Below are 144,179 nucleotides of genomic sequence, written 5' to 3'. Positions count from 1 at the left end.
CAGCACAGGTTCATAAACTACATCCCCATAATCAATGACACACACATATCCATACTGACACACATCCACCCATAAAAATGTGGTTAATGGCATTTACCGTCCTGACAGGAAAAGTTGTGCCGAGCAACATTACCGTCCTGACAGGAAAAGGTATGCCGAACAACATTACCGTCCTGACAGGAAAAGTTGTGCCGAGCAACATTACCGTCCTGACAGGAAAAGTTATGCTGAACAACATTACCGTCCTGACAGGAAAAGTTGTGCCGAGCAGCAATCATGCACATGGAAACCTGGTAATTGCTTTTGGGGTCAAAGACCGGTAATGGCCAATCAGATCCACAGGAGGGTTTGTGCTGAGCAGCAATCATGTACATAAAAACCTGATAATTGCTTTTGGGGTCAAAGGCTGTTTACGGCCAATCAGATCCACAGGAGGGGTATTTAAACCCAATTCTTCTTTTGATCATTGCCCTGTTGTGGTTTCATCCTGATGGTAATCCGAGAGTGTGTTCCTGATCTTGATTTTCTGGTATTTGACTTTGGCTTCATTTTGACCTCCCTGAATTCTGGTATCCTTGACTTTTGACTTTCCCTCATCGTTGTGTCTGATTCTGTGTTCCTGACCTCAGCAAGTATTTTGACTTGTCTTGGATACGTTAAGTCCGGCCATTCTAAGGTCCAGTTATATGTTATCCTTAGTCCTAGGTGTGACACAGTTCCGCGTGCTGGATCAACTTGTAATCCTCACACCCCCTACTGTTAATTAATGGCTGCAACCCCACGCATGTTTTCTAGAAGCCCGTGAACCTGTGTGGTTCAGCACGACTCCATACATACACAGTAGCGGCAAGTTTATTCGACCCTAGCCTGCGACAACTATACGCACCACAGCCACTATAGAATTAGGTTGTTCCCGCACCTATGTTTCCCATAATGCTAAGCCAGCTTTATGAGCTATTCACAAACAATGGGGTGCCATGTTTAGTCAATATTACCATGCCCCTTTCTTCCTGGGAGGAGTAGGTGGGGCACTGTGGAGAGGTAGCATGCTCAGGTATAATGAAGATGTCTACACTTCTACACATGCATCTCCCTGGGTCTAGCCAGTAGGTGTACGTTGTGTTATCTGCTTCAGTCACTACTGCACTCACTCTCACCACTGCTTGTGCTGTTTTGGCTGTAGAGGGACAGAGCTCCCTCTAAAGGTAATGTGAGCTCTTGAAGGCTTTGCTGTCCCTGGCCGTATGGATGAAAACCTCTCTAGCAACATTCATGTGTCTGCAGGCTCACAATGACTTTGCTGCAAGCCTCATACCTGGTTGGCTGGCTGGCTGGCTGGCTGGCTGTAGAAAGGCTCCAAAATATTGACTGGCATGTTTATGTTGTCTGGTCCTGCTCTTGCCCAGATTTGCCATGAGTGGCATAGTGAAACATGGATGGAGGGAGGAGGATTTGTTCTGTTTGACATCTAGCGCTTTATCTACAATTGAAATTTGCATAAAACTTAATTTAATTTTCAATTCCAAAAATCTAGTATACTCGATTTTGATTTATAGGAGCATACCTTTGAAATAATTTATACACAATTTTAGTAAATAAAGGTTTAACTATGGTTAATCCCATCAATACCAGAATTGAGTATAAATGTTTTTATTTTCATGTATTTTGTAATATAAAATTTAGTCCATAAAGTCTTACCCACCCTCATTTATACTCTAGTTATAATTACCAGCCTAATGTAGAGGAACAAACTTCTCTACCATAAGACACTAGTCACTGATATAATGAATACAAAGTTGCTGAAAATGTAAGCTCACAATCAAATAGACACAGGAAGTTTTACTGGGTGATAGCATTCTTACAGTCAGGGGGGCGGGGGAAATAAGTGAATGGTCTATACCATTCAACATCAGCATTACATTAGCCGAGACTGATAAAGAGTGCTATAGCAGTTTTAAATACCTTTAGTATAGAAATATATGATTTTACTGTATTTATTGTGTGTGGGCATTGTTACAACATTCAGGTGTTATTTTTAGTAAGCACTGCATGGAATGCCTTTAGGGACCTTACAAAGTATTTGACCAATTTTTATTTACATATATTTTGTCACACCTAATTTTTGTTTTTATGCTATTTGATATCCTGTGTGAAATATTGCAAAATTTAAAGACACTGTATACTGTATATTGATTTCAGATTATTATGGGGGATTATTAAGCAACGATATATTCTATTAGGGACGCTTATAGAGGGAGCTAGGTAACTTTATTAGGGGAGTACTGGGAGATTTTCGGAGGCATAGGGTATAGAACTATTGTTTACTTTTTTCATCAAACCTTCTTTTTAAATACATTTTTTTAGTTAGCGACCATGAAGTCAAACTACTACTAAAACAGATACAAAAAGGTTGATGAATGTTTCCTTCTTTCATTTATGTGTAACTAACAGATTATAATCTGTAATAGTCCACATATATATTTTTCGGACATATTGTTACACAGAGAAACAGTCTTTTATACCCAATAGACACATTGCCTCTATTCCCTGCATTTTCTTACTTGACCTTGTATATTGATGGTGCAAGCTACTGGGGAGTTTCTTTATATTTTCCTTGCTTAACCATCATGGTCACATTATTTGCTATATGCAGTGGATACTGGACTTGTCCAAGAATCTGACGTATTGCACTCCAAACCACTTCTATCCCTCTAGCCAACTCCTGACTAGTACAGTACATATCTTCTCCTCCTTTATATATGTGGAGCCTCTTTTTGGCTCTTTTTAATGGGCTTATGATGTATCTTTATGTCCTGACGTATCTTTAATAAAATTGTACTTTATTGTCATTTTTTTCTTTTATTCTTAAAAGTGACCCATTTGTGTCTGGACTTTATTTCCATTGGACATTTCTGGGTATTTTTGTCTACAATATTTGAGGGTTACCCCCTCTCAGGGTCCCCTTACACACCAATAGTTCTCTCCCCAGGGGACCTCTCTGTTTTTTTCTAAAGCTTGTAATTAACCAAATATTTTTATAAAAGATGAACGAATAAGTAAAAAACTGAATTTGTTTAACTGTATATCTATGCAGATAATTGCCTAGTTATTATATGTTTCTATTCTATCTATGCACGTCTTGCTTCAAATAAATGTTTCGCTAATATTTTTTAAATCAAAAAATTGCTTGTTAATGAAGGCGTTATTGGCTGCTTTTTTAAAGACATGCATGGAAATTATCCAACGTGTGTTCCTATTGTTGATAGTGAAGGAGTTAAATGAAATACAAGAATTACATTGACAAACATTTACCTATTCTGTCTGATCTCTTTGAGTGGACACCCACCATGATTATAAACACTAGTCTCATCTATCTTGTAACATGCAATGTGCTGTTTCTGTGACTTCCAGAAAAGGTCAGTGCTGTGGCCAGGTTACTACTAAGACACAGGGCTGCCACCAGAAATTTTGGGGCCCCTGACACAGCCACGGTCTGGGCCCCCCGGGGCCCACCCCCAAGTCAGTCCACATGACCCGCCCCAAGTCCGCCCACATGACCCGCCCCCAAATCCACCCACAGGGCCCATCTTAAGTCCACCCACAAGGGTGAAGTGTGTGTGTACTGACTTTGTTTGTGTGTGTATAGTGGCTATAGAATGTGTGTAGTGGATACAAAGTGCGTGAGTAAAGTGGATATGCTGTTTATAGTGGATTCAGATTGTATGTTTGTGTAGTGGACAGAGTGTGTGTGTATAGTGAATGCAGAGTGTGTGTTTGTGTAGTGGAAGTAGTGTGTGTATAGTGAATGCAGTGTGTGTTTGTGTAGTAGATGCTGTGTGTGTAGTGGATTATGTGTGTAGTGAATGCAGTGTGTGTTTGTGTAGTGGATGCTGTGTGTGTGTGTAGTGGATGATGTGTGTAGTGGATGCTGTGTGTGTGTGTGTGTGTGTGTGTGTGTGTAGTGGATGATGTGTGTAGTGGATGCAGTTTGTGAGTTTATGTAGTGGATGATGTGTGTGGTTGTGTAGTGGATGATGTGTATAGTTGTGTAGTGGATGTGTAGTGGATGCAGTTAGTGTGGTTGTGTAGTGGATGATGTGTGTGGTTGTGTAGTGGATGCAGTGTGTGTGTTTATGTGGTGGATGATGTGTATGGTTGTGTAGTGGATGCAGTTTGTGTGTTTATGTGGTGGATGATGTGTGTGGTTGTGTAGTGGATGCAGTGTGTGTATTTGTGCAGTGGATGATGTGTATGGTTGTGTAGTGGATGATGTGTATGGTTGTGTAGTGGATGATGTGTATGGTTGTGTAGTGGATGCAGTTTGTGTGTTTATGTAGTGGATGATGTGTATGGTTGTGTAGTGGATGCAGTTTGTGTGTTTATGTAGTGGATGATGTGTATGGTTGTGTAGTGGATGCAGTTTGTGTGTTTATGTGGTGGATGATGTGTATGGTTGTGTAGTGGATGCAGTTTGTCTGTTTGGTGTGTGTGTGTGTGTGTGTGTGTGTGTGTGTGTGTGTGTGTGGTGGATGTGTGACAAATGCTGCTGGGATTTTTTTTTTTTTTAGTGTAGAATTTGTAGACGCCCGCCACTCTGTAGAAAGCAGGCAGTAGAGAGACAGGCTCAGAAACTGGCCAAACCATCAGAGGGGGCTGCATCCTGGCGCTGAGTTACAGCAGCTGCAGCAGTTACAGCTACAGCAACGTTACGGTATTACCTACTTGAAGACCCCCACGACAGCGGTGTTCAGAGACTTTCAAATCAACCACTAATGCCTTATATATAATGGCACAGTTGTGTTTTACTCATGTTTATGTTACCCATATACAACACTGCAAAATTCTGTCTTACTCATGAAAATTCAATAAAATACAAATAAAAAAAAATTTGCAATTCCCTTTTCAATTGCTGCACATTTCTGTTTTAGTGATTACAAATACATTTCAATGCTAAGTAGTCAAATCATTTTTGACCATTTGATTATTTACCTGGGGTTGACCAATTATCTCTCCCCACCTCCATTTCTAATGCCCCAGATAAGCCTTACCATGATTAGCTTATCGCTCTGAGCCCATGAGCTAAGCTCTGCATTGTCAGGAGAGCTAATGTAAGTTTCTGCTTAGGAACTTCCTCTTCCATGGCATTAGTAGTGGAAGCAGGGAGCAGCATTCAGTACCCCCCAAATAAGAAGTCAAAACATTCAATAGGGCAGATGTCAGGGCACTCCTGGCATCAAAACCACTACAGCAAGCTTTGGTGGTTAAGGTGCTTGGAGTGCTCCTTTAAAAATATTTAGTCAAGGGGGCGGAGCCAGCACCCGAGCAAGCAGGACGCACCTTGCAGTAGCTCCGCTACGAAAATCCGCATACCGCTGAATTTAGGAGAAAAACGCCATAAATAACAAGCTAAACAACGCTCTCGGTGTGCCCAACATCATGGGCAAAAAGGCCAAGAAATATAAAGCCGACCCCAGCTCCGGTACCAGAGACATAGGGACTTTTCTATGCAGGACCTCGCGGCCGCGGCCCGGCCTAAGCAAGATGGCGCCGGCAGAGGCCTCCACCTCGCCATCATCGGATGATGAAAGCCAGACAGCAGCTTACCTACCTCCACCGAAGGTACCAGCCAAGCCCCCGTCGCCCTTGGAACTCGGGGACTCTGCCCCAGCCACGAAAGCGGATATAAAGGCGCTGATTAAAGAAATACAGGCGATGTTCCACGCCGATATGGCGCTCGTCAGAGAGGAAGTCTCGACACTCACAAGCCGCGTGGCTACAGTGGAAGAGACCCTCAGGGGTGCCGGGGTGGCCCAAACTGCCACAGACGCATCCCTGGGGTCGCTGCAAAAACAATGTAAAGCCCTGACTACACAGCTAGCTCATATGGAAGATAGGGCGAAGGCACGGAATGTGCGGATCCGAGGGGTCCCTGAATCAGTTCCCAACTCTGAGTTGCCTCATTACTGCCGACGGATGCTAGCAACAATACTAATGCCTAAACAAGTGAAGCAGATGGGAGTGGACTCTGTCTTTCGGCTCCCCAAAGCCATTAAAGCACCTCTAGAAGCCCCAAGGGATGTACTTGTTAAATTTAACCGGGACTCTGACCGGGGGGCCCTCATGGGCGCTACCAAGGACTCTCCCACGGTCCCCTTTGAAGGAGCACAGCTGATCTTTTACAGGGACATTTCCAGGCACACTCTGGCATGGAGGAGATCCCTTGGACAGATCACTCAGCAGCTGCGGGAGAAAACCATCCCATACAAATGGGGGCAACACCGACTGATGGCGGAGAAAGACGGCAGGATGCACATCCTAACCCACAAGTCGGAGGCGCCAGCGTTCCTCCGAGCACTAGGCTTACCAGCGGAGGCGGCCCCGGTGCACACCCGCCCTTCATGGACTGTCGCAAACATTAACCCATTTGTGCCTAGGGGGTCGAGAACGGGCGCGCCAGAATCTCCTACATGAACTGTGTAACTACTGTTGTTTACATTGCCATTCGGGGTCTGGTTTTATTTTATTTTATTTTATAACTTGTTTTGTTTAGAAGTTCACTTAAATCTTCATGCGGTTTGACTATAATGACCTCCAGAATACTGCTCCTTACACCTGGCTCTGCAAGCAGCAAGCCAGCCACCATGACCAGCTACTTACTCCTACCCTCCCCCCCTCCCTTAGAACACGTGCCCATCCCTTAGTATGCAGGCGAGGGAATCCAGGGCACGTATAACAGCCAACCCAGCCGACACGACTTCCCATAGACTAACCTCCACGGTAGACTAGGACCTTATCTACCAGTTGACAAATTGTATTACCCCACACCCACGCGCCCTAGACAACACTAACCCCCGACAAAGCCTTACCCGACTACAAAGAGGGTGTACACGCTAAATACCGGCAACCTCCAGTCACTGACTGACCTATCCGGCTGTATTGTTGAGAGGAATTCCTATCTGAAAATTCTCATTATAAAATTTGGGTATATTATATGCAAGTGACGCTGTTTTTACTGCAAACTGTAACCTATCTTGAAAGCCTTTATGGCACACATTGTAACATGATATGTTTCTGATTACCCGCAAAAATAAAGATTTATAAAAAAAAAAAAATATTTAGTCAAGGGCTATTTTATCCATGCAAAGCACTGGCTTTTACCTTTTTAATTCACATACATGCACTAACTTTCTACTTTCTTTGAACTTGCCAGGCATGTTCACTTTAATTGTTTTAATTTTATTCATATGTTTATTTTTTTCTTTTTGTTTATCTCCAGTACAAAATGATGTACATTTAGATTTCATAGATGTAGGTGTAGTACTACCCAGAAACCCATTACAAATATAAACTCCTGTTCATTCACTAATAATAAGTTCTATAGATCTATATTTAGTTATTTAAACTACGATTTTAAACAGTATATCCAGTTTGCACCTTGCTTGACACCTCCAATCCGGTTAAAACTTGCAATCACCTATGGACTTATATATTTACATTTAATTATTGGGTTTGGTAAAAACAGAAAAAATGTTATGCAATTCTTCTTTATCAATCATGAACATATCCAGTTTTCTGCTAACATTAAAAAGGTAATTATAGCTTTAAAAAAAAAAAAAAAATGTATTCCCCCCTCCCTGCCTCTTACCTGTAGCCAGGGAGGGGGGGCACTGGATTCCCTGGTGGTCCGGTGGCTCCACTTGTTGGGGCAGCAAGGAGGAGCCCAGCAGACTCCCTCCACGTTCTCCCTCCTGCCAGCCACTGCTCTATGCGAGCCCAGCATGCATTGCGTGCCGCGGAGCGTTGTCATAACAACCCGCGGCAACGCTTTACTGCTGTGGCTCGCGAGAGTGCTGGAGGGGAGGTAAGTATATCCTGGGCCCTGCTTGGAAGCCAGCAGGGCCCGCAGAGGCATATATACATAGCGGTACTCACTATGTATATATGCAGATTGAAGGGCTGGGGGCCCGGGCATGCAGAGGATTACCAGTGCAGTCCGGGCCCCCCAGGACCGCCGGGCCCGTGACAACCGTCATGGTTGTCACCCCCTGATGGCGGCCCTGCTAAGACATGGCCATATACATACTCACTCTCTACTCTCTGTGAATGCATGCTGGAAATTTGCAAACACTGTAGGTGTGCCATTACCATGATCAAGTTTAAACTTAAACTTAATCTTAATCTTAATCTGAACCAGTTTCTTCAGACTGTCAAAATAAGTCATTAATGTGTGAATTTTCAGGAAATTCTAAGTAAATTTAAAGTCTAAATAATAATTCTATTCTAAATAATTTTAACTATCAGGACACAATATTTGATATTCAATAATGTTTTCAATGTGACCACTTTGCAGTGTTATTTACTACAGTCATAGGCGTGCGCAGCCTATTGTATAAGGGTGTGCACCCTAAAGCACAAACACACACGCCGCTTGTATGTATTTATGTATGTATGTATGTGTATATATATATATATACATACATACACACACACATATACTGCTGTGTGTGTGTGTGTGTGTGTGTGTGTGTGTGAGGGTGCTGTGTGTAGGTGATGTGTGTGTGTGTGTGAAGGCGCTGTGTGTGTGTAAGGGCGCTGTGTGTATGAGGATGCTGTGTATGTGTGTAAGGGTGATGTTAGTGTGTGTGTAAGGGTGATGTTAGTGTGTGTGTATGTGTGTGTAAGGGTGCTGTGTGTGTGTAAGGGTGCTGTATGTGTGTGGGCCGTTTAGTTAATATCCCCCCTCCCTTCTTACCTTTTGTAGGGAGGGGGGACCGTGCTGCTCCCATCTCTGGTGGTCCAGTGGTGAGTGAACTCACAGCTGCAGGGCTAGAGTTCACTAATGGGAGATCTTAGCATTGCAGCGGCAACACTCCGACCTCGCGAGAGGAAACTGGGGGAGCTGCTGGCAAGAGCTCCCCGGGTCCTCTACTGCCTCCCTCCAGGCTGCTGTGGGTCGGTGAGGGAGACTTTGATCTCCCCACAGGCCCATGGAGGCTTAGAGCAGATCCTGAGATCTCCCCTGCCGGTCTCGATCCATAGGCGTGCCGCAGGGATTAGGGTGTGCCCAGGCACACCAGGCACATCCCGTGCGCATGCCTATGACTACAGTGAGAATTGACAGGCAGGAAATCAAAATCAATTTAAACTTTATTAGCCAAACTAGAAGCATAGCTGACTTGGAGATTTCTTTCCACTTCTATTTTAGCCTTAAATTTGAAATCTACTTTGAATTCCCCACAATTCTTGCTTTAGTGATAACCCACTTTGAATTCCTGATAAGTTACACTTTAATGAATATACATTACAAAAGTATGCACACCAATGCTATTCACATAGCAAAACTTTATTATTTCTCTTACAATTTTTTATTTGATTTGATTTTTCTCTCTATTTCAGACGTGTACCTGCCTTATGTAAGGTTGGTTATTGTTAACGGAATTCTGTAGGAAGGAAAGTATAAATTAAAAGAAGAAGAAAATAGAAGAAAGAAAGAGAAATCACTACAGAGAGCATAAAAGGCCTGATATCTTTTCCATTTGAGTTATCCATGTGTCCCAGTCTTCTATTTGCTTGTACCTGTCTCCGAAATTCACCAGAATACCCCTTTCCATTCTTGCTTGCCATATAACTTGTTTTATCAGTTCATTGGTACGTGGAATTATCCCTGTTTCCCGGTTACGTGCTAAAAGTAATTTAGCTGCCGTGATGATGTGTAATATTAACATTCATGTTCTTTTTGTCATATGTGGCCAGTTTATGTTTAGGAAGACCACTTCAGGCTTAAGAGGTAATTTTATTTCCGTTACTTGGTATATTATCCTTATTACTTCTTCCCAAAATGTATTTATGGGTGTGCACTTCCGCCATATGTGGATCAAATTACCTTCATTAATGTTACATTTCCAGCATCTATCTGATACCTCTGGGAAGATTTTCTTTAAGCGTTTTGGTGTTAGGTACCATCTATTGTATCATTTAAATTGGGTTTCTGTAAGGTTTCAACAGTGAATATATTTATTTAGTTTGTTTAACCCCTCAAGATCGCAGGGCGTTCTATGCCGTCCCTATTTAGATGGCTCTAAACGCCGCAGGGCGGCATAGAACGCCCTGCGATCTTATGTACTTACCCGGTCGCCGGTGATCCCACACCGGCGATCGTGGTATGGGGACTCACACATACACATACACTGTCTAAGTGTATTTTAATATTAATATATATCACTATATATATATATATTTTTATCAAAATACACGTACAATGATATTGATTAAATATATATATCATTTTCATTATACACGTCCCAGGTCCCAGCACTCAATGCTCTCTGTCTTTTAATGCTCCGGTGCTGTCTCCAACTAAATTGTATATGATACCAGTAGAGAGTACTCAGGAGTCTTTTAAGGTAAATTTAATCTGTTGCTTTATTTTCATTATATATATATTTATATATAATAAAAAATAAATAAATATGTAAATACGTAAAAAAATAAAACGAAAAAATTATTAAAAAATAAATGAAAAACATATATCCATGTGTAATTTCATTCTAACTATATTTTAAAATTAATATATATATATTGATATCAAAAAACATGTAGAACAAAATAATATATATATATATATATCTCTATATACATAAGTATAAATGTATATATCACTATATATATCTATATATAAATAAAAATAATTTTTAAAAATTATATACATATATATATATATATATATATATATATATATACACACGTATATATATAATAATTCTCCGCATATATTTATGTAATAATTTTACATAATTAGGTTATTTTATTAATTACAATTTGTGGGACCTGCCTGACAACCCAGGCCGAAAGTTCAGGGAATTTAGTCTGCTAGCACTATATTTACCCCTGTAACTTTGCAAGACAACATACAACCTGTACATGGGGGGTACTGTTTTACTCAGAAGACTTCGCTGAACACAAATGTTAGTGTTTTGAAACAGTAAAATGTATATATTTTGTTGTGATACGTTTTACTGTTTTGAAACACTAATATTTGTGTTCAGCAAAGTCTCCCGAGTATAACAGTACCCCTCATGTACAGGTTTTATGGTGTTGTCACAAGTTACAGAGTCAAATATAAGGCTTGCGTTTCAGTTTTTTCACATTAAAATTTGCCAGGGTTGGTTATGTTGCCTTTGAGACCGTACGGTAGCCCAGGAATCAAAATTACCCCCTTGATGGCATACCATTTGCAATAGTAGACAACCCAGGGTATTGCAAATGGGGTATGTTCAGTCTTTTTTCGTAGCCACTTAGTCACAAACACTGGCCAAAATTGGTGTTCAAATTAGTTTTTTGCATTTTCAAACATTAACACTAACTTTGGCCAGTGTTTGTGACCAAGTGGTTACTAAAAAAGACTGGACATACCCCATTTGCAATACCTTGGGTTGTCTACTTTTGCTAATGGTATGCCATCATGGGGGTAATTCTTATTCCTGGGCTACCATATGGTCTCAAAGGCAACGTAACCAATCTGGCGAATTTCAATGTGAAAAAATTAAAAATGTAACACGCTATATTTGACCCTGTAACTTCCCAAAACACCATAAAACCTGTACATAGGGGGTACAAAACACCATAAAACCTGTACACCTATGTACAGGTTTTATGGTGGTTTGTCATGTCTCCATCTGTATACAACTTTAGCACATTTTGCTAGTAAACTTTTATAATTCTTTAGTTCAAATAGATGTATAAGATTTATGTTATTCTCCCCCTTGTTTTTATAGAGATGTTCAGCTAAGAAACTCTTAATTCGCAGATAATTGAACGTTTCACTTAGGGGAATGTTAAATTCCTCTATAATTTGGTTAAAGGGTTTGAGATTGTGTTCCATTATTATAGAAACATAGAAACATAGAAACATAGAATGTGACGGCAGATAAGAACCATTCGGCCCATCTAGTCTGCCCAGTTTTCTAAATACTTTCATTAGTCCCTGGCCTTATCTTATAGTTAGGATAGCCTTATGCCTATCCCACGCATGCTTAAACTCCTTTACTGTGTTAACCTCTACCACTTCAGCTGGAAGGCTATTCCATGCATCCACTACCCTCTCAGTAAAGTAATACTTCCTGATATTATTTTTAAACCTTTGTCCCTCTAATTTAAGACTATGTCCTCTTGTTGTGGTAGTTTTTCTTCTTTTAAATATAGTCTCCTCCTTTACTGTGTTGATTCCCTTTATGTATTTAAATGTTTCTATCATATCCCCCCTGTCTCGTCTTTCCTCCATGCTATACATGTTAAGATCCTTTAACCTTTCCTGGTAAGTTTTATCCTGCAATCCATGAACCAGTTTAGTAGCCCTTCTTTGAACTCTCTCTAAGGTATCAATATCCTTCTGAAGATAGGGTCTCCAGTACTGTGTACAGTACTCCAAGTGAGGTCTCACCAGTGTTCTGTACAATGGCATGAGCACTTCCCTCTTTCTACTGCTAATACCTCTCCCTATACAACCAAGCATTCTGCTAGCATTTCCTGCTGCTCTATTATTGTCTGCCTACCTTTATGTTTTTAAATTCCCCTATCCCCCCAGATGTCCAAATGTCTGCTTTTATATTTTCTAACATATCTGAAATACTTGAGAATGGTAATGACTCTATTATTTTATTTCTAAGACCTTTGTTGTTTGTAAACTTATCCCACCATCTTGTTAACTCTTTGAGTATCTGGGATTTAGTTTGTTCCTTTCTAATAGATTTTTTATTTACCTCTAAATTCCAAAATAATGAGGGTAAATTTCCAACCCCAGTTTTAGCTTTTTCCATTTTGTACCATATTTCTTGAGTGGCCACATTGCTTTGTGTGAGCATTATATGAATAAGTCTACTGGCCTGATAAACATTGCAAAATGTCTGGGCATCCCAAGGCTCAATCCTGCCTTGATCTGGCCAAAACTTTCATTTTAACTCTTGGTTTCCGGCCCCCCCTTCCCTCCCCATATGAATTTTAAAAAGAGGAGTGTAGTAAAGACAGCCAGTCTTCTGAGAAGTTAATAGGAACCATTTTCCACAAGTATAGACATTTTGGCAAGATATATGCTTTTAGGATGTTGATCCTACCCGACCATAAAAAAAGTCCATGCCTTTCTAATCCCTTAAGGTTTTATTAGATTGTTTTAGTAGGAGTAGGAAACTGTCTCCTATTAAATATTTTACGTTTGAGGTTATAGTGATACCCAAATATTTTAGTCTATCGTTATTTTCGGGGAACCCAATGTCTTGTACAAGAAATTTAATTATCCTTTTGTTCATATTTTTAGCTATAAATGTTGATTTCTCCAGGTTTATTTTGTATCCTGAGACTTTAGAATGTAGTTGTTTATATCCTCCAATAGTTCTGGGACCGAGATGTTTGGTTCTTCTAATGTTAGTAATGTATCATCTGCATTAATGTTTAGTTTAGTTTGTCCGAGGGAGTTTGTGAATTCTTGGATTTTTTTGTTTTGTCTTATTAATATCACTAGGGGTTCTAACACCATTATATACAGTAAAGGGGAAAGAGGACACCCTTGTCTAGTCCCAATTTTAATATTAAAGTTTTGTGATGTAAATCCTGAACCTGTTACTTTAGCTGATGGAGAGCTGTAGAGAGCGGAGACAGCTTGTAAAACTGATCCAGTAATTCCGAACTGTTTTAGGGTGGTGAACATGAAACCCCATCCAACCCTGTCAAACGCTTTCCCTGCACCTATTGACAGAAACATTAGAGGGGTTCCATTGTTCTTTGTTTCTTCTAATGTGTTTATTATTTTTCTGAGGTTATTAATTGGGGACCTCGCTGGAATCAACCCAACTTGGTCATTATTGATTAATTGTGGTATTACTATTTTTAATCTATCAGCAAGAATGTAAGATAGTATTTTAATATCTGTATAGATTAGTGAAATAGGCCTGTAATTTCCAAAATGTTCTAGATCTTTGTCTGCATTTGGGATGGGAACAAAATTTGCTCTATACAGCTCTCCAGGACAATCTCCTGTTTCCATTATATAGTTAAAAATAATAGTAAGTACCCCTTTTAGTTGATCTTTCATTAGTATGTAGAATTTATTTGTGAAGCCATCTGGGCCTGGAGCAGTCTTTATTTTTAGTTTATCTATAAATTTACTAACCTCTACTTCTGTTATGGGCTGGTTTATCAGCCTTAATTGGTCGGGTAGGATTTTTGGCATGGACAGATTTTCAAAAAATGTCTTAATCTCTTTTTCCTTACCGAATATTTTTTCTGGTAAACTGTATAGATTCTGGTAAAATCTTTTGAATTGTTTATGGTTTATTGGCTTTTAACAACCATTTAGCTTGTAATGATTCTAGTTGTTTAGTTGCTTTATTCATTAATTGATTATTAATCTGTTTTTCTATTTCTGTAATCTTACTTGCTGTTTGTGTGGAAGGTGTTGTTTTATTTTGCCTTTTCTATTCACTTAGTGTTATATATAGTTTAAAGAGAGGCAGTAGTCCTCTTTTTTCTTTTCTTTTTTTTTTTTAATTCTTTATTTTTAGCGTGCCATTTTCATCAACATGCCTGGGTTGCCACAACAGCAATCGCCGGCTCAACCTTTATATCGTTTATCCAACATGGCAAAAGGATTATCTGCACAATTTTTATATTTTGTAACAAAAACATTGGTAGTCCTTTTTTATTTTCAATAGCTACCATTTTTATTAAATGGCCTATAACTAGACTTTTATAAGCGCACCAGACCATGATGTCCGATGGGCCTTTGCTTTCATTTTCTAAAAAAAAAAGAGATTTGTTATCTTTTTAATTTCTTCCACATTATTTTTTTTTGTGTAATATAAAATATTTTATTTGCCATTCTTTACGAAATGTATTGAAAATTATCTTTGTATTCCAACATAATGGGGCTATGGTCTGACTATGCTATATCCTGTATCTCTGTTTTTTTAACAAGATATAGCATGGTCACATTTCCCAAAACAAGATCTATTCTCGAGTATGAATTAAATGTTCTTGAATAACATGTGTAATCTAAATCATTTTGCAAGCTATTCTCCCCTGTTTTCCTATATTTTCTATAATTCTGGCTCTTTCTGTCTTTTAGCAAGTCAACTACACAATCAAAGTCCCCCATTAATAGTACCAAACCTGGTTTGATCTGCTCTATTTTTTTAAACACTTTTGTTATAAATTTTATTGTAGCTTTCTTTGGTGGTAGATATTGGCTAATGTGAATAGCTTGTTATTTATTTCACATATTAAAGGACCACTCTAGTGCCAGGAAAGCATACTCGTTTTCCTGGCACTAGAGTGCCCTGAGGGTGCCCCCACCCTCAGGGACCCACTCCCGCCCGGCTCTGGAAAGGGGAAAAGGGTTAAAACTTACCTTTTTCCAGCGCTGGGCGGGGAGCTCTCCTCCTCCTCTCCGCCTCCGTTCCTCCCCGTCGGCTGAATGCGCACGCGCGGCAAGAGCTGCGCGCGCATTCAGCCGGTCACATAGGAAAGCATTCATAATGCTTTCCTATGGATGCTTGCGTGCTCTCACTGTGATTTTCACAGTGAGAATCACGCAAGCGCCTCTAGCGGCTGTCAGTGAGACAGCCACTAGAGGAAATAGGGGAAGGCTTAACTAATTGATAAACATAGCAGTTTCTCTGAAACTGCTATGTTTATAAAAAAATTAGTTAACCCTAGCTGGACCTGGCACCCAGACCACTTCATTTAGCTGAAGTGGTCTGGGTGCCTAGAGTGGTCCTTTAAAATAATATATCGGCCTTCTGGATCTAATTCTTGATGTTTAACGATTAAGGAAACAAAGACAAATGCGACACCTCTTTTTTATCTTTTTCTAAAGCTGCAATTATAATAGTGGGGTACGTTGAAGAATTTATTGTATTCTCCTTGGATCTTGTCCAATGGGTTTCAGATTTGTACCTGATTTTTATATTTAAAAAATCTACAATTATAGACCTTTTACATGGTGTATTAATCCTCCGGGCATTTATTGAGATCAGCTTAATTTATATTTTCTTGTCAGTTTTTGGGACTCACTCTCTCTAAGTGTTTTTTATATATGTGAAAAACCAAGAACCCTTCTCTTTAAGTATTTACACAAAAATAAGACGGGTTAAACCAAAACAATGGCATCAACCTAAAACAAAACTTTTGTATGGCGGAAAACCGCCATACCATATCTTGAGTAATAAAATCTGTATCTTCTTGAGTAAGAAAATCCATTACTCAGATATAGGTCCTACTTATCCTATGGGAAAGGCGTACTGAGGGTAGTCGATCTAAGATGAGCCTACCTATAGGCACTACTAGTAGAAGGAGAGAGGAGGAGAGAAAAAAAACAAAAAATGGGTATAACAAATGAAAAAGGAAATCTTATTAATCTAATCCCTTCACACTTTCATCATCATTTTTCATAAATTATTATATAAATGTTATTGTCTCACTATGTCCCTAATTTTCATTGTGCAATACTTGTGTTATTCCTAAACTTATCACTCTTTCCCTTACCCTTAACTTACTTTACTCCCTATCTAGGTGTGTGCCTTTCTATGTTTTTATAACTTCCTTTAACTTTAATATAACTTTTTCAGTGTCTCTTAATGCATTTTCTTCTTGTTACTGTGATCCTAATAAGGATAATTTTCCTTCAGTTTGTGCATTGATTATCTTGGTAAGTGCGTACTTGATCAGATTTTAATATACCGTAATCTACAATTCTTTATTTTTTGTTTCATTGTTTGCCCTAAGTTCTTTAAAAAAATACTATTTTATATTACCCCATTAGTCCCCTTATCCCCTAATGCTGTTACAAAAAAAATAAATTTTTAATGAAAAATATTAAAATACAAATACAAATAAAAAATAAGTTATCTTTCCTAATTAGAAAGTTGCATACCGCCAATACTTATTTGTCGTCCCCAACTGCACTGATGGCTCTCATTTGCTCTCTGTAACCTCCTCCTTTGGCCTTACGCAATAGTCCAATTTAGCAACCCATACTGCGGGAAACACTCTTGATATCGCCTTCCCCAATCTCTGTACCACCTCTAATCTCTCCAATATTCCTTTTCCTCTATCTGACCACCATCTGCTGAATTTTGACATCAGCATACTTAAGACCCAATTGACACCACCGTCTGAATATCAATCTCACAGTAACCTCCAATGTCTTGACCTAGAGCATTTTTCCACCAAGGTTCAGTCTTTGGTCCCCTACTGTTCTCCATCTATACTGCCTATCTTGGTAAACTCATTAGCTCCTTTGGCTTCCAATATCATGTCTATGCGAATGAAACGCAAATCTATCTGTCCTCTCCTGATCTTTCCCCGTCCCTCTTGACTAGTGTCTCTGACTGCCTCTCTGCTATTTCTAACTGGATGACTGCCCACTTCCTTAAACTCAACTTGACCAGAACTGAAATTCTGGTCTTTCCTCCCTCAAGTGTTGCTACTCCTGTGTCTGTCTCCCTCCAAGTCAACGGTGCTACCATCAGCTCCACCACGCAGGCTCGCTGCCTAGGTGTTCTCTCTGACTCCGACCTCTCCTTCACGTCTCATGTTCAGTCTATTGCCAAATCCTGCCGCTTCCATTTCAAAAACATTGCGTGCAACCGACCCTACTTAACGCCAGATGCGACTAAGGTGCTGGTCCATTCCACTGTCCTTTCTCGCCTTGACTACTGTAATCTGCTTCTCAGTGGTCTTACGTGTTCCCAACTTGTACCATTACAGTCCATAATGAATGCAGCAGCGAGGCTCATCTTCCTGTCCGCCCGCACCACCCACGCCTCACGTTTCTGTCAGTCCCTACATTGGCTTCCTGTAAGATATATACTCCCTCAGACGCGCTCCATGAGGACGCAGCAAACCCGCGCAACATCATTTCGCTCCACCCTGTGATTATTTAACTTACAATTTAAATACATAGTTACCACAAAGACCAAAGACAAAAACACAGTAGTGACAATGCAAACAGATAGCCTACAAGAGCCAGACACGTCAATAAACTGTAACACAAAATAACACACACCAATGGTGATAAGGTAGTAAATTACCCTTTCCACTTATTAATTGTAGACAAAAGACTCCTTCCTCTCTGTCTTTACTGACACATATAAACCACAAAATCTACGACATAAATATCATATATACATGGGCGTAGGAACCCAAAAAAATCTGGGGGGATGGCATTTTTACTCGCCGGGTATATTCTTATTCCGTAAACTAGGAGTTGTTTATCCCATTGTACAGCGCTACGGAATTTGCAGTCGCTATATAAATGATTAAATAATAACATTAAAGGGTCACTACAGGGAAGGGGTTTTACTTACGCGGATACAGCGCCGGGATCCTCCTGATTAGAACCACCCCTACCCCTCCCATGAATATTAGAACCACCCCTACCCCTTCCATGCATAAAAGAACCCCACCTACCCCTTCCACGCATATTAACCCCCTACCCCTTCCATGCATATTAGTACCCCCCTAACCCCTTCCATGCATATTAGTACCCCCTAACCCCTTCCATGCATATTAGAACCCACCCTACCCCTTCCATTCATATTAGTACTCCCCTAACCCCTTCCAATAATTTTTCTACCTCCTCCAATCCATATTAGTGGCCCCCCTAAACCCTTCCAATTATTTTTCTACCTACCCCTCTCTTCTATCCTTATTAGTAGCCCCCCTAACCCTTTCCAATAATTTTTCTGACATGTTAACTAACGCCAGTGCTGGAGTGCCGCCGTGTTTACATTGAAAGGCCTGCAGGGACAGGCTATAGACACCAGAACCACTACATTAAGCTGCAGTGGTTCTGGGGACTATAGTGTTTCTTTAATGTGAGGTAAATTAGATATTAGTGCAATGAATAATATGCTAGATTGCCTACTTACAACCAGATGAGGATGATGATGGGCTCTAGCTGCAGTCTGGCTCCACTGGTCTGGTGTAGAACAGGCTCTCTGGAGGCTGTTTGTAACTTTGGTCACAAAAATCAATGTTCTGGGAGAACGGGAAGCAGCTCCATTTTTTGGGGGCCCTTTACACAGCTCAAGGTCTGGGTCCCGGGTCCACCTTCATGTTCCACCAATGAGTTTGTTCGCAGGGGGTGGAGTGTGTAGGGGATGTCCTGATATGTGTGTAAGGAATGCATTGTGTGAATCTGTGTTTGTATGTGTAAGGGCTGCAAGGTGTGTTTCTGTGTATGTACGGGATGCTGTGTGTGCGTCTGTAAGGGGTGCATTGAGTGTGTGTACGGGGTGCATTGAGTGTGTGTAAGGAATGCATTGTGTGTTTCTGTGTGTGCAAGGGTTGCATGATTGTGTGATTGTGTGTGTGTGTGTGTGTGTATGTGATGGATGTCAATCTCTCTCCCTCCCTTGTCACTCTCTTTCTCCCCCTCCCTCCCTCCCTTGTCACTCTCTTTCTCCCCCTCCCTCCCTTGTCACTCTTTCTCTCCCTCCCTCCCTCCCTTGTCAACCTTTCACTTTCTCCCCCTCCATTGTCACTCTTTCTCCCCCTCCCTCCCTTGTCACTCTTTCTCCCCCTCCCTCACTTGTCACTTTCTTTCTCCCCCTCCTTCCCTCCCTTGTCACTCTCTTTCTCACCCTCCTCCCTCCCTTGTCACTCTCTTTCTCCCCCTCCGTCCACCCCTTGTCACTCTCTTTCTCCCCTCCCTCCCTTGTCACTCTTTCTCCCCCTCCCTCCCTCCCTTGTCACTCTCTTTCTCCCCCTCCCTCCCTTGTCACTCTCTTTCTCCCCCTCCCTCCCTTGTCACTCTCTTTCTCCTCCTCCCTCCCTCTCTTGTCACTCTCTTTCTCCCCCTCACTCCCTCCCTTGTCACTCTCTTTCTCCCCCTCCCTCCCTCCCTCCCTTGTCACTCTCTTTCTCCCCCTCCCTCCCTTGTCACTCTCTTTTTTCTCCCCCTCCCTCCCTCCCTTGTCACTCTCTTTTTTCTCCCCCTCCCTTCCTTGTCACACTCTTTTTTCATCCCCTCTCTCCCTTGTCATTCTCTTTTTTCATCCCCTCTCTCCCTTGTCATTCTCTTTTTTCTCCCCCTCCCTCCCTCCCTTGTCACTCTCTTTTTTCTCCCCCTCCCTTCCTTGTCACTCTCTTTTTTCATCCCCTCTCTCCCTTGTCATTCTCTTTTTTCTCCCCCTCCTTCCCTTGTCATTTTCTTCCTCCCCCCTCCCCTACCTCTATTGTAGCGTGGCCGAGCCCTGTATGATCCGCGGGTACAGGACCCGGCCGGACTAAAAGGAAGTGCACACTGAGTGTGCACTTCCTGTTAGTCCGGTCGGGTACAGGAGACAGATGCTCCCTGTACCCGCGGACCATACAGGGCTCGGCCACGCTACAGTGAGGGAGTGACAGAAGGGGACGCACCAGCCCGGGACCATACAGGGCTCGGCCACGCTACAGTGAGGGAGTGACAGAAGGGGACACACCAGCCCTCATGGACGCACCAGCCCGGGCAAAGCTGCCTGAGGCTCTCTGCAGAGCACTCGGGCGGCTGCAGCATGAGGGGGGCCGGCGGAGCTGGGGGGGATTTCACCATAACCTTTCCCCCCACATGATTTGCTGGGGGGGATGCATCCCCCCCACCGCCCCGGTTCCTACGCCCATGCATATACAGTGTAATAACTCCATATATATATAAAAAAAAAAGGTGGACTATTGCACTCACAAACATAGGTATTAAGCAGGCAGGAAAAAATAACCTCTGTATCCTGGGTCAGTCAGTGTTCCGAATCCCCATATTTCTCAGTGGTACATAGATGGAAAATAAAGTGACTAATATAGTGAAAAACTGTGTTGTAATAAAAACAGTAACTTTAATAATATTGCATTCACAAATTTTTTAAAAAGTATAAGTCACATCAAGATATACTTGTAAACGGGTCCACGGCAACACGGGAACTTCTCCTGAATGATGTTCCTGGTGGTGAGTCATTTAAGAGGTCCCAGCATGCAGTAAAGTTACTGTTTTTATTATAACACAGTTTTGCACTATATTTGTCACTTTATTTTCCCTCTATGTACCACTGAGAAATATGGTGATTCGGAACACTGACTGACCCAGGATACAGAGGTTATTTTTTCCTGCCTGCTTAATACCTATGTTTGTGAGTGCAATAGTCCACCTTTTTTTTATATATATATATATGGAGTTTTAAAACTTTACTACACTGTATGTGATATTTATGTTCTAGATTTTGTGGCTTATACATGTCAATAAACCCCGAATATTTCCACACACAAGTGCCTTTCTCAAGGGACAATAGCTGTTGGCTGTCTGTAAGCATTGTTACTACTGTACATTTTTCATCTTTCTAGTAACTATGTGTTAAAACCTCAGTAAAGTAATAAAGTTTTTGCTACATGAATAGCATTGTTGTGCATCTTTTTGTAATCTATGTGCATTGTGTATTGGTACTGGGGGGAGTATCTCTTTAAGATTTCACCCTATAAAGATATTACACTACGGCACTCACCTGGTGCCCCTACATCCCCAAGTAGACACCACATTAGTTTTACACCCTCAGACATCTTTGCCAATATTTTTGATGCCCACTCATGTTTTGGAGGCATGGCTACCAAGGCAAGGCCCAGGTCTATAAATACTTGAGCTTTACATTTGTTCAGTGCAATACTGTGGTTTCCAATGTGGTTATCCGAGAGCGGTATTTTTCTTTACTCTGATTCCTGATTATTGATTTTGGCTTGTCACGACTACTCTGTTTTCTGTATCCCTGACCTTGGCTTGTTTATCGATTTAGTGTATCTTCATTGCCCTTGGCCTGTTATTTGACATTTCTATCACTTGTTCTTTGCAACCTGGCCACTCCAAGGTCCAGTAATAAATAGTGCTATCTACTGTATTTCCATCCTGCACTTGTGCAACCTCATTCTGAGTTTTGGATTACCAATCCTGACATACCCTTCAATTATATTTGCGTTTACTTAGTAAATTAATTTTGGAAACATTGGTGAATAACCTTTTCTGTGTGCCTTGTCAATTTAAAACTTGATGTCCTATTACCCATCTCCTTTAACAAGCTTAGAATAACACCCATCAGAGCCCTTCTAGATTGTAATAAAAACGGTTACTGTTGTAAAATGGCAAATGGTTTTGCACACTAGGAGAAATTTTTAAAGCAATAGAATTATATTGTTGCATTATATTGTTATTAATATTGTTATGATTAGTATATAATGCACTTTGTAGGTTTGATAGTGAACTTTCTGGGCACCAAAATATAAAAGCCAATATATAGTCAATGAATGGAGAACTTATGAACTATCATTATGAAGGTCTGTTATTGACCAGCAGTATGTATATACAGAAGAGAAAACTGCAAAAAAAATGCAGTTAGAGAACAGATCTTACTTCTAGAATATAGTCTTAGGAAATCTTGCTTTATTTTTTAATGAATGCCATTACTTTAATGAGCCAGTAACACCTTACCTGAATATAAATGGCTTTTTATATAGAATTGCACACTGAGTTATGTTTAAATATGTATATAACATTTATGAGATTTGTTATTTTACTGCTGCGGGAAGTCTTGCATTCTACAAAAAGGCTGCAGGGGAATTTAGGAGAAAAAAAATGCCTATCTGAAGTCAGTGCTATAGTCTGATTTGTTGCTTAGTGTTTCCAGCCAATCAGAACATGTTCAAAATTGAAGGTAGCTTCAAAGACCAGAAAATCCATAGATTAAAATGTCAAACCTATTCTCATGTATAACACAGACTCCTTAGGACAATAAAAGTAAAACTTGCTTCCTGGTGTATTGTTGAACTCTCTAAATGTTCTTTTTTATATATATATAAACTGAACTTAATTGAACAGATTTGAGTTTTGCTTTACTTTTCCAATATCTGTTAAACTTAAAAACATAGACTTTAAATCCCTGTTCGTTTTACACTTTATAAATAATATTGGGTTTATTTACTATAGATCAAATTGCATAAAATTGAAACTTGCATAAACGTAGCTAAAGTCACCGCTTAGCTATCTGAGACTAAGCCATGAAATTCAAATCTCCATTTACTACTGTTTAATGAATAAATCTGAATATGTAGAAACATTTTCTATATAAGCTTTAATATTAGGACCTCAATAAATGTCTACTTGCATTCCAAATGCCATTAACTGTATTGTCCATATCAACATTTTGAAGGGTACAATACTCCTAAAGTATGATAATTAATTTATATAATCAATACAAGTATAAACAAAAACAATATTTCATGTCATGTTATGTCCTAGGCTAAGGGTCTCAGACTGCAGGTCCCCCAGGTTTATTTGGAATGAATAGCAAGAAGTTATATAGATCAGCAATACCGAGCAGCCCTAGAATATACTGAATAAATTGTTACTAAAGAGTAAGATGCCTGTGATGAGGTGACTATGAATTTGCTTAAAATTTTAATCCAGCATTCTTTCTATTGGTGTCTTTAAAGGCCTAACGTTTGAAGAAGGGATTGTGGGAGATTGTGAGTTAAGAAGATCCCATACTGCTAGGTGATTCTCATCACACCAATCTTTAATATATTCTGATTACCAATGAACTAATTTTCCTTATATAGTTTTGTCCCAGGACACATTCTGAAAACGAGATATTTAAAAAAAAAAAGAGTTTATATTTTAAACTGGTGTTTGACCACATTTATGTTTATACTGGTTTATGTATGCTCAATTCACTAATCACATAGTAATATATTCAGCAGAATGATGAGATGTGTATGTATTTTCAGCTCATGCATCATCCTTGGTTTGCAATGGATCTTGGTTATTCTTTTGTTTAAACTACAGTACTCAGTATATCTATTTAAGCTGTTAATTACAACCACAGCAATGTTTTCCTTGTCATGTAAAGACAAAGTTAGCTGGTGCTGGTCTCCTATTACATCGCTGAGCTCCCATATTGAGGCAAGAGCTATTCCTGAAAAAGGCATACAGATATCACTAATGAGGGTCTTGGGGTCAGGAGCTAGGCAGACTGTGAATATATCATATGGGAAAAATAAGTCACCTCTGATCTTAAAGAGCTCCCAGTGAACTAAGTAGGTCTGAAAAGGAAAGATGGAGAACTCAATGAGGAAGGAAAAGAGAACTAGTGAGTAAGGTGGCACAAATATCAAATATGTATAGAATTAATTAGGAATCTGCTGAGGAAGAAAAAAAGAAGATAGTAGCGATGAGGATGATGGGTAAAAGATGGACGGAGGTGAAAGGTCTGCTGGGAGAATAATAAACTAGCATAGTGTGTATTCTCTCTTCAAGTTCTGTTCCCGCTGGTCCTATATTAAGAGTGTTAATGGCTATTTTATAATAATGTCCTCTTTTGCTTCCAAATTGTAGTCGTAAAATGAATTTTAAAAGACTGACAGCAAATATAATTTAAGGAGGTTGGCATCATTAAATAGCACGGATCCTGTGATCAAGTGTCTCCAAATTTCAGGGAGATCAAGCCCATTTTTACTAAAAAGAAATGTCATTCTTCTGCATCGGGAACCAATGTGTAAAGAGGTGCCATGCTGACAGAGATGCAGGTACTTGTGTAGAATATAAACGATACACACACACACACATGTGTATATAAATATACTTTATGTGTGTACATTCCATCAGTACATTGAAAAAGATTAGCCAGAAAAAAAAAATCATTACGCCTTACACATAATGTGTTTATAGAAATATATTTGAATAAATAATTGTAATTGAATAGTGTATATGTAAAATACATATTAAATGAGGGTGTGAAGGTAGGGGACATTGATTCATTACCTGACGCTGATAGTTCTGCTCAAATTATTTCACGTCTTAGCTAAGTCTGTGATATTATGTTATTATTGTACATTTTTTCTGCGCAGCGTAGGCTCCAACGTTTCTTTCTTTATTTTCTCTCAGGCTAACATCAAAAATAGAGGGTTTTTTTCCCTTTATTCTCTTATTTAAAATGTAAATTAGACCTGTGTGTTCATCTGATATGTAGGATAAATCCTACTAAGTTTAGATTTGTACTTTTTTCTTAAGTGACTAAAATGGAAATGATTTTACATGGGAATGAAAATCTAATTACAGTTTATTTTCAATTTGAATATAGTTATTTCACTCAAAAGTTGTTGCTTGTTTGTTTTTTGTTTTACTGTTAAATGCTTATCGCGTTCAATATTTGAAATGTATTTTCATGTGAAGTTGTTGTTAATTTGTGGTCAGAAATAAAATCATTTTATAAAATATATATTGGTAAAAACTCTTTGTTCACGTTTTAAAAAAATAATGGGAATTAAAGAATAAAAAAAAGAATAGAAATTTGATAGATAGATAGATACATACATACATTCTGGTGGAATTGCATTTAATGATATAATATTAATAATAATAATAATAATAAAACCATTATAATTCGTTTATAATAGTACTAGTCAGTAATAATGTTTGCATTAAAGGTGTATACAATGGCAGAAAATAAAAAAGGGGACAAGTAATACACAATTTAGAGGGGAAATAACCGAGGGGGCACGAATAAGGAAAGTAAATTAAGACCCATTAAATCATAAAACAATAAATTAATATAAAGCTAACAAACAATCATAAACCCTCACTCTCTTCTCCAGGTTTATTAATTTACTTTCTAAATGTGTATAGGTTTTGGAACGGTAACCTTCATGCATCCCATTCAAAAACTCTATAAAAAAAAAAAAACAATAATTAGAAAATATATATATAAACAATACCAAAATGTTTCTATCACTTTATAAAATGTATATTGAGTGCAGAATTAACTTCTGGGTCCCTTTATGAAGGAAAAGGAGGAACTATGGTTATAAAGGGAAATGTGAAATAATACTTAACTGCCTGAGTGGGGATATTTGAGAATATTTGAGAAACTGTGATATATAGATATTTAATAAGTTTAGTATAACAATTGCTCACACTGCATAGTGTGTTGTATTCCCTTATTTACCTCTCAATACAGATTTAACTATTTATTAGCCTTATCCTACGGTTTATCGATACACAAAGAAAAGTGTAATTTAGAGAAATTACGAACTTAAACTTTACATTGAAAAAACAGCCGCAGAAAAATAGTTCCAGAGATAATGTATTATTGCAATCTATAAAATCTGACCTATAATGAACATTTTGTTGCATTCTTCCACATTAATGCCATTAATTCCAACAAACCAAATTCATTTAAAAGGAATTGTGATCATTATTTTAGAAAAACTGTATTTGATGTAAATGCACTTTAGACACGAATTGTCTGATTAAAGGTATGAAAGCAAGATGGACTTTTAATATATCTCAGACCAAACACTAAACAGAAAAGTGTTTTACAAGTTAGCATTTCACGTTGACTTATTTAATTATTGTACAACATGGAGCAAGATGTAACTCAAAGCTGATAGGCAATCCGATCAAAGCGTTTCAGGTTGATCATCAAAGCGGTTCGGTGTGAGTCGTTTCCTTGAAAGAAGTGGTTTATCTTGGGAATATGAGGCTGGACAAGACGATTAAAAATGAGCATGTTAAATGCAGCAATGTTCATGATCTATTGCATATGGCAAAAACAAAGGAATTGTTTTATCATCCCCCATAAATCGTGCCTTTATCGTTCGCCAGGGAAGATTTGACACTACTGGAGTGTGTTGTGTTGGATACATAGTGTCCATGTTGGTGTACCAGGCGCAATGTATGCAAGTTTACACAGCCCGGGGGGGGGGGTCTGATTTCCTGACATGGGGCCGGGTGTGGGGAGTGCTGAATGATGCACACGGGAGAGGTAACAGGGAGAAATCACTGCTAATCCATGGTGTTATCATATGGGACACAAAACTGCACTGATCACAGCCCAGACTCCTCAATCATTTCCTAATCTCACCCGGCTTGGCTGCTTCAGTGATACACAATCATCCTGCGAAAAGCAACAAGCCCGAATAAAAATAAACAAGCCCCCCACACGCATACACTCAAACACACATACATTCACTCACAAACATACACTCACTCACACACACACACACACACACTCTCACAAACACACGTACACTCTCACACACATACACTGAAACTAACACTTACACACACAAACACATACACTTAGACAAACACATATACTTACACATACACTCACACACAATAAAACTTACGCACACATACACTCCCACACACACATACACTTACATTCATAAACTCATACACACATACACTCACACTCACACACACACATACACACACTCAAAGACACACACAAAAGCTATCTAAGGGTTCACACATCAATGAATTATATATACACTTAGTCTGCAACATTCTTCTATACATATTAAAGAGAAAGAAAGATACGTAGATGAATCTGCACTCTATTGGGATGTATATTTATGTACCTGTATGCAAGATCGCATAATAATACTTATAATAATAATAATAATAATATACCATTATTCGTTAATAATAGTAGTGGTAGTCAAAGTTTTTATAAACTGTTTATTATTGAGTTCATGTGGTACCTTTAGCTATACAAACAAAAAGCAAAAAACTATTCTAAAAGTAATTTGGTTACATACATTTGTAGATATAAATAATAACTAAATTAACTCTAAAAATGACTCGAACAATCCTAAATTACACGTGGATGGGTTGTTGTTTTTTTCACCTGTAACGATGATGAACATCAGAGAGTTTCATAATTTTCGTTTGAGTGCTTATAGATTGCAAGCTCTTTGGGTCAGAACGAGGTCCCTGCAGTGGGCTGCTCCCTCTCAGACTGTGTGGCAGGGTATACAGGAGAGATAGTGTGTACAGAGTGCGGTGTGGAAGTGCTGAGTACATTTGTATAATGTTACAATAATCATTCTACTTACAGTAGTCATAACAAACAGGTCACTAATGTTAGGTATTGGCCTGGACTGACAGCTACTGTTGATGGATGTGCATAACGTCTAATTATCATTGCAGAGGACATGGGCTGTGCACCGGGGCAGCAGTGTGAGCGACACAGCCTGGAAGGGGTTAACTCGACAAAATGAAGCAAAAACAAAGAAATAAAAGGCCAGTGATAGATCTGATTTTGTGCCTCCATTTCCTGCTTAACTCATAAACCCCCCTTTTTCATTTGATTTACAATGCATCTATGAACCTGCTCACATGAACATGTGTTCACTCTTGTAGAAATGAACCATAAAAAGCAAATTGCAGCAGGCTGAGCCTCGCCCAGACTGCCCTCTTTTTATTGGTATTTAATGGGCTGAGCTGGGCACTGCCCCCGTGAGCACCATCAAAGGGCCTTCTCAGGATGGTAGATGCTGCAGGCCCAGAGCCCAGAGGAAACCTTCCAAGGGGGGCAATAAAATAGATGGAAGGACCATTCCACAGAGGTGGGGTTATGCCTGGACTGGGGAAAGGGGGGATGGTGGGAGGGAGGCTTTGCGTGCACCCCTTGCCCTCGGTAATATCGAACGGAGAATTTACCATTTAACCTGTAAATGTGTATTCTATTCTATTCATCAATAGAATGACCCTTTTCACTGTGTTTATCTAATCTATGTGTCTGTCTGTCTCTATTCTTAAAACTTGGGATATCTTTAATTAGGATATCTTTAATTAGGATATCTTTAGTAAATGGATTCGGTTCATATGAGTCTGTATATGTGTCTGTGTATTGTGTGTGTGTGATAGGATTTATACATTAAACAAACATTTTATACAGCAGACAATAAACATTAAACATTTTAAACATCTAATAAACAGCAAAGTGTAGTTATTTGATATCAGAACTGCAAACTCTAATTTAGCCTAAATGGTGCAATTTATTTTCCAACACTATAAATTGATGTTTCCTGAAAAAAACGTATGTATCCAAGTGTGTGTGTGTGTGTGTGTGTGTGTGTGTGTGCCGTCTATGTTTGTGTCTATGGTTTTTACTTTGTGAGTTGGTTGCATGTTTATTGTGTGTGTGTGTGTGTGTGTGTGTGTGTGTGTGTGTATGCCAGTGTGTAATCTGGTTTTGTAATATTGCTGTGCTTATATATATATGTCGGTGTATGCGTGTATATGAATGAATCTCTCTCTCTCTTTTATATACCTATTCATGTGTGTGTCTATGTGTGTATGTATACATGTGTGAGGTATTCACAGAATGTTGATCATTCATCACATTCCTCTCCCACTTAACTGAATCGGTGCCATAACCTGAATCCCATGTAAAGCAATATGTACTTATTATAGAGGATTTACTTAAACCCAAACTTTAATGACTGTTTTCCCACTGAATTTACCCCAATCATACCTAATATATTCTATAATGTGTGACAAACATCCATTTGTTTCCCATTTCAGCTTTTGGCTACCGACAAGGATTTCTGTTTAACCAATAAAAAAAAAAAAAACTATTTTTCTAAGAGTGATTTTCTGTTCTAAAACGTGAATGAGAGGCTGAAACTGAAATCCGAATTTATTTAACCATCACACGGTCCAAAGTCTAAATAATATTCCCTTTAGAAAAATAAAAAGGGTTAAATATTATTTTTCTCTGCAGAGGAGACAGGGTATACGGCACTGTATGCTGGATCTATTAGAATGTGTACCTGGGAGAGAGGGAATACCATAATCTATTGTATCTATACTTGTGTGCATTGAATGCCAGTAATGCAGACAGGCAAGAGAGCTGTGTATGGCTTCTCCATTCTCTCGGTTACGATGTCAATATCTCGTTTTTGTTTTACATTAACAGTCTAAAATCTTAATCCAGGTGTTGACTAAGTGTTTATCCACTGTGGCCCCTGGGAGCATGCAGGGAAAGCCAGGAAATGTTGTGTATAGGATATTCTTGCAGTAGGGAGATTGTTCTAGCAGACTATGATTGGTGAGGGGCCAGCAGTGAGGGAGGGGGGGGGAATGTGGGGGAGGTCAGCCTGAGCTCTGTGTAGTGCTGCCCAGAGGAGGCACATAGTGATGGAGCACATATACATACACCATATACTCTATGGATGCATCTCCTAAATAGTGATGGCCTAAAAAAAATATATATGTATATTTTTTTTAATTTTCCTTTTTTTTTTTTTTTTTTTTTGCTGTAGCCTTATAAAGTAATCGGAAACAATATTTTTTTTTAAATAAAATAAAATACAATTTTCAGCTGAATTTTCTTAAAGTCAGTCCTCAACTCACCATAATTCGCCGTTTAGAGAATAGGTACCTTTACATGGTGTGATTAAAAAGCACCCTATTGTCAGTAACTATATGGTGGCATCTGTCTGCTCCTACTGACATTGTGGCTGTGTGAGGATGATAGGTACATGATTCTCAGCACGGAGTTGGCTAAAATAATGCAGTTTATAATATACAATCATTGCTCCCATAATTATTACCATCCCACAGCTGGGCCCACAGCAACAACACTACATTCAATGTTATATATGCTGAGTGTAATTAAATAATTATATAATGAAGAACTCTGTAGATACACAGATCAATGTATTTGAATTCATTCTACAATCATAGAACACATGAAAGATTTATAGATGTGTTATAGTTGTTTGTTACAATGTCTTTCAATAGATTATGCTGAATTAGAAATGGATTGATGGATGGATAGACAAGGACGTGCAGAAACACAGACATGGTTGTGGGGGGCAGGGGGTGAAATCTAGATGCATTTAGAGCCCCATATCATTTCTGACATAAATATCCATACATATATTTATATTCACTTTACTAATAGTAGGCCCGTAATATACAACACAAGTCGCTGCTTGGTGAATACCTCCAGATGATCCCCCATCCCCATGACACTGGTCGGGCGGAATAATGAATGGCAGGGGTGCTGGGACTGTCTGCACAATTTTGGGTAAACCTATATTATAATACGATTGTACCCCCTTTTAATACCCAGGAGCCTACTCACTAAACAGTGAGCTGTAGGTCACAAGCTGACATTCATTATATAGTTTATAGCTAGCAAAAAACAGAATCTCCCTCAGCTGACCATTTTACAATGTCTGATATTTTGTTGTCAAGTTTACAGTCGGTACTCCACTGTTCGCTGTTTAGTGAATAGGAACCTCAAAGCGACACTTTCAGTCACAGTAGGGATTGTATTCTCTAGACAGCGCAATGTAGCAAGTTGAGAACAGAATTGTAGCACAGAAGATGAATCATTGCCTATGGATAAATTGGATATTATTCCCAGACCAGCAAGTTTGGTCTACATTTGGACATTCTGATTGCAATGCTCTACAATTCGATGTTTAGTAAATAAACCTCTCGGCCCCCTTGGGATCCCACGGGCATTCATCGCACATTTATCGCCCTAAACAGGTCCTTTATTTTATTTCTTATCAGACAAGCTGTTCAAGTAATCCGTAGATACTTTCTGATCAATGTGATTGTTTTTCCTTATATCATATATATCATGTTATATATAAGATGCCAAAATCACAGAGTATTGCAGTATGCAAGGATACCTTGTTATTGGACTAACATAATATTTCAAAGGCAAGCTTTCGAGAGGTCTCCTATCTTCTTCAGAACTGAAGCAATACCTGAGGAAGAGAGGAAAACTCTGAAAAGCTTGTCTTTGAAATATTATGTTAGTCCAATAAAAATGTATCATTGCATACTGCAATACTCTGGGATTTTGGCATCTTGTCTACTGGACTGATACAACTAATCCAATCTACACTACTATGTTATATATATATGTATATATATTTAACAGCGATGTGTGTGTGTATATAATAATTATAGTATATGTATAAATAGCAATTATAAATAAATAAATACATATAACAATTAAAAATAGCATAAGATAGACAGTTTGCCAACCATAATATTATAATATAATTATTTTTTGAGAACATCATTACAACCACTAACATTACAGTTTTTGCCATTACATTTTTTTTTTGGATGGAAACGTTGTATAACTTAAAAATGTAACGTTCAGCGTGTCTTTTTACACAAATCGCCCGTGCATTACAAATATACTATATATGTATATTACACACACAGTGTGTTGACTCTACATATCTACTATGTATACACATGTACATGCATGTGTATGTATATTGATTGCTGTGAGTGAATGATTTGTGTGCAGAGCATTAAAGAAATGAAATGCCTTGTCACCCTCTCACTCTTGTCTCACATGATTGCAGTTGTACATTCATTGATAAAAGTACTCTATCATTATGCCCCAAGAGCAATCACTAAATCTTCCTGGCTAAGCCTGGTGACTCCTCTTTCAAACTGCAGACAATCTGGCAGCCCAAGTCAAGTTAATGTCAGAATTAGGAGCAACTCATTTCTTGACATTCCCAATGCTGCCAACATAGAATGAAAGAGGGGGGGGGGTGTAGGAGACAGAATAGAAGGGGGGGAGGAGGGGGTCAAACCTGGACAAAAACATTTGGATATACAGATATGGATTGGAAGTGGCTGATAAAAAAAAGGAAAGTGTACAATTGTAGTAATTGGTGTGTGTTTGTGTCTGTGTGTGGGGAAGAGAAAGGAAGAGTGATCAGGGATTGAGATTGTTTTTGTGTGTGTGTTTGTGTTACAAGGTGTCAGCTACATATCTAATGTCATGAGGCCTGGGCAATGAGACTTGGCGTATTACAACCAGATTGGCTTGTCACTGCTTGACAAAAAATACACAGAGACTCTGAATATTTTTTTAGATATCAAACTAGGTATACATGTTTTGTTTTTCTGATTCTTATTCTTAACGTTTTAAAACATAGGATTTGGGCATTTGTCACCCAGAAGGCAGTCTACCTGCAAAGATGCTGTCAATCATTTAGACTTGTAAAACGAACCTATTTATGTCTGACACGAATAAGCATCTATGTCACAAACACAGTCCTAGAGTACAGCATGTGTTTGAAATATAGGCCTGTACAATCCGCTATATTCACAAGTTTCCTGGATTACTTATTGAACTGTGAACTGGAGCAAATTCGCAATCGCTGGGTTATTAACTAAAATGGGAATTTAAAAGTTCAGGCCAAAGCTGGCGAACTGGAAAAAAAAGTCCAAGTTATCTACGATTTTAATTCATGTATTTTGAACTATAATTATTATTAATAATATTTGTTTATTTACTTTGATTCTCAAAATAAACACATATCCACGGGTAACCCAGTGAACTGAAAAACGTGAAATCAATCGAAAAGTTATTATCGGATAGTTGGCATCATTTTTGTAATTCGGCATCAGTGCATCCTCAGTTACAGTATATATCGAGTCTAGGGGAATTGAGAATCGAATTAAAATATATAGGCCGAAATTTTGTTATTCAGAAAAAAATAGGCTCTCTAAATGGGCCGAATTTAATTAGTCATTTATTTTGCAAATAGGTTAATTTGTCATAATATTTGTAATTGACTGCTAATTCGCATATGTACATCCTGAGATTTAAAAAAAAATCGATAATGTTGTGGACAGTTAAAAAAAAATCAAACATACTAAGCCATTAGTCTAATTTTTATTATTCATCGTTCTTTCCCCAATAATATTTATAAACCAATATATTGATTTATTCATCCTCACTACCCCTTAAATATATCTCCCTGCTCTCAGCTGAATTTTTTTTTAAACATGTACATGTCCAAACCAGTAAAACATATACAATCCCTGATGATGATAACAGCAACAACAACAAAAAACAAAACAAAAACAATAATAATAGTAAAAAGTTATCAAAATCATAATTGTAATCCTGGGAATGATAATTAGATAACTTTGCACTGTTTCACAACCGATTCATATTTAACCCCACAGGTGCTGGATCAGTTTACACAGTTTATGCAGCAACTGGTTCTATATAAGATTATTTGGGTAGACCCTTTTGAAAGCATATTATCACCGTCAATAATTAGTCTCTGAAAAGGAAAAAGTTCACGCAGGTTATCAATTACTATATATAGCCTCTGCCTGGGAGGTGTCTGTATATTCATCTGACATGTCCTACTGGAAAAATAAAAATAAAATAAAATGCAAATATCCATTAAACAGTGCTATGGTTATTTATAATGCCATATCTCCCAATACACGTTTTACTGAATTATCACAGCACCCTCCTACAGCACTCCCTATTACTATATTAATTAGAGAATGAATGACTCCCCTTTCTTCTAATAAATACGTGCTGCAGGCTTCTCCCAAGGAGCTATCTAAGAGATAACTGTGCAATAAGATGAGGGTCTGACTCTGTACCATCCCTATACACTAAGCAGGCAAAATAGAGCAGGGTAAGGGAATGACGTCACACAGTCTTAGGGGTACAGGAACTGCTTGCACAGCCAGCAATGTGTATGGGTCTATGGCTCCTGGACTTCCTATTGTATAGCTGGCTATAAACAGCAAAAGCGCAAGCTCTATGTTTTTGATGTTTTTTTCTTTTCTTATCTTTTAATCTGAAAATATAGTTTATAATTACTTTAGAGTAAAAGGCAGTGTTCTCAGAAGACATCAGTTAAGCTGGACTTATGTGCTGTGTGAATAGGGTTGGTAACTTTGCCCCACAGCTCTTGGGTACTGCCATCATCTGTAGATCTCATTAAAGGTAAGAACTATAGTGATTGGAACATGTGAAGGTTTGGATATAGCAACAGTTTCTTTTATCTTGCTGTGACTTTCAGAAAGTACACATCAAATGTATTTATACAGTGTTTAGCCTTCATCAGCGAGGTGCTTTAGTAGTACACACGTTAGAGAAATATCTATGTATATACACATAATTGTTATAAGTTAACCTTTGTGTGTGTTTAGCAATGCCAAGATCATAACGTGTGTATTTATTTATTTACTTATTTATTGTTTGGTTACTTGACTTTGTGTATATACGTTTTTGTGTGTGTATATGTGTATTTTTCTTTTTTTAATGTATACAAGTGTGTAACTTTTAAACATTTACACTAACCTGCATAACAAAATCTTTGCGTGTGTATATATATATATATATATATATATATATATATGTGTGTGTGTGTGTATGGATGTATATGTATATGTATATATACACATACACACATGTATGTATAGAGATAATCTAGAATATGTATATTTAATCATGTTTGTAGATATAGTCACAATGAATGTTGTGCTTACTGCTATTGAATTTTTAATCCATGCATTTCTACAAATAGGAGATATACGTATGTAAATATATTCACACTACATATACATATACATATACATGTATGTGTATATATATATATATACACACATATACAATATTTATTTCTCTGTGTGCCCATATACATACATGCATACATACAGATAGATATACATATATACATCTAGACACAACACACACAGCAATGTTTATATGCCAATACACTATTACGAAGTGGGATTATAAAATAAAAAAACATGCATGCTTTAGACCTGATGCATACAATATAAATATAGAAATATTACTGAATAGATAACATAATAATACAGAGGTGCAGCTAGCTGATTTTTGGCAATATATAATGATAATATTTTAGTAATTTTAGTATACCTTTTCTCGAGTAATAGGTGTCAGTCTGGATGCCCACAATCCCTTCACCTGTGAATAGAAGGCTAGATTATCCAGCAGTTTGTTTTTCTTACAATTCTGTCAGTTTACAGAACAAATTAGAGTCGAGTTCCATGTTGCTGTACCCAGGGATGTGGCGAGTTCTATCTCCGACCCAATATGGTGGTTTTCTCTGAAGCTTTAGATTTGCCAATACAGAGATGTCATTCCTGGTTATTGTTTGTAGATCCCCACACCCCATTCCTGCACTTCACCTGGGCCTTTGTACTGCCATACAATAAGTGCATTTTACACGCAGGGGAGCAGATCGTCCTTGGGAGGGATAATTATCTTTGAGGTGTAAGAAGACACTTAAATGCATAACCAACAAGCGTTTAAAGGGTTAACCAACCTTGCCTTGCGTCTGGCACAGCCCTGGAATAACTACACTGGCACAGGACATCTAATAATGAAACTGATTTTTATTTACATCAAACATTGTATTTACTTGTAATGGTGTAATCATAATGTTTCATTTTTGTGTTAAAATATCTCATTCTCAACTATAGCGAAATATACACGTGTTGCACACATAGAGAATATTGCACTGAGCCCATGTACGTTACAATAGTGGAAATTGTGTGAATAGGTAAATTATGTGAATGAGTTTAGCAAATCTAGATTGGTGAATTTGACCTTGTGCAAGATAATATTACATTGTTACATGTGCCATAGACATCCATTTAAAGGCTTATCAATAGTATACACTGTTGCAATCTGTTTCTATTCAGAATGGAGAGGGGGTCTGTTTACCTTGAGCTGACCTGTTCAACTTTAACCCTCAAAATAATACATTTGACAAAATGGAAAAGGAGAAAGACAGGGGAAGAGGGAGAGAAAGAGGCAAGTCTAGGAGTCCCAGATAAAACCAATCTCCTCTGTCTGTGACGGTTTGATTATTTTATTGTAGCCGGACCTGCCTCACTGTATACATTGCACCTTCAACTTAAATCGTTAGAGAATTCCTAGGGTTGACATATCTATTTATACATCGTTTGATCTCTCCATATTGCAGATAGCAGCGTACACCAAGGAGGGAGAGAAAGGGTGTGTGGGGGGGAAAGGGGATATTCTGCACTTAAACATTTATACAATGATCAAAATATGGACATATAAAATTATTGTTTTTTTTTTTTAATTAAAAATCATTTCCAAGGCCGAGATACGCAGTGAGATGTTTCTGGTTTGTTTTGGGGGAATTTTGAAGAGGGTGATCGGGGGTTTTAGCGAGAAATCCTTGTAGTTACTGGATGCACAGAGTCCCCTGGCAGTGGATGGGTTAATGGAGGCAGGGGGTAGGCGGAATTAGATGTGGAAGGCGCATGGTTAGAAGGGCATGGCAGAGCAATGGATGAGGAGATCTGGAGATATGTGAGTGTGAGTGGAGGGGATTCCTAGTGGCAGTGGGGCAGTGAGTGGCTCTGGTTGGATAGTAGAAGCACTTCCAGTGTGTGCCCCACTCACTCCCCTCCCCATCATTACACTACGCTCTGTGCAACAGAACAGCTTGTATTTCTCTCTATCCAACTCACACTGCCCTCCAGAGAGAGACACACAGAAAGGAGAGACAGGAGGAGAGTGCAGGGATCCAGCAGCCATCACACATCACAACGCTGCCCTCTCCATAACCCTATCTCCAGCAACTTGTCCCCATCTCTGGGTGGAAGAAGATCCCCTCCATGGTTTTGATAAGGGCTGGATTTATCTCTGTCCCTGTGTCTCTGGCAGGCTGAGTGTTTGCAGGGAGAGATCCTGTGAGCTCGGAATGAGATCCGAGGCTTTTCTTGCTCTCACATAGCGGCATGAGGAAGATCTGTCTCCCCACCCCGCTCATCATCCTCTATCTGCCTGTGATTGCTTGATAGACTGCGATAAGGATTGTGCCGTCATTCCATGGAAGCCATCCAGCCTGGGCCATCATTCCTTTGGAACGCTCAGGATTGAGCACATTCTTATTACTACAGGAACCAACACGGGCCTTTCCAAGACAGCACAGACAGCAAGGCAGGCACAGGTATTGTTCTACACTTAACCCCCAAATCCTAGCACAGCTCTAGGGGTGGAAGAGAGGAAAGTACGGGGGCTGCGGGGCTCCAGCTTTCACTAGCCATTAGCCAGGCAGGGGCGGTAGCAGGGTTTGACTGAAATCTCACTTTATTTGTATTTGTTGTTTTTGTGGTTAGGTTTTTTTTGTTGATGTGGGTGAGAGGGCTTGTTTCAAAAGCAATTCACATTATTTCTATTTTTTTATACAGAGGCCTCTTTTGAGAAGTTAGGCTGCAACATAGAAATATGTTCTGCAAATTACTTGTATAATGTGTATTCATTGCTATATTCTATATTATACCAATATGTTTTATAATGATATTTACATATATATATTATCTCATTGGCAAGGCACGTGACTGGTGGCTGCATGTGTTAAATATTGTAATTTATTGAATATAGATTGACTATCTATCTATCTATCTATCTATCTATCTATCTATCTATCTATCTATCAAGTAGATTGTATATACACAGACACATACATACATGTGAGGAGGGTAAACATATAATCTATAATATTGATATAATTACGAATGCATTATATGTATATGTAAGTATTGACATAAATCCACAATGTATATGCACGCACGTGAATGATACTATTTTTGTACATAAACACAATTTGTATATACATTGTATTTATTTGTCCATGTACATGCTTATGTATCAAGACATTTCATTATACATAGTGATCACATTTTATTGTACACTGGAAACAATAATAAAAATAATAAGCAATATTTTCTGTTGCTGTAAGTAAGGCTACTAATTTAGGTGAATGGCCTGTAATAATCCGAGGGTCAGTGGAGCAATGCCCAGGTCTTTTGTTGCTGTGCACCTGTAGGATAACAGACCCTAAGTCTTGTCACTTGTAAACCCAGTATACGCAGAATGTAAATATGACTTATTGTACAAGCGAACAAAATCTTTTACAGCACATGATTGAATTAAAATAAACTATAACCACCATCATAAGCAACAACAAAACATCCTTAGATATTTTAGTTTGTATTGGTTTTGCTTTAAAACATCTTGCAGATTTTTTTCATTATATTTGTATATATTATTTTAGAGTTTCACTTTACTTCAATCTAGTAAATAAACCCCATAACGTATTAACAAATGTATATATATGTTCGACAGACATATGTAGAGGAGCATAAATATACAAATTTGTATCAACAAATATAGACTCAACCACATAAGTATATAAGTATATTTATATGCATGTATACACATATATATGTACACAATGCCCACATAAAAAATAATATTTATATATATATATATATATATATATATATATATATATATATATATATATAAATAAACAATACACAACCATCCCCCATGTTTCATATATATATATATATATATATATATATATATATATATATATATATATTTTACAGGTATATATATATATATATATATATATATCAAACAATATTTATTTCATATAAATATACATTATATTTTATTATTATTATTGTTGTTATTATTATTACTGTTGTTACTATTATTATCTAGGGACACATTTGATTTTCCTAGAGAGTACAATATATATTTTAAAGTTTTTTGTTAGGTGTTTCTTTTTAAATGTATTTAACAAGTATTTATCTTTTTTTTTCTCTAGTTAATCAGTAGTGAATTATAAACAACAACAAAAACAATTCTTCGAGGTCTGTCCTTTTTCAAGCATTTATAGTAAAATCCACGTGTTTCCATGTGTAGTGGAAAAGGACATATGTAGACATTTGAACTGTCCAGTCACATAAAGCTTCCTGCAGGAATGCTAGCTATCTATACAGGGGCTGATTGGGAGCAGCATTAGCTGGGAACGATTTGGGATTAATTAGAAGTCATTGTGAATGCATATACAGTAGAAAATGCCAGACACAATATGTGATAGGCTACCAGCCCTGTCCCACTGATTCCAAAATTGTCTTATCTTTATTAGGCTGTTCAGGGAGAAGGACACAATTCTGGCATCATTAGAAGCAGTAATAAATAAAGGAAGATCGATTATATCTAATATATCACACATGCACATACCATTGTGTGCGCGCGCATGTGTGTTTGTGTATATGTGTGTGTGTATCTGTGTATATGTGTGTGTTTTACATACCTAACACATTGTAAAATAGTATATGTATATACACATATTGCACATCTTTATCTCACTTTCTGCTTCATAGAACATTAAATCTGCACTTTTATTTGTGATTGGCCTGTTTACTTTCTCTTTCTTGGCCTGTTTGGGTTTCCTCTATTCAGATAAAGTTTTCCCGAGCTGACATGATTTTCTATGAGGTTGTGAGCGTTCTATAGACAGAGTGATGGACACTTTATTAGTGAGTGGGGTGGGAGACACAATGCATGGCTTACTAAGAGTGACAGACATATGTCTACATAGGGATAATCATACAGCGCTCAGCGCCGGGTACCCTGTCACACAGACTGGTACCTTAGTTAAAGCTAAGGGGTAGTTACAAAGTGTGGGACAGACAGACAGTATACAGAAGGTCTCTGCGTGCACTGAATCCCACACAGAGCATACCATGTGTACACAGAGCGCTATGTAATCTCCAGCTCTCTCAGTGCAGGGCTCCTCTGTAACATGGCGGACACGGAGGAGGCATATGGGATGCCTGATACCCCAGTGGAACCAGACCCCAAAGAACTGCAGTGTGACCCCAAACAGGACAGCCAGCTGGGGGGCAGCAGCAAGACCCCCACCTCGCCACAGGCTGCCTTTACTCAGCAGGTAAGAGAAACCATGCAACATCAAGCACACACGCACAAACATACGGCAAACAATAATACACACACACAAACATAGAGCAAGCAACTGCACACACAAACATACATACAGCAAGTAACTGCACACACACACAAACATACATACAGCAAGTAACTGCACACAAACATACAGAAAGCAACTGCATACACACACACACATACATACAGCAAGCAACTGCACACAAACATACAACAAGCAACTGCACACTCAGACAAACATACAGCAAGTAACTGCAAACAGACACAGAGTGACACATATAGAATAGGGACACTATATATGCAGGGTTATTTAATTCAAGGGGGATTCAAAGTGAATTTCAAATTTAAGGCCAGAGTAGCTGAATGGAAAGCACAGCTGACTTAGAGAATGTTTCCAGTTCGGCTATTTTGACCTTAAATTCGAAACTCACTTTGAATTCACCTTGTATTCTCACTGTAGTGAATAATCATGATAGATAGATAGATAGATGACAATAAAGTAAAAACGTATACACGGAGTATATGTTTTTACTTTATGTTACTTATGTTACTTCTAAATATATACAAACACAACATCTATATATTAAATCTTCATATAGGCAGGCACTCGTTTCCTGTATCAGGGATAACAATATACAGGCACTTTAGCTATATACAATATAGAAAACATGTATACACATGTACAAATGAAACAATACCAGATATAAGTATACTATATTCATGGTCTAGAACGATACCACGTATACCTAACAAATATATATATAATTATTTTTTTTTAAAACATACACGCGCTGTATCTAAACTCTAGAAATACAGATAGCATAGTCAAGCCTTAATATTAATATGCTATGTGTACACACTAGTTCTAGATATACATATGTGCATGTACTATCTATAAGTAAACGCATATCTATATACAAGTTTATATACGTACAATAAATAAACATATAGTTAATCTAGTGCTGATATATAAGGACTATATCGTGGCTATACACATATTCATTCATTATAAAGTAGATCTTTCTGTTCAAGTCTTGACTGAGCTGATCGTCCTAAAAACAATAGTTTAAGTTTCGTTTTCTAAGCTAGTTTTGAAGTTTATAAATGAAGGATCATATCACATATGGTTTCTAGGCAAGCCGTAAGTAATGTATTAAGACTTCCCACATTTTTGGCGATGAAAATAGAGTGGCAATTATATGATAAAAAAAACTTCTTATTAGTGGTATTTATAGACAACCCTTCGGATATTTTTAAAGTATCGATGGAGTGCATAAAATAATATTACTGAACTGTCAGTTAGGAAAAAACAAGAGACTCATGTTCCATAAAACTTTGTGATTTTTAACTTCTATAATGTTCTTCTATACTTTCTATCTAGTTTGTTGCAATTCGAATCTTTGTAGCTGCATCTAATATCTCTGTTTTCGTTCGGTTGTAGTTATCCTGTTTGGCGATGCACAAATGTCATTCTGCTTTGCAACATTAATTACAAAGTATAAAGACATACAATTAACTGAATCGTGTTTTTTTGTTTGTTCTACTAGTGCACTTTAGTGTATATGGTAACAATTAAAGCTCACAACCCTGTATTAAAAAAAAAAAAAAGAATTTATTATAAACTTTTGTAGTATAGCTCCTATACAGTTAATTGTTGACACTTGAGAAATGGTTTGCACAATTTAGTGATCACGTTAAGCAACCCCCCACTTAATTTTATCCAACACTGGTATTTTGGGGGGAAATTGTGAAATTCATTTCTCATCTCACTGTTTAGTGAATCCACCACTTGATTTTCAAAACTTCGAAAGGCATCTCTCTGTAAAGTGGTCACTTTTATATGATCATAATATTATATTTAATTGTATTCTTATTTTGAAAATTATATTATTCAATATTATATTTAGTACTTCTTTTTTAAAAAAAAAAAACAAAACATTTTATTCTCATGTAACCAATTCAACACTCACACACAAAAAAAAAACCCTCTTAAAATCACAGTCTGGGCCGGACCTTTCATGTTATATTGATATGAAATGGGACTAAAAGAGGTTTATTGTCAGAAGGAAATTAAATCCTGAATATATATTTTTTTGTACTCAGAAACTTCAGTTAAATTAAAACTAGGGTAACGCTAAACTTTTTATACAAGTTATATAAATTCTATATCTTAAACATGGCAACACAGCACAAGAAAAAACAACATTTTATTATTATTATTATTATTATTATTATTATTATTAATATTGATTATTATTATTATAATTATTATAACTATTATAATAGTAATAATAATAATAATAATTATTATTATTATTATTATTAATACGAAGTAGAAGAACAACACAAATCCTTCTATGAAAATATTTTTGAAAACCAAACACATTGAAAACAATACAATTCTATTAATTTTCCCCCAGAATTTCTATCTGTGGTTATTATACTCTATGTTATATTTTTATTATTCTATAGTTGAGAGTGTAATAACAAGCACACCCACCCCTCTTTTCCTAGGGCATGGAAGGTATTAAGGTGTTTCTGCACGAGAGGGAGCTGTGGATGAAATTTCACGAAGTTGGCACCGAAATGATAATTACTAAGGCTGGACGGTAAGCGAATAACAAACGTTCGCGAGTTCTGAGAGCGGGATCTGGGGAGTTCATTCTGTGCAAATCCTTAATTAATCTCACGTCCTAGCCAATTATTTTGTTCATTAAACTGGCTGTCAGGATATAATAAAAAAAACAGGGCTAGCTCACAAGGGTCTTTCATATTCCTTACTGTAACTGTAAAAATGTCCCAGGCTGCGATCCAGTCAGGGGAATGTTTGTAGAAAAGGATCAGAGGCAAAGAGGGAGAAATGAAAGAAAGAGCAGGAAAACATGAATGATATCGATATATTTTTATTTAGAAAATAAACTTGTGCCTGTGAGTGTGACTGACCGACAAACAGACAGACAGACAGGCTGAACCAGTGATGGGAGAGGGGGGTTAAAACGGGGGATCGGGGACTGTAATAGAGGAGGGTTGGTGGGGTAAAGATTTTAAAGATTTCTTTTAAAAAAAAACAAAGGTTTCAGGAGAAAAATTAAGGAAAACGAAAGAAAGATAGAAACAATCACAGAGAACAAAGAAAAAAATTAACCAAAGTCCAGATAACAAGAAAACAAAAAACAAATAAAATAAACAAGTCACATAAAATAAAGAAGAAACTGCTAAACACTCTGCCAAATTAAATGACAAAATACTGGAGGGAAAGTAAATTAGAATATAATAGAACATACACAGTAATGAATATACAGAGAGGAGGTTACAGAGGGCAAGGAGTACAATAAAGGGCTAAGGAGACCAGGCATAGAGCAATCAGAGATCAATGAGCCACTCTCTGTATTAGTGTGAGCTGAGCTGCAGACTGGATTTGCTCATGGCTGAGACCTCTCCTCACTGCATGGAGCCAGTCCAGGAGATCTCCTCACAGCTGGCTCAGGATTTACTACAACAATCTAATAGAGACATTTCCTTCCAGACCTCAGGCTAGAGTTCTTTCCACTTGTCTTTAAATAATAAATAGTGTCCCAAAATCCATCCATCTATCCATCCACCCTGCAGAGTCAATCAGAACTTTATTTATAGGTCTGATGAGAAAGTAATTTATAAAACAAATCACTATTCTCCATCTGAACAGAAATGAGAAGCTTATTATGAAATACATTATTTTGGTTCTGTACAGCATTTCCATTAATTGGCCCCATACAGGTTTTTAATCAGCACCATGATTTAACAAACAGGAGAAATTGAACATTCTCTACTTTGTTCAGCATGATATCATGTATATAATGTGAATGTCAAGGTGTGTTGGGCATGTTTTAATATTTGTCACTAAGGTAGGATGTTTGATAGAAAATGAGTTACTATAAGATGTACTTGGATAAAATGATTACCGTATGTGGGATTGGGGGGGTTGGTGTGACAGATAGCAGAACAAAGGGTGCTTGGCTGGAAAAACACGATTAACTGTTAAAATAAGCTAAGGTGCTGATTTCAAAGTATAAGGACATGTTTCTAGCAAAGCATGAGAAAAGGATGTGTCAGGTGTGTCAGGTGTGTCCAGGAACCCTAATACAGGGCCAAAACGCCCTCTATGTATACTGTTTACATCTCTTTGGGCACTTTGTGAGGTTAGTTGAATTTGTTTTTAAGTAAAAGTCACACTGCATCTATGTACACCCGGTCACTTCATTTTTGAAGTGTTTTTGTATTTAGTAAAACTGATATTTTTCTCTTGATACACACTCCTGTCCCCTATGAGTTCTTTATGTATTATCGTATAGATTTATTGTATCGATTTATTGTATAGATTTTAGAATTCTGACCTGTTTCCTAAAACTAGATTCTCTCTCAGCCTGCACTTCCAATGGTGCAGTCCTGTTCCTGTGTTAGTGTGTGTATGATAAACATATCAATACGTATGATGGGTAGGAATATGTGTATAACATGGTCTGTGTGTGTAAGGAAGACATTATTTCAAGAATGAAAATATAGAAGACACTGCGTTTTCTAAGTTTTGCTTTTTCAAGCCAATAAATATACCATATGCATAGCTATCTAAAATGTTCCCTCTTATATGTTCAAAACTGCTATTTTGCTGTGCACAGTGTGAACAAGTTTACCAGTACAGGTTACTGATCAGTTACTCAAATAGAGTGGGCCATACTCTTAAGAGACGTGTTTAGGATATATAGCCATATATTCTATAGCCTATAGATATAGATACAGATATATAGGATAGATAGACAGACAGACAGACAAGCAGGCAGACAGACAGACTAAAACAAGCACTTATTATTAGACTTGGAGATTTGTATCCAGTGGCTGTACAAATTCCTGAACTCTGAGCCTAAATGTAGCAGAATCACAAGCCAAACGAATTGCGCAATGGACAATATTAGTTTTGATTTGTGATTTGCAACCCCACCAGTGATCCCAAAAAAAGAGATGATTGATGGGTAGGGGACAGCTAGTAAATGTTGACTTTATTCACATATCACATGTGAAATCATCAATAGAGGAAAACAGGAGGAGCAGTAGAAAACAAATCTATATTTCTATAATATATATTTAATACATATATAGTATAAAAATCAAGCCATATAAAACTACAAACTTACTTACATTAAATAAAAAAAACCTGTAGACATGGCCATATTTTATGCCTTGCGAGCTTTTTATCAACGTACCCCAGTTTTGGATGGTCTTAACTTTTCAATTTTATATGTAAAAAACAAACATTTGCAAAAAAAAATTAAAATCAGTATATAATTACAACCCCATTCTTTCAAGAGACCATTATTGTAGCATGGGGTAACACACCCCTCTGCCTTGCATTCTGAGAAAAGCTACCTACAAAAGTATAGTTTACTATTAAAAGGTGGATTTACCATGAAAGGGATATCCTAAATATGGTGCTGTTGTATAATTAGCCTCTTCAGCACAACAATGTGTATACTCATGCTAAAGTTTGGTCTGTGTTGCAAAACCATCTCTTTTTGATCTAGTGCTATTTTTTAGACTGTAGAGACACACATTTCTCTGCCCGGGCACTATTATATCCCTCTGCACTTCTGCAGAGTGATTTAAATGTGAAGCCCTCCATCCCCTCACCCACGCCCTACGACAGGGGTGCCCAAAAGGTAGATCCCCAGATGTTTTAAAACTACAACTTCCATGATGCTTTGCCATTCTAAAGCATTCTAAAGGCATACAAAGCATCATGAGAGTTGTAGTTCTACAACATCTGGGGATCTGCCTTTTGGGCACCCCTGCTCTACATAAACTGTTAGCATTCTGGCTGGCAGTCTGCGAGGAGGAGGGAATAAGGGCTCTGAGCCCACTGAGTTTGATACAGAGATTCTTTGCAGGCCATAACAGCAACTTGCAATTCCTAGTTTTCTACAAATACTTAATGTAGCCATTCAGGTCGAATTTTAAGATGCACATGCATTCCCAGAAATACTATCAGATTTGACCATTTGTATCTAAATTGTCACACATACTGTACATGACCAAAAAAAAGTTTGTTTTCTGTTTCTATGCCAATATTTCAGAATATTTTAAATCTCTTACCTTATCCCCCAATATTTGTATACAGGATCAGTGAATAAACAAATAATTCAGGTTAAATCCTACTCTACTTTTCTTTTGAATGACAAAGCAGTTGGAATATTTTTTTTTTATTATCTGACCTTTTACTATCTTTCTGACCTTGACCAAAAGGTCATCCTCACTATACTAGGATCTTCACTTACATGAACAGTGAAAGAGGAGTTAATAAATAATCAAGGGAGATAGTTGCAAAGACATGGACAACTAGAGATAGTGTTATTCTGGTTTTATTGGCCTGGATAAAACAATTATGAATAAGTTGTTTCACTTTAGCTTTTCCCTCTTTTTATATATATATATATATGTGTGTGTGTATAAAGCAAAATGTATTTAGAATTTGTTTGATTGTTATGTTCTTTGTTTACCGGTTTTGTAACTGCAATATGCTGAACAGAAATATATGTAAATACTTCTAAAATAATCACAAAGTGTATTAATTCAAGGGAGACATTTTCTAAAAGAAAAAAAATGTAGTTAAAAACTAGACATGGACATATGGTTTAGTCCAAACTGCAATTTGTCCAAATTTTGGCCAATTGGGTGTGTGGCGGAATTCCTAAGCTCGAAGCCGAAATGTAACCGAAGTACAAAGCAAGTGAAACGCGCAATGGTCGATTATGTTCGTTTTGGGTATATTTTAGCTTTGATTCCGAATACTGCCCATGGAAACAAAAAAAAGAGATGATAGATGGCTAGGGGACAGACACTATGGAATTTATGCACATGTAATGTGATAAGTGAGCAATAGAGGGGAAAATACGTGGTGCAGTAAATATATATTAAATATTTAATAAATATAGAAATATAGTGTTTGTTTACTACTCCTCCTGTTACAATTTTTTCTCACTTGATCTTTGAAAAAAATGGTTGAAAAATACTCCTATCAGACAACTGCAAAATATATACATAATATATATATATTTTCAGTACATTGATTGGCCTATTTTCATGCCCCTTTAATCCACCTGGCTCAGTTCCCAAATCTGGTGTTCGGTACTGAAACTGTGCAGAGCCGAACTGACATTCGGCCAGAATTCATGCGTCCCCAAGATTTTTCTGTTTTTGGGAAAAATGGTTCAGCCTAGTAAAAACTGCTCAGCTCACTCATATCTGTAAATAACCTCCTTTGCGTGTGATTACAACTGCTCTTTTGCTGTGTTGATGTGAGTGAGAATCCAGTATTAGGAAATAGGTATTAGCAAATCTATGTTTATAATACATATAGAAACACGTACCTATATATTTAATTGACATGTGCGTAGTTTTATATATATTTATATGTTTTTGCATATGTGTGCATGTTTGTGTGATTGCAAGTACTTTTATTAATATAGTAAATATACATGTATCAAATACATTTGTGTGAGAAATGCTGTTCCCTTTAAAAAAACAAGTACTGTAAATAGTTAAAGCCAAATCTCTATTTAAAACATAAAAGTACATTTTTAAAACAAGGTTTGTGTATAAAATCTCAGAACTCTGAAAGCTCAGGTGATAAATTGGACTCTCCAAATACTTAGGCATATCTAGTTTCCTTTGAGGAGAGAAAATAGCTTTTACTGCAGTTTTGTTTAAAAGATAAAATAGCAGTATTAGTTTTAAACGTTGTGCCAAAAGTCCGGGTAAACCAGAGATATATACAGAGAGTCACTAGGCCTCTTTGACGAAAGGACGATTTTTATTTTTTTTAAAAAGTGTTTTCTATGGAGTAAGTATTATTATGCATTAGGTAAAAATCATGGAGTTCTATAAAAGAAAAGATATATTTAGAGAGTGTGACTTATTATTATTATTTTTTTAAATATATGTGGGCTGGGCCCTTAGCTGTCCAAGAGAAATAGGAATTGTAGTGTGTCTAAAGACAGGGGCTCAATGCTATCTATTAAGGGGTTAAATGAAAGTAACTATAAACATAGAAAAAACATATGTGAATAGTATCACAGACGTACAGTGCAGGTTTTCATATATTGTTGATGTTTACAGTATTTTACAATTCATTTAGGGGTCTATTTGTTGGCCTATTTTTTTTTTTTTTTTTTGCCTTAATCAACTCACCCTAGGTAGTAGGCTTATTTACTAGACACATGATTGCAGAGAAATGAAAATGGAGTTAATTAATTTAGGTTAACACACATACATTTCAAACTGTACTGCAAATTAATACTGCTTAAAAAGTCAAATCTGTCAATTTTCAGTTCTATTAATTATTTGTCAATTCTCCACTAAAGAGGAATTCGCTAAAGTCAGAATTGTCAGGAATTTAAATTGAATTCAAAGTGTGTTTTGTTTTTTACTTTCAGGCCAAAATAGTCAAATTGGAGATGAGTCAGCTATGGTTTCAATTTGTCTATTTTAGTCTTAAATATGGAATTTACTTGGAATTCCTGACAATCCACACTTTAGTGAATATGACTGCAGTGTATATCTATTATCACAGGTGGCTCAGTATGGGGTCCTCCCAAGACATTATGTTTTAGGGTATCCCAGTAGGTATAAAAGGCAAAGGGCAAACGTCCAATGTATGTGATACAATATTTAAAGGATCACTACAGGGTCAGGAACACAAACATGTATTCCTGACCCTATAGTGCTTAACCCACCATTTAGGTTGCTTGCTCCCCTTAGCAAAGGCTGCAGTCAAGAGATCTTCAAGCGCCGATGTCCCCTGGTGCTGGGTCAGAGCTCCACCTCCTCCGACGTCATATGACGGGGGGCTAATGCACATATGCGGCGAGCTCTGCGAGTGCATTAGGCCCTCCCAATAGAAAAGCATTGGTTCAATGCCTTCCTACGGGATTCTACTGAGGCTGGACATCCTCATGCAGAGCGTGAGGACGTCCAGCCTCAATTAGGCGACAAAAGTTGGTTAGCCACCAGGAAGTGTCTCTAGTGGCTGCCTGATCTACAGGCAATCTTATCTTTCAATGTAATTATTAAAGTTTCTCAAAAACTGCAATGATTTACATTGCAGGACAAAGTGGGATTGGGGCATTGCACCAAGACCACTTCACTGAGCTTGTCTTAGTGTCCCTTTAATGTGCCAGGAGTGCCCCTTCTAGTGTAAGACTTTAAACCATATTAGAATGTGTGCCACTCTGTGCATCCACCAAAGCTCAGTGAAGAGACATTCTGGCTCTCACTGAGCTTTGGTGGATGCAGGCCTAACTCATTGAGAGCTACCAGCCTCCGGCTCTAACTGAGCTGTAGTGGAGGCACCCGGCAGACCACAGATAACAAGTAAAACCAGTCTAAAAGAATGGGAGCATTAAGCCACTCCTGACACCATAACTAAAGCTCACTGTGGTAATTATGGTACTAGGCATATGCCTTTAACTTTCATGTTTTGGTACTGAATGTGTCTAAAACAATACACCTGTAAAAAATGTTTTTTTTTAGCAATATGGCAGGATCACATAGTGTAGCACTTGTACGTTGACATTTGTATGGATATTCAAGGCAACATTCTTGAATTAGAGTTTACACTCTTGCAGAACCCCGACTGATTCTAGGACTTGGGGAGTTTAGGTGTTCTATGACCTCAACCAACATGTGCAGTGGCTACGGGGAACCTTACAATGAAAATAAGTAGCAACCTCTTAAGCCCCCAAAACAAATGTAGGTCAAAAAATGCTTACATAAATTCCTAAATCCTCAACCTAAAAAAAAAAACAAGTGTTTTATATATTATATTTTTTTTAAAATCACTGTAGCATCAACTTACAATAAATATTAATATATATATATAAACCCTTTTCCTAAAAAACATTTGAAACCTTAATCCTTTGTATCACACATTTGTATATCTTAATTTGTAATTTGGGCATTCTTTGTTTCTAGATATATGTTGTGGCACATTATAAAACTTCTATATTATTTTGAGAACAATCTTAGTATAAATAGCTGAACCGAAACAGATCAATTTATTAATTATATGGTAGTTTGCTGTTTAGTGGATTCACAAAGTACTATTAGGTTGTGGGATATTTATTAGGAAGCAATGAATACAATATTGATGGATAGATAATGGGGCACAGGTGGTTCTGCTGTTTGAATTGCAGGCGGTGATATTGGATGGATGTGTTATGAATGATATTGTATCAGCATTCACAGCAAGTTGCTGTCCTATGGAAACTATGACTAACATTGTGTAGCTTTAGAATCAATAGATGTTTCAAAGTCTAGGTTAATGTAAATTTAGGTCACCATAGCTCCAAGTCAGTTTTTTATTATATAACATGCAATTTCATTGTCGACCTCACAATTCCCATTTTAGAACATACATTCCTTATGTTGTTGATATTGCAATGTTATATGATGAAAGGAACCCAAAACCCCCTTTCATCCCCTTTGTCACCATTTGTTTATTGAGAGTGAAATACTGCACATTTTGACCAAATAGAAGAATTAAATAAAAGTTTCAGCAGTATTGCCGTGGTCCATAAAGAAATAATGGAAGGCAGGCATGGTAAATTATTGGGGCAGGGATGAAGACATGGGACAGGAAAAGAAGAATAATAGGAATGATAATAAAGGATGAAAAGGAGTTTACTTATTTCTAAATCATTGTTCTGCAGCTCATTTTCTGTCTTACATAGATAATTTAGAATAATGGATGCTCCATTCAAATCTATTTAAAATAACTGAGATTCTGTAATATTTGTTGACTTTGGTTTAGATATCTGAGTAATCTACTAATCACATGCTTCATTAAGTTTCCTTTACATTTAGCATTCAGTTTATGATTCAATTTGATAAGCAAGACATCCAAGTCCATTGTTGATTTGACTTACTATTGATGTTGAAAAAACACTATAGCCACCAGAACAACTACAGCTTACTGCATTTGTTCTACTGAGTAGAATCATTCCCTTCAGGCTTTTTGAAGTAAACACTGCATTTGCAGAGGGATTTGGATTGATTGGGGGACTGGGCACTAAAATGGCAGATTAAATTTAACGTAGATAAATGCAAAGTTATGCACTTCGGGGTTAAGAATGCACAAGTCATTTACACCCTAAATGGTAGTGAACTAGGGATAACCACACACGAGAAGGATTTGGGAAGTTATAGACAACAAATTAGGCAGCAATATGCAATGTCAATTTGCAGTTGCTAAAGCCAGTAAGGTTTTGTAATGTATAAATAGGGGCATAAACTCTCAGGATGAAAATATAATTTTGCCTCTTTATAAATCGCTGGTAAGACCAGACCTTGAAAATGCTGTGAAATTTTGGGCACCTGTTCTAAAGAAAGATATCATGGCACTAGAAAAAGTGCAGAGACGAGCTACAAAATTGATAAAAGGAATGGAGCATTTTAGTTATGAAGAAAGGTTAAAAAAAATTAAATCTGTTTAGTTTGGAAAAACGGCGCCTGAGAGGGGATATGATAACATTATACAAATATATATTCAGGGCCAATACAAACCTTTATCTGGAAATCTATTCATAAACAGGGCTATACATAGGACACAAGGTCACACATTTAGGCTGGAAGAAAGGAGATCATCTAAGGCAAAGAAAAGGTTTTTTTACAGTAAGAGCAATCAGGATATGGAATTCTCTGCCTGAAGAGGTGGTTTTGTCAGAGTCTATACAGATGTTTAAACTGCAGTTGGATAAATACTTGCAAAAACATAACATACAGGGATATAATTTCTAATTAGTGGGGTAATAGCTGCTTGATCCAAGGAGACAACTGACTGCTATTTTAGGGTCAAGAAGGAATTTTTTCCTAGTTTGTTGCAAAATTGGAAGCGCTACAGACTAGGTTTTTTTGCCATCTTTTGGATCAACAGCAAAAACATATGTAAGGAAGGCTGAATTTGATGGACGCAAGTCTCTTTTCAGCTATGTAACCATGTAACTATGTAATGTGACAAAGGTAGGACCAGAGGCCCAATGGCTCAGAAGAGGGGGCATTTTATCACAAACACATTTTCTATACTGTGTTACTATGTCATGCTATGAGATCAGTGATGGAAAAATATATTTATCGTTGAAATTTCTTTAGCAATTTCCATAGTAAGCCTTTAAAGCCTCCCATGTATAGTACCTTTTCCTAAAATTACTCACCAAATAGAGCACATGTGACTACAATTACTGCAGTTTTTTATATATATGGCCAACAATGCCGTGGAATTGTGTGTGGTGCAGGCCACACATTATACATTTTACATTCAAATTATTTTCGGAATAATTCTGTTGTGTATTCATTCAGTATACAACAGAAGAGAAAAATAAATCTGACTGCAACTGTTTTGCACATTATATAAGCATCACTTTTCAATAACGCTGATGCAAGCAGTTTCTTCTCTTGTGTTTCCTTCTTCTGCAGTGATTTAATCCCAGTAGCTCATGGAGACTCAGTCTCATATTTGTCCTTAGACATTTCATTTTAGCCCTGTCTTCTTCTCAGCATTTAGGTTCCATGCAAAGCAGACAGAGTATAAGGCATAAAGTAAAAACAGAACTAATAGAGATGCCCCAACATGTCTTCGTCATGTTTCAATTTCATGCACACATTGTGATCGCATATGTATCGATTTTAAAAGTAACCTAAACAAAGATATGATCCTTTCAATCAGTTCTTGGCGCAGAGGTCTATGCTAACAGTATGGCACATTAACGGGGATTATTTGTATTCTGTTTACTTATCCCTATATTTCACAAATATGTATTTGTAAGGTGTGAAAACTAAAACTAAAAGTAGAATTACTCACTATCTCGTCCGTCATAGCTTATAAGTTCTGTTCTTTGGACCTGTCGATCTACATAGAGAAAGCATACAGAGAATAGGAGAAATTATGTTCCTATTCCTCTTCTTCATTTGCAATGTTTGCCCCGGCTTTGCCTTATCTGAACTAGATTATGATGTAATTTGCCAAATCATGAAAATATATTTGAAAGAAAACAGAGCGTCTCATGAAAAAAGGTTGACACACAAGAGAAGTGACAGTACACCTTTAGGCCACGAGGAGATAGGGAGCACCCTCCTACTGTTGGTAAATACAAATATAAATATATCCTTTCCATGCACCTCTTAGCTTACCCAAATTATGTTGTAGTGACCATCGTTAAGTTGCCTTTTGTCTCTTATTCAACCAAGCAACTGAGAGCCAGTGTGCAATCCCGAGTCATGATGTCATGAACACACTCAGAACAATGGGGTGATTCCAATCAAAGATGATTAAGATGGAAGCTCTCTTGAAAAAGGAAGTGCCAATTGTATATATTACAAAATAATACACAAAAAGGCTATGTCACATGCAGGCTTTGATAAATTAGAAACAATTTTGTTCCAGGAGTGTGCACAGGACTGTACTCCAGTGACATATTCATCATCCCATACTGAGTCTGTTTATTTTTCACTCTGTTTCGATGGCATGAGAAGCATCATACAAGTTCTATCTTTTTTCCTTCTTAGTTTTTACATTTCTCAGTTCCTTGTCTCTCCTCATCTTTTCACTGTAGCCCTCTATATGGGCCATATTTTCTTTTTATTAATTATTCCAAGTGGCATAAAAGCCTGATTTGGCATTATTGTTTGAATCTGCATAGGCTCACACCAGGGCATAATGGTTTAGTAGTGCAAGGACTAGTTGCTTACTTTATTGTGCTATATTATTGTGGTACTACTTTACTGCGCATATGCTTTTTGTGCTTTCATTTATTAAATGTATTGTACTCATAACGTCTCTTTTGGGTTACAATTCATCCTGCTATTATCTTGATATATGCATGATATATGTGATCTTCGACCTTTTCTTAATAAATGCTGTTAAACACTGAACACAATCTTGAAACAAAATCAAAAGTGTGCTTGTATGGCAAAAAACAAAAAAAACAAAAAAATAATACAAAACGAAAACAAAACATCTTGTGAAAGTAAAACTGCTAAGAAAAAGAAATCAACAAACACATTACATGTTGGAGTTATATATAAATATCTTAAATGCTTTAATACATCACCAACGCATACTAGACAAACATTTTGTTACATATATATGCTGCCCTGTCACTTAACCCATTGACCCTTAGAGCTTTCCTGTAAAGGTCAGATTCTTCTTATAGCTGTAGATAGAAAAATCACCAACACAGACCTTAGCACAGTAATGGATTCTTCATGAACCGCAATGAACATCTCCAGCTATTATGGCTTCTAACAGAATATGTGGCCATCCTTTGCACAACATAACACTGTGCCATAGACATTTTTGTGCTGGCTGATAAAAAACACAGAGCTTCTCAATTATCTGAGATATGCCAATCTCCAGCCCAGAGCTAGAAACACTGCAAAGGAGATGATTCATCTAATCTATCCAGCACTCTGCCTCAGAGTTTCTGTTTACTCTTTCTAATGTAAAATACTTCCAGGATTATTCACTAATGTGAGAATTTAAAGTGAATTTCAAATTTAAAGTCAAAATAGCCAAACTGGAAAAATTTGCTAAGTCAGCTATGCTTTCATTTTGGCTACTCTGGCCTTAAATTTGAAAAATCACTTTAAATTCTGTATTTAGTAAATATCCCCCCTGTTAGTGATATGTTCGTGGAAATATCTACATTAGCGATGCTCAATTACATAATTAACCAGGGAGGATACAGCTGCAGCTCTGCAATTTTCCTATTAAAATGTGTTTTTGGCTCAGTCTATAAAACATTTTGGTAGACACTGTAGTTATAGTAAAAAAAAAAAAAAAGTTTAGCAGCAGCTCTTGTTCTGTCATCCCTTGTGCCTCAAAGGGAGAGTCTGTGTTAAATTGTAAACATCTTACACATTTTGGTAAATATTCCGTCCAAGTCTAGCAAAGCCATCAATCTAAATTTCTGTGTCAGTCTTTTATCTTAAAGCCATCCTTTCTCTGTCTGCTGATCCAGCCCACAATAACTGGATCCCCCTGTTCTGCTATTCCAGGCGTATGTTTCCCAGCTACAAGGTGAAAGTTTCTGGCCTCAACCCAAAAACTAAATACATCCTCCTCATGGATATCGTGCCAGCTGATGATCATAGATACAAGTTTGCAGACAACAAATGGTAAGCAAGTCTTTATTAATGACAGCCACTAAATAATAGCAGTTACATACGTTATACATATCAATTACAATTATTTATATAGCGCTAACATATTCTTCAGTGCTGTGCAATAGGTAAACAAGATAAACATTTAATTCTAACACATATAACATACAAGAAGAGTAGGTCAAGTGGGCCCTGCTCAAATGAGCTTACAATCTAAAGGTATACATCTTGGAGCAGGAGGGCAGGTTGCATGCAAAAGGGTAGGTTGTCTGGGAGACAGTAGATCAAATTGTACAGGAAGGAACATGGTGACTCAAAAATACATTCTATCCCAGGGTAGCCTGAAAAACTCTATACACCTTGACCTTTAGAACTCAGGAAGAGAAAAGGCTATCATCCAAAGAAGGGAGTGTAAAATTCTGATGTGGGATATCTAATATAAGAAAGCACATATATTGAAAATTACAGCATCTCAAACATTTACCCCTCTGCTCATGTTTGCAATTTGTTTATTTGTTATATTGTGTTTTTGGGAAAATCATTCCTTAGAATTCTTGCTGACAAAGGTCCTGACACTTTGGGCATACAGAAACCAAAAGAGACATTCCAAGCACTTTATCACTTACATTTCTAGTACATTTCATGGTGCAAGGAGTACTGTTATTCTATAATTTACTAATGACTTCATAAAAAAAGGAAATATAAACTCACCCTTTTAGTTTGTGGCATCAATGGTTAACTATGACCCTTGAAAAAAATCAAGCAGAGAATGCTCTATGTAACTTTTAAAGGTTACCCCAACCAAAAACAATGTTTTTCCCATCCAGATCCTCCCACCCTATCCCCCTCCCCCCCAAAAAAGAAAAGAAAAATGAGATAAAGATAAAACTCACCTCCATTCCAGTGACAGTGCCAAGTTCTCCCCGCAGCCCAATGCATTTCTGCTGACATCACTCCCCCTCGCTTAAGGGAGACAGATGTCAAGGAAAGAAGGCTGAGGGGAGAACATGGATGGCTCAGAGGGGGTGGCGTGCCACCATTGCATGTAGTTAAAAGGCCTTTAAAATTGCCAGTGCATTAACAATGTGTATATAAACTCAACTTATAGATAAGTATTGCTATTCCTTTAAATATTATCCACAGGTTAGTTTTACACAATACCGTAGCTCCTGTGTTTTGGCACAAACATTAAGTCCTGGTCAGCATTGCATAGTTTGGGTTGACGTAACAATCCCTTATAGTAGCTGAATACTTAGTTTTAGCTTAAAAAACTTGCAAGCATGCAGTGATACTTGGGATTGTTTTATATTACATCTTGTTCTACTTAAGAGTGGGCGTTTTGAACATAAACCACAATTTTAAAGATGTGTTTTTGGCCAAGAAGCAGGGAAACACGTTCAGGAGGAGCCATTGATGGAGAAAACGCTTCCGTGGGTAATTGTTTACTGTAACTACTGAGTTCTATAATCAAAATCACACCCCGCAGGCAAGTTTGCAAAACAGATTGAGAAAAGCAGGAAACAAGGACAACAACAGATGTAAGAGTTTGTTTTCCGAAGTGACATTTTGAAGCGCACATTTATCATGCATGAATTCTCACTTGTTTTCATCTTGTGCGAATTGATTCATATCTTTTCCCCTATGGATCAAAGTATTAATGTGGTAATACAATTAATTAGACAGTATATTGGGGGCACCAATTCTACCCCCGAATGAAGATAAAGAAACAAACTTGCAAAATGTTCAATTTATGGATTGCTGAAGACTATTTTTGGTCATTTGACAATATAAATATATATTTTTTAATGAAAACGTTTACAGATAAAGATATTAAAATGAGAGGCAAGAGAAATGTCTTCAGATGGTAGCTTGATAGCTTAATTGTCCTTGCAAGGATACTACATTAGATTGATTGGTAGTTTGAACAAGGGATGGCTTTTAGGATTGAAATGAGTTAGTTATAGTTTAGAAAATTTTAACACAATAATGTGCAGTTATTTTTTTCAATCTCGTTTATAGCATATCTACTTTTCACCTGTCTCCCTTGACCCGATACACCCCTCAAATAGGTCATATGGAATTCTGGTGATGAATCTTATCTTCTTTACACACTGCTCTCATTACAACTCACCACTTTGTCAATCTTTATACTGACTTCACATATTCTCAAGGGTCAAAACTAAAATCCTTCACTTTCAGAGATCAACAAATGTACACAGACTTGCGTATCAAGTCTAATTTGCAAATACCTACCTTCTCAGGCACTTCCATCATACACTTGTCCTCTGTCCTAGGCTGTGTTGGTTTTATTTAATGCCCAACTTTGCTCTGTCAGTGGAGAGTCATCTAATGAAGCTCTAAAACACATTTATGTAGTAAAGCATATTGTCATACCCTGAATATAATAGACCTACATCAGCCTATTCCTACCCAACACCGTACATGATACAACATCATAAGACAGTTTGCTTTATCCTATACATACTCAAATCTCCCTTATACAACACATTTGTTTGGATAGACAGAGAAAGCACACTGAGTAATCTCCCTTCTCATTAAATTATTACCATAACCCTCAACTTCTAAGCTGTACATAGAGGAGAGCCTTCTTTGCCTCTAGTCTTCATATCTATGTTTAATTGTGACAAATCATTTGTTTTTTAACCCGTTGTACAGTACTGTGGTATATATTGGCGTTCTATAAGTAAAATAATAATAAAAACAATTTTGTTCTTTGCTGATGAATTAGATAAGAAAGCCGGTAGGTTTGCTACTTAGATCATTGGTTCTGGTTTCCAAGTGTTGTTATTTTTGCAGGTCTGTGACTGGGAAGGCAGAACCTGCAATGCCAGGACGTTTGTACGTCCACCCAGACTCACCTGCCACAGGAGCCCATTGGATGAGGCAGCTGGTATCCTTCCAGAAGTTGAAGCTCACCAACAATCACTTGGATCCATTTGGTCATGTAAGTAGTTAAAATAAAACATAGAGCTTGTTAAACATTTTATTTTCTACCTTTGATTGCCATACCCACATTTTCCTTTCTCTATAAGACACACATATTGTCATCATCATATTCTAATGCAGTCAGGTATGTTCAAAGTGAGCGATGGGTTTGTGATGAAATGAGTTCCATAAAAAAATAAAAACAAAACATTTGAATCATATTTTGCTGTAGTCATTGTCACTTTATAGGATTTTTAACAATATGTTTAAGTATCTCTATATTTAAAAAATATGAATATGTGAGAAATCCACAGCTCTGTATCTTTCAACTGGGTATCTTCTTCTTAGCTCTCTATAAACGCTGTGGTTTGCACTCGGCAGTTAGCTTACAGAAAGCATTAAGAGAAGAGTAGAACAGAAACAATGTTTCTATTTGTCCACTTTATTTCCGATGTTAACCCTGGGTTTATCTAGTCTGGACAGGGTTATAATGCCATTTGCTAAACCTTTAAAGTGACACTGTCACCCTCTTTGGTATTTTCATATTACAAACACCTCAGGTGGTGACAGCGCCGAGGCCTGGGGGTTCAGGAGAAGGTAGTTTTTACATACCTGATCCTTTCCCTTGAGGCATCTTCCTCTATGAGGTCCTCTTCAGCTCCTGGAACTTTGTCTGCCAGGAGCCATCTATGCTGTACTCTTGCGGGATCCTCCATAGAAGGAGCCTTTTCCTTTTAGCCTTAATGTGTAAGGGCTTGACAGCTAGAAAAAACACACAAGACGAAGTAGTCCCTACTTTGTCTTATGATGATATCGTTTGACTGGGTTGGAATTTCAGTGAAATTCCAACACAGGCTTTATGAGGATTTCATAAAGATTTTATCTACATGAAATGCTCTATTTTTGGTGGTGGCAGGGTGGGGGTATGTGTGTGACAGAGCTGTTTTAATATAAATTGGGAAAAAAAAAAAAAGAAAAATGTTAGCTCAAATTATATGTGATTTTTAATGTTTTATTCAATTGTATAATTTACAGAGTAGCGACAGTTCAGCGACAACATTTTGATAGCACATTTTGCATCTACAAGCCTTTTGTTTCACTGACATCTGTTTAACACTCTGCAGAATTAATTCACACTTAATCTTATTAGTTCTATTTTAACCAACAATACAGCCTTAAACATAACCCAGTTGTATAAAGAAAATAACCATATGTTGACAGAGTTTCTTATTTGCATATGAAAAAAAAAACCAAGATACCTTTTTAAAAAGCTTTAAATGATTGTACAGTTAGGGAAAAAAGAATTTGATCCCCTGCTGATTTTGAATGTTTGCCCACTGACAAAGAAATGATCAGTCTATAATTTTAATGGTAGGTGTATTTTAATAGTTAGAGGCAGAATAACAAAAAGACAATCCATAAAAACGCATGTCAAAAAAGTTATAAATTGATTTGCATGTCAATGAGTGAAATAAGTATTTGACTCCTTTGACTTAGTACTTGGTGGCAAAACCTTTGTTGGCAATCACAGAGGTCAGACGTTTCTTGTAATTGGCCGCCAGGTTTGCACACATCTCAGGGGGTATTTTGTCCCACTCCTCTTTGCAGATCCTCTCCAAGTCATTAAGGTTTCGAGGCTGACATTGGCAACTTGAACCTTCAGCTCCCTCCACAGATTTTCTATGGGATTACGGTCTGGAGACTGGCTAGGCCACTCCAGGACCTTAATGTGTTTCTTCTTGAGCCACTCCTTTGTTGTCTTTGCTGTGTGTTTTGTGTCACTGTCATGCTGGAATACCCATGCACAACCCATTTTTAATGCCCTGGCAGAGGGAAGGAGGTTCTCACCCAAGATTTGACGGTACATGGGCCCGGTCCATCGTCCCTTTGATGTGGTGCAGTTGTCCTGTCCCCTTAGCAGAAAAACTCCCCCAAAGCTTAATGTTTCCACCTCCATGTTTAACGATGGGGATGGTGTTCTTGGGATCAAAGGCAGCATTTCTCCTCTTCCAAACACGGCGAGTTGAGTCGATGTCAAAGAGCTCGATTTTGGTCTCATCTGACCACAACATTTTCACCCAGTTCTCCTCTGAATCATTCAGATGTTCATTGGCAAAGTTCAGACGAGCCTGTAAATGTGCTTTCTTGAGCAGGGGGACCTTGCGGGAGCTGCAGGATTTTAGTCCTTCACGGCATAGTGTGTTACCAATTGTTTTCTTCGTGACTATGGTCCCAGTTGTCTTGAGATCATTAACAAGATCCTCCCGTGTTGTTCTGGGCTGATTCCTCATCGTTCTCATGATCACTGAAACTCCACAAGGTGAGATCTTGCATGGAGCACCAGACCGAGGGAGACTGACAGTTAATTTGTGTTTGTTCCATTTGCGAATAATCGCACTGACTGTTGTCACCTTCTCACCAAGCTGCTTGGCGATGGTCTTGTAGCTCATTCTAGCCTTGTGTAGGTCTACAAGCTTGTCCCTGACATCTTTGGACAGTTCTTTGATCTTGGTCATGGTGGAGCGTTTGGAATCTGATTGATTGATTGATTGCTTCTGTGGACAGGTGTCTTTTATACAGGTAACAAGTTGAGATTAGGAGTACTCCCTTTAAGAGAGTGCTCCTAATCTCAGCTCTTTACCTGTATAAAAGACACCTGGGAGCCAGAAATCTTGCTGATTGATAGGAGATCAAATACTTATTTCACTCATTGTCATGCAAATCAATCTATAACATTTTTGACATGCGGTTTTATGGATTTTTTTGTTTTGTTATTCTGTCTCTCACTGTTAAAATACATCTACCATTAAAATTATAGACTGATCATTTCTTTGTCAGTGGACAAATGTTCAAAATCAGCAGGGGATCAAATACTTCCCCCTCACTGTATAACCACAAACGAACATAGCATTGACAATCTAAGGGTTGAATGACATTTCTATAGGTTACCTCTGGCATCAGAAGTATAGAATAGGATAAAAATGATCTAATACTCAGCCACAAGTTGTGAAGTTTGTTTGTTCATCGATGGAAGTTTTCAGTTTATATCTATCCTATCCCATGCATGTGGTTGAAAGCTAAGTGCAAATAAAAGGCTTTAGAAGGAAATATAAAAGAGTGATATTACTATTGTTTGCATATTTTTAATTGTTTCTGTGCATGTCCAAAATTGTATTCAGTACTGCAATCCACACACCTCTATATTTTATATTTATGATTGCCCTCATCATACTGGCTTTTTTGCAGTTTGCCAGAACCTGTGAAAACTTTTGTACCATTGTTCTAATCCATACCTCCCTACCTGCCTTAAACTAACAGTACAGTCCTGTCCAAAAAACAGATTTTTTAAAACTTACCTGCCAATCGAGTTACTCCTTTAGTGTTTAGCATATTGCAAGCAAATCATTCATTGCCTTTGGAATGTGCCAGTGCTTCTTTGGTGATCGGTGTATACTGAGATGCTTGGCTGGCAGGTAAACAAACTCCTAGTTCCATAACCACTGTAATAAGCCATATTGGTAATGGTGTGTGTAGTATGTGTAACAGAAACAGAATTTACTTAAATACATTTTATAATTTGACTAATTTGGCCCAAATTTTGGAATTCACTTTGAATCGAATCTGAATTGCCCGCAATTCTCATTTTAGTGAGAAACGCTGTGAGAATGACTCTAGGGACTATTTGATTTAAGAAGAAGTGAAACTAATGTGGCTTGGGGACAGGGCTATTCTGCAATATATTAGATATTAGGTGTCTTTGGGCCACTTATCCAATTAAAAAGGTAGTCTGACAACAAGGTGAAAGTGTTTTATTTACAAAGTCCTATGTTGACATTACTGTGAGATATGCTCTATTACACACAAACACACCAAAAGCTGGGACAGGAACTTGCAAGGTATGGGCAGCGAGGAAACCTGGGAAGAATTTACAAATAAAATTATGTACCTACAAACATATAAATAAATATATCCTAATCTAACATAGAAACATAGAATGTGACGGCAGATAAGAACCATTCGGCCCATCTAGTCTGCCCAATTTTCTAAAGACTTTCATTAGTCCCTGGCCTTATCTTATAGTTAGGATAGCCTTATGCCTATCCCACGCATGCTTAAACTCCTTTACTGTGTTGACCTCTACCACTTCAGCTGGAAGGCTATTCCATGCATCCACTACCCTCTCAGTAAAGTAATACTTCCTGATATTACTTTTTAACCTTTGCCCTTCTAATTCAAGACTATGTCCTCTTGTTGTGGTAGTTTTTCTTCTTTTAAATATAGTCTCCTCCTTTACTGTGTTGATTCCCTTTATGTATTTAAATGTTTCTATCATATCCCCCCTGTCTAGTCTTTTCTCCAAGCTATACATGTTAAGATCCTTTAACCTTTCCTGGTAAGTTTTATCCTGCAATCCATGAACCAGTTTAGTAGCTCTTCTCTGAACTCTCTCTAAGGTATCAATAACATTTACAACGATAATGAAAAACCAGACGAAGAAAGATAAGAATCTGTTAAAAATAATAATTGAACCCAACATTTAAAAAAAAAAAAAAAAAAAAAATTCACCCCATTGGGGAGTGGAAGCAGTGGTAGCTGAGGCCAATAATTATTAAGGTAAAAGGAAATCACGTGAAATAAATTAATCATTTATATTAATATTTAGTAAAAGCCTACTAGATGTGATATTTCACATGGATTATTTAATGTTATTTTTTTACAATTATTTACCAGTGTTAATTGGTAATGGAGCAATACAATACAGTATGGGCCATTGCAGTTGGGGGTAATGGAGAACCTTTTACATTGGAAGCCAGGAGAGGAGAGGGTAATTGTCAGGAATTACTGTGTAAGCAGTGTGCTGGACACATCCGTCCACAGCCTCTTGGTGCAGAGAGATTTCAACAGGCAGTGGCTACATTTTCGTGATCAGACGGTGGTTAACGCAGGTGATGCCAGCAGAGGTTGAGATTAAATCTCTCTCATACATCAGTGGATGAATGAACAGGGCTCTTACACACACACTGCTGTTTGGCAGGCCTGTGCTTTGCGGTTCTCAGGATTGATGAAATGGTTGTCTTGGAAAAAAAGCAGAAAGAGAAACCTGGAAGGAGAAAGGAAGCACACGAGGGGAGGGTTTCTGGGATTTAACTCTGAGTGTGGATTTTTGGTCTTTGTATGAATGTCTCACATTTTGTTTTTTAACATGTATCTACAAAATTGAGGATTCATTAATTATGGTAAAAATAAGGTAATTTAATAGAGAATCATTTATATTAAAATAATAACAGTGTAATTTTTCTTTTACATTTGCAAAAAGTACATTGGTTTGGAGAGGCCTCGAACACCCTAGTTTTGATTTCAAGTGTCTGCCGGGGACTGAGTCATTTTCTTTGTTTTCTCTCTGGCCATATCACCAGCTGAGGTCCACCAATACATTCCTAACAATACGGATGCCCTGGACTAGTGTATTGTAATAACATGATAGTCAAAGTGCTGCTTCTGTTAGTGATCTAAAGAGCTATACATAGAAACCAATGTGACTCAGTGCATATCTGTACTATACAACTTACCAATTTTGGCATCTTGTATAACGTAACTGTCTAGTATATGTACACCATTAATTTGAAGTATGAACATATGAGAGAGAGAGAGAGAGAGTATGTGTGTATGTGGGCAGGGCCGGACTGGGAAGACAATTCGGCCCGGGCATTTTTTAATTACAGCAGCCCACTAAAAAGGGGGCGGGGGCAGATAGGGTGTGTTTTGTCATCACCAATGACAAGCACGCCGCATCACAAAGTGAGCATGTTGGTTCAATGCTCTTCCAGGGTAGACCATGCGCAGAGCTCTGCTGAAGAGATCTGGCATGAGAAAAATACCCTGTATTTGTTCTGCACAGCGCAAGCAAATTCAATAACATGCTTGCACTGTGTTTGCTTGAAATTTGTCTCTGGTGTCTCCATAGTTGGGATACCAGGAGACAAAAATGCTAGGAAAGCATATTGTGCAGTGTGTGTGAGGGTGCTGTGTGTGTGTGTGTGTGTGTGTGTGTGTGTAAGGGGTGTAGTGTGTGCGAGAGGGGTGCAGTGTGTGTGTGTGTGAGGGGTGCAGTGTGTGTGTGTGAGGGGTGTAGTGTGTGTGTGTGTGAGTGATGGGTGCTGTGTTTGCGTGAGGGTGCTATGTGGGTAAGGGTGCTGTGTGTGTGGGTGCTGTGTTTGCGTGAGGGTGCTATGTGCGTGTGAGGAAGCTGTGTGTGTCAGGGGTACTGTGAGTGTCAGGGGTGCAGTGTGTGTGAGTGAGGGTGCTGTGAGTGTCAGGGGTGCAGTGTGTATGTGTGTGTGTGCTGTGCGTGTCAGGGGTGCAGTGTGTGTGTTTGTGTGAGTGAGGGTGCTGTGAGTGTCAGGGGTGCAGTGTGTGTGTTTGTGTGAGTGAGGGTGCTGTGAGTGTCAGGGGTGCAGTGTGTGTGTTTGTGTGAGTGAGGGTGCTGTGAGTGTCAGGGGTGCAGTGTGTGTGTGTGTGTGCTGTGAGTGTCGGGGTGCAGTGTGTGTGTGTGTGAGGGTGCTGTAAGTGTTAAGGGTGCAGTGTGTGTGCTGTGAGTGTCAGGGGTGCAGTGTGTGTGTGCTGTGAGTGTCAGGGGTGCAGTGTGTGTGTGTGTGCTGTGAGTGTCAGGGGTGCAGTGTGTGTTTGTGTGAGTGAGGGTGCTGTGAATGTCAGGGGTGCAGTGTGTGTGTTTGTGTGAGTGAGGGTGCTGTGAGTGTCAGGGGTGCAGTGTGTGTTTGTGTGAGTGAGGGTGCTGTGAGTGTCAGGGGTGCAGTGTGTGTCTGAGTGAGGGTGCTGTGAGTGTCAGGGGTGCAGTGTGTGTGTTTGTGTGAGTGAGGGTGCTGTGAGTGTCAGGGGTGCAGTGTGTGTGTTTGTGTGAGGGTGCTGTGAGTGTTAGGGGTGCAGTGTGTGTGTGAGTGAGGGTGCTGTGAGTGGTAGGGGTGTCTGTGAGGCTGATGTGATTCCCCCCCTCCCTGCTTACCTTATGCCTGGGAGGGGGGATCCTGCTGCTGGCATCCATCCCTGGTGGTCTTAGTGGTGAGTGAACAACGCTCCGAATCTCGCGGGGCTGCAAGTTAGAGCTCCGCCGGGTTCCTCTGCTGGCTCCCTCCCTCTTTCCCCGCCGGCGGCCGGAATATCCTGCATGTGGGCCAGTGAGGGAGATCTCTGATCTCCCCACCGGCCCGCCATGGACTACTGCAGGGCCGGCGCTCGTATAGTGCCGGCCCTGCAAAGACCGGCAGAGGAGATCCTGTGATCTCCCTGCCGGCCTCGGCCCATGGCCACCGCGGCCCACCGGGCATTTGCCCGGTGTGCCCGATGGCCAGTCCGGGCCTGTATGTGGGTGAGGGATCTATGCGCAATCTGGTATTGTTTTATAACGTTTCTGAAAAGCCCTGTTAGTCACTAAAGTGTGAATTATCTGGAATTCCAAGTCCATTTTAAAGTTTTTAATATATTATTCTGTTTAAGGATACAGATACTACATTTATCAAATTTATTTCCTTGAGGACCAAGCTTCCTGTGCTTGTTTTTCACTTAAAGGGACACTCCAGGCACCAAAACAACTTCAGCTAAATTAAGTTGTTATGGTGCCAGGAAGCCCATGGAGGCACTCTAACCTCAAGGGATTAAACCAGTCTCGAATGATTTTACCTCAAAGCTCCCTCCAGCGGCAATTCCCCCCCTCTCCCCCCCACAGCATCAGTCTTCAGAATTTTCAGATGCAGAAAACGCGGAATGCCACATGGAAAGGGTGCCGCTGATTGGCTGAGAGCAGTCAGTGATTCCCCATTAACTAAACTGGCTTGGAAAGAAACGTACCTTTTTCAAGTCAGTTGAATGGGGAGTCACTGATTGTCTGAGAGCATCAGCTCACCGCTCTCAGCCAATCAGCGGCGCCCCTCTCTAGCGACATTCCTGCAGCATGCCCCTGCCCGGTGAATCGGAAATTCAGAAGCCAGATGCCACCAGGGGGGAGCGGACATTGCAGATGGATGCTGCTTTGGGGCCAAACCGTTCAAGAACGGTTTATCCCTTTGAGGTAAGTGTGCCTCCAGGGACCTCTAGATACCATAACAACCTTTAGATTAAATTGTTTTGGTGCCTGGGGTATCAATTTAAGGATTTTTAAGCATTTAAGCATTTTTTTGCTTTGTTTTTTCAACTGCAATTTCCATCTTTTTTTTTTCTTTTCATTTATTGCATCAACACATATTATATACTGATTTTAAAGTACAAAAAGGGCTTTAATTTGATGTGACACACACACATATATATATATATATATATATATATATATATTAAAAAATTCTAATTTATTATATTAAAAATACAAAAAAGGATTTTTTTTACAGTTTTGGCAATAATAATGCGTGCATTAGTGAAGCTTATAAAAAGTAGATCAAAATAAATTAATTTATTTGTCTTGATTTACAGAGTACATAAAATTTGTAGGACTACAGTTTATTTTTGGTAGTTACAGGTCCCAAAATACAAGGAGTAAAATAACATTTCAATGTGAAGCGATTTTAGAATTTGGTATGTTTGTCTTATAAGCTTAATAGCCATCACAGAAAATAAAATTGCCACACAAAAGTATATATTTATTTATATAAAGTAGCAGTGGCGTACTAAGGGGGGTGGGAGTCAGTCTGCCCGGGTGCCACCAGATAGGGGGGTGCCATGACCCTCATCCTGGTCCAGGGTCGGCCTTAGGAGTGTGCGAGCTGTGCGGCCGAAACAGCTCACACATGGGCGGATGACAGGAGAGCAAGGGGGGAGGTAGAGCAGGTAGGGGGGAGCTAGAGCAGGTGCCTGGGTGGAAGATTTCATTATTCTCCTCCCGGGTCTATGGAACCATGCCGCCTTCCTGGTAGTAAATGACGCAGGGTTCTGGGCAAGATACTGCTTGATTTGCGTTGCAATCATCCCTAAAATATCCCCAAGGAACAACTGCATAAACTCCACTGAGCCATAGCTGGACATATCAGCCTGTGTGCCTGAAGTTGCAGTAAAGATAGCCATTCGCCATTGCTGATAGGCCTAGGACACTGAGGCACCCAGCAACAGCATTAACCCCACAATTGCTGCAGCTATCTGGCGTTAATTTTAGTACGACAGAATTACTCCTTCAGTGGACCTCATGGTATGGAGTGTCATGATGCAATTCCATCAACGGCTGTTAAAGGGGATATTTTCTACAACAGAACAACTTCATCTAAATGTGCAATGTGTGTGTATTATTATTTTTATTATTGTGTGTAGGGCTGCAGTGTGTGTAAGGCGTGCAATGTGTGTGTAGGGGAGCAGTGTGTGTAAGGCGTGCAATGTGTGTGTAGGGCTGCAGTGTGTGTATGTGTTCAGTGTGTGTGAGGGGTGCAATGTTTGTGTAGGGCTGCATTGTTTGTGTAGGGCTGCAGTGTGTGTAGGACTGCAGTGTGTGTGAGGGTTGCAGTGTGTGAGGGTTGCAGTGTGTGTGAGGGTTGCAGTGTGTGTGAGGGGTGCAATGTTTGTGTAGGGCTGCAGTGTGTGTAGGGCTGCAGTGTGTGTGTAGGGGTGCAGAGTGTGTGAGGGTTGCAGTGTGTGTGAGGGGTGCAATGTTTGTGTATAGGTGCAGTGTGTGTGAAGGGTGCAGTATGTGAGATGGTAAAAGGCCTATATTGTGTATGAGGGTGGGATAAGATGGGACTGGGAGCAAATCCATTCTTCTTCAGCCTGTTCCATACTGTGTTGTCCTGATTTCATACTTTTTCCAACTCTCAGCAAGTCATGTTCCATTTCCCCATCTCACATCTTTCCTTAGTCTCACCCTGTTATAGTCCCAGTAATGTATCTAAATTCAAACACATCATTTCTGCATATTTCACGCAGTTCAAGTTAAGTATTCCTTTTCAGTTTTACGTCATCACTTCTCTTTCCTTCTTCATATGACCTTATATCTTCACTTTACATGTCATGTTCTCATCATTTTAATTCTCCGTGGCATCAATTGTCACTAGATCTTAATTCTCATATTTTATTAACCTCATGTATTTATCAATTTTAGTTCTCTTAAAAGAAAACTACTAAGCACCATGACCACTGTATCACACTGTAGTGGTTGGTGGTAGTAGTGCCCTGGTACCCCAATCCAATTTAAATAGTCAAACCATCTGCTAATGTTTTAAATTCTTATCTGGAGTCTGATGGACGCTGCACCCTGCCTCTTCCCTTTGGGTCCTGATAGTCAGAAGCTCTGGCAAAGCACGGCCAGCCCATTGGCTAAAAGTGGCTGCTGATTACTCTCAGCCAGTAAACTAAGACCTGAATCACCAGGCTTAACTCAGTGCTGAGTGCTTTCATCTCTCATTGAGGCAGAGCGGCAGTGGCACTCAGAGAACCTTTTCTCTTTTCTGTCATATCACTATTGGTGACAGCTGCAAAAGAGCAAGATCTCAATGTTCTGGAGACATAAACCACAAGATAAACTGATTAATGAATGAGTCCTCTGCACCATAATTGGATAATTTACCATAATTCAGAACTTCAGAATTATGTTTCCTTTCTATGCATTTTTACTTTAAATAAGCTTGTGGCTAGGATTATGGTTAAAGCTATTTGTGGCTCTGGACATTATTTCAGCCCCATATCTCAGTTCTTCATATCATTAAAAGAAGAAGGCTGGGGGGCGTGGCTAACTGCGGAGCAAGATGGCCGCATGAAAATTTGCTCCGGCATCAGGACACCTAATCTAATGCAATCCTGAATAAAGCAGCAACATCCACTACTACTATCTAGCGATGTCTCAACCCAAGAACAAGAGGAGCTCGGCAAAACCGGACAAGCTCAATTTTTTCAACCAGAAATCATCTCCGGCGTCTCCGGTAGAACAGGCCCCAACGGAATCCATGATCTCTGAAATGGCCGACAACGCACAAATTATCACCCGAACTAAGGCGCAAGATGCAGCACAAATCACAAAAGCTGACTTGAATGCGGCCCTGGAGCTTCTCTCCGAAAAACTTGTAACCACATGGCAGCATACGGCGGATTCACTAAGGAAAGACCTACAAGAACTAGGTAAACGGACGTCGCACATGGAAGATAAATGTGACGAGTTCGCCACGGCACATAACGACTTGGCCACGAATGTGGAACGAATGGCCACAGAAATTAACAAATTGGAGAGCAAACTAGCAGATATGGAGGATCGCTCACGGCGAAATAATCTCCGCCTGCGGGGAGTACCAGAAGAAATCACGAATGATAATTTGCAGGCCTATGTGAGGAATCTGTTGCATGCTCACGCCCCAGAGATACCGGCAGACATGCTGCTGGTAGACAGGGTGCACCGGATACCCAAGCCCGGGCACCTTCCACAAGCTATACCAAGAGATGTTCTCCTTCGGGCTCATTACTTTCATATTAAGGAACACATATTAAAGAACAGCAGAACACGAGCAAAACCTCCGACGGACTACCCAACAGTCAAGATATATGCGGATCTATCAGCCGTTACTCTAAAGAAAAGGAGGGAATTCTCCCAAGTAACTAACACCCTGCGGTCGCACGGTATTCGATACCGCTGGGGCTTCCCCACCAAATTGATAGTTACAAAAGATGGAGCCACGACAGTGATGAACACCCCCGAGGCGGGAGTAACAAAACTGCTAGCCTGGGCCTTGCCGGTGGAGCCGCTGACCACCTCCACAAACCAAACAGGCACATTGAAACGAGAATGGGAAAAACCTCGAGACAAGCACTAAACCGGACGAATACCGGTCTAAGACCGTCCATCCCTGTTTAAACATGGATATTAAGAACAGAATTAATAAATGGACACTATAAACATTCAACAGCTTCGAACTAAATTCCAAGGGAAGCCCAAACACAGGGCGATCAATTGTGGAAACAAGCTCCCTTTCCTGTCTGGACTACCTTATGTGGCGGTGAGACTCTGGATCGGGTTTTCCCGCTGTCGCTGTGACGAAGCGTACGCAGAGCAGTGACATACTGCGGGATGGCCCGATCTGGACTGTTTGCCGAGGAGATAAATCCCCGAGCTCATCCACCCGAAACCTCTTCCGCGACCTTCAGCTTGGGAGACCAAGTGTCTGGATTATTACTCCCATCAGGAGATGCACGTGCAACCTACCGGGCAGCATTCCAACACCGAGAACCGGACTGTGCACTTTGACTCATAATAAGATGGTGCCCACTGCTCCTGACCCTATGAACTCTATCAGACCACGAGGTAAAGGGGACCTGAGACCCAGGCCCCTAGTATATGGACGATGTTATATAAAGATTGTCATATAGAGGGCTTAAAGGAGGGGGGAAGATGCTAGCGATGGGAAAAGTAGTAAGACTTAGAATGTATAAAGTTACATGCATATTTGTTAATATCAGGAGGAGGGAAGGGCACAGCAAAACGATAAAATAAGGTATACCCAAACCTGAACCAGACATGTAACAACACCCGATCAGGACAGGGAAGGGTCGACTAAAGTTGGTTACAAAACATGAGAATCTCCGAAGATTATATAAATCATCTATACGTAGATGACAAACAGCAAGCAAGGCATTCTATAACAAAATACTCTGTAGTGGATGTACCCTATTATGGCGCGAACAGGTGCCCAATAGCCACGTTATGATAGAAAGTTTTCTATTCTATCCCCCAGATGTGGTATACCCACATACTGTCTCTGCACGAGACATTCTGTATATAGTTACAGACCCCCCTCCCAGTTCACATTTCCCTTCCCCAAACTCCAGGGATCAGTTGCATACCCTGACAGGGTTAAATCGGAAACGAACCCACAACCAATATTCCCTTAAATTAACAGGGCTGACAACCACTGGTCTCAGGTCGTATCTAGCATATCTGCTGAGGGATCACTGCAATGGTTCTACCAAATGTTTGAAGGGGAAATTTAGTCATATCCTGTATTGTTATTACTGCATTGATCTACACTTAAACACAAATGTTGAAAATAATGTCAATTAATGCCCGAGGGTTGAACACACCTCATAAAAGGAGACTCCTCCTTGACGATGCAAAATGCAATAAATCAGACATACTATGTGTGCAGGAAACACATTTTGTACACAATAGGGTGCCTGCATTTGCGAGCAAAGAATATCCTATACAATACCACTCCACGAACTCATCTAAATCAAGAGGAGTATCACTACTCATACACAATACCATTACATTTGAACTCTTACATCTCAAAAAAGACACACAAGGACGTTTTTTAATTGTACACTGTAAAATAAATAATGCTTTGTACACGTTGGTGGGGATTTATAGCCCTAACTCGGAACAGAGAAACTTTCTCCAGAAAGTATTACATAGAATACCCCAGACGTATCCCTCCTCCACTATTTTGTGCGGAGACTTAAATCACACCTTACAACCTAGACTAGATACCACGCAAACAGCTGACTCATCCAGATGCAAAACACTGAGCAAACAGGCTGTAGCATTAGTAAAAACTCTTATGGAACATAACTTATATGACATATGGAGGGCGCAACACCCGAATGACAAGGAGTTCACCTTTTATTCCTCGGTCCACAGAACCTATTCTAGAATAGATTTTATATTTGTCTCAGGAGATTTATTGCCGACTGCATTAAGCAGTGAAATAGGTAACATTGTGTGGTCGGATCACGCACCGGTAATGGTATCCTTACCAGACCAATTCCAGTCCCGTGTCACATCACCGTGGCGCCTAAATGAGGCTCTCCTACACAACCCTGAACTGGTCACTAAACTAACTGAGGAACTTGAAAAGTTCTTTGATATAAACCACACTCCGGAGGTTTCTATGGCCACAACGTGGCTGACACATAAAGCCTATATCCGAGGGCTTCTAATTAGCCAAGCATCATATTTACACAAACAGGCGAAAGCGCATTACTTAACACTCATGAGACGACTCAGGGAAGACACACACTCACAAATAACGAACCCATCAACGCTTACTCAGCAGCGCATAGACCAAACTAAGAAACAATTAAATGATATTCAAGTCCGCACGTCAGCTACTATATCCTATAGGCTAAAACTCCGCACATACACACAGGGAAATAGAGCGGGAAAGGCCCTCGCAAACCTAATGAGGCAGAAGAGACTAAATTCAAAAATACCGTTTCTCTTTAACCAACTGGGAAATAAAGTGTATAGTCCTCAAGACATCAATGACTCGCTTGCAGACTACTATGATAGGTTATATAACCTTAAAAAAGATGTTCATACACATCAGCCACTTCCCTCAGACATTGACGAATTCTTAGCAGATGTAAACACGCAACAACTTTCACAGATAGACCGTTCCTTTCTGGAGACACCCATCACCCAGACTGAAATAGCAGGAGTTATCAAAGCTCTCCCGAAGGGGAAATCCCCAGGCCCAGATGGCTTTACCAACGCCTATTACAAAACCTTCTCTCATGTACTAACCCCCTTCTTAGAAAAACTCTACCATGGAATCATCCAGTCAGGCAAAATACCACAGGAAATGTTATTAGCACATATAACTACTCTCCCCAAGCCCGGGAAACCACCCAATAAATGCCAAAACCTAAGACCCATCTCACTCCTAGATACAGATTTAAAGATACTGGCTAAGATCTATGCAAATAGACTGGGAACAATCCTACCTAAACTAGTTCGAGATGATCAAGTGGGGTTCGTACGGGGCAGACTGGGTTCCGACGGGACTAGGAAGCTAATTAACATCTTCCATAACATTCAGCTGTCGGGAGAACCCAGTGTGGCCTTGTCCTTAGACGCAGAGAAAGCGTTCGACAGGCTACACTGGGGATACTTAACGGCTGTATTAAAGAAGTTTGCCTTCCCGGAGACTCTAATAATGTTGATATCTGCCTTATATGATAACCCTACAGCGAGAATAACCAATGGCGGGTTTGTCTCCAAGTCCTTCCAGGTCTCCAATGGGTCGCGGCAGGGCTGCCCACTTTCACCACTCTTGTATATATTAGCACTAGAACCATTAGCTCAGCGAATAAGAGATTCACCGGACATAGAGGGGATAACAATAGGGGGGAAAACACATAAAATAACATTATTTGCTGACGATGTGATGCTAACCATATCAAACCCTGACTCTTCCCTGCCTTACCTGCAAAATATTCTGACAAAATTCGGTCAATGCTCTTACTATAAACTCAATGTCAGTAAGACGCAGGCGATGGGCCTCAATCTCACGACAACCCAACTCACTAACCTACAAAATAGCTACTCATATGACTGGAGACGGGACCATTTAACGTTCTTGGGGCTACACCTCACACCAACGACCAAGAAATTGTACAAAGCAAACTACCTCCCACTACTACGCAACATCAAACAGCAGTTACAGGGGTGGAAAGGGAAATATGTCTCCTGGACAGGCAGGATAGCTGCAATAAAAATGATGATTCTGCCCAAGCTACAATATCTGTTCAGGACACTCCAAATTTGCATCCCAAAAGAATTTTTTACTGAAACTCAACGCACACTAAATAGTTATATATGGGGAGGTAAAAGATCTAGGGTGGCAGCGACCACCATGTATAAACCTTTCAAAGATGGAGGAATGGGAGCGCCAGAAATAGCAAGTTATTACACAGCAGCCCTCATGAGTACCCTTATAGGGACTTTCCATCACGACACAATGCCACCATGGCACCAGATTGAAAGGATAAACACAGGCGGGTTAACACTGCCAGTCCTGGCCTGGATCCCTAAACATCAAAGGCCAAAATCTACGCAAACCTGTCCCACGACCATTGCCACCCTCAAGGCATGGGATAAACATGTGATAAAACACTACCCGGCATCTTATATATCCCCAGCACTGCAAATGCGGGCACTCTATGTGCTTATCCCTGGATTCGATAGTGGTCTATGGAATGACCACAGCATCAAATGCCTTTTCCAGATCATGCCAGAGGGCCGCCTTCCACCCTACGAATCACTTTCCGAAACATTTGGACTACCCAAAAGAGCATACTTCGCATATCTACAACTGCACTCATGGGTGCGGAAACAGACCATGGAGGGCAAATTACACAACCGGGGACTCCCCTTGTCACCGCTAGAGAAAATATGTGTAGCTAACCAGCAACCGAAAAAGCTATTATCTACTTTATATAAGATAACTAGACCCCAAACATCACCTAAATCTTTGCCCTTTGTACGGGCTTGGGAACGAGACCTACACTTGAATATGCCCAACGACACCTGGCTAACAATTATGTGGGCTCACAAACATCTCACGCTAAACACATCACATGTAGAAACGAGTAGGAAAGTACTCTATCGCTGGTATATAGTACCACAAACACTACACAAATATGATAAAAGACAGTCGGGGAATTGCTGGAGGTGCCTTACAGAACCCGGCACAATGCTCCACATATGGTGGGCTTGCCCAAAAGTACAGCCCTTCTGGGAAGACATATCAAATATCATTAAGAAACTCATCAGTAATGACATACAAATTTCCCCGGAACTCTTCCTGCTATTAATGCTACCCCAAGACTTACAAAAAACTGACCTATACCTCATCTACCATATAATTGTCACAGCTCTCACATCTATAAGTAAAATGTGGCTAAAGGTAAACACTCCAGCTATTGGCACATACTTAGATATGGTGGAAACCACCAAATCCTATGAAACAGCCGCAAGGCAGAAACAAAAAGGGAAACAATTTTGGCAGACAGCTTGGGAAAAATGGGACGCCTGGAGATTAACAAACAAAGAGTATCCCACTAGCAGATAAAAATGAAAGCAGGCCCGACCGAAACCGACCAATAACCCTGATACCCTCATACGAACCCCCCCCCCCCCCCCCCCTATTTTCCCCCACCCCACTGTTAAATACTAGTTTGAGTTATAGTAGACCAGGAACACAGACAAAGACTGCCATAGAGTTCGCATAAGGGAATAGAAGAAGGACATCATTGACGGCACAGCAGGTGTCACATAGTTGACCTTCTGTTCAAGAACTGACACACACAACTACAAAAATTATGCTTATTGTGGGGAATGCGGCATACCCTCTTATGATACAATTTATGCATATAATGTGTGAATAAATGTTAAACCGAACTCATGTAATAATGTGATTATGGTTTCTGAATGTTTGACTGTGTCCTGGAAATGTGTAACATGTATAAAGAATGAAAACTCAATAAAATATATTACACAAAAAAAAAAAGAAGAAGGCTGAATTAAAACGTGGCTGCTCCAAATAGCACCGGGTGTAGGACAGGTTGGAGCAAATATTTTCTGGCGCTGCCCTGAATTTAGTACTTCTTGATTAATGTACGCACACTATGGGATTCAAACACCTGATATGCTTGTTAGAATAATATATATGTTCAGGCTATAGGCCTGTAGTTATGGGGGAGTTATTCCTGTATTTAAAACTCCTCGCAGCTAGTACCTTGAAACTGCAGGCATCTTCAACAAACCTCTCCACCCTCCCACTAACTATATTATCTTATTACACTTTATTTACAAGCCTAACCGTCTGTCAGTTTAAGCACACTTCCACCTACTTTAAATTAGGTTGTTGTGACAAGCACGGCCTTGGCCCCAGACCACAAATATTGTTGTGCTCAAAAGTTTGCATATTCTGGCAGAAATTGTGAAATTTTGGCATTGATTTTGAAAACATGACTGATCATGCAAAAATATATATTTTAATGAAGGATAGTGATAATATACAGCCATTTATTATCACAAAGCTATTTGGCTACTTTCGAAATCATAATGATAACAGAAATCACCAAAATGACCCTGATCAAAAGTTTACTTACCCTTGAATGTTTGGCCTTGTTACAGTCACACAAGGTGACACACACAGTTTAAAATGGCAATTAAAGGTTAAAGGACCACTATAGTCACCCAGACCACTTCAGCTCAATGAAGTGGTCTGGGTTCCAGGTCTCCAAGGTTTTAACCCTGCAGCTGTAAACATAGCAGTTTCAGAGAAACTGCTATGTTTACATGGCAGGGTTAATCCAGCCTCTAGTGGTTGTCTTCCTGACAGCCGCTAGAGGCGCTTCCACGACGCTCAATGTGAAAATCACATTGAGCACGCAGAACGTCCATAGGAAAGCATTGAGTAAAGCTTTCCTATGGGCGGTTTGAATGCGCACACGGCTCTGGTCATGCATGTACATTCGGCTCCACTCGGGAGCTGACGTCGGAGGGGTAAGAGTGGTCACCAGTACCGAGGGAGCCCGGCGCTGGATTAAGGTAAGTGGCTGAAGCGGTTTTAACCTGAGGGTGGGGGGGACGTAAGGAATATATAGTGCCAGGAAAACGAGTTTGTTTTCCTGGCACTATAGTGGTCTTTTAATTTCTCACACTTGTGGCTTTTTAAATTGCATTTAGTGTCTGTGTATAAATAGTCAAGAGTTTTTTTAGCTCTCACGTGGATGCACTGAGCAGGCTAGATACTGAGCCATGGGGAGCAGAAAAGAACTGTCAAAAGACCTGCTTAACAAGGTAATGGAACTTTATTAAGATGGAAAAAGGATATAAAAAGATAACCAAAGCCTTGATAATGCCAGTCAGTACTGTTCAATTACTTATTAAGAAGTGGAAAATTCAGGGATCTCTTTATACAAAGCCAAGGTCAGATAGACCAAGAAAGATTTCAACCATGACTGCCAGAAGAATTGTTTGGGATACGATGAAAAACCCACAGGTAACCTCAGGAAAAATACAGGCTGCTCTGGAAAAAGACAGTGTGGTTGTTTTAAGGACAAATATGAGCTGCATGGTCGAGTTGCCAGAAAGAAACCTTTACTGCGTCAATGCCACAAAAAAAGCCCCGTTACAATATGACCGACAACACCTTGACACGCCTCACAATTTCTGGCACAATTTGGAGTTACGAGACTAAAATAGAGCTTTATGGTCAAAACCACAAGCACTATGTTTGGAGAGGGGTTAACAAGGCCTATAGTGAAAAGAATACCATCAGCACTGTAAAGCATGGTGGTGGATCACTAATGGTTTTTTTTGGGGGGGAGGGGTGTGAGCTCTAAAGGCACAGGGAATCTTGTGAAAATTGATGGCAAAATGAATGCAGCATGTTATCAGAAAATACTGGCAGACAATTTGCATTCTTCTGCATGAAGGTTGTGCATGGGACACTCTTGGATTTTCCATCATGGCAATGACCCTAAGCACAAGGCCAAGTTGACCCTCCAGTGGTTACAGCAGCAAAATGTTCTGGAGTGGCCATCCCAGTCTCTTGACCTTAATATCACGAGTCACTCTGGGGAGATCCAAAACGCGCGGTTCATGCAAGACGACCAAAGACTTTGCATAACCTGGAAGCATTTTGCCAAGACGAATGGGCAGCTATACCACCTGCAAGAAATAGGCAACTATTACAAAAGACTGCACACTATCATTGATGCTAAAGGGGGCAATAAACAGTATTAAGAATTAAGAGTATGCAGACTTTTGAACAGGGGTCATTTCATTTTTTTCATTGTTGCCATGTTTTGTTTTAGGATTGTGCCATTTTCTTATAACCTACAGTTAAATATGAATCCCATCAGAAAAAAAATAAATGTGTTTTGCCTGCTCACTCATGTTTTCTTTAGAACTGGTACATATATTACCAATTCTCCAAAGGTATGCAAACTTTTGAGCACAACTGTTTTTATTATTGTCATGCACAGAGCATGCTTTTTTTTTTTTTTTTTTTTTTTTTTTTTTTAGCTGTGGCTGAAATACAATAAACTTAAACCTCTGAAGTTCAAGTCCCAGTAGAAAAAGTACAAAGGTGATATCACACCAGAGTAGTGTTTTGTTTTTATTTAATCTTGAGAGAGGGATAGGGAAGAGGGGCTGCTATTACTCTTATCTGCTAAATACTGGTTGTGAGCGCTCAGATAAGAGAGAGAGAGAGAGTGACTTTGAATTTAACCTTGGAGTTCCTGGGCCTTATACACATAGATATAACTTCACATGTAGTAAGGACATGCAGCACTTAATTTAACCCTTCACTACCCACGTAACCCCTTTATGGTTAATTCACTAAACCGCAAATTGTGAAGAAATGAGAAAGGATTGAAACATTTTAGGTATAAATAGCCAGGCTGGAAATTAAACCACTAGAGAAATGCATATATATGTTAAAGCGTGCAATAAAAGAATGTGTAGATGAAACAAAGTAATCTTAAATGCCTTAATTAAAGCAATGTAGCTGAAAAATAGAAGATCTAACTTAGAAGATAACTTATTTATTAAAATGTGCATTACCAAACTTTGAATTCAATGTGAATTTACAATTTTAGTCGAAAATAACTAGACTGGAAACATAGCTGGGTTCTACAGAATGTTTCTAATTCAGCTATTCTGGCTGTAAGTGTGAAATTAAAAATGAAATTTAAATTCCTCTGGTCTAGATTAGCAAAAATAATCTGGAACCATTTGGGGGGAATTCAGACTTCAAAATCTAGACTTTGTTCTAAAGATTTATCAACGTACAGATTTTGCAATACGGTATTCAAATAACATAGGATGCAGAGCAGATTTCAGTCTGTCCCTAACCAAAAGGCTGAGATCAAGAACCAATTGTTAGAAACTGTACAAAATTTGGTGTGATGGACCTAATTTGCAAGAATACAGTTGCCAATTCTAATGAAAGTTAACATTACAAAAAGCTATACAATTTTGATAGATAACTAGTGTGGTCCAATATACCCCAATGATTAAAACATGTTTATTTTATTACATTTATAAAATTTGATTAATTTATTATTAGAAATGTCAGTAGGCAAGAATGGAGGATTTCTGTAGGTACATAATGTATCTTCTAAAGGATTTGTTTTGAGCGAATCTTGTTGAAATTCTGTGTTTTATGAATATATACATCTTATATTATGATATATTTTGTATAATCGTTGCTTGTGAGAACGAGTGACTTTGAAGCAGATCAAATTAGATATGTTCATTCAGTCGAAATATGAGAATAGCAAACTTGTTTGTCACTCATTTTTTTTTAAGTCCTTATAGAAAAATCATGTTAGTGTTAAAAACAAGTGAGGGGATTGACCAAAATCTAGTTACAGTACTGAGAAAAACAAGAGCAGATTGCATGTAATGGTTGACAGGGAAATTCAAAATTGAAAATCAACAGTAGAAGTAACTGAAAAATACATGTATTTTAAAATTATAATATATATATATATATATATAGGTATATATATCACAACGCGTTTTGCCAGTTAGGCTTTTATAAATGAAAGTACAAAAAGGGTCCTGCATATAAAGAAAAAGAGATGTCATCAGGTCACATTACTGCAAAAAAACAAAACAAAAAAAACACATGTTAATCTTAATTGATTAACATGCAGAAATTAAAATACAGAAATATGAAATAAAATAAATATTGAATACAATGTTCAATGTTTATTTTATTCCATATGTATGTATGGAATATTTCAATATATACGGAATATTTTTGTACAATATTCAATGTTTGTTTTATAACAGTAACACTAATGGTTACTCTAACAAAAAACAATGCTTTATTAAAAAAAAAAACATTTTTTTCTGTTTGAGTAGACTTCTAACAAGTAAGAATAGCATAGTCTTTTTTAGTCAGTGGTTACTGCAGACACAGTCTACAACAGTTGAAGATGTGAGATGTGTTCCATAAGAATTATCTAAGGTGTAGATCAGTTCTCACTGCCTACCCTCAGAGATGCAGGCTCCATTCTCTCCATTTCTATATAAAAGAACAAGATAAAGAGGGAAATGTATTGGAACAGCTATAGTAGCAGACATTTGTATATCATGATATGACATGGTTGACTCAGGGCCAGCTAGATGGACATTATGGGAACTGTAGCTTGTTAACATGTGCTCCATCAGCTGATCGTCTGCAATAAGCAAAGCCTGATTTCAGAATGATCAAGCCCCAATACTGCTGTAAGAAAGTCAGTGCTCCATGAACTGATCGTCTGCAATAAGCAAGGTAGCCTTCTGGAAGCTCACACTAAGACTTTATCCTGCACAGCATAATTTATATTTAATTTAACCACCCTGTACGTTTATTTTATATATCCTGTGTGCATTGTATATTTTCTTGCCCTTATATCTTGTCTGTCATGCTAAAGTGTAGTTTTGCTAGCCCTGTATGTAATTATTTTATTCACCTATATTATGCATTCCTTTGTTTCCCCTCTGATTTCTGACTGACCATGACCCCTCCCTTCTTTTATTGATATGTTTGTTTTTATTTGAATAACCATCCCTTCATCTGTGCGCCTAGATACATATCCCCCTCCCTCAGCTTTATTGCAAGCCTACATATCTTTATTCAACAGCCTGATTTCCAAACTATTAAGCCTCAATACTGCTGTAAGAAAGTCTGATACACGCCTCATGCTCATTATTACATTTATAGATTGTCTGTCACGCCCACATTTTAGATAAGTAAAAATAACAGGTGTACACACTGCCTCTTATTAGTACACTCCTGCACTTTGTTAACCCATGAAACTTAATATTTACCCTACCATCACCTGCTCTTGAGATTCCAATTATTTCTAATTTACATTTTCCTAGTTAAGCAATGATCTGTCTTCTCCTTCTCCCTCAGTATAAAAATCTTCCCTTACACCCACTTTACTCATCGCCCCAACCACTTTTACATATGTTTATCTCTGCTACACGCCCCCCTTTCTCTCATCTCATGCCTTGTACTCATTTTTCTACTCTCTCAGTCCTACCCACAATCGATCTCATCCTAGACCCCATGCAAACAAAACTCCTGTCACTTTCTTTACTCATGCTTCTAGCAGCTGGTGATGTCTCTCCCAATCCAGGGCCCTTCACCTTCTCTACACACACTAAGAAAACCAGAAACCTCACAAACCTCATCACAATACCATGACCTTTACCCTCACTTACCAACATTCAGTGTGCACTCTGGAATGCCCGCTCTGTCTGCAGTAATTTAAAATCAACAGCCATACATGACTTTTTCATCTCAAACTCACTCACACTACTTGCACTTACAGAGACCTGGCTGTCCCCCTCTGATAGCGCTACTCCTGCCTCTTTATGTTTTGGTGGGCTACAATTCTCTCACACTCCTAGACTCAACTGTAAAGGAGGTGGTGTATGCATTCTTCTCTCCCCTCAATGTACATTTCAACCAATCATAACTGCCACTGCCCTATCCTTTTCTTCTTTTGAAATTCACATTGTCCGCCTCTTTAAACCCACTCTTTTAAGAATTGCTATCATCAACCGCCCCCCTCACCACCCCCAGTCATCTTAGGCTATTCATCGAGCACTTTTCTTCCTCGCTTCTCCACTTCCTCTCATCTAGCACTCCTTCCCTTATACTTGGGGATTTCAAGATCCCAATCAACAACCCCATCTGCACTGATGCCTCTCGTCTGCTCTCTGTAACCTCCTCCTTTGGCCTCAGGCAATGGTCCAATTTAGCAACCCATACAGCTGGAAACACTCTTGATCTCGCCTTCACCAATCTCTGTACCGCCTCTAATCTCTCCAATATTCCTTTTCCTCTATCATACCACCATCTGCTGACTTTTGACATCGGTATACCTAAGACCCAACTGACACCACCGTCTGAATATCAATCTCACAGAAACCTCCAATGTCTTGACCTAGAGCATTTCTCCACTAATCTTCAAACTCTCATCTTACCTATCTCAAACCTCACTTGTCCTAGCTCTGCATTCTCCTTCTACAATTCCACCCTCTCCTTCCAACTAGACATGATGGCACCTCCTACATTTAAACGCAGCAAGCGCCCCTAACAAAAACCTTGGCACACCAAGCTGACTTGATACCTCCAAAATGCTCCAGAACTGCTGAACGCAGTTGGAGAAAGTCTCACTGTGTGTCTGACTTTCTCCACTATAAATTTATGTGCTCATACAGCTTGGCTCTTGGCTTTTTCCTCTGCAAAAGTAAATTACTTCAATACCCTCATAATCACACTCTCCCGTGAACCCAAATGACTATTTCACACATTTAACTCTCTTCTTCGTCCTATTGTTCCTCCTTCACTAACAAGATCTCTACAATCAGGGAAGAGATCTCTCATCTTTCTTCTTCCCCTTACAATACTTCCCCTTACCTCACTCCCTCTGCTGTTCTTTGTTCATTCGCACCCAATACATCGGAAGAGGTTTCCTCCTGCCCCACCACCTGCTCCCTAGATCCAAATTCCCTTGCATCTGATCCATACTCTGTCTTTTTCTCTTTCTCTACCTCTCACTAAAATTCTCAATCTCTCTCTCTCCTCTGGCGTATTTCTATCGCCCTTCAAACATGCAACTGTAACCCCAATTCTAAAGAAGCCCAACATTGACCCTAACTCCCCGTCCAACTACCGTCCTATCTCGCTATTGCCTTTTGCGTCCAAGATCCTTGAAAGAGTTGTGTATGTGAGATTGACAGACTTCCTCGAGTCCAACTCTCTGCTAGACCAACTTCAGTCTGGTTTCCCGCGCTAAGCACTCTGAGGAAACGGCACTGACCAAAGTATCCAATGATCTACTCGCTGCAAAATCTCGTGGTCACTACTCTATCCTAATTTTCCTTGACCATTCTGCGGCTTTTGACACTGTTGACTATCTACAGATTTTTCTCATCCTCCGCAATATGAGTCTACAAGATATTGCTCTCTCCTGGTGCTCCTCCTAGCTGTCCCAGCGCTATTTCAGTGTTTCTTTCTCCCCAACTCCTCTCTGTTGGTGTCCCCTAAGGTTCAGTCCTTAGTCCCCTACTGTTCTCTATCTACACTGCCTCCCTTGGTAAAGTCATTAGCTCCTTTGGCTTCTAATATCATTTCTAAGAGGATGACACGCAAATCTATCTGTCCTCTCCTGATCTCTCCCTGTCCCTCTTGACTAGTGTCTCTGACTGCCTCTCTGCTATTTTTAACTGGATGGCTGCCCACTTCCTTAAACTCAATTTGACCAGAACTGACATTCTGGTCTTTCCTCCCTCAAGTGTTGCTACTCCTGTGTCTGTCTCCCTCCAAGTCAACATTGCTACCATCAGCTCCACCACGCAGGCTCGCTGCCTAGGTGTTCTCTTTGACTCCGACCTCTCCTTCACGCCTCATGTTCAGTCTATCGCCAAATCTTGCTGCTTCCATCTCAAAAACATTGCGCACATCCGACCCTACTTAACGCCAGATGCGACTAAGGTGCTGGTCCATTCCACTGTCATTTTTCGCCTTGACTGCTGTAATCCGCTTCTGAGTGGTCATACGTGCTCCCAACTTGAGCCATTACAGTCCATAGTGAATGCAGCGGCAAGGCTCATCTTCCTGTCCATCCGCACCACCCACGCCTCACCTTTCTGTCAGTCCCTACATTGGCTTCCTGTAAGATATAGGGCTTAATTTAAAATTCTTTTTTTTGGAAAATCTGTTTATTGAGGAATGTACGAAAACATCAAGAACAGGTTGAAAGGACACGCAGGTCCAGCTTTGCAGATTAAACAACATAAAAAAGCAGGCAGACATTATTAATAAGTAATTGCCAGTAAATCAATAGCAGTATATGCAGCATTATACAGTATAGTGACTGGACCCGGCTAACCGTAAGCTTAACATCAACATGTGAAAAGAGACAAGCGGGAGTAACCCCATACAATAAACTACTTTATGAACTAAATCCTGAAGTGTTATGCAATATGCATGAATGGGTTATGTCTGGAGGTGAACCTGCAGTTGTGTACAAATCTCGTTATATAAATCTATCGTACGGTATGCTCAACTATATTTTCCATCTCGTGGGTGATGTATCTGAAAAGTGGCGGGTTAGCAGTATCCACACCAGAACAAAGCCCTGGGTACAATAGGAGTAACTTCATGTTTCGAGATGAGAACCCCAAGCACTGAATTAACTTGGGAGTCGGGACCAATAACTAACAATGGCATCGTATGTGACACATCGACGTTCCCTTCTACTCCAGCTCCGGGTCGGGCCTACAAGGCAGTCTCGTGTCGTTGCTTAATTTAAAATTCTGTTTTTTGCTTTCAAATCTCTACATAATGCTGCTCCCACCTATCTATCCTCCTCAATACACAAGTATGTCCCATCTAGGCCCTTACACTCTGTTGAAGACTTACGTCTATCTTCTGTCTGTACTGCCACCTCTGATGCTCGCCTTCAAGACTTCTCGAGGGCTGCACCGTTCCTATGGAACTCACTTCCCTCCTCCGTTAGAACTCACGCAGTCTACACTCCTTCAAAAAATCGTTAAAAACCCACTTCTTCATAAAAGCGTATCAATTAAACTGTTAATAGCTCCCGACTGATTCCTCTTCTGCAACTGTCACTAGTCAAATACTATCCTTACCTTTTGTATCACTATACCCCACTCCCTCTAGCATGTAAGCTCATTGAGCAGGGCCCTCAACCCCAACTTGTCTGGTTACAACTACATGTCTGTTCGTCCACCCACTGTAAAGCGCTGCGGAATTTGTGGGCGCTATATAAATAATAACATAATAATAATGTGCAGTGCTAGACAAAACTATCACTGTTGTAATTGAATAGTTAATGTAGCCATAGTGAAAAACAAAATAGTTGCAAGTAAGGTTTCATGTGTGGTTATGACAGGAGCTGTCATCAGAACAATTACTTCACATGGTACTTAGTGTTAGTTACCATACTAGTAATGGAAAATGAAAAGAAAATGTTTATACTTGACACTTGACAAAGAAAGTATTGACGTTTTGTAAACTCAGTAATGCGTTAACATCCAAGAAAGAAAAATTGAGCATAGTGCAATAAGCAATAGAGACTAAAACTACAATCAATTAATAAAAACTATTTATTGTTGGTTTCATATGAAAAGCAGTGCCTGAAAACAATGTGTGAATGTATGAAAAACAACTCTGGGGCAAAGTTCTAAATATGACACAATCACCATGGAAACCATGCAACTGAACATTCTTGCTGAGTGTTCCGCCTTTAGAATTCTTCCCCAGAATTTAGATGAATACATAACTCTCTGTGAGTCATGAAAGCATATGATAGGCAAACAGAAAGCAATGAGATATAGGAATGTTAAACCATGGGCAGTCTATGATAGTCAGCAGGGTGCCAGATTCGTTGTGACTGGTGGGCAACCTGTAGCTCTCCAAACATTGGTGGCTTGCATGTTTTATCCTGATCCCTGTACAGCAGTCTGATTAAGAGTGATAAATATAACCATTGCAAGTCACTTGAGTGACAATGCATTTGAGCTAAATGTTTCTGTGGTTAATCTTAATACAAAGGGGTTAATAGAGACCCTCATTAGAGTGACAGAGGCTTCCAACATGTAAGCACAGAAACATCACTAGCATTAAGCAAAGGATCAAATCCAGCTCACATCCACTTTAGGATAAGAAGTACCAGAGACAAAGAGATCTAAGCAGAAAAGAGAGCAGAGGGCAACAGGAGGCCGGATGGAAGTGCAAGAAGCTTCTTCCAAACCTCAGTCACTCTTGCAGGGGTTAAGTCGCTCTTCAAAGGCTTCTCCAGATAAGTCCTGCTTTGAGCCTGTATATTTATCATAAGACAACAGGGCAAATTCTATCAATATCCGTTAGCAAGGCTGGAAATTCCATTTCAACATATCTCGTCTGCCTTAACTCTTCATATCACAAGGAAGTCTTTTTCTCTAATTCATTAGCTGTAACACAAATTATATAAATAAATTCAATATTTAGCATTCATCAGCATTGATCACCGGTAATTTATATAAACGATGAATAGGCTTCGTTATTACTCTGGTCTTTTCTCACCTCTATAAAACCATCTATTCCTAAGCATTGTTTGTGGTGATGTGAGGGAATTTTCATATATCAGAGTTTTATGTTACACATTGTAATTATATCTTGCCTCCACAGAAATGTCCCTTTTTTTTTTTTTTTTTTTTTACTTTTGAGTGGAATATAAATAAAAATATGTATATGTTTGTACATAATTATACCTGTCTAAAGCTTTCATATATGTATAGTATATGTACTAATAAAGTGTAAAATAAATGTAAGGGTCTCAAACAAAATTATATTTACCATAACATTAAACATGAATTTATGTTCTTTCTTAGATATTCGTGATAAATAGGCTAGGTGCCCAGACCACATTAAATTAATGATGTAATACAGACCTCTGTGGTTTTTAGGTAACCTTAGGGCTACAGAAAATATTTAAGGCTATAATTGTTCTCTACGCTGCCAGATGGGACTATCTTAGTCTGGACTTAATTTCTGTCTTTCTATTCACACAGCAAACAAACAGTACAGTCCAGCATGTCTGCAGTATTCTTTTATTATGATACCATACATAAATGACAATGTTTGGATCAGTTGCCTGGTCATATTGAGCTGAATGCTGAACCAAACCAGGAGGTGTGCTGGAACATTATTTTTCTATCTGTTTAATCTTGATTGCAGATTTGGAATCAGTGTACACCCTCCTTACTTCTGTTCTCAAAGAGATACTTTAACCCCTTAAGGGCCAAACTTCTGGAATAAAAGGGAATCATGACATGTCACACATGGCATGTGTCCTTAAGGGGTTAAACACCAGAATAACTTTAGCTTATTGAAGTGTCTTGATTATAGCCCAGTCTCCCCGTTTAATAAACTGTCATTTAGGAGTTAACATCACTTTGTTTATGCAGCCCTAGCCACACCTCTCCTGGCTGAGACTCACATAGCCTCTTTGCACCCTTCATGAAACACCTACACTTTTAGCTTTCCTTCTTGCATTGTGTGTTTAAAGGGATACATTGCAAGCCCTCCCCTTCAAGCCCCTCCCTTTCTGTCTGTGGCTGTCCAATCACAGACTTTCCCATGCAGCTTAATGAGAAGTCTTTGTAAGGCAGGTGCTCTGGGCAATTGCTGCCTATTGAGTTAGCTCCACCGAGCTAAACAAAACCAGGAAGTAACAGCATCTGTTGTCTGCTTGAAAGCCAAGGGGGTGTCACCATTTTAATCTATACAAGTGTCAGATTCTATTGAGCCTATAGTAGCCTCTTGTGTGTGATTAAAGCTTATCAGACGGAAGCTCTTCTAAAAGAACATAAAGTAAACTAACTGTTCTGTAAAAATTTAATCTTTTTTTTCCCCCGGAGGCTTTGTCAGTCACAGCCAGGGCAGGTGTGGCTAGGGCTGCCATTTAACCTCTAAATGGCAGAGAACTGAGCAGTTGAAAAAGCAGGGGCATGATCTATAGCAGGGCTTAAAATGTCAAGTACTATGCTACTAGCCAGACTCACCAGTGCAGCCTTGAAAATCCGTCATACTCACCAGGGGTGAATTTTGAATAAATCCAAAGAATACAGGCTACACGTAAGTAGCAATCCAAAATGCAAATGGATGAATTTCTACTTGCCATGAATACATTTTCATTTGCCAATGGCTAGTGCCGAGTGAAAGGTTTAATTCCTTATCTATATCGTACCTCCCAGATGGGGAGTCCCTATTTTGGGCCCAAATCTCACTGTCCTGCTTTTCTATCCTAATGTTCCCCTTTTTCAGTACCTCCATATTGTTGGAGCATCTGAGTGTATAACAGAGCCCCACAGCAATAATACAATAGTGATATGTCCTTAAACTACAATAAATGTGTTTAAAGTTTAGTCTGTGTAAATATTAAACATTTTCCTAAATAACATTTTATATAGTATAATTTGTTATAATAGTCACCTAAATTGTCTCATAGTCCAGTCCCTTGCCACAAATCTTTTTCTCCATTTAAAATGTTGGGAAATATGCTATACACCAACACAACTTAATTAAGTTAAATTGTGTTGGTGCCTGGAGCTTTTTCATCTTGTACAATGTGCTATATGTTCCATGTATGTTATTGGTTCACAACAATTAAATGTACATTAAATGAAGCCCTAATTGTTATTTTAGACAAGTATTGATTAAAGATTGTAAAGATTGTTTAATCAGCTAAGCCGAAGTTGTGCTAGTTAGAAATCTCTTGTGATCTCAGTGTGTCTAGATAGGATAAAGTGATCATGGTGTGGTGTCTGCTAAATAGACACACAGATCTACATAGTAGATACAATGGAGAATGCAACATCTCTACAGGCTACAAGGAGCCAGAGTGTAATGGAGCATGAGGCAATTGCTGCAGAGTGGTGGGAGGTAAGGAGGGGGATAGGGGGTAGGGTAGAGAGAAGGGGCAACAGCCGTGCCCCTACTGTGAGCAGAGACTTAGGGAATAGGGACATTACGCCCCTGAGAGGAAAAGTGCAGCGGTAGTCTCTCAATTAGAGTCACTGTAATGAAATTAAAAGCCATTAGATCATTCACCGCTGAGGCCTGCAAGTTACCCACATGTCAAAGGAATTTGGCTAAGCCATCGGGATGAGAGAGGCCTCGTGAGCAAGGATGTCTCCCCTGTTGTAAGGGTGGGGTGGGGTCAGAGTGGTTTGGCTGTCTCTGACGCCAACTATTATGGTGGAGAGGGATATATAGGCGCCACTTAAATACAATCAAAATGTCAATGTAGGTTTATGTATGCGTATGCCCTGTATAAATGGAGTGAGGGCAGAGCAGACATACGCATGCATAACACAGACATACACACTCTCAGACATTTACAGAGCTTAATGAAAGGAATCCCAATAGATTTGTTCTTGTAAAACACTTTATAAAATAAATAAATGTTCATGTATCTTTCAATTTGTACATATTTCTCAAGTGTTACATTCATTGTATGAATACAAAAAATATATAATTATCACCTCTACATAAAAGAAAGATAAGATGCCTAGCGAATATTTCTAAGTATACATTTACAATTTTAAATAACATCATCATGAAACCAAAAACAGTTATGGGACATTGACAATTATAAAGTATGTATATACACCTTTAAAATGTTACATTTAAAACAAGTGTTATAATATCACAATTAGTAGGGAAATCAACACATTATCAAAAAATAACAGGTATTATTCTGGCTGCAAAGTTATAAATGTTAAGAGACTTTCTATTGGTTACCACAGTGATTGCCCATTATTTAGCACTTTGCCCCAGAACAGCACCTATTCTTTACTTGGTAAATTCCGTGATCAATTTTCCCAGAGACAAGACACTGCTTCCAAAGGTGAGGCAGGGTCCTTGAAATGTAAGGAGAGATGCTAAAAATATGCAAATGTATTATGCATTGTGGGTATTCTCCATACTGGCAATTAAGTTGCACTAAGCACAATGACTAATTCTCATCTATTCTAAACAGATGCAGAATCACTTACGGATAATGTGCCCTAATTATAATCTACGCTAACCCATTTTAATGTTGTAGACAGTTTAAAGTTGTTGCAAATTTAACCAAGCAGCTGTAACATTGGCATAAAGGGGTCAATGCAATAAACTGTAGATCATTGCCCGGGGCTTGCAGATTTCAGTTCAAAAAAGCATTTGCTGAAACTGTTAAAAATTCTCATTCTCACAATCGTTGGTTAAAGAGTTACTCCAACCACCATATACTTCATAGTACCTGCAAGGACAAGCTTCCCCCTCTCCTACCCTCTGTGTGCTCCCTCCTGCCTACCTCCATTGCCCTCAGTATTTTTTTCAAACCATCCCACTCCACTACCACTCTTCCTCACCTCCCCTTGCTGGCCCAGGGTGCACACATGCGCTCTGAGCTGGCAAAACAGACCAATCTTCTCTATTAGAAGCCTGGGGTTGGACCACTAGTGGCCCCAGTGACATCGGAAGAGGTGTAGAAATCAATGCCTGGAGCTTTGCCTGTGGCTGGATTCCAATTAAGTAAAAAATCTTTATTTTGAAGATTTTAGGAGGGCCTTATCCGCAGTGCCCAATAGTGCATTTTACACAGGGAAGTCCTCTATCTCACAAGGGTTGGAGTAACCCTTTAAGGAATAGGCCCTACTCAGGATAGATTACTAAAGTGTGGATCATCAGTGAATTTCAAATTTTAGGACAAAATAGCTGATCGGAAAACATAGATGACTTTATTATTATTGGTATTTGGAATTTTTCCCATTCTACTACTCAGGCCTACATTTTTTAATTTACTTTGAATTCCAGACAACTTTAGATTATAAGAGTGTTTGGCACGGTTGTTCTCTTCACTATTGTTAACGTATGTGATATATGTTTTGTTAGAATTAAATGTTTGCCTTGTACAGCGCTGCAGAATATGTTGGCGCTATATAAATAACTGTAATTGTGACTAAACCTGTCCTGTGTTATTTAGATTACCCATGGGTTACCGGCTAACACAAGTTAGTATCCTTTATTTCAGTACCCATTAGATCCATGCAGAGCAGAATGGGTTAATGTACATTTGTATGAGTGGAAACCTCTGAAATTCTTTTTTTTTATGTGGTATACAATGCAAGGAGCTTGGATCAGAGTTTGCAAACCTGCACAATGCCGCCTCTGGACTTCTGGCTGCCGCCCCTTCAAACTATTATTCATCCAAATTCTGCAAACTTTATGGATTTTCCAATTCAGAAATGGAAATCTTTGCCTAAAATTCTAAATCCAGAGGCTCGGACTGCATCACATAACCCTTTCACTGCTGCATGCTATTTAATATGTTTGTGGAAATGTACTAGCAGTGTCATACATATGAATTGCATGAATTCTCACACATTTTGTGAGGAAAATCTTTGAAGCATGCTTTAAAGAAAGATTCAAATTGAAAAACGTAAACAATATTTTACATTTTTTTTATATTTTAGTTTACTGTCCCCTAGTAAAAGATATTTCTAATGCTATAGCGTTCTCATTACTAGTTAGATGCAGGACCCACCTAAATTAAAGTAGAACATTATGAAAAAGTTCTCTTACCTTTTTCCAGTGCCGAGACTCACTCTGTGCTGTCCTGCGCTCCTCCTCCGCAATGTCAAGCTTTCTGGCTTCGCTTCCAATTTAATGCTTATCATAGAAGCATTAGGGAAAAAGACACCCAATAGAGGAGTGTTTGACCCTGGAACCATAACTATATCCACTAAAAATAACATTTTTGACATTTTAAAGCAAAAACGCTAGGGTTACTGCACCCAGACCACTTCATGTCAATGAAGTGGTCTGGGTGCCTTTAGTGTCCATTTAAAAAAAGCCTTACACTCACCTTTGCACAATGCCACCCAGTCCTCCTCTGGTGAAGTAATCGATAACTTTTGTCCAATCAGATGCTTCTCATAGGGAAGCATTGAGGACACATGGCACAAGTTTGGCAATCACATCAATCTGCCAATCCAATGATTCTTTATACTTTGCATACTGATGGTGGACATAACATCGATTCAATAATTTGATCTATCTTGGTTGGAAACTGCTAGTGTCCGTGTGTTAGAGATGTGGAAATTGCAACGTGAAAACAGTGTTATACCTGAGATATGGCATTGTTTTTATTTTCAAAGCTGTATCTATGCCTCAGATAACTTAATTAAGATAAAAACCATTTTGGTCCTTAGAGTGCACAGTTAAACTCATCTAAATATGACAAATTGTTTTATTTGGGAAAAAAAACATTATCCCCAAATCACTCCCATAATTCTTTTAAAGGCTGAAATACACTTATTGCATTAAAAAAACAAACATTTAGAAAATAGTTTGCTGGGATGGTATCAGATCACTAGTGGCATCACAACCACTACAGAGTGATATAGTGATTAAGGTTTTTGGAGTGTTTCTTTAAGTCTTGCTACATAGTGATTCTAGCTGTTCCATGTCTGTTCTCAAGCTTCATTGTAAGTGGGTAAATTGGTGTTTAGTTTATTGTCAGAAAAGATTGATTGATGACTGCAGAAGTCTCTGGCTACAAGGACATCCAAAGTTTTGATGAGGAACGGCACTCACCAATCAAGATAGAAAGGCTCCTGCGTGAGCCAAAATGTTGCCTGTTCAACTTCAATAAAGTCTGTGATTTTGGATAGAGCGTATGTGTGCCCAGATATCCTCTGGCTACAAGAAAAACTATGTTTTGACAACAGCCATGACAAGATTACCTTGGGCTGTGATTTCTTATAATGCACCCATGGGTCTACTATCCATTAGGCTATAGTGAAATGACAGTATAATGTGAATTTATGTTATTAAATTGTTTATTTTAGCGTCTTTCAGTACAATGTCTCATGTACATAAGACACTTTGCAAACCCACTTAGCAGTGTTTTGTTTTTACATTTTTACCTGTCTCTGTATGGGTTCTAAACCTAATTGGGATACAGTTTTGTGATGTTCATGTATCTTTGTTCATACAATGGTAATACACATTATACTATATTCAATCACAACTTAGTACAAAGACAGATGCTACATTTCAAGTCGTATTGTTTTTTAATATGACTATTTTGCTTATAAAATCACATTTTGCATTCACACAATCAGTGTTCCCTCTAAGACCATTGTGTGCACCTCTGGCTTTTGCATTGGCTACTCATGCTTCATAAATGTCATACAAGAGAACACTGCTTGCTCCCCATTGGCAACATTCATTTTACACATGCACCTTGCATTGTGCAGTAGCCTACCGTCCACCATTTTGAGGTGTGAAATTGGAACAGGAAGTGGGTGGGGCTATTGAATGTGCCAGAGGCTCCACTTGTGTCACTGGTGATGCCCAAAACGGGCAATCCTGTCTGGAAAGAGTTGGGGCTGCAAAAAGAGCAGGCATTTTACCCCGGCATGGACTGACATTCAAATATGACTGGATATACAAAATAACTACAAAAAGCTATAATTTTACATGTAAGCATAGGTTTACTTGCCCAAACCACAATCACAAATTTATTTAACTAACAGAACAAGCTCTGTGCCACAGATTGAATTATTATCCAATAAATGCTGGGGAGCCAAAGCTCTAAATTGTTACATGAAATTATTAACTAAACTTGTAATTGGCATTTTTCTTGTGGGCCGTCAAATTAAAGTGGTAGATTAAGTATTAAAAACTGTTAAAAATATATAATACTTTAGGCAGTGATAAATACATTGCAATCTATTTGCTCTCAAGCCATTATTTAAAATGTAGGCTGGTAATATGTTAAAATCCCCATTTCATAATAATGGCAGAGCGGTTTTAGGCAGTGCAAGGCATTGGGTGACATAATACCAGCTGTTTTTCTAACTTCCCACTGGCATCATGTCACTTTCCCTTAGGCAGATATTTTATAGTAATGCAATGCAGGCTCTAGACATGAGTAACCCTGTAGTCTGCTGGGTTTTCGGCTCTCACTGGTATCTTCAAATGGGTGGTTGCTTGGAGGAAAGTTTTGGGAAAACATAACTGATTTGAAAAGCAATTCTATCTCAGCTATAGTTACAGTTGGCTAATTTAAGCCTGAATGTTACTGTGTATTTTGCAATACACTACAATTTGGTGTTTAGTGGATAAATCCTAAAGGTGTATTCCAAATATGGAGAATGATACTGTACATCTTCCAATCCATCCCAAGCAAAATCCCACTTATCTTGCGTGAGTTCATTGATGTATTAAAACATAAAACAATTTCAAGACAGGGTCCTAGCTCTTAGCCAGCAAATATATAAAATAACACAAAAAAGAGTTTCAAATATCGTTTACTCTGTGAAACCACTATGAGTCCCATTATAATTTAAATTGACAAGTTCTGCAGGATTGTAAAATGTAATGGGGTTCTAAACAACAAACGCAATGTATAAGAAGTAAAGCTGCTACAATCAGTACATATTAAGGCTGCATTGATGGTAATACTGCATGATGTGCATCTACCAATATCTGATTTGACAGCTGAAATGAGATATTCTTACATTGTCTTCTGATAATGGAATAGAAACTGTGTATCTTTTTAACCACATAGCTGCCATTTGGTGACTTGATGTTCCAAATTAAAATCCCTATAAAATGTCTCCACCAGACAACTGTGTCAACATTTCCAGCCTTGGTCTTGAAGTAGAGCAATTTTGGAATTGCGCAAGTAAAACAGAAATTATAGGGTTTATATTTTAAGATAATGTCCATTTGTGCCTACCACATGCGTCAATAATTGATGTACCGGTATATCATACATCGAATGGATTTAATTCATAATTAGTGCAGGTGATAATTCAATATACTCCTCAGTAGCACAACAGTGTATTGTTAGAACAGCATTATCAAAGACTTTGTAGATAAAAAAATAATCCTGCTTTATATGCCCACAATTCCACAGAATAGCCAAATATCATGGGTATACCTATTCCTGTATTTTCAAAGCATTCTTTTAAATGGACATTAGCTAGATGCTCAGGAAGATGGGTCCATCTTACCATTACTTTGTAGCTATGTTGTTTTCTAATATCTTCTGACATTGCATAGAGGATACTAACTTTTTTCCTTTTAATTATTATTTGTAGATAATCTTGAATTCGATGCACAAATACCAACCAAGACTGCACATTGTTAAAGCGGATGAGAATAATGGATTTGGGTCCAAGAACACTGCTTTCTGCACCCATGTGTTCTCTGAGACCGCATTTATAGCGGTCACATCATATCAGAACCACAAGGTATAGTACAGATCATTTATTAGCCAATACACAGATCCTTCCGACCAACATCACTTAGGTACAGTTTCCAGAAATTCTAATGACTACAGCTGCAGGGGGGAAAGTTGTCTCTTTATAAATACTAATAATAACCGAGGATTCATTTTGGCTCATCTTTTACATATTATGCAAAAGTGGAATGGCATCACTTTAAATTGACATATTTTTATATATGCAGAAATCTCATTAAATTTTTACTTTTCGATTAGCTCTATGCTACTGAGCAGAGATGACATAAACAAACAAACATACAATAACAATAGAAGTACTTCCACTATAAGGAAAGTGGGCTTATGTGACCACCTCTGATTGCTTGTATGATGTATCTGTGTGTCACTACATGGAGCATTTGAGCATGTGGCTGTAGGCACTTCTACAAAATAGGTGGCAATCATGGAAGAGGAAGCAAAATTGGCTTTCCACTCCAGCATTCTACCATAAATGTAACTGGTTGAATGAGAACACATTCTATAATTAACCCTTTAGTGATTGAAGCTTTTCTGAAATTCCAGACATTCCATGCAGGCCTTTATGGCAAGTTTTCAATATGTGTTTGTTCCACTGTACTTTCTTATTTTGCTACTAAGTGCACCAATACACATTATATATCTTTTTTTTTTTTTTTTTATGGGCAGATAGAGCTTTCTTCCGATAGCTTAAATGTATACATAGTACACTATTACATATAAATAACATATTCAAAACAAAGAAAAAAAAAATCACGTTTTTTTTCGTAGTCACAAACTCTAAAACTACACAACAGCATGTTATTTATAGAAACAAGACAACCTGCCGTACTGGTTATGATGTGAGGAGGGCTCTGGCGCAGTTTCACGGTAATGAGGCAAACTGGTTTACAATGGTTTGCCCTATTACCTGATCGTGCTAGGCCAGGGTCTCTTCTGAAGCATGGTTTATGCTATCTGATCCTGCCACTCATTCATTGGCTGAGAGAGTCAGCTGACCGGTCTCACACAATGAATGAGATTCTGTACATTGAAATTTGCACAGAATTGACATTAGCCAATCTGAAACTCTACTTCCCAGCTGACTGATTTGACCGCACACTTCTGGCAAAGCGGTTAAACTCTGTATATGCAACATTTCAAAGAGAAATGCTGCATATACAAACTTCAGGCACCATGACCACCTCAAATAACTCAAGTGGTCATGGTGTCTAGAGTAATCCTTTCAACTCCATGTACTTAACCATTGACCCAAAGATATATTATACCCTGTTTAATAGCATAAACCTATAGGTACACACATTTAAGAAAATAACATGACATTGAAGAGGCCGGAGTGCACCCCCTAGATCCTAGGCAACTCCAATAGCTGAAATCTTTTTTTCAGCATCTTCAGCCATCAATAAGAACGGGAGAGAGGAATCTGCAGAAGTAATAATGGTAGACAAAAAGTTTTGTTTTTTATCTCTAACATACCTACATCATTAGTCCTTATCACTGACTTATTTATTGCAACATCTTTTTTCCGGGGGGAGGAGAAGGGGTTCACCACAAGGCTTATGGACCGACCTATACTGATTGAATTTCCCATTAGGATCGATTCTGAACTATAGAGAAACAGCTTAAGAGCTCACATTGAACCAAAAGTTTCAAAACTAGACCACATACATAAGGTTTTAATAGCTTGCTGAGGTATCACCAAACTGCCGAACACCGGACCAGTCTCATGGGATCACTGAATGGAGCGGAGTTGTTGTTTTCTGGAACCATTGCACTTGAAGAACAGTTTGTTGACTGGACTTAGACACTCTAGTACTGTCAGTTGTCCGTATCTTGTTTGGATTGTGACCTTGCAGGGATTATCATTTAATGGACACCAGTGGATTACAAAATTGTCTCCTTTGAACCATAGAGTGTAATGTTCTTGACTAGGCAATGGTTCTATCATTATGCTAAATTGTCTAATTACATTTGAAGCCATGACATGTATATAAAGGGCTGTAATCCGACAATGGTTTACAGTTAATAGACACAAATTCTCCTAAATCAAAGCAACAGTCTGAATTATTTTCTTTTAGTAATTGTTATTTAGAAATTTAAAATGTACACTGTTCCTAAAAATCTAATTATCACAGCTTTAAAAAGTTGTACTTTAAAAAAAGAAAATATTTTTTCCCCTGTTTCTTGTGTCCAATTTGCATTCACTTTGCATAGTGTTGCAATGAAGGGGTTAATGAATTAAATACCTAAATTCCAGTTGCCAAACCTTACTCCAATTTACGCACATACTTTCATTGGGTTCTGGAAATGAGTAGGGCCAGACAGTCTTTTTTTTCTTCTCTTTTGTAACATCTGTACACACATGAAAGGGACTTTTCTGCCCATATGGAGAAGTCTTAAAACAGAATAAAAATAAAAATATACTTATATGCCTGGAAAGAATTGTGGTAGCACATTTTCCCCCTTTAAATAAATTGATATTAGAGTGTGCTATTTACTTGCAGTTAAATAATTGTGCTTATAATCTTTTAATGTACATGCCTCCGAAATATTTTATTTCTGCCTGTGAAAAATATATAGATCTACCCAAATGCACTCACATATTTATATATAAATATTATTTAGCTTTCTGAATTTTGGCACGCACGATTATCACCCAAACAGGAAACATTTCTAGTAAAGTATGACTTGTATAAATTGTATATATATATACACGATATCCAATATAACACATGGATTTAAGGTGAGAACTCGTGATTAATACTTTTTAGAAAAAAATACCAGTTCAGGAGTCAGAGTCTAAATATAATACAATTCAATAAAATGAATAGGTTCATTGTTTGGCAATGTACAAATATGACCGGTTTGAAAAAATCTGAGAAAATGCTCCTCTGTGATACCTTTGACAAAAATCTATAGTTCTACTGTTTTATAGATAAAAGAAAATGTATAGTATAATTATAATTGTGTATATAACCAATGACCATGTTTTCAGCTTTTTGTTGCTTTGTATAGAACAGTGCGATATGCTGATCTCAGTCTCATCTCATTTACAGATCACACAGTTAAAGATTGAGAACAATCCATTTGCTAAAGGGTTTAGAGGAAGTGATGACATGGAGCTGCATCGCATGTCCAGAATGCAGAGGTAACATTCCACCATTGTGCTTTTTGGTGTTGAAGTTAATAGATAAAAGGCAGTTAAATGTGGGCACTGGGTACAAGATGTAAAATACAATGACATGAGAGCCTATAAATTAGTATGACTGTTTGCTATGCAAGTCTGTAAAATTAATAACTTCAATAATTATGAATTTTTATTTTTATCTTTTATAAATTCTTTATTTTTTGTTATGCATATCATGAGTTACATTCAACAGAGTAATCTGCTGTGCCACAGCATGGGTATTGCAAACATAAAGCAACTTGTGTGGTTAGAACATATGTTACGATGTGTATTCTGCACATTTTTAAAAAGGTTTGAACGTTGGTGCTTTGGTGTATGTATGAGAGCTGGTATGGATGGTTGCGTGTATGGATTTGGAGACATTGAGTGGTTTGGTAACTAAGCAGGAGTGGTGTTAGGGATGAAACGGAGCGGGCCGTTCAGTGTGGGGTTGTCATTTTATTGCGTGTGTTATGTTTGTTGGGGTTGAGTGAACAGGCCCTTCTGTGATGGTACCCCTAACCTAGGGAGTAGTGGGGGGGGGGGGGGAGAGCTGGTAGGTGTGGAGCCTACCAGCAGGGTTTGGAGGTCAAAGTATGTTAGGTCCTCTGTAGGGGACTCTCGTGTATGAACATGCAGTTAGCAATTGAAAATAAAAGTAATAAACTATAGTATAGCAGATTGCAGGCAGTTGTTTAGTCCTGGAGGTGGTCAAGTCCCAGGGTGTGTGGCCGGGCTGGCGGCCGGTATGAACGGTGTAATTTGGGCAGGGTTCCAGTCATGGTTGTTCTTTCACCTGTCGTTGGCTGTTGTGTGGGGTGGTAAGCCCAGTGCTGCGAGGAGTGTTGGGGTATCAGCAAGCGATGCTATTTTGTATACTGTCCCTTCATGATTTACCACGAGAAACCTGGGGGTCATCCATCGATATTTGACGCCGGCTGTCCTCAGCTGGTTTGTGAGGGGTTGGAGAGATTTCCACCACTGCAGGGTGGACCTCGTGAGGTCTTGGTAGAACGTTAGGATTGCGCCTTCGAAGAGGAGTGGTGTCTTGCCCAACCATATGGCGATTTTGTCGTGGGAATATGAGCAGCGTATTATGGTGTCCAGTACGGCGGCCGCTGGGTCCCTGGTGGACTTTGGCAGGCGATAGGTCCCATCAAGGGTAACTTTTATGGCTTGGGCAGTTAGCAGGATGGTGGCTATCAGTCGTCGTATGTAGTAGGGGAGCTCTTCTAGAGTCACTGTGTCCAGGAATGCCTCTTATCTTAAGATGGTTTCGCCTAGACTTGTCGTCCATTGTGGCTTGGTGTAATGAGAGTGTTTGTTGCATGGCATTTAGGTGTTGGATAGCCTCCTGCACAGTGTTCATATCTTGTTTCAGGTCTGTGATATCCCCTTCTGCCACACTTACTCGTTCTGCAACCTTCTGCGTGTCTGCTTTTATGATTGCTACATCGGTCGCTAGTAGGTTTTTAATTTCCCCTACCAGGTTCTGGAAGTCCCTTTGGGTGATCGGGGCTGACCCGTCCTGTGCAGCTGGTGTGTTTTGCCCTGTGCGCGGCTGTTCAGGCTGTGGATGTTTTTCAGCCTGCGGGGGATTCCCGTGAGCGCCCGTGGCCATGCTGGTGCTCCTGATGTCCTGTGCTCCTGATGGCGTGTGTGGTGGTGATTTCTGGGACAGACATCCCATCTCAGCGGCTCGTTCAATCTGGGTTGCGGGTCTCCCTCCTTGTGTACCCGTTGGTGTGATGGCGCCAACCAGCACCGCCAGGTCCAGGCTTTGGGCGGCGTGGTAGGCCCCGGTTTTTCGTTTCTTACTCAGAGCCTTTGCAGCCTGGAAGAATGGCATATGGCGTGCCTGGGGTGTGCTCTCTATGTGTTTGGGTGAGTAACCTGTGTAGTTAGGACTTTTGGTTCGATTTTTAGGGTTTTTCCTATAGTCTTTAGCGGAGCTGGTGCGAGTTGCGTCTGCGCTGATTCAGCTGATTCCAAATTTTTCGTTTTTTGTGTTACATTCTAAAGGCTTTGAAATTATTCTGTTGGTAGTTTGGTATTAAACACAATTCCAATGATGCCTGATATACATATTTATTAACCAATAAATTATCTGAAGGAAACGGATTAAATCTTACTTATTATTTTTAATCAACGTTCCATTTTATCTCAACTGCAGTAAAGAGTATCCAGTGGTCCCTAGAAGCACAGTCCGGCAGAAGGTGTCCTCCAACCACAGTCCTTTCCCTTCTGAGACACGCAATATCATTGGGTCTTCCAACCTTAATTCACAGTATCAGTGTGAGAATGGAGTGAGCAGCACATCACAAGACCTGTTGCCCACATCAAATCCTTACCCTGCTCTACCCCATGAGCCTGGCCCAATATATCATTGCAGCAAAAGGAAAGGTAATGGATACTTGGCGTCATAATATTATCTATTCATAATTATATAATATAAGTTGTGCTCTCGTTTTTTTTTTGGACATTACTGTCACCAAAAACTCACTTAACTCTTGTACCAAATACACAAATGTAAATGCTAAACCCTCTTTCGGTATACCTGTACTTGATGATCTACTATTGGTGCTAGCTTTTATGTAGACAGTATACAATAAAAACAGATAACTCCTCTGATGTGTAAGTAGCTGTTAAGGTGAAATTAACAGATGCATCTCACCTAAACATGAATACATTATAGGAGTGCCGAGGGGGGTCAATTCATACAACATACAAGATACAGCACACTAACTTCAAAGCTAGCAAAATGTTTTTTGTTTTTGTTAATAAATAATAATTTTATATATATCCCTTGCTTTACAAGGGAACACAATTTCTCAGAATTGCTGTTCCCAGGACAGACTTTGAGTTCTGTTTGTCATAATGTAGGCGACCCAACAGTAAATTTTACATTTGTGTTCATTAGTAGGGAGTTTTATCATGTCTCTGCTTACTCTCATCACAACGTTCTTTGAAACTTACCTGTAAAACTTCAACTCCTGAGACACAGCCAACACAATACTGATGAGTTCCAAAGACTGTGCATTGGTTTTTTTGGATCTCTTGGATCACATCACATTTTTTTAAAGAGTGTTCCATTGCAGATATGACTTGGATGAAGTCTAAAACACAAAACACAAAACCAGCAAGGAATTCTAGGAGAATTGTGGGAACATGAGTCTCAAAATCATTGTGCCCAAGAACACAATTATTCCATGATCTTCTTTGTGAAATCTAGGTGAAGCCCAAGAGTAAATTTTCAATGTATCTCCAGTATAGAATCACATCTTATCGAACTATAGAGTGCCAGTTATATCTGCGTATAATGGCTTCAAGTCTCTAAAGTTAGCCACTCTACAGAATATGTGTAGAGTGTGCAAGCAGCAAGTAGTTGTAGGTTAGTGTGTTTGTGTAAGCGCTACGGAATCTGTTGGCACTATATAAATGGCAATAATAATAATAATAATAATTGTGTAGTTGAGTAAGAAAATAAACTAAAGGTAACTAATTGAGTGAGATGAGATGTTCTGGATGACTTGCGGGCATGGTGTCCAATAGTTCTAAATAATGCTTGGTCATATTTTTTGGGATAATGAACCAGCTTTAAAAGAAGTGATTGTTTTGTTCTCTCTCTATATATTTGTTTTAATGGTCATTTTTCTATTATTTAAGGCTTACAACTTCAGAATGGACTCTTGTGAGCTCGTAAATGCATTGTATTTTACTTTGTATATTGTCAAAAGTTAAATAACTCACAGCTTGCAAACTAAAATATACATAACAAGCTTCATAATGTAGCATAATGCAGTTTAATATAGCTGGTGTGTATCAGCTAGTAAGTTTTTACTTACACTAGTCTCCCTTTTTATCTTCTGCCTACAGTAAGTGAAGAATCAACTGAGCATGCTTACAAAAAGCCCTACATGGACACATCTCCAAGTGAAGAGGATCCTTATTATCGGTCTGGATATCAACAACCTTCATCCTCTTCCTCCACCTCCACCTCCTTCCGCACAGAATCTGCCCAGCGCCAAGCTTGCATGTATGCCAGTTCGGCACCGGCAGCCACAGAACCTGTGTCTGCTTTAGAGGACATTTCCTGCAACAGCTGGTCTAGTGTGCCCTCTTACAGCAGTTGCACAGTAGGTAGTGGGATGCAATCCATGGAGAGACTGCCCTATCAGCATTTCTCAGCTCATTTCACCTCCAGCTCCCTTATGCCCAGACTGGGAAACCATACAGGCACACCACCTGCAGATTCCCACTCCATGTTTCAACACCAACCTTCTCATCAGACCATTGTGAGGCAATGTGCACCTCAGTCTGGGTTACAACAAGCTTCGGCTCTCCAGTCCTCTGAATTCATCTACCCCCATGCTGTGCCCCGGACCCTGTCCCCACACCAGTACCATTCTGTCCATGGGGTGGGTATGGTGCCAGACTGGAGTGATAACAGCTAACAGGGCAGATACAGAATATGTAGATGGATTTTGAGCAAAACGTCTAAGCACAGTCTTTTTGGGCCTTCTAAAGGTGGACATTTGTTGAAAGACTCACATCATTTGTATGCTGGAACCTAATTTCCTGATGACCTCAAAAGAAACAATGAACAAATTCTTTCACTTTCTTCCTGTCATACACCCCAAAGGGGTTCACAGACAAGATTGCAATTAATTCCGGATACGTAACCTTCCCAAAATGAAATGGAACACTAAGAATAAGTTTAAGATTGCCCTGTAGATTGGCACTTCACATACCAGGGTTTAACCCTAAAGGAGTGTACATGTTAAAGGGCAAGGAAGCAAAACAGTAATGCACTTCATGTACTCACCTGCCTGTCTCTGCCAAGAATATTTGGTGTTTGCAGTGTGTTACACAGTGTGATGTAGGAGGCTGGAGGCGTCAATAAAAAATGTGTAGAACATATTGACAATTGGAAACAAGGAGGTTTGTGTTGGAGAGGGGCAATGCTGTATGTAGTTCACAACACATAGAAGCCTGTGGCAGATGCAATTAGTTTGGGTTCTTCTTATTAATGATACATTTACAATAGTGGAAGGGAATCAAAGAAACATACATAAACAAAGAGCTAACTTCCGTATGAAAAATAGAATTTCAAGGCTATACTCGTCAAAAATCTACAACAATTGATATTGGTTTAGGCTCCGTAACAAATAGCTAAAAAAGTAATTTAATATTTTGACAATGGTTCCACAATTTATGGCAACACTTTGAATTTCTTTATGTTTTCTATTATATTTGTTTTAAAGGAGGAAAGATGTATTCATTGTCATTTGTACCAACAAGCAACTTTGCTTTCAAAACAGTAAGCAGGTATCAGAGATGGCCAGCAGTGGTGTTGACCTAAAACATCACACAAGGTCACTTGAACATTTATCAAAGAAAGTCACAAACACTTATTGCACAAAGTACACTTAATGCACAACCTATGCCAATGTAGCTACTTGTATTACGTAGGATTACCCATTTGTAAAATCAAACAACTGCTAAACAGTACTTTATTCAGGATTTTAAAATATGAATAATTAGGTTTAATGGTTATCGTTATCTATATATGAGAAATGATGAATTGGTATCAATCCATTAATGATCAAAATCTATAATCAATGGTCAAGGTTTTCAAAAAAGCACTTTTATGGATATTGGTTGTCCCTGAATCCTGCACTTTGGAGGTCCATGAGAGTTTGTTTGAGAACCACTATGGATCCAATGATTGTCATTGCTTATCATTCTGTCATTCAGATGGTTAAACATATAACTGTATGAGCAGTGCAAGGTGCACTCGTTACACCAAGTACATTGTGTATCAAGTACTTTCATACCACATTACCTGTCAGAACTGTGGGTGTTTGAGTAGTGCTAGTTATAGGACTGATAACTATTTTGGCTGAGTTGATGTTAACTAATTACCAATCTCATAATTATTTTCTCCCCAAAGTAATAACAACACAGGTATATTAGGCTAGCTGATAGATTCCTTATATAGCTTTGGCCTCAAAAGTATGTTAGACTCCAAGAAACATCACAGCAAATCAATCGAAACAGATATTTGTTTAAATCTACAGGTTACACAGTGACCTGTTTTGGGATACACAAAATGTGAAACATTATCTTTGAAGACACATTTGTGAAAAAAAGGCCTCATACTTATTGCAAACACCAGCAGAAACCTTTATGCCCATGAAAACAACATGATATTAAGTTTGCGTAGATACAATCCTAGGGCAACACTATTGGGGTCTCAGGGAAAAATGAGTGGTGGTTTCATGGATCTCATGAGTAGGGGATACTTTTGCTCCTCACGCTCTGACCCATGTTTTTAATATTTAAAAGCTAGGGACTCGAGACTGTTTCCTTGTTCATTACCCCATTTCCTGGAAATGTGATTAAAGATATCTCTTTGGCCATTCCTACTCCACATGAGACATTACACGGTGGAGCTTTGATTTGTAGCTTTCCTCTGTCTGTTCCATACTCAATGAGATTGGGAGATCCATGTAAAAGAAGGGCCAATAAATAATTTAGACCATTAAATGTGCATATGCCATGGTGATACCCAGTTCAATTAAATGTACTCCTCTTCCCACCTAATTGTATAATGCCAGCAATGTCCAATCTATCTATAGCACCACCAACTTTAAAATCTCCTGACCATAGTAATTTGCATTCATTAAAGTAACAATATAGTTTGTCAGACACAGAAAAACAAGCCCATAGGTTGACTAGCCACCCATTATACTGTACATTGTGGGGGGAAAAGTGAACTTGCAACTAGTAATGCCACAAGTATTGGGCACCCCTTGACATTACACTTTTGTGATGGGCATACATTAAGGAGACTGGCTATAACCTTATATATGTACATTTTGGAAACTCTACTAGCATAACTATTAGCTACCATTCCACAGTCCATTGTGATGGTGAGGGCGACAGTTTTATTTATAGGGTATTAAGGGGCCTTGGGGACTCTTGCACGTTTAATCAGATCCTATTCCACACATCAGGAGAAGAAGAGAGAGAAGGACCTCCGAGAAACCCCACTCTTTATATTACTTAACCCACTGCATGTTTGGTGAGGGAAGAAGAAAGATGGCTGCCCAAGGGATGGATGATAGAGTGTGTACATGAAACAGTTTTGGGCCCCTGCAATTAATTTTTGGGGAAACAGTTATATTTCAGTGATATTACCTGGAAGATGCACAGTGCAATTAATCACATTTTTTATGCATTTTGCCACCTAGATATATCCTTGATGTCTATCTCACCACATCACAATATTTGACACATTTCGACTATTCATTAAACCCCCCTATCTTCCGCGAACTTGCCTCACATGATACTGAAGCACTAGATCTCTGCCATGCCCCTCTCCACACACACAGAATACTAGATTTCTTGACTGTTGTGTTCTTGACAATGTTATATAATAAAAGATAATATATTTTTCCCGTGTGGTCTTTCTGTGAAATATTCTCTATAGATGCTTCTTCCTTTTTATGCTGCAATGCACTTTTTTTTAACTTGTAATAATTCCTCCTGAATTCCTTTTAAACAGTGTTAACAGATGAATTTCAACAGTGTTTGAAATTTATCTTATTAATAGAAACTGTTCTTTAAATAAATATATGTATATAGTTATAAATCATGCTTAGTGAACTATAGTAAACATGGACCAGGCTCAATTCAATGGATTAATATATAATGCTATTGTATATAAACTCACTAAAGTGTAAAGTGTCGATTTGAATCATCATACGCATCCGTATTTTCAGTGTCCTGGATACAGTGTACTGATAGTGAATACCAAAAAAAACCTGGGTAATATGAACCTCTATAAAATTAACCTTCTCTCAGATCTGTTATATTAATGGTGACTATAGAGATTTGTTGAAATGATCATATATTGGAATGGTGATTGGCAATATTATTAATTTTAGAATTACTTTATTGGGGTGTTGGTGGATTTTCTTAAGCAGTAGTTTTTATATTTTCTCAGGATTAAATGACTATAATGGCAATGCTCGACCATGTCTCACATTTTCTTTTGGTTGTTAGGAGGTTTATTTCCATTAGGTAACCAAGAACTTCTTAAGAATTGACAAAGAGTTTCACATTTTAAATTGGCAAATTGAAAGAATAGACTGTATAATAAAAATTCCTAACACCAATAATTTTATATCTTTAACCCCTTAAGGACACATGATGTGTGACATATCATGATTCCCTTTTATTCAAGAAGTTTGGTCCTTAACCCCTTAAGGACACACGACATGTGTGACATGTCATGATTCCATTTTATTCCAGAAGTTTGGTCCTTAAGGGGTTAAGGGGTTAAATGCAAAGTATATTATAAAATTACTTAACTTTACCATTTCTTTTTGGATAAGGACTACAGTGACACCTTCCCCTAAGACCTTCCAAAATGTTCAGGTGACCAGCAGGAGAGGAGTGCATAGCAAAGCTCTCCACCCTTCTGCCAGTCACTAATTGGCCATGTCATCCATGGTAGAAGATCTTCTGTATCCTCTACCCAGATTGACAGGAAGTGCTCACTGAAAGCACCAAACAGCTTCCTGTCACGGTCTGCACGGCCATTACTACAAAGGTAAGGGGACCACAAATGAATAGGGGGATGGAAGAGACTACAAATCGATAGGGGGAGTGGAAGAAACACTCACCTGAGCTGGGAGAAAGAGACAAGGTGCTGGGGGGAGACACACAGAATGAACGAGGAAGGGGAAAAAGAGACGCACAGAGGTACTGGAGAAGGGGTAAAGAAGGGGTACTGGAGAAGGGGTAAAACAGACCCTCAAAGAGATTCAAGCAACATAGGTGTTGGGGAAGGGGTGAAAAATAAAAAGGTGCTGGGGAGAAAGAGGCACAAAAAGGTGCTGGGAGATGCACTTAGAGGAGCTGTGAGGAATAAAATACACACAAAGGGGCTGGGGAAGAAAGAGATGCACAAAGTAAGAGACGCACAAAGGGGGGTTGTAAGACACACACAAGCGAGGTGAAAGACACACAAAGTGTAAAAATTATAAAACACACTGAAGGGGGGTGTAAGGCAGAAAAGAGGGAACAAGAAACACAAAAGTAGCTAAGAAATTCAAAACAGGGGTTGAGAGATGCATTTTTTTTTCATGTGTAGCCAAAAAATCTTGCTCTGGCCCTGACTACAACAGAATTAGTTACAACAATAAACAATGTTTCCATTTAACAACAAAATGAAACTCTAGAACAGTGATGGCTAACCTTGACACCATGCATTGTTTCTGGACTACATTTCCCATGATGCTCAGCTAGCTACTCTAAAGCTAGCTGAGCATCAAGGGAAATGTAGTCCAGAAACAATGTCAAGGTTAGCCATGACTGGTCTAGAAAGTGATCTTCAATGATAAATAAAATACAACAAAAAATTATTTTTATGCATGCACATTTATATATCAAAACAATATTTATTACAATATGATAAATATTCCTAGGCCATTATTAAACAACTATTAAGCCCACTACAAACGCCCAAATAATTATATTAAATCATTTTTTATAATGAATCATATAAAACACACAAATGGTGTGCGTGCCTATTTTATGTTTGTATGGATCATTAAGAACTCCTACAATAGTATGAAATGTGTTGGACCGTTTTTCTTTTAACAAAGACCTCTTATACTGTTGTAATTATTATAATGGCGTGAAGCAATGAATGCTTTTTTATCCTACTGCCGAACCCTACTGAAGTTTGCTTAAAGCTCACTGGTAAAGAGGTATCCATGGTCTACAGGGTACTGGAAGCAATTAGTATATTGGGGGAGGCACCTTGGAGCTGATTCTCTCCCTATGATCCTGTGAGTGCAAGTGAGCCTGGACCTAAATTTACACCTGGTAAAACGATGTGTCTCCCGATTTTATAATTATATATTTTATATTTCTAGAAATAGGCTGTTTCTGCTTTTGTTTTATATGATACGGTGAAAGAATAGCTGCATTTGAAAATGTTTCAAATTTTCACATTTCTGTCCAAAATTCTGAATTTCCAGGTCAGTCTCTCCCAGTTCTAATTTTAGTAAATGACTGTGTAGAGTATATGTTCCAAAACAATGTGATTTATTCACTATACTTAAAGGATTTAGTGTGATTTGTTTTAGGTTAATGTTTGTAACTTTTTTATGAAATCTTCACTATTTTTGGTTTATTGAATAAGTTCTAGTGAAATAAGTTTAGATGTAATTATAGAGGAGTGGGGCTCTTACTAATGTATATTCTATTAAACATCTGAAAGGAAATGCATTGGAAAATAAAGTGATTAAGGGCACTTTATATTTGCTTTCTGGAACTACACAGGTTAAGCCAGTCTCTTTTCATGTCTACTCGGAATCCCTGTGTCGAGCCATGCATATGAATGGAGAGAAAAGGAAAACCACAGCAATCTCTCAGGGGTGCACTTGAGTAGAGAGGCAGCCATGGATCTGCCAACATGAGCCATAAACCAGGAAACCTGGAATGCGCTCCAGACCTTTATATAGTGATCACATGGGAAAGACCCCAGTTAACCACAGAACCCCAGGATCCCTCACTGGCTATGTGCAAATGCCAAATTAACTGAACAAGCATAATGGAAAGAGGGGAGAAGATCGTCTGCATGACAGGCTCAGGAAAATCATTAACAAAGAAACAGTAACAAGGAATCACAATAAATATGCAGTAGCCAGAGTTGTCAGGTTGTAGACATCAGACCAGTTAGAACATTTAAAAAAATATATAAAAACATTGAAAACCCAGAATTACTTAACATAGACCGCCCCCAAAAACTTCTTAATGGAGTAAAGGTGAATAAAATTGTGCACTCGCACTTTCACGGAGCTTGAATACAGCTCCCACTGAGCAGAATGATTCATGCTTATGAATATAGTATAGTGCAATAGGTATCCTCATATAAATATGAGACAAATAAAAGTTGTGGCGAAACCGACCTCGCCACGTGTCCTTGGAGGGGGCTGATTGCCCGCCTCTTGCCTTTGGACTATGGACCAGACTTTATGGGAATGTGATACCCCAGATAGCTATACCATGGAGCCTATTCATATAATGAAAGACTATGGGAAAGACTTTAGCTCCATGGCAATTGTACTTTGTGAATAGGATCTGCGCGCTATTCGGTAGTTTTGTGCGCTCAGATCCCAGCTATCTGAAATGCCTGTGTGTTATGGATAAAAAGTAACTTTCTGTATTTTAAAGTATTTTATGTCTTTCTGTAACCATGTGGTTAATGGAGTCTGCTTCTAGCCCTGGATAATTGGATTACTTTCCTCTTCGTCTCCAGGATAGAGGCCTATGTAAAACCTTTCTAAACTGGTTTGCCATGCGGCTAGTAAGGGACAAAAGATACTTTTAGTAACTTTTGAACCCCTGGTCGGATTCATGCCATTTTTTAATATGTTTGTGGCGAAACCGTGTGTGTTTTTTTCCACATGCATATATGTGACCTAGCTGAACTACTCAACTAACCCAAATAGGGTGAGTTTATTCTATTACATAGCGCTGCACTACAATCTCACGGAGTGGTAGAGGTTCCTTTTTTCTTAACTCTCTATCCTCTCTGTGTGTCTTTACCTCACTTTCTTAAAATAGTGGGTGATATTTGGAGCACCCACAAAGTGTACAAGCTGCTACCACTGAATTATCTAAGTAATAAGCGCCTATAACCCACACATTTGTTTTCTTTGTATTCTTAGGTAGTATTATGCCCATCAAGCATATGAAGCTAAGGAATCCAGTAGCAGAGTGCCAGGTTCAATACAAAAGTACTTTTATTAGTTAAAAAAAAAAACAATAAAATCAAAGACAAAAGGTGAAATAGATAAATAAAACAATATTACATTACATAACACATTTCACCATGAACTGGCTTTATCAAAAGTGTATTACCATCTATTAATTGGTATGATTAGGGACGAATTAACATTGGAGTTAATGAAACTACAGACAGGAGTTAATGAAACTGCAGACAACATGGGACAATGCTTATGAAATAGTCTAATTTATCCAGTAATATTATTTATTTATTTATTTATTTATTCACTACTCCTCATATGTTCCTGTAATAAAATGTGTGCAGATGGAATGGAGAAGGGATGCAGCAGGAGCAAAACTTTTGTCGACTGATTGGCCATAAAATAATTAATTTAAAGCTAGATTTTGTGCTCTGTGCAAATGCGTTTGCTGCTTCTATCTCTATATCAGCCAAACAGATCCTCTTGTCATCTTGTGGCAATGTGACAAGTCATCCTACCTACTAAACTCTATTCCAGGTTGCATACCAGGAGCCAGCTTCTGCCTGCTAGAATGAATGGAAGGACAGGAGTGGACAAGTGTATCCTGAATAGAGAGGATTCAGCATATGTGATTACTGAGAGAGGAGTTAAGAGCTGTGTGGTTTGTAAGATGGACACTTAGACTGGGTTGATAAATAGTAGAGAGCTAATGACAGAGTTGGTGTAGGCTTAAAATGCTTTCTGTAAGTCTCCCTCCAGCACCACCTTCTCCAGCTACAAGACATTTAGGAGATATGGACTGGTTGGTGAGTGTTTTCTGTCTGTTAGATTCTGTAATTAGGCCCAACATAATCATCAGCACCAGGCCCAGGGCCGGTCCGTCCATTGGCCCCAGTGGGGCAATGGCTCCAGGCGGCGCTTTGACAGGGGCCGCATTTTGCCGCCCCTGTACCTTTAAGAAATCTGGAGCAGGGTCTGGCCCGCCTATGTGCACATATATATAGCGAGTACCACTATATATATGTGCTGTTCCGGACCCTGCTGGTGTGTACAGTGAAGAGGGAGCCCTGAGAGTGATCTTACATCCTCAGCAGCAGCAGGTACTCTTCTCTCGCGAGACGTGAGAGCGTTACCTTGGCAATGCTCTGGCATGCATTGCGTGCCGCGCGGAACTTTGCCATGGCAACCCGTGGAAACACTCACGTGGCTTGCAAGAGAAGAGTACATGCTGCTGCTGGGGATGTAAGATCACTATCAGGGCTCCCTCTTCAGTGTCCTCAAGCTCTACTGGACCACCATGGAATCCTGTATCCCCCTCCCTGCCAACAGGTAAGAGGCAGGAAGGGGGGAATAAGTAAGTGCAGGGAGGGGGGAATAAGTGCAAGGAGGGGGGAGTAAGTGCAGAGAGGGATGAACACCTGCAGGGAGGGGGGAATAAATAAGTGCGGGGATGGGGGAATAAGTGCAGCGAGGGGGGAATAAGTAAGTGCACCCCCACAAATTTACTTATCACCACAAACACACACTGCATGCACTTTACTAACAGAGTCACTGCATCCACTATACACGCACACACTGCATTCCCTATACACACACATTGCATCCACTACACCCACTACACACATACTACATCCACTATACACACACACACTGCATCCACTACCCACACACTGCATCCACTTCCATACACACACTCTGCATCCACTATGCACACAAACACTGGTCAACCATTATACACACACATTCAATGCGATACGCCCACACTGCATCCACTGCTTCCACCACACAAATACACACACTGCACACAATACACACACTGCATCCACTACACACAATGCATAACATAATGAACGTGGGTGTGTTTTGGTTGGTGTGATTTTGTTGGAGGGGGGCAGCATTTCATGCTTGGACCCAGGCAGCACAATGCCTTTGGCCGGCCCTGACCAGACCCAATAGGTTCTTAACCCAACACTGGGCTTGATCCCACAATGCTCCTGGCACAGCAGTGGATTCAACAAGGTGCTGGAAGTATTCCCCTGAGATTATGACACAAAGGCATACTTTAAAACCACTGTAATGAAACAAGACTCCTGAATATTGTTTCCCGCGCTGTAATGATGCATGTCATAATAAATGGTCCTTTTCAATGCACTGACATTATTCCATTGTTATAATAATATATGGCCTTTAAAGGATGAGAACTTAAAGGACTACAGGCACCAAGATTACTTCATCTCAATGAAGTGGTCTGGGTGCAGTAACCCTTTAGTTTTAACCCTGCAATGTACAACATTAACACTAACAGTCACTAGAGGCACTTCCCTTGTGAAAACTGTTTCAGGCACAAATCTCAATCAAATTCTGCTGCCAGAGAGAGTTTGTATGAAGCAGTGCAGTGATTTGCCGTGCATGTGTACTAACCTCCCAATGCTTCCCCCTTTGATTAAGCTTTGGGTTGGCTGGGATCATCACTCTTGATGATCTTAGCCAGGGAGGCAAAGCAACCACAGCAAGATCAGTACAGGGAGGGAGTAAATCTCAACTTTTAAACCTTCATGGGGGGTTGATTAAAACTATAGCTTTAGGAATATGTGTTTGCACTCCGAACGCTATAGTGTTCCTTTAATTTCAATGTTAATCTCTTACCAGTGTATATGTGTTTTCATATCAGAATTGTGGGTGTGTATTCGCTGACTTAGTGTTCCTTCCTCAAAAATCTATCAAAGTCAAGGCACTGCAATCTTATCTTATATATATATATATATATATATATTTATTTTACATAGGATCCATACCTGCTGCCCAACTACAAGCACTACAAAACTACAAAAATGGTTGCATTTCCTAAACTTTTCATATTATATTTTTGTTCAATCACTTGACTTAAAGCTGAAAGTCTAATTTCAAATCCATTGTGGTGGCGTACAGAGCCAAAATTATCAAAGTTGTGTCAGTGTCGAAATATTTCTGGACCTAGCTGTATGTACAAATATAAATATCATGGTAAGTTTTCTTTTTTTAAATTTTTTAAAATTTCTTAATTGGTAACTCACACCTCTAGCAGGAATGGAAACACAAGTAATAAGTAAAAAGTATGGCAACTTTATTATTTAAACCTCTTGCATAGGCAGCTATTGAAGGGAGGTTGTATTTGTAATTAGTGGAGTTAGAACAGTGTGACATATAAAGATCATATAAAATAACAATCTTAATGCAACATAGGCCTTAGATGGCCTTCCGGATTAGTTGAGGCCCACTCCCACTGCCTGGGGACAGCAAACTAAAGACCAGTCAAGTGACCACAACATTTGAAAAGTGTCCCGGAAGTGATCGACGAGTGAATATAGGGATTTTGGAACGATCCAGGCTGGTCAAGCAGGTATCTTTAGCTCTTGCAGCAGTGATGAGGCCCAACTGCTCATACTGTCTTCCAAGTCGTGAAGGCTCCGTGCTTGTTGAGTCATCCCCTGATATGAGAATAAAAGTAACCTGGGAATGCTCCAGCAGTAGGAAACTTCTTAAGAAGACCTCCAGCATTGGTCTCAGTGACCTCCGCGAGGCCAAGATATTGTGTATGAGATCAGGGAAAATGAGAATAGATAAGCCCTCGAACTGGACTGCTGTCTTCCCCCATACCGCCACGAGGAACAGGGCCCTGTCTTGAGTAGTTTGGAAGCGGACAATTAGGTCAGCCTTAGCAGTGGCTGGGGCAGTAGGTTACTTTGGAAGCTGAAACACGCTATCCAATTTCATAATTTTTGCCTGTTTGGGTAGCAATAGGTCAGCAAAGAGCATTCTGATATAGTGTGGTAGCTCCTCTGTGCTTATGGCTATAGGGACACCTTGTCTCTTCAAGTTATAGCGCCACATTTGGTCTTCTAGCGTATCTAACCGAGCCTTCAAATCCCACTAAGCCCGCTGCATTTTCTCCAGCCTTTGCTCAACATTTGCCAGCTTTTTGTGTTTTACACTAGTAGTAGTAATTCTTGTGGTGGTCTGTTCTATGGCTGCCTTTAATTGGGAGATGTCTGCTGCAATGTTTGTGCGCAGATCTCCAACCGTGGTTTTAAGAAGGACAGCCATCACTGGCGACTGATCATTAGCAGTTGAGTCAGGTTTTACCTAATTTCTTTTAGTAAAAGATGTACCTGCTTCTAGGTCCACGGTGAAGTCTTCTGAGGATTAGGAGGATTCATCTTCTTGCCGCACAATATTGGGACATGTCGCCTGTCGTGTGCACCTTTGGATGTCACTGATAATTCGACTCGTGTGTGCCTTGTTGGACCTGTATTTTTTTTATTTTGTTTGGGAGTGTGATCTCACCCCGTCTCAGTAAGATTGTTAGCCTGAATTTGCAGTTTTAGATCGTATAATAGCAGAGCATATACCGCCTGCATCCGCTTGAGTTCGTTGCTAACAGCGTGCAGTATGCGCTGACGACAGACATAAAATATACACAAAATTGAGATTAGGCAGCAGTTACATCTGTCAGAAGAGCGCTGTGTGCGCTGACAACAGGCATAAAATATACACAAGATTGACATTAGGCAGTCCGGTAGAGAGTTCTCAGCTGCCTAAATCACGTGTGCTGGGGGTGCAAATAGCCCATACAAACTCCTTTCACCATGATCACTTCAAAAAGCAGAAGCAGTCATGGTGGTTGGCATAACCCTTAAAAAGTACAATCATAACATTGTCGGCATAGTCATCCGAATGTTCATTTGGAGCCTATACCTAATGCTAAGCCCAGTTTAAGAACAGTAATATAATCATTTGAACATGTTGTATTAACTTGTACATCAGTGTAGGATATTTAATAATAGTAAATAAGGAATATCAGGGTTATGGATGTAGAAGGAAAAACAGTTTGTATAGACTGAGCAGCTTTTATTTGTCACAAAATTGTAATGTCAACTGGGAACTATGGATTGTATTTTATACACACATGAATACCCAGGTTCAGCTCAGGTTAAAATACACACACCAGATTCTGAAGAACAATGGAACAACAATCTGCAGACCTGGGCTTTATTTGATGTTACACAGACCTCTCCAGTGGGAAGATCTGAAACTCACTTTTTAGCCCCTGAAGTTACCTAGTGGCACCCTCCCCTCATTCTAACTGAACTAGTTCCATATGGGTAGCGGCTACAATGTGGAATCCTGATAAATTGCAGCACACACTGCGGGCAGCACCAGCAACAGAAGGAGGGAGCCCACAATAGTGACATCTTTAATAGGATCACAGGGAAATAGAGGAGGGTGTGGGGCGGATGAAGGGGGGAATTTCCATTTTTCTTAGTGGCAGAAAGAATTTTTATAAACATCTGCATTGCTAAAAGGACAGACGGGGGAGTGGATTTTCTCAGTTAAGGAGGAGAATTACTGGAGAGGTTGCAGTCCCTCCCAGTTACCCAGTTTATATATCTCTGTATTATTGTGACATTGACTAATTGAACCACTGGCTTCAGTTTTAACCAAAGATGTTTCTCTTTACGTTCTTTGAAATGTGATTAAAGATCATTATGCCAGATATACTGCAAACAACAGTGACTTCACGGAGACTGCTGCTTAGTTGAAATTAATAGCAGTGAGCATGTTTAGCTGAAATCACACGTTTGTCAATCTAATATTTGTTACTGTCTTTGCATTTTGTCCCCAGTGTGTTCAATATATTGATGCTCCTTTCTCCACCAATTCTCATCGAGCATAAGGGGTTATTCACTAAACCAGATAATGTGCAGTATTAACAAGGGAATTTCCACTGCCATTAAGGAGCCAGGGCAAAATGTTTTCCCTTTTGAATTTTTTGTTGGTTTTTTTTTGCCTTGTTTTGGAGTAGTAGCATTAAAAGTTGTGTTTAACCCCTTAAGGACACATGACATGTGTGACATGTCATGAATCCCTTTTATTCCAGAAGTTTGGTCCTTAAGGGGTTAAAGGTTGAACTCGGACTTGAAAATTTTTTCAACCTAGATCACTATATAAGAACAACAAGACAGGTTAGGCCTAGTGGATAACAGAGGAAGTGAAAATAATTATGGATATTTGAATTGTTAATGTTTCCTCTATTATCCACTAGGCAAAAGCTGTCTTGTTTTTGTATTTGTTTATTATTTAACTTAGGGTTTAGGGTACTCAAGGAAAAGGTGTATGTATTCTTTAATTCATCTATTTTACAGCTTGGCTATTTGTCTGTTTATCATTTATCCACAATACCTAGTTGAGTGAATAAACCCTATTATTATTTGTGACGTCATATTTGATTGTATTAGTATGACTGATGATCTACAATTACATTTTAATTGGGTGGATATTTTATTTTTACTTTGTTATTTTGCGTCTGAATTTTCTAGTATGTACCTAGATAAATAAGAACTGAAACTGCATGTATGATGTAATAAGCAAAGCAAAATATGTGTATTATTATTATTGGCATTTATATCGCGCCAGCTTTACGCTTTTGCACTTTACAATACTATTAAGGAGAAATTTAGCAACCAATGAGACTAACTATTTTGACAGGAACAATAGGTTCATAAGGACCTTGCTCAAATATGCTTACAATCTAGATGGGGTGGGGTATAAAAACACAGTAGGATGCATGAAGGATATGAACCAAGTGACGCGGTGAAATAGAAGCAGAATTGGAAGGTGAGCAGGCATTGGCGTCTCCAGCATTCATATTTAGGGGGGGGGGGCGCATGGGGGGGCCAGGGACAGAAGTAGGGGGGCAATTACAAAACGTGTGTGTGTGTACACACACACACACACACACGTGGAGAACATTTAAAAGTTATCAAAATTCAGATTTCCAGCACCTTGTTAAATATGCTAAAGTCTGCTTTAGATATGCAATTGTAACAATATCTCATGATGCCAGAATTGATACAAAACTAGTTTTAAAAAAAAAAAATATATATATATATATATATATATATATTTATTTTTAAAATAATTTACAACTTGCAATTTGAAGGGAATTTAAATTAACATTTCTATATAAATATTTCACATACATAGAAAATGGTCACTTAACAGTGTATTCTCTACGCTACAGTTTAAGCATTTTAAAGTGACACAAAGTTGTATTTTGAAAGGCTAACTCAAATTAATTTTTCCTGTAAGAAGAGCAGATTTAGCTCTACTTCCATGAACAACTAAAAATGGTTGGCACTATAGTTTGTGCCCTGACCTATAGTTGGTGAATACTATACCAACACAAACTAAAATGACTTGTTTCATTCTCATGCTCACAATATCCTGGTTACATACATATCATTTACTCAAAAGCTGCAATTAAAGTTCACGTTACTTACAGTAGTAGTGCCACTGTCTGGAGTGTCCGCTCCGCTCGCTCAGTTGCTCTGCAAATTGCACTCTCAGGTAGGTAAGGTTTCACACCTTATGTGGGGCCGCACTGCAAACTGTCTGCAATCTCTGGTAAGTAAGGTGACACTGTCACACCACTGTCTGCAATCTCAGGAGTAAGTGCCACTGTCATATCATTCACTGTCTGCAATCAGTAGTAAGTGTCACTGTCATACCACTCACTGTCTGCAATCTCAGGAGTAAGTGTCACTGTCATACCACTCATTGTCTGCAATCTCAGAAGTAAGTGCCACTGTCATACCACTCACTGTCTGCAATCAGGAGTAAGTGCCACTGTCATACCATTCACTGTCTGCAATCAGTAGTAAGTGTCACTGTCATACCATTCACTCAAGAACACAGGGAGGGGGTAGTGATAAGAACACAGGAAGGGGGGGAGTGTGTGTGTGAAAAACACAGGGGGGAGAAGAACACAGGGAGGGTGGGGGTGTGTGAAAAACAGGGGAAGGGGGAAGAAGAACACGGGGGGAGTGAGAAGAACACAGGAAGGGGGGAGTGAGAAGAACACAGGGATGGGGTGAGGAGAAGGGGAGATGAGAAGAACACAGGGAGGGGGGAGGTAAGGAGAACACAGGGAGGGGGGAGGTGAAGAGAACACAGGGAGGGGGTGTGTGTGTGAAAAACACAGGGGGAGAGAAGAACACAGGGAGGGTGGGGGAGTGTGTGAAAAAAAACGGGGGGAGAAGAACACAGGGAGGGTGGGTGTGTGTGAAGAACACATGGAGTGGGAAGAAGAACACAGGGAGGGTGGGGGTGTGTGAAAAAAAGGTGGAGGGGGAAGAAGAACACAGGGGGGAGAGAGAAGAACACGGGAGGGGGTGAGGAGAAGGGGAGATGAGAAGAACACAGGGAGGGGGAGGTGAGGAGAACACAGGGAGGGTTGGGGGGTGAAAAACACAGGGGGGAGAAGAACACAGGGAGGGTGGGGGGTGTGAAAAACAGGGGGAGGGGGAAGAAGAACACAGGGGGAGTGAGAAGACCACAGGGAGGGGAAGTGAGAAGAACACAGGGGGGAGTGAGAAGAACACGGGGAAGGGGGTGAGAAGGAGAGATGAGAAGAATACAGGGAGGGGGGAGGTAAGGAGAACACAGGGAGGGTGGAGGTGAGGAGAACACAGGGAGGGTGGGGGTAGGGAGAACACAGGGAGGTGGGGTAATAAGAGACAGCTAGGGGAGGGTGGGGGGAGAGACTACTAAGGGGCAGGGGAGAGCTCTAAGGGACGGAAGGGAGAGATCTATAGGACAAGGGGCAGGACAGGGAGCTCTTTCACACTACGTTCACACACACAATGCATCCCTATACATACACAGAAACACACAATGCATCCCTACACACACAGAAACACAACATGCTTCTCTTACACACAGAGAAACACACAATGCATCCATTACACACACACACACACACACACACACAATGTAACCCTTACACATAAAGACAATGCATCCTTTGCACGCATACACAGAAACACACAATGCATCCCTTACACACACATGCAAACACAAACTGCTTCTCTTACATACACACAGAAACACAATGCATCTCTTATACACACTCAATGCACCCCTTACAAACACAGAAGCACACCTTGCATCCCTTATGCATACAAACACAGATTCACACAATGCATCCCTTACACACAACCAGAAACACACAATACATCCCTAATACACAAACACACTGCATCACCTACTGGTATCCCTATACACTACATTCCATAAGCACACACATTATAGATCCTCTACAATAATATATCCCCTACACACTCCACTCCCTGTGAGCGAACTCATGGGTGGAACATGTAGGTGGACTTATGTCACTGTCAGGCCCTGGGGCCCAGACCTTGAGCTGTGTAAGGGGCCCAAAAAAATGGAGCTGCTTCCCTTTCTCCCAGAACATTGAATTTTGTGACCACAGTTACAAACAGCCTCCAGGGATCATGTTCTACACCAGACCAGTGGATCCAAACTGCAGCCAGAGCCCATCACCATCCTCATCTGGTTGTAAGTAGGCTATCTAGTATATTGTTAGTGACACTAATCTCTAATTTACTTCACATTAAAGGGACACTATAGTCCCCAGAACCACTGCAGCTTAATGAAGTGGTTATGGTGTCTATAGCCTATCTCTGCAGGCTTTTTAATGTAAACACACATACATATAATTGAAGATCTCTTATCCAGGGGTCAAGTCCTGGGGAAAAAAGTGTGAGAACTAACCCAAGATCCACCCCCACCAAAAATATACACTGGTACGCATATATAAACGCGTGCACACACACACTGACAGGTGCACACAGACACATACTCAGACACTCATTGACACACACACTCACTCACAGACGCACACACATACTCAGACACTCACATAGTGGTGTATTTTAATTTTTTGCTGCCCTAGGCATGACTAAACCTGGGCACCCCCCTAATATAAATTTACCAACCCTTCCTGTCAAGGGTGCACCTCTTCCTTCCCCCTTCTTCTTTAGACTACACATTTTCCTGCTCCTTTTAAAGGAATACTATAGTGCCAGGAAAACAAAGCTGTTTTCCTGGCACTATAAGTCCCTATAGTGCCCCCCTCCCACGTGTGCTCCCCTCCCCCACTTGACACTGAAGGGGTTAAAATCCTATGGGTATTTAGCAGATGCTGGATGTCCTCATGCACAGCGTGAGAAGGTCCAGCATCAGTTAGGCGACTTTTGGTCACCTTGCCATCCGAAAGTCCCTCTAGTGACTGTCTTGTAGTATGTACCATTGGGTAATAAATATAAAAGAAACAAATTAAAACCAATGTGGCTTAGTAGAGAAGTAAAACAAGAGATTAAAAATAAGAAAAGGGCTTTTAAAGCATTTAAATCGGACAAATCAGAGGCATCCTATATAAGATATAAGGAAGCCAATAATACTTGCAAAAAGGCAATTAAAGTGGCTAAACTAGAAAATGAGAAATTGATAGCCAAAAAATGCAAAACCAACCCCAAAATGTTTTTCAAGTACATTAATTCTAAAAAAACAAAAAATGAAAGTGTAGGTACACTGAAAACAGAGATGGGTCTGTTAGTCAATGAAGACCAGGAAAAGGCAGAAATTTTAAATAACTTTTTTTCTTCAGTATTTATTAATGAGGATCCTATGGCAAGAGATATGCAAATGATTGCTGCAACAAACTTGCAGATAACTTGTGATTGGATAACTCGAGACAAGGTGCTACAGCTATTAAAGAAAATTAATGTAAATAAAGCTCCGGGGCCTGACGGTATCCACCCACGAGTACTTAAGGAGCTAAGTGGGGAAATAAGTGAACCTCTGTATTTAATTTTTCAAGATTCTTTTGTTTCAGGTATTGTACCGGAGGATTGGAGGAAGATAGATGTTGTTCCTATATTTAAAAAGGGTTCAAAATCCTTGCCTGGAAATTATAGACCTGTGAGCTTAACTTCTGTGACAGGGAAATTATTTGAACGGCTATTAAGGGATAATATTCAGGAATTCATTGGGAATAACTGTGTTATTAGCAATAATCAGCATGGTTTTATGAAACATAGGTCATGTCAAACTAACCTAATTGTATTCTACGAAGAAGTAAGTAGAAATATAGATCAGGGTGTTGCAGTGGATGTGATCTACTTGGATTTTGCCAAGGCATTTGATACGGTTCCTCACAATAGGTTAGTCTTCAAACTAAAAGAAATTGGTCTAGATGAATATTTTTGTTCTTAGGTAGAACAGTGGCTTAAGGATAGAGTACAGCGAGTTGTCATAAATGGTAAATTTTCAAGCTGGACAAAAGTGGTAAGTGGTGTCCCTCAGGGTTCTGTTTTGGGACCGCTTCTATTTAACATATTTATAAATGATCTTGAAATGGGCATTGAAAGCCATGTATCAGTGTTTGCAGATGACACAAAACTTTGTAAAGTAATAAAATGTGAGCAGGATATTGCCTTGGTGCAGAGGTATTTGGATAGATTGGGGGACTGGGCACTAAAATGGCAGATGAAATTTAACGTAGAAAAATGCAAAGTTATGCACTTCGGGGTTAAGAATGCACAAGCAATTTACACCCTAAATGGTAGTGAACTAGGGATAACCACACACGAGAAGGATTTGGGAATTGTTATAGACAATACATTTGGTAGCAATATGCAATGTCAATCTGCCGTTGCTAAGGCCAGTAAGGTTTTGTCATGTATAAATAGGGGCATAAATTCTCGAGGTGAAAATATAATTTTGCCTCTTTATAAATCGCTGGTAAGACCACACCTTGAATATGCTGTGCAATTTTGGGCACCTGTTCTAAAGAAAGATATCATGGCACTAGAAAAAGTGCAGAGACAAGCTACAAAATTGATAAAAGGAATGGAGCATTTTAGTTATGAAGAAAGGTTAAAAAATGTAAATCTCTTTAGTTTGGAAAAACGGCGCCTGAGAGGGGATATGATAACATTATACAAATATATTCGGGGCCAGTACAAACCATTATCTGGAAATCTATTCATAAACAGGGCTATACATAGGACACAAGGTCACACACTTACCGTATTTTTCGCTCCATAAGACGCACCTCACCATAAGACGCACCTAGTTTTTAGAGGAAGAAACCCAGAAAAAAAATATTCTGAACAAACTGTCCCATAGTGTTTCTTACTATGGGACAGTTTGTACAGAATATTTTTTTTCTCCCCTGTCCCATAGTGTCCCCCCCTCCCATAGTCTTCTCCTCTCTCCCATAGTCTTCACTCACCCCCTCCCCATAGTCTTCACCCACCCCCTCCCCATAGTCTTCATCCCCCCATCCCCATAGTCTTCATCCACCCCCTCCCTATAGACTTCATCTCCCCCCCTCCCCATAGACTTCATCTCCCCCCCTCCCCATAGACTTCATCTCCCCCCCCATAGAATTCATCTCCCCTCCTCCCCATAGACTTCATCTCCCCCCCTCCCCATAGACTTCACCCCACCCCCTCCCCATAGACTTCATCCCCCCCCTCCCCATAGACTTCATCCCCCTCCCCATATTCTTCTCTTCTATCCCATATTCTCCTCTCCCATACTGTCCCCCTCCCCTTGTCCCATAATTACTTACCTGTCTTGTAGCGTTGGCCGGCAGCACAGGGCGCACCGCGGTACTGGAACTTGAATTTCATGTTCCGGTTTCCGGCGGGACTGAAAGGAAGTGCGCACTCAGCTTGTGCACACTTCCTTTCAGTCCCGCCGGAAACCGGAACATGAAATTCAAGTTCCAGTACCGCGGTGCGCCCTGTGCTGCCGGCCAACGCTGCAAGACAGGTAAGTAAAGCTTCATATTCGCTCCATAAGACGCACAGACTTTCCCCTCACTTTTGAGGGGAAAAAAAGTGCGTCTTATGGAGCGAAAAATACGGTAGGCTTGAAGAAAGGAGATTTCATCTAAGGCAAAGTAAAGGTTTTTTTACAGTAAGAGCAATAAAGATATGGAATGCTTTGTCTGAAGAGGTGGTTTTGTCAGAGTCTATACAGATGTTTAAACTGCAATTGGATAAATACTTGCAAAAACATAACATACAGGGATATAATTTCTAATTAGTGGGGTAATAGCTGCTTGATCCAAGGAGACATCTGACTGCTATTTTGGGGTCAAGAAGGAATTTTTTCCTAGTTTGTTGCAAAATTGGAAGCGCTTCAGACTGGGTTTTTTGCCTTCTTTTGGATCAACAGCAAAAGCATATGTGAGGAAGACTGAACTTGATGGACGCAAGTCTCTTTTCAGCTATGTAACTATATAACTATGTAACTATGTAATAAGACTATGCATAATCTAAATTACTTGGACAGGTTCACAGCGTGTTTTAGAGATGCTCTGTGCTTTCAAGTAACATCAGTATTCAGGAACAATCACTGGCTCTCAGTTACTTGTATTTTCTTCAGAGAAAAGAGCTGCATTCATGATCCATATATAAGCCACCCACACCCAAGTATCAATCAATATATGTATATTTACTGTGGGAGGGATTTGGTTAAACATGCATTTAGAAAAATTCAAAATTTTTTTTGCTAAGCTCTAGAGATGTAACATTTTTATGCCACTACAGGGGGCTTCATCTCCCGCATATATTATTATTATTTATAAAGCTCCAATAAGTTCCATAGTGCTGTACAATGGGTGGACTAACAGACACGTATTTGTAACCAGACAAGTTGGACACACAGGAACAGAGGGATAGAGGGCCCTGCTCAATGAGCTTATATGTTAGAGAGAGTGGGGTATAGTGACACAAAGGTAAGGGTAAGGTAGAAAAGTAGGTTGCTAGGATAGTATTCATTGAGGGCTTAGTGTTTTGTTTTGATATCAGTTTCTGGAGAGTAATCAGGGCGCGGGGAGGGAAAGCTGTTCACAGTTTAATGAATATGCTTTACTAAAAAAGTAACTTTGGAATAGAGATTGGGTGAAAGTCTAACAGAAAGGGGAAGGGCATCCATAGGAACGGTGCAGCCCTAGAGAAGTCTTTAAGGCGAGCATCATAGGTAGGAGTACGAACAGAGGTTAGACGTAGGTGTGACGGACCGCTGGCACTCCGACTGAGTACCTCCGCCAATCGATGCTCCTAGTGCTCCCTGAGGACTCCAAGCACTCCAACCAACACCATCAGCACTGCAGACCCCACTTCCAGCGCTGCAACTGCGCCGGGGTCTCGCCGTATCCACCCACCCTGGACCCAAGGCCAGGATCCAGCTTCCAGTGGGAGAACCTCTCTTTCCCCAGAGAGCGTAACAGGAACAGAACAGCTCTTACAAGAGCTCAGTGGTTATAGCAAGAGAGAGTATGACAAACATAGCAATCCCTTGTAGCAGACAGGGTCGGCCTTAGGGGTGTGCGAGCTGTGCGGCCGCACTGGGCGTCATGGAGCAGGGGGCACCCTGCGGCCAATACAGCTCCCGTATGGCCGGCTACCCGGGTGGAGGATTTCATTATTCTCCACCCGGGATTAAAAAAAAAAAATAATATGTGGCAGGGGCGGGGCTTAGCGTGCGGTGGTGGCGGGGCTAAATGATGTCAGGGGCGGGACTAGAAGTACCGGGTAATTGCTTCATGGGAAGCAGGAAGGAATTCCCGCTTCCCCAGCAACCAGAATCCAGGATCTGCACTACTTCCACCTCCCTAATGAACAGAGAAATGTGTGTGACTGTCTGTCTGTGTGCGACTGTCTGCCTGTGTGCGTGTGTGTGACTGTCTGCCTGTGTGTGTCTGTGTGTGTGTCTGTCTGTGTTTGTGTGTTACTGTCTGCCTGTGTGTGTCTGTGTGACTGTGTCTGTGTGTGTGACTATCTGCCTGTGTGTGGCTGTCTGCCTGTGTGCGTGTGTGTGTTTGTGTGGCTGTCTGCCTGTGTGTGTGTGTGGCTGTCTGCTTGTTTTTGTGTGTTGTTGTCTGCTTGTGTGTGTGTGTGACTGTCTGCCTCTGTGCGTGTGGCTGTCTGCATGTAATGGTGTGAATGACACTGTATGTGTGGCAGTATGTACGTGACTGTCCATCTGTGTGTTTGTAATTGTCTGCCTGTAACTGTGTGTGTGTGTGTGAATGTCTACCTGTAACTCTGTGTGTGTATGTGTGTGTATTGAATATTTATTTTAAAATCATTATTAATTTAATAAATCCCCTATACAATCTCTACACTTCTATACGCACACTATACATGTATGACAGGGGAGCGCTGCGAAGATGTTTCGCACAGGGCGCCTAAAAGTCTAAGGCTGGCCCTGGTAGCAGATTCCCCCAATAAGAGACAGGACTCAGATTGAGGGTGAAGAAGAGTTGAAGCTTTAATCCAACACTCTGCTTTTATGCACATTTTGCACACATAGTACTGCCCACAGTGTTTTGCAGAACAACCAATCAATACGTACAATACACTCAGACACTCCCAGCAATTACACACAAAATCCTCCCCTGTGCCTGTGATACAATTATCTCAACACAATAGACTAACTTAATTATCACAGGCAAAAAAGATACAGTTTTTACAAAATATTAATAACTTCCAAAATATACATGCTATTCACATAAATTTTCAGAATCAGCATACCGTATATACTCGAGTATAAGACGAGTTTTTCAGCACATTTTTTGTGCTGAAAAACCCCCACTCGTCTTATACTCGAGTCAATTGTCTGTATTATGGCAATTTACATTGCCATAATACAGACAAGGACCGGGGGCTGGCAGGAAGCTGTAACTTACCTTCACCGCAGCTCCTGTCAGCTCACTTCTCTCTTCTCCGGTCCGTGCAGCTCCCAGATCAGCTCCCTCTGCAAATCTCGCGAGAGCCGCGGGGTCAGAGCGTTGCCACGGGTTACCGTGGCAACGCTCCGCGCGACCGCGAGACTTGCAGAGGGAGCTGATCTGGGAGCTGCACGGACCGGAGAAGAGAGAAGTGAGCTGACAGGAGCTGCGGTGAAGGTAAGTTACAGCTTCCTGACAGCCCCCTCCTACAGCCCATCCACTGGACCACCAGGGAGTGAGAGCCCCCCTCCCTGGCCAGCTAACAAGCAGGGAGGGGGGACGAAAAAAAAAAATATATTGATAATAAAAAAAAATATATATATTGATAATAAAAAAAAAAATGTGCGATGCAGGATAGTAGACAATGTTTAACTTAGACATAATTTTATATTAATTAAAAACTTTTTTTTATCTGTATGGGTGTATAATTAGGCATAGTTAACCAAGTAATTAGCCATGTTTACAGCGGGGGGATATTAGAAACACTAAGAGTCAGATTGGAAGAATTTTATTATACCATTATTTGTTTGTATTGAATTTCTGAAAACAATGGTGCAAATAGACTGGAAGGTTGTTAAATAAACAATCTTACCATATTAATAAAAAAAATAAAAAATAGTAATAAAATAATATAAGAAAAAATAATATTAAAATAATAATTAAATAATAATAAAAAATGCCCACCCCCCACCAATGCTCTCCATCACACACACACACACACTGCCCTCATACACACACACACACTGCACTCATACACAACACACTGCACTCATACACAACACACTGCACTCATACATACACACACTGCACTCATACATACACACACTGCACGCATACACACACACACTGCACGCATACACACACACTGCACTGCATTTATACACACACTGCATTCATACACACACACACTGCATTCATTATATACACACTGTAAATAAATATTCAATTAATATAATTTTTTTAGGATCTAATTTTATTTAGAAATTTACCAGTAGCTGCTGCATTTCCCACCCTAGTCTTATACTCGAGTCAATAAGTTTTCCCAGTTTTTTGGGGTAAAATTAGGGGCCTCGGCTTATATTCGGGTCGGCTTATACTCGAGTATATACGGTACTTGAAATATAAACATACTCAAAAATCAGGGCAATCGGTTCAGGGGTTAAAAAGTTAGGTGGAGGTCTTTTCATGCCTAAAACAGTTCCATGGATTTGGGCTGTGTGGTCGGTCTATTTTACACTGAAAAAATAACTAAGTCCCATTCGAATGTGCGTTCGAATCTTCGAACGGGACTTAGTTTCCAGCCGCAGTGTCGAAGTGGAGGAGAAGGTACAGGTCGGCGGTGTTCGTTCAAATGTGTAGCCGATTTTAGTTCCAGAGATTTGACGGCACACACAGCTGACCGCGTTCGAATGAATCAAAATGGCTGCCGCCACGTGTTTTCGAATGGCGGCCACTTCGACTACTTCGGCTGCATCCGAAGTGCCAAGCCAAAACTGCAGGTCCTTTCCCAAAGTACTTAAAGGGCCAGAAACAGCACAATAAAATACAATATGCTCAAATACCGTATTTAAAGGGCCAAATCTCCCAGGGACCATAATCACATGGCAAGAGGCTGGCAAGCAGTTCTCTCCAGGCATCTAGGGGCCTAGATGGGACATATTTGTGTATTAGTGAGGATAAGAAGGTCGGAACAGCATTGTGTAGAGATTTGTAAGAAAGTATCAGGATCTTAAATTGAGTCCTATATCTGGGAAGCCAATGTAGGGAATGAAAAAGTTAGGAGGTGCGGGCAGACAGGAAGATAAGCCTCGCTGCCGCATTTATTGTAGACTGAAACAGGGCAAGTTTGGAACACGTAAGACCACTGAAAAGCGGATTAAAGTAGTCAAGGAGAGAGAGGACAGCAGCAGGGACAAGCACGTTTTAGTTCAACATATAAAACTGAAGAAAAAAATTGAAATAGTGCAATATTATTTTATCAGCTGACTCAGTTATCTAGGTAATGAAGTTTACACTTCTCTTACACTATACAAGTGACGTAATATGCATTGACACTGTCCTAGAGCTGAAGTAATCTGGTTCTTTATAATGGGGTAGAAGCCTTTAGAGCAGAGGTAGCCCAGAAAGAAGTGATACTGATAAAAGGATTTATTAAAAACTGTGTTATCAGTATTAAACCTTTATAAGCCCTCCAATTACATAAATAAAATAATATGCACTACAAAGTACAATATATTAAAATGTCCTCTAAGTCACCTTTGTGTCCTCTGGAACTCTTACATGTTGCACTAATGTGTTTGATAGTGTTATTTTTCTAGAATTACAATTTTATTGTAAAATGGTATTGTATGAAAAGCTTCTCATTTTTACACTTATTTTCCTTTCTTATCCATTTTTTTTACTCTTCTATACTCCCCCCTTCCCCCCCCCCCCCCCCCACACACACAAACTATTAAAAGTTATACAGCCACTAACCAGTTAAACTCACAATATTTCTAGGTTAATTTTTATATTCATCAGACGACTTGGAGTGTTTCCTCATTGTACTCTGTCCTATACTAAGTGAATGATTAATATGCATATACTCCCTTTCCTATATTTTCTTATCTGCAGACCTGTATGTACTCCAAGAACTCAATCTTCTACTGAACTACATTGGAAATAACTTCTGGATACCCCCATTTAACAATTGTTTCCAACATCTTACTCAATATAAAGACTCTATAATATTGAGCATATATAGTGTTACTGATCCTTGCTCAATCTCTATATCCTCTTTGGATATTTCTGCTTATTCTATGATAGTAAATATTCCAGTTCTTTGCAGGACATTTTGCATCCTGCTAAACTTTCTCTCATCTCAATATCATTTTCCTCTATGAAGAGATGTACAAATTCCTACGTTCTGCCTTCATTTCTCTAAATAGACAATTCTGAATTCCATGCTGTGCCCACAAACTATACTACACAAGTTGAAGAATTGAAATCATTTGCCTCATATATTTTTTAAAAGATATGTTTGTTTATTTATTTACTGAGGGCTCATTTCCAATATTGTCGCAATCTTTTTTAATGTCAAGCTGCAACTAAAATGCCTATAGTTACTGTTAGCGCGTAGTGACTGTTTACCAACTGCTAAAGTTCACCAATATGGACAGGGAGTTACCAACTGACACTACTTAAAGCCAGTTATTAAGTAGAGGATAACCACTCCCATTATTCAGTATTTGCGGTGAGTGACAGTGATCTACCCAATCAGTGCCATATCCCTAGGAATGCTGGAAATGTGCATTAGGCACTTCTGACAGATTTACACATGTGCAGTTGGAAGATCTCTTCACCTTGTAGCACCCTGACAGGGGGAGAAAAAGGGAGTCCAATCAGTGTATTTCATGCAGAGCTGGCTCTGGTGTTGGGTTTCGCTCTCCTGCTGCTCTATAATGATGCCCTGTTTTTGTCATTATTGGACTGGTCTGAAAAAGACATGGGTGGGTAAGAGGATGGGAGGATGCTGAAGAAACTTCCTCAGCTGAGAGGCGTACCCGCCAATGTAATCTGCCAAAATTTATAGTAAGTTTATAGACATTTATTTTATTTTTCAAAGTTTTTCTTGCTTATTTTGGTCTGTATATTTGATTTAACCCCTTAAGGACCAAACTTCTGGAATAAAAGGGAATCATGACATGTCACACATGTCATGTGTCCTTAAGGGGTTAAGTGTTTTCTTGCTGGTTTAAACAAATGTAAAGTGATGTCCCTTTAACACCAGTCTCTGCCCTGGTGCAAAGAAGTGAACAACAGTTAAACCCCCATATAACCTATAGGAAAATTACATGTTAGCTATATGGCATTACACTGAAACGTCAAAGTACTCGTCAGAGCATATTAGACCATATCAAAATAGGGCTAATAGATGTTGATGTTGATAAATGTTGCCTGGGAATAATGTGTACATGGATGGTTCTGTTTATGGATTTGAATGGATGGGGGTAATGGGTGTGCAGGGATTGCTGTGGTTGGGGGGTAATGGATGAAGCTATTTAGCTGGGGCTAATGTGTGTGAATGGATGTCTGGGAATAATGGGTATAGATAGCTAGGTGTGCTCACGGGTGTTGAAGGTTGCCTGGGATTAATTAGTGTAAATGGATGGCTGTAGCTAATGAGTGTGGAGGCCAGTCTGTAGGAGATTGTGTGGGGGCTTTACTCAACTTTTACTCATATTTTTAGAGTAACAAAAGTCAGTAATATTGTACTTGTGTTTTGTATGTGAAATTCAAAGTATGCTCATTATGTACTCTACAAATGTGAGCAAGAAATCATGTACATGTTTTGAGCAAGAAGCACAAATAAACACATACAAAATACAAATAAAAAAAATGTGAGTTTTACTTCTAGATGTAAATAATGTGCCAAGGTGTGGTTGCTTGGATGACAAGTCATCCAACATGTGTTTCTTTGCTTTGCCAGAGAGAAGCTAATTTGCGAGAGGTCGGTATCTTTGCGAGCAGACGATATTGGTGGTCAGCCAATAAAAAAATAGCTACTAGGTTCAAAACCAGTCAGCACTTATTAGCCATTGCCAATTACCAGCTGTTCATAATGGTAATAGTTTATGACAACTATATACTGACAGGGCTGGAAATTAGTCTTACATTGGGAATTGTAAAGAAAAAACACTCTTAAAAAAGGAATTGTATAGTCGAAGACTTGAAATTCTTCTACATAAGGAAATTAAAAGGACTTTACAGCAGCCATAACCATTGTCTGATTTTTCTTTCGTTTTTGATGCCACTGTATTGCTGGTTTTTATTGTGGTTGCTCATTGGATATGATATTGTCTCTTCTGACAGCACTTGTAAATATGTGTTATCTTTGGTTTGTGTTTCTCTATAAAATGCACCCAAAAAAACAAGAAAACCTTCTGAATTCTGATATCTTGTCAATTAAAAGATAATTATTCTGAGATTAGAGATTCTTTCATTTTCTTTTGCAGGGAATTTCATATATTGATTTGTGAATTAATTTGAATTCAATGATACTGCATACCAGTTCTACCTGTTCAGAAAGTGTGTGTGCTATTACCACACGTTAATTACCGCCATGCTACTAAATCTCCTCCTCAGTTAACTGGTTAATATGAGCATCCTGCCTTCTTCAGTCCTGGCTTATAGCCTATTTTTTCTTTGTAATCTTCCAATTCCCTTGAGATGTTCTCCCCTCCTGTCTGTTTCTGCCCTGGTAAATTGCATTACGGAGATGATACAGCAATATTAACTGGTTACTTTAAGATGATGGGTCTTTTAATAAAAAGCCGAACAGCAACAGAATGCCATTCTGTTGTCACAATTTGGCCAATTTAACCAAATGTAACCCATTCATTAATTTATAAAATAAAAATGTATTCATATTTACACTTCCATTATGCTGCCATTGGAAGTCTGCAGAATCGCCATACAAATTGACTGATGTGGCTATTCACAAATAACTAAACAGCGTCTGAATTAGTTTTAGTTAATTAAATCCCACTGATAGAGGTGACTTTGTACCCATAATTCAAACCCCCAAAATGAAATCACAGAGTACATTGCCCTCTATATGCATACGCAGATCTTTTAAAGGGAACTGTTACTTCCCAGGTTCCTAATATTATGCTTATTTCATGAATATAAAGCTTATTAACTATTTGTGAACTGTAAAAAAATAAACGTGTTAATCAACACTACCAACTTTTGTTTGCACCATGCTATCAGCATAGAGAAAGCATATAAGAGAAAGCTCATTTGTAATGGGTGCTCTGATTGAGCCTGACCTGAATTAGATTGTAATGTCATTTGCTAAATCTTTAGGATAAACTAAAAAGGAAAGAGAGCATCATGAAAAAAAGTTTAAACAATTTATAAATGATTGTTTTATTCAATGGTGTACATTTGAGAGAAATTACACTGTCATTTTTAGTATTTGGTTGCACTTGCTGTATATGTCAAAAATTATATCTCTATATATCTATCCTTGCAATTCAAAACCTGCCTGAAATATTGCAAAATTATTGTTACCATATTATCTAAAACTTTTTATTGCATCAATATTCGTACAAAGGACAAATACATAAAAACATTAAAACTGCATAACTGTATTTGATTTTTATTTTTTCACATGAAATTAAAATTTTATCTTAAATTCAGGTAATTTAATTATAGGGAAACTCCAGTGCCAGGAAAACAATCCGTTTTCCTGGCACTGCAGGTCCCCTCTCCCTCCCACCCCCCAATCCCCGGTTGCTAAAGGGGTGAAAACCCCTTCAGTAACTTACCAGAGGCAGCGACGATGTCCCTCGTCGCTGCTTCTTGATCCGCGCCACTCCTCCCTCTGATTGCGTCGGCCGGTGGGCGAGACTGATGCCGCCCACTGGCAATGCCGCACATGCGCATTAGAGCTCCCCATAGGAAAGCATTGAAAATGCATTTCAATATTTTCCTATGGGGAAATGAGCAACGCTGGAGATCCTCACACAGCGTGAGGATGTCGAGCTACGCTGTAGCACAGGTTTCCTGTGCTATAATGCAGGAAGTGCCCTCTAGTGGCTGTCTAGTAGACAGCCACTAGAGGTGGAGTTAACCCTGCAAGGTAATTATTGCAGTTTATAAAAAACTGCAATAATTACACTTGCAGGGTTAAGAGTAGTGGGAGATGGCACCCAGACCACTCCAATGGGCAGAAGTGGTCTGGGTGCCTGGAGTGTCCCTTTAATATGTGATTTATTAACTGATAAGGACTCAGTGGTGAAGCAGTTAAGTATGAGTGGTGAAACAGTTAAGTATGGATTGATAAAAATAAAGCTGTTGTCAGAATTACTATTTTTGCAGCATTAAAGCACATATTGTACTACATCGTCTGCTCCTACCCCATTTATACATTTATATGCTCAATATATAAAGATCCCACAACTTGTCCAATACCAGTTCAGCTATTAATGCTACTTATCCCTCACCACACTTGCTGGAAGGGTATTTCCTAATGTTCACCCTGCGGCACTGCCTCTGCCACCTGCCACAGTTTAGCACGGCAATTTTCTCTCATTAAATTAAGACTTTAAGACTTTTAACATGTTTTAACGTTTCCATTTTTGAGCATTTGTTTCACGAATGAATTCCGATATGTGGAAAATAGAGATTTTTGTATCCCTTGGCCGCTCCCAAATAAGGATGTATTAAACTATAAAAGCGCACGCAATTGTATCATTGAGCCAGAAAATTGCTGGGAGCAAACCCTTTATATTCACCATAAAAACACACAATATATTCCATATGCTGGGGGAGTTTTGCAGGTCAGTAGCTATGTTCATCTCCTCCTATCCAATTGCTTCTCTCCCACGCATAAAAATCTTATCACAGCCTTACCACAGTCCAGCTGTAATGAATTATTGGGGGGATTCAGAAGCTGCTCAGAAAAGGGGAGGATTATCACGAATGTGCACCGAGAGGGGGGGAGGAAGACATGCACACTGTGTTTTCATTCTGTGTAGTGAATCAGCTGCTGGAATGGAGCAAACCTGAAATTAACCAGTTAAATGATAAGCCAGAGAAAGGGAAAGTATATGAGAAAATGTACCTTTATATAATAAAGATGTATATTATTTATAATAAATGTCTTTCATTTCATATTCAGTGATGATGAGATTTAGCTTACAGTTGAACTTGGCTTGAGTCGCCAGTGTGACTGACATGTAAATGGTTAACACATTTATCCTTGTAAATAATGCATGCTCTTATTAATTTTTGATAGAACACATAGAACAATCCATCTGTCACACTATGTTTTAAACATGCTGTACATATGTATTAACCTCTATTGCAAAATCTGAAGTTGTGATTTTCTGTCACGATTAGTGAAGGGAAAGTAACCTTATCATGATAAAAAAGCATGCTACAGATAGCATTCTCCAGTTTACGTGTGCCTTTCTTCAGACATGTCATACAGAAGAAGGCAAAGATGGGCAAATAAAAGACGCATTAAGGTCACAATTGGAGTTGAGGATAAGATTCTGTCATATTCAAAGCATGTATAAACATCCCTAGGGTTACTTGTTAGTGTAGGTTAACTGGCAGACAAAATGGACAAAAAAGTATCACTTTAAATATATTTGAATAGTACAATCATTCACATGTAAAGTACTAAATACTTCAGGCACTCAGTCTGCAAAATGTATGTCAGATGGCACAGAAAGTGTAGTTAAAATGGGTAAATAGATGCGGAGTCGTTAGGACGCTGTACTGAATGGTAGCGTAAGAGACGGGCTCTGCTCCGAGCACCTTGCAATATGTTTATAATCTGCAGTATGTTCACCTATACCCACTGCTATTGATGGCACCCATGCCCTCACTACCATGAACAACCGAAAACCACCAAAGAGGAAGTAAAAGTTCAAGGATGCTTAAGTGGCATCACTCTTTGCCTCAACAAACAAAGAGGCCATAGAGTGCCTCCGCTCTGCTGACATCGACGTGCATTTGCGGTAATGGCAGCGCTCGCATTAGTACTTCCCCCACAGAAAACCATTATACAATGCTTTTCTATGGGGTTTGGGGTGATGCTGGGTGGCTGGGTACCTCGGCCAAGAACCGCTTCCTAGCTGGAAGAGGGGACAAACCTCAGCACTCCTGCCGTGATTTGACTGGGGTCCTGGAGCCGAATGGGGAACTCACTCTATCCACTCCATTCCAGGTCACTCTCCTCCTTGGATGTGAGTGCTGCCCAGGGGCCAGCTCGCTCCATTCTCCCGAGTTCCTCGCCAATCCTTCCTCTGAAGTAGTGCTGGTTTTCCTATGGCTAGGAAGCCTTCCCACCGATGCCACCAATGTAGCGGGGCCCTAGTCCTAGCAGGGACTCTACTTTGCTGGTTACACCAAAGTACAATAAGGTACAAGTAAAACAATCCAATGGAGCAGTCAGGCATAGTAAAATAATCCACAAATCTCCCACCTCCTCCCCAGCAACTGGACGACACACAGCTCTGGGGGTATAACTGAATTTTATTGACACATACACGGTTTTTATGCCCAGTCCCATACAATGCGTTTCACAAGCAGAAAATGCAGGGGATTCAATCCCAAGATCCTCAGTGCCTGAAAGATAATTGCTTGAGTAAACTCCTCTAATTTAATTATTTCCCAGGCACAGAAAATGCACAAAGTATCCTGTACCCCAGAAGTACCCCAACCATACATAGGAACCTCACAAAAAGTACATTCCCCGATAGCGCCGATCTGCGCGACCAACATATCCTAGAATCACTCAGATCAGTTCGGAAGAACGGGAATGCCATTGTGATGACATTTTGAACGTCCAGAAACGAAGCACTAGCCCAAAATAGTTCCAGAGAAATAGGTGTCCTGACCGGTCTGCGTTCGTGATGTTCCTTTGTGAAAACCATACAAGGGAATTTTTAGCTTTCAGGATATGAATGCTCCCCCTGTTCGGTAATACAAATCTCCCAAACGCCGTTCGTGTAGGTGGTCAGGAAAAGAAACGGGCAGTGGTAGAAAGTTTAACGGTGTTCGCGCAACTGCCTAGCCAAAAAGATTTCCAGGCACTTGATGACCTAGCACCGTTGCCGTCGTTCGGGAGGTAAGATGGCCGCCATTCTCTCTGCCACGTGTTCGGTTATACGAAATGGCGGCCACCCAGGGGAAGCACTCATTAATTGTGTCCCTTGAGGTTTTCTCACTAAAGGGGCTGTTAACGTTCTAATGGGGCACAGGGGTGGCCCTCTTTCTGGAGACAAATGGATCCCATTCGTATGAAGTCTCCCAAACGGCCAAAGAGGAACCACTCGAAATAACAGGGGAAAATACACAGTTCTATAACGGTGGGACAGGGGAGAGTAAACCCTCAAAGGTAATTATTGCAGTTTATTAAATGAATTTTTTTTATCAATGAGCTGAAGTGGTCTGGGTGCCTATAGTGCCTTTACTGCTGGCCATGATAGAAATGTGTCAGGATACACAATGCATCACAGTTTGCTGGGTATGGGGCTGCATAGACAAGGACTGTTCAGAGAGCCTATGATGACCCCTGTCCACCTTTGAAAGCACATTTAATGTGGAGTGAGCATCAAAACTCGGCTATGGAGCAACAGGAAAATTGCCTGCTCTGATGAATCACGTTTTCTTTTAGATCATGTGTATGGCCAGGTGCCTATGCGTCGTTTAATGATTAAAGGAATACCGGCACTACAATACAGATAAAAAAACACAGAGTCCTAAAAAAAGTCTTATTTCGCCCCCGAATGCATGAGGGGAATCGATATTCCCCATTTATACATCTACTACATAGTCATGCAATTGGCTTAGGTGGTTTTGTGGCACGGTGCTGGACAGACCTGGGGTTCGCCATGATGGGTCCTAAACTTTCCCAGTTCTACATTTGGCTTGATAAACTGCATAGGGCTTTCCTTAGAACAGCCTTTCTGGCCATTCTTACATCTATTGGGCTATGGGGTCTGAAGACGATATTGGTTTTGACTTCTCCCTCCCATATGACTCCTATATTGCGGAACAGAGTATTTTCTCCTCGGAGGGCAGCTAAGGACTTTGCTAAACTAGAGGAAGCAGGTTTACAACAAGCTTCAAAAATGGTTTGCTTTCATTTGAAACTGTGTGAGGAGGGGGAAAGATCAAAAGGGTCTTAAATCTTTTCTGTATACTAAAACTTGTTCTAGATCTACTGTGTGGGTGTAGCTTACCTATATCCAGCAGTGGGAACAAGACATGAATGGGGAGCAGGAGGGGGAGTTGTGGCAAGATATTTGAGAGGCGGTAAAGGCTACCCTAGTCAAGTTTTGCAAAATGGGAAAAATCCTGTCTGACCTTTGTTGACAGCACTGTGGCATTAATGGAATATATAAGCATGTGGTAAGACTACCCTTAAGTGGTCCCTTTCTGTAAGAGTATGAGAACGTTATTATCTCAAGTCTTTCAAAGGTAATTTGATTTGGACCCTTGGGTGTTTCTCCTGTTTAAACCCAATTAAGGCCTTCCCATATTCTCCCAGTAGCTGTTTAATAAACTTACCTTGGACCCTTACCCGGACACTATTGCATAATTCAGAGTCTATAGATAAACGCACTGCTCTGATCATGATCTATAATACCATGCAGTCATGTACCAAAACCTGGTTGCGATGGGAGGAACTGGGTGATTGACAGTGTGTGGTCTATTTGTTTTTAACAACGACCCTTGTTCTTGTGGTGGGTCTTTTATTTCTGTATTTAATTTTATTCATATTTTTATTTTTATTTTTTTGCCCGTATTTTTCATATTTTTAGTTCTTAGTTAGTTTTTAGTTTAGTTTACACAATATTTCTGGTATTTGTTGATTTGTTCTTTATGCACATTTCTATGCTCCATGTTCTTGGATATCCCATGCAATGCTGAATGTCCTTGGGGTAGAATGTGCCATTTAAAGCTGAATTGGAATTCTCTAAATGTGGATGCTGCTTGCTATGGATATATCTCAGGTTTAATGTTTGATGTTTTTACACTTTGCAAAACTGGGTATACTCTTTGCTGACATATGTGCTTATGATTGTGCTATTATGTGTACCTGTCATTAAATGAAGAATTGGGTCAATAGCCTATAGATAGATAAACTCACTTAGTTATTTTAGAATCATACAGATTAGGCAGAATTCAACAGACTAACAATTAGTCTAATAATGAGAAAGTATAGTCACTGAGGGGCATATAGCTAAATGAATCATATAAAAAATAAAATGGAAAATAAACAGACAATCACATTTTCCAAGTTCAATCTCTTTTGGTCTCACGGTTATTGGTATTGGTCAGATAATGCATGAAAAGAAGTTGTGAAAAAAACATTTTCTTGTGCACTAAAAAAACATGTATTAATTGAGAGCCAGAGAAGCAAGCTCTTTTGAGCAATCTTCAATAATATTGTTTTTAACAATTTTATAATTTTAGTACATAGTATAGAGTAAGACGTCTGTGCAATAGTAGGCATTAAAATCAGCAATAAAACCTCAGATGCAATAAAAAAACAACACAAAAACACAAAAGAATTGATATTCAATGCTTGCACTTCTTAATTATAATATTAAAATCTAGCTCTAAATTAGAGAGTGAAACATGTGAAATGGGCTAGATAGTGTTGGCTATATGAATAAAGAACCATTAAATTCAATAGGTCATTCGTTTGGTTTCAATGGTGACTGCTACACTTTTAAAACTTTCCCACACAATGTACTAGACTCATTTTATTTTATTTTTAAAACAAAACACAAACTAATTAACTCTAACACACATGCTTAACACATGAAAATGTGTCACCAGCTTGAGGAGAATACAAAGGCTCATATAAAGTAAGATTTTACTGTACAGGGTGGGCCAAGATTCAATTCAGAGTAGGATTTGACAGGTGAATACTGAATCTTTGGAGATTCATCATGGGTAACATTTATACACTATTTGGCCAATGTCACAGTCACTCTGATCTTTTAGCTTGCCCATTTTTCCTGCTTCCAACACATGAAATTCAAGAACTGACTGTTCACTTGCTGCCTAATATAGGTGCCATTTTAATGATATAATAAATTGTATTCACTTCACTTGTCATTGGTTTTAATGTTGTGGCTGATCAATGTATATTTTAACTTTCTTTTCACCGATAAAATCTATAAAAATTGCTAATTTAATCTGTATAGGTATCTGTAGGTAACCTATTACATAAACCATGCTATGGATTAAACTAACATTTTTTGTATACGTTTAAAAACTGAAACAATAGATTAACTGTGGCATATTTATCAAAAGCTGAATGTTTGTGTGTCATTTGAATGCTGCAGATATCACTGCTTTGCATGCTAATGTTGTTGTTTTTTAAAATACTAACAATTTATCAAGAAAAACATCTGGAGACATGAGATCAAATGGCAGTTTAAAACAGTTAATACATTGTTAAGCATATTGCAAAGATTGGATTTGTTACAGTTGTGCGAATAATAATTTGCTGCAGAATTTAAAGGACCACTATAGTGCCAGGAAAACAAACTCGTTTTCCTGGCACTATAGTATTAATAAATCAATAAATTGAAATCTGCTTAAGTATATGTGATAGTACATAATCATTTTTTATTAAGAACCCCTTCAGCCACTTACCTTTATCCAGCGCCGGGCTCCCTCTGCGTTGGTGACCTCTCCTCCCCCTCCGACGTCAGCTCCCGAGTGGAGCCGAATGCGCATGCACGGCCAGAGCTGCGCGCGCCTTAATAACGCCCATAGGAAAGCATTTCTTAATGCTTTCCTATGGACATTCTGCATGCTCAATGCGATTTTCAGGAAGACAGACACTAGAGGCTGGATTAACCCTGCAATGTAAACATAGCAGTTTCTCTGAAACTGCTATGTTTACATCTAAAGGGTTAAAACCTGGGGGACCTGGCACCCAGACCACTTCATTGAGCTGAAGTGGTCTGGGTGAGTATAGTGTTCCTTTAATGCAACACTATATATATATATATATATATATCATTGAAGTGGTGTGGGCTGAGTATCCCTGTCCTCTTATACCTGCTATGTAAAACATTGCAGTTCTAGAGAAACTGCAATGTTTATATTGCAGGGTAAAGACTAAAGGCGCTACCTTCAATTTCACAAACTTTAACGCTTTGCATGATGATGTCTAAATCCCCATAGGAAAGCATTGATTCAATGTTATCCTATGGGAAAGGTCCAATGCATGTGCGCATTTACCGCGCATGCACTTAAGATCCTCTCTTGTAAATACATAAGGTAAATGAAAAATAGCTTTTTAACCCTTTGAACGTCGCAGGGGGGAAGGCGTGAGGGCAGAAGGAAACTATAGTGTTTGGAATACAGCTTTGTATTCCAAACACTATAGTGTTCCTTTAGGTCCTATTATTCTCTATTTGTTATTCAGTATTAGAGGCTCACCTTGCCAAACCTTGCATTTTATCTACACCGACCATAGAGTATACTTACGAATATAGATTGAAAAAAGTCCATTATTTACATGGTAGAAATAGACATTACCTGTGTGCTTTCATCAATTCTTTTTTACATTTTTTTTCCTTCCCCATTATGTACTTCATCCTATATGTTAGGAAGGGGAAGGGAAACAACTTCAATACCAAGAGATAATTAATTATTCAGATTTTATCCTCATGCAAATAAAATTAGAAGAAATTAACATAAATGTTGAGTTCCTTTGAAAAATACTTTAAAAAATAAGTAGTTGGGGGCGTGGCCTGACTGCCGACAGTGATGGACGCCTAAAGTCAGAGCTCCGCACCAGAGGCTCCATAAACAGCACAATAACTAGCTGCAACCAATTTTAAAAGCACCAGAAAGAGCAACATATTGCCCCCAGACTGTCCAGGTGGACCCATCGCGGATGTCAAGCCGAAAACTCAACAAAAAAGGTCCTAAGGACGCCATCTCAGTGGCTGACATGCTCGTCACACAGCGACCGTCGCCACGTGGCAACATGGCTGAGACCAGCAACAGCCTCCTAAGCTCCCCGGACGCAAGCACAGCACTGGGACCGGCCCCTGAAGCCTCCTCCGGCGCCATACTCCAATCGCTGGCCGAAGTCAAAGGTTACCTGGCGAACGAAATTAAGCGCACGGCGGCGGAGGTGAAGGCCGAGATTGCCGCCATCGGAGCCCGCACAACAGCAGTGGAGCGCAAGGTAGCCACGATGGTCGCAGCGCAAAATGACACCGCCACGCTCACAAACACTCTACAGAAAAAAATAACCGAAATGGAGATTGAACTGGAAGATGTCTCCAATCGATCGAGACGCAACAACTTGCGTATTAGGGGCCTACCCGAAACGGTGAAAGAAGAAGAAATAGAAGCGGTACTTGTCCAATGCTTCCGTCAACACCTCCCAAACATCCCAGATCACCTCTGGCAAGTCGACAGGGCGCACAGGGCTCTCCGAGCCAAAGGACCGAGATCCGCTCCACCGAGAGACATCATAATAAAATGGCACTACTTCACCACTAAAGAAGCCATCCTGAAGCAAAGCAGACTGCGACCATTCGAGCACGAGGGCACAGAAATCCTCCTATACCAAGACATTGCACCGGCGACTCTTCTCCGCAGGCGGGCATGGAAGCCAGTCACAGACCTGCTCAAGCAGAAGGGAATTCGCTTCGCATGGGGATACCCCTTCAAGATCATCATCTTTCACGGTCCCACACCGGCCATTTTACTACCAACAACGAACATCCGAGATTTCATGAAAGATCTAGACATAACAGTACCGGATGATCTGCCACTGCCGATGACAAGTGGGGCAGCGGCACCAATACTACCTGACAGCTGGGAAGATCGCAACTCCCGACCAGCCTGAAACGAGGACATTCTGTAATGTATAATAACAGACTGAACGCACACTAATGTTTTTCTTAGTTTATTGAAAAAAAATTTTTCTTGCCATAGTTAAAGCCATTTGGCCAGGAGAGGTTCTGTTTCTTTTTAAGACAAATGTGATGGGGGTTCCGGGGGGAGAGCATGAAGGGACTGGTGGGTCAGGGGAGTACCGGGTATCTGGAGGGCTAGGGAGCTGAAAGGGAGATAGAAGCCAGCAGAGTAGCCCTCACAAAACGCCTTGGATACGGCCATGATAGTAAATGAAACATGGCGGCGGATTGCCCCTAGAGACAACTTCCACACCATGGTGGATGAGCAGTTCGATACATTGCCCCCTCCCCTGGGCCTATGCATGGTGTCTGCCGAACTACACTAAACTTTAATGTGAAACTTGAAGGGGAACCCACTCTAAGGGATCCTTGTGATATTAGAGGGAATAAGGGGCACGATATGGTGGATCAGACTCAATGGTGGGGGTAGTGGGGGATTTCACCATGTGAATGGGAGGGGCCGCGCCCTGGGGAGAGCGGGAGGGTCGGGCCTTGTGACCTGGCGTTCCCGCTCAAACTTGGGCGGCGGAGGACGGGACTACAGATGCGAGGCCCATCCTGCTGATGACGCGGATCACAAGACGCATCCACCCTCGGACGTTATGATGGAGAGACTGATTGGAGGGGGACACGGGCTTGGGGAGACTATGCACGCAGACGCAGCCATAGGACCGGACCCCTGTATGCAGACACTCCGCAGTCTTAAAGGGTACCCCAGCGCAGGACTATACCTGCAAGTGGACCATGACTACGCCCCCCCCCCCTCCTAGCACCTTAAAACCGGGGACCCGGAGGGAGGGAGGTGACAGACAAAGCCACCCATCATAGCCTCCTGTAGGAATGGCAATCCACAGCAACAGTGCTGATAGCAAGATTTTAAATAAAAGGGTATCCCCCGACGGAGCTAGGGACACCGGTGGAAAATAGACAGGGAACTGACCCCTCCCCTCCAACCCCACCACACGGCACACAAGCCAACGGTTGCTAATATAAAAGTGGGAGCCTCGCCAGGGTGCGTATCGGCTGAGCTTCCCCCCCCGTTAGAGGAGACACCCTCAGCGCGGTGGACGCCCACCCCCTATAGCTCCTGGCGACGGATAAGACCCGGATAAAGTTACTAACTACTGTTCTGTATTGAACGTATAGTGAACCTGCGAGTTCACAAAGTTTATTTGCTTGTATTTTTAATCTACACATCTGTTTCTACCTAGGTTGTAAATGCACTACAACCTTTCCTTTTCTCACCCCTTTTCTCTATACCCCCCCCTAACACTTTCTCTACCTTCTTCCGGATTTGGGCACGATCCATTCTCCGGGGCTCACACCCACGGGGGTGATCGGTACAGCATCAGACGAGACCGAGCTCCAGTCAAATATCTCACCACCTCTGGGGTAAGTCAGCCCACATCAACCCAACACGAAACATGGCCTTGAAAATCACATCCCTAAATGTGAATCGCCTCAATACACCCACTAAACGCAGACTACTCCTCAGAGAAGTGCGTCGCCAAAAGGCCGACGTCACTTTTGTACAAGAAACACACTTGACGCGAAATGTGAAAATTACTCTAACAGATCACATATACACAAGAGCGTATGCATCACGTGCCCTAGGTAAAAAAAATGGGGTAGAAATATTACTCCACAAACGATGCCAGCTGCAGGTCACAAAAGTACACACAGACAAGGAAGGCCGGTACGTGGTTCTATCGGGCACCCTACACTCCCACACGTATCACTTGGTGAACGTATACGCTCCAAACTCCCCCTCACCGGAGTTCTGGGCAGATCTGGAAATAATAATAAACAACCTACCGAGGGGAATCCTGATACTGGGAGGGGACCTAAACGCTACCCCGTGCCCTGCGGTAGACCGAACTGGGGGCCAACGACTCCCGAGATCGCAACACAGAGGGGGACAGGACAAACTCCTACACAAATTCATGCTTGACACAGGACTGCTAGACCCCTGGAGGATCCAACACCCAAGTGATCATGACTATACATTCTACTCGGCCCCACACGCCACCTATTCCCGAATAGATATTTTCCTCACGAATAGAATGGGTATGCAATGGGTGCAGACCACCGCTATTAACTTAATATCCTGGTCAGACCACGCAGACATTGAAATCACTTTGAAAACAGCAGGCACACAAACACCCTGGAAGTGGCGACTGAATACCTCCCTCCTTAAGATGCCACACATACAGGAAAGCATTAGGCAAGAGATTCGTAACTACTTCCAGGAAAATGATACACCAGACATCTCCCCAACAACCCTCTGGGCAGCCCACAAACCAGTAATAAGAGGCCTCCTCATAAAACTGGCCACACAACATAAAAAAGAAAAATACGACAAACTCATGGCCCTACAAAAGCAATTACACAAACTAGAAATGCAACACAAACAAGCGGCAACTCACACCACAACGAGAGCCCTTCAAGACACAAGACGTATGCTACGGGAGTTGATGGTGGAAGAAGTCAGCAATGACATCCGACACACAAAAAGACTCTTTTATGAGAAGTCCAATAAAATGCACACCCTCCTGGCGAGAGCTCTAAAACCCAAAACAAGCAAAGCGCCAACCATAGCCATACGAAACAAACATGGTATAATTCTGACAGACCCCACAGAGGTCAATAACGAATTCACGCACTTTTACGCCAACTTATATAACCACGCCCCTACTCAGACAGAGACTAATGCAGAATATATGGGGGAGATCACAAACTTCCTCAACAAGGCACTACCACCTAGACTCCCCACACACCTTGTAGAACAGCTAGGGGCCCCCATTGAGAGGGACGAGGTAGTGGCAGCCATGACAGGACTCAAAGGGAATAAAGCCCCGGGGCCGGACGGCTTTGACGGCTCATATTATAAGACCTTCAAAGACGAGCTGGCGCCGCATATCACCAAAATGTATAGAACATGGACAGAGGGGG

The 144,179-nt window shown here is 39.6% G+C and overlaps 1 protein-coding gene across 3 annotated transcripts; it reads left to right on the top strand.

Moving 5' to 3' along the window:
- The first annotated feature begins 34,519 nt into the window (after positions 1–34,519).
- Positions 34,520–103,245, top strand: TBX5 (T-box transcription factor 5). 3 transcript variants are annotated; one of them, XM_063454705.1, is made up of 9 exons: positions 34,520–34,604; positions 40,254–40,419; positions 42,948–43,042; positions 55,512–55,631; positions 58,434–58,581; positions 95,002–95,154; positions 98,216–98,307; positions 100,499–100,728; positions 102,202–103,245. In XM_063454705.1, exons 2-9 carry the CDS (start codon positions 40,273–40,275, stop codon positions 102,777–102,779), a joined length of 1,563 nt encoding a protein of 520 aa, XP_063310775.1. In that variant the 5' UTR covers positions 34,520–34,604; positions 40,254–40,272; the 3' UTR covers positions 102,780–103,245. The 3 variants fall into 3 exon arrangements, with proteins under 3 accessions (XP_063310775.1, XP_063310777.1, XP_063310776.1); XM_063454707.1 differs by lacking the exon at positions 34,520–34,604 and adding an exon at positions 37,471–37,617; XM_063454706.1 differs by lacking the exon at positions 34,520–34,604 and adding an exon at positions 37,552–37,617 and having other exon boundaries at positions 40,259–40,419.
- The last annotated feature ends 40,934 nt before the right edge of the window (positions 103,246–144,179 follow it).

Source organism: Pelobates fuscus, chromosome 5 (assembly GCF_036172605.1).
Source record: "Pelobates fuscus isolate aPelFus1 chromosome 5, aPelFus1.pri, whole genome shotgun sequence".
NCBI classification, from domain to species: Eukaryota; Metazoa; Chordata; class Amphibia; order Anura; family Pelobatidae; genus Pelobates; species Pelobates fuscus.
Note: the sequence above shows the minus strand (reverse complement) of the source record. Positions and strands in the feature narration are given on the sequence as shown.

Bases quoted from the DNA above. Each gene is read 5' to 3' on its own strand.
- TBX5 (XM_063454705.1), top strand. From the start codon at position 40,273: ATGGCGGACACGGAGGAGGCATATGGGATGCCTGATACCCCAGTGGAA. The intron at 43,043-55,511 runs GTAAGCGAATAA...CTGCTATTCCAG, and splicing joins ATAATTACTAAGGCTGGACG to GCGTATGTTTCCCAGCTACA. The intron at 98,308-100,498 runs GTAACATTCCAC...TCTCAACTGCAG, and splicing joins CGCATGTCCAGAATGCAGAG to TAAAGAGTATCCAGTGGTCC.